Raw genomic sequence first — 144,179 nt, 5'->3', positions numbered from 1 at the left:
GTTGAAATTTAGGGGATAGAGTTTGGGGCAGCCACCTCCCAATAGAAAATACCCTAAAAATGAAGTCTTTATACATATTTGTATACATTTACTATCTCAGTGAATACCTTGGGGTTCAATAGATCATAACACAACTCTTGTAAATATCTACGGTCCGAATACTTAATATTTTTGGGGGGGTACAATAGTCCATAAACATGTTTCTATATTTCTGGCCACAAATTCTTTTGGCATAAGATTTATTGACTTGGTGGCCTGAGTGGCTGGTGCAAATTTATATATCCAGCTACCACTGCTAAAGACCATTTTAAAATGAGATGTTGGACCTCTGCATAATGTAAAGGTTCTGTGCCAATTATAGGACTGTATATCTAAGCCAAGAAGCATTTAGGAGATTTTTTTTTAAGCATGCACAATAATGCTGCTTCCCCAAACATACATTTTTTCCTCTCCAAATTTAGGAGAAATGGAGTATGAAGCAGCTTGCATTCTTCACGTACGTTCGGCATGACCACCCTTAGCGCGCTATTTACTTAAAATGAGCCCAGAAACAATGCTATCACACAGGCATTCTACAAGTTCCCAGAAGGCAAAGAGCTGTGATCTTTCATTCATGGGGGTGGTGAAAACATCCTGATAGATAATAACCTAACAGCACACGACTCAAGCGCTCCACCATAGGAATGGAATCAATCAAAAGGCCTTCTTCCCTAAACATCCTGAAGCCTAATGGCAGAGAAAACCTTTTGGAGGTACGGAATGTTCTACCTTGTCCCATCTGATCCTACGGGTGTGGTGGGATTTCTCGAGGAGAGTGCCGATCCACAACTTCAGACGTTTTTTATCAAAGAAGCATTCGGTTCTGGTATGCTCAGCAGGCCTTTGAATCAACAGTACAGACGCACAGCCTCGTAGCGATAGGCAAATTTTGCTTTTTGAATATTTGATTTATTCGTAGTTATAATATTTAACTATGTCGAAAACAAAAAACATGGATGGATGCTCTCATGTGGCTCAATGGTCTAAACCAGGGGAGCACAACTCCAGTCCTATGGCCAGTGTCCAGCACATTTTGGTGGTTCCCCTACTCAAGCACGTTTGATCTCCAGCTATGCCACAGCCATCCATAGCTGGAAGTACAAAAAAGCATCAAAAACACCTCTTTCCATCACTCACTGTGATTCTAGCCAACATAGGTGCCTGTTAGTTGACATAACAGAATGAGCACTCACTGTTCTCATTTAAGCATGATAAGCTCCCCAGTGCAGTTTGTATAATACGTGTGAACCAATATGTACTGACTGATTTTAGTGATTTTGCTTAATATGAGATGCAGTATCATTCTTTTCTTTGCAGGCACTAGTCTTACAGGGCCAGACGTGGTCTTGTAAAGAGAAGCTCTGAAGACAACTATGAGAAATTTTGGACTAAAGACTTATTAGGATTGTAACAAAATGAGTGTAACATTGTCAAAATAATCAAATACAGGCAGAGTTTACAGAAAGGTGTGATGGCTCGTCAACATTGTCCGACCAGCAAGTCTGTCCATGAGCATTGATAAAAAGTAAGGGTAACACTTTACCGTAGAGTACTGTTCATATGGCTATATAACACATAGGCTTGCCATGACAACTGATATAACCCTACATAAATGTTTATAAATGTTTATTCCTATAGGCATCATCTGTCACAAAGGCTACTTTAGCTAACTTTGATCAAAATTGGCAAATATAACCATTATTCTGAAGGACGCCCATTGGAATAAGCATTTTTACATATTCATGTAGAGTTATGTCAGTTGTCATGAGAAGCTTGTGTGTATTCTCATTACGAGATTTTGTCTACAAATATATACAGATGATTTATTCCCCTTTTTTTACATTTAAAACTATATGTGCTTTATTCAAATACCTTATAAAATAAACAAATACTAAGATAGTTAGCACGTTCACTTCCATCACTAAAGCTTACTACACAGATCATTTGAAACAGTGAGGCTTACTTAAGCAACAAACACATTAAGCATTGTGTTATCATAACAGCACACAAGTGTTTCTTTAATAAGACTATTTTAAAAAAAGTTAAGAAAAAAAAGCAACCAAGCCTTGAACATTACTTCAATATATTGTTTTTAATCTTGGCAATTACTTTAATCTAAAAAGTAGTTCTGCCATCTAGAGCAGGGGTGGGGAACTCCAGATTCCTGTGTAGTTTGGTGATTTTCCTGCTCAAATGCACTTAATAAAATTCAGTTAATTCCCTAGTTTCAGTGAACTATGATTATGCTTAACTGTGACCCTTGAATCTCCACCCCTGATCTAGAATAAAGCGGCCACTGCTGGTGACTTAGCAACTTGTGTATAGCAGAATGATACAGGCATGATGAAAGAAACCATGCAGCTGTTAGATATAACAAAACAGTTACAGCGCTGTTCAACCAATCAGATTGTGTGGTCAGAACTCACGGTTGTATATTAGTAAGTACTAGGCCTGGGCGATGGGGCGATGTAATCGGATATCATCAGTGACTGACGTTGAAGTAACCCAATGATTATGCGTAAAAGGTGATAATCACCTTTATCACTGTGCTTGTAAACTGATAGAGAACTAGAGAGGGCTGATTTACTGTTAAACAGCTTGCTAACATGCCAACATGCTTTGGAACTTCAACTTGCTTCAGTGTAACTTACTGCAGTTAAGCAAGCTAAAGTGGCTGATTGTATTACCCTTGAACAGCTAGCTAGTTAGCTCTAGCCCTGAAACTTTTAGAAGTAGGCAGAGCTCCTCTGATTTCTACAGCCAGGAAATAATGTAATCAGTAATCCCATTTTTTAACTAGAAAATATTGCGCTTTTTTTCAGATATCGTCCAGGCCTACTCAGTACCACTATTGTCCTCTATTCTAAACAGACAGCAAATGACTGAGCAGTAGTTTCAACCATTTGGCCACATCCCGGGCTGAGTAGAGGGGCCGAGTGGGTGACAGAATGATGTCAGGCTGACACTTCAGTCACCAGAGAGAATTCCTCACTGACATGCTGTACCAGAGCCGAAGTGTAACATCCTTTCTCCAGGATAAATAAAATGCTTGCTGACAAGCGGCAGGAGATGAACGAACGCATCTTGGCAAAAGGTGAGGCTGCTGTGACGCTCACCGCTCCCCTGGAGCTTGACTTCTCGTGCCAAACGCCAGCGATAAATTCTCTGTTTGTTTTTGTTAGCCTGACAGCAGGACAGTGTCGGGATTAACAAGTGTGGAGCCCAAAAGCACCCAGTCTGGAGATGGTTGTGCAACCAGGCAACTGCACCGAGTAATACACAGACACACATGCGAGCGCTCCACAGGCAGTCCCTCAAGTACTCCATGGAACGCAAACACAGTCCTGTATATGGTCAAAGGTTACGGGTAACGCTCCAAGTAGGTACACCCCTGCTCTCTGACCTCAGTGTCCACGTAGACACGGTGCCCAAGTCAAACTTGTTTACAGCACAAACTAAAAAACATCTATATTACACTTGTGGTACAGCCAGACATGCCAGATCAACTGATACAAATTAAGACTTTTTGTTTAGTCATTATATCAACTAGTTTAGCGAACAACTATGGAATGTAATCCCACCAGATAGAGTAGAAAGAAATCTGTCACCAGTATGTCAACACTTTCACTTGGTATCTCAGAATAATGACTTACTATGATGACAATTTGACTTAGTACTTTGAAATGATGACATACATTCTATAATTGTTGACACAGTATCTCCAAATAAAGATGTAATATGTTGAAATAATGACTTATTTTCCCTACATTCTGACTTAGTGTGTAAAAATAGAGTTGATGTTTCAAAAATAATGACTGTCCAAGTTTTGACTTAGTATCTCAAAGTTATTACTTATGTTCTCAAAATTTTGACTTAGTATCTTGAAATTGATATACTTAATATATCAAAATAATGGCTTAGTACTTAGCTCAAATAATTACTTGTTTTATCTCATTTTTGACTTAGTATCTCAAAACAATGACTTATTTTCTCTATATTTTGGCTTAGTATCTCAAAATAATGACAATATTTTAAGAAATGACTAATTTTCTCAAATGTTGACTTAGTATCTCAAAATTAGGACTTAATATGTCAAAATAATGACATTTTAAAAAATTGACTTATTGTACCAAAATTACTTTCTTTCTTGAAACTTAAGAAGTCATCATTTCACCATAGCAAGCCAAAATGTCAAAAGGTCAAGAAGGTAAGTGATTTTGACATAGTAAGTCAGCATTTCAAAATACAAAACCAAAAATTAAAAAGTCATTACTTTGTTATAATCAGATATAGTCAATTTTATCAATACTACGTCAACATCCAAAAATAAGTCATAAGTTGAGATATTAAGAAAAAAATAAATTATTCTAACATAGTAAGTCATTATTATAATATAGAAAGTCATTATTTCTAGATACCAAGTCCAAATTTTGACATACTGCTGTCAGAAATAGAGAAAGAGAAAAAAAAAACATAGGTGATTTTTACCTGGTGGGAATGGGCTTCCAGAATCAAGAGCAGAAAGATGAAATATAATAGGTATATTTCTAAACAGCAAAACATTTAGCCCTTCAAAGTGAACTAAGCTTGCTGCAGGAATACTTTAGCGTATTGTCAACAGGAATGCCACTTGAAACCGTCATTAGGATAGTGCTTGATTAAAGCTGTGTTCGGAACACCAGGCCATTGGTTTGACTGACAGTACAGTTTGTGCTGAATTGTCTTGACGGAAACTAGCTTTAGTAAATGTATGCTAACAGGATTTTCTTCTCTAACATCCATATTCCTCTGTCAGTTAGCAGTGGATCAGGTGACCTCATGTCTCTGGTCCTTGGCCTACAGCACAGATGCTAACATCTTCACCAGCCGGAGGGTCTGCTATTACGTTTGCGTGGTGCAGATGCATTCAGGCCTGTGCTCAAATGTCCTCTCTAAGATTTATTGACCCAGAGGCCCTGTGCAGAACTGCAGAGAAGCCTGGGAGGCCAGTGTGAGGGAGGTGGAGGGAGTGTGCAGTGTGACGAGGCCACGAAAACGACGATGCTACCACCCACAACTTCCTTATATGTTTTTTTCTTTATTGGCCTCTTCCATTAGGACTCGGTAGCATAACTTGCTACAGTTTGGAACCATAGGCGACTACTGTATGAAAAACAGAGATAAGATTAAGGAGGTTGAGGCAAGTGAGTGGCTAAGAGTGTTGGTAAGTAAAAACATATGATCAGCTTTTACAGTATAGTAATAAAAGATGCAAGTGCATCTGTTAACTTTTGACATTAATTCAATGTGTGATACTGTCTGTGGGAAGCACATGCTGGGCAGCAACTGAAATTTCTAAGTTAATTTACACCACAAATCAAGCAACCAAACAAGGTTCTTTAGAATGATTCCATAGAAGAACCACCATACCATTGCTACATCTGTTGTAAACATGCCTACTTACCTCCTATAGTGGTGCCACTGTAGTCTCTAAAGGAAGATTTTCTGGTTTAGAGAATAGAAAAAACCCTTTCTGATGATGCGTCTTGAAGATTGGAGGAACTACAACTACCGCTGTGTTGGTGCAGATACGTAAGGCTGGGCTGTTCTAATTATTTTATTTTTTCCCTACTAGCTGGCTAATGCAGAAAGAAGCCAGGTAGTTAACTTCACTGCTGGGAAGCCAAACATTACGGCTGTGATTGGGGGGGAGTAGTGTGACATGTGTGCATAATGCATGCTGGATATTGTAGTAAGAGAACACTAGCGAGCAAAAACACAAACAGCATATAAAATCATGAATTCTGTGAAATCAGAAACCAGCTGAGGGATGCAAGGCTGCACAGAATATAACATATATATATATATATATATATATATATATATATATATATATATAATATGACAAATACTGTATTTATTATCGTAACTGTTTTATACCAAGTACGTTTTTTTTTCCCTAAAAAACGATTGTCCAAACCAGTAACCAATTAGGATTTCTTGGTTTTAATACTGTTAAATGTAATTTTAGGGATTTGGAGACCTCTCTTGTGGAAATATGTAACTGCACAGAACGTGTGGAAGAGCATTTTGTGTTGTCACTTCAGACCCCTTCCCCGAATGGATGAATCTGATGACTGTGCGCACGTTTAAAGAGTATTCAAAGAAAATTCAGTGAAAACAAGCTGAAGAATGTGTCTTTTGAGGACGTAACTAAATGATCTACTACTGTCATCATATCTTCATCAGTATAATGTTGATTTGAATTTCAGGCCTAAATATTGAGCCAGACCTTCTTTTTGTGCCTGTGCATGTGATTTTAATCAGCCTTTATGTAAACTCAGAGTACATTGAGAGTGACCCTCATTTGTAATGTAGCCGAGCATTATTTAAAAAAAAAAGGATTGGAAAGAATAAAGATACATTTGTGAGAGCAAAAGTATAGCAATGCACATAAAAGAAGACCAAAAATTATTATTAAAACAGTACAAGACAAATAGAAAATTGGGAAACTTTAAGATAAGTTAGATTAACAAATCAAAACAATCAAATAAAATAACTAAGCAGATTAATGTATAAATAGAATATGTATAAATTAATAAATAAATTTAAAAATAAATAAAACTGAGTAGGGTATGAAAAAAATAAAATAAAAACAATACTAAAACAATAATAGTAATGATAAAACAGTAAAATGATAAAAAAAAATAAGTGACAAATATCTAATAACAATAATAATAATAATAAAAATAATAATAATAATAATAATTCAACTTGGAAAACTAAACGACTAAAGTAAAATAAAAAAAACTATAACTAAATCAACTAAAACCATCATAGGCTGAGTGGAGAGATTAAAATTTAAATTAAAATTTAGGGTCAAATGACCACATCATACATGAAGACGTGACACGGTCCAAAAAAACCCACCAAATTCACCACCTTGAACAGGCAACTCCTGTGACCCCAACCTTGGCTTCTTCACAATACATCTCAATCTACTAATACATTTAGTACAATGCAATGTCATTTGAGGAAGTCAAGGTTTGGGTCACAGGAGTTGCCTGTACAAGGTGTTGATGGCCAGCCAAGCAGAAAGGACCTCCCCAGTTTAGCCATTAACATGCAGCTTTTGACCTCCCACCTCCGACCCAGTGGAATGGAACCTTAATGGAGGCCAGACACCGAACCAGGGCAGTGGTGCGGCCCACTGGAAGGAGGGCTATCTTCAGCATTCGGTCACCCACTCGTTTTTCCACCCTTGTCAGTCTAGCGAGGAGAAGGAGAGAGGGAGAGGAAGTTTATACAGCCGACTTTGGAGGGCTGCAGGAGTACGGCTATTTATAAAACTAGCAATCCCTTGCTAAAATTAATAAATACGCACAATTGAAGGCATCCTGTTATTTTGTGGCCAGGACTGAGGAAGTTATTTTGTGGTACACTGATAATTTTGGTTAGAACACCAGGCTATAAATACTGTCAGCACTGCTCCCTCCCAGAGTTCCAAATGAAAATCCGGTGTTTAGGAAAACAACTGTGAGGGGTGGGGTAGGTGGGGGGGCCTTTTCAAGCAGGACATTTTACTCCTCGACTGAGAAATACAGGGAGCAAAGTTTGTGTACGGTTGACTATCCTGTCAGAGTCATTGTCACAACCAAACGCGAGAGGATCTTTGAAAACCAATGTGGTCACTGTGCAAATACTGCCAGGAAATAGTTTCAAGGGCACACTAATATTCCAGATGCTGCCGCGTATAAACAACTGGGGAACAGCTCTGTGGAAATTCAATTTGGAGGCCGCGCTGCGCAACAATGCTGCAATGTCTATCGCTTAAACATATCTCTTTCGGCCACTGGCAGTGTCCACTGAAAGTAGTTTTTTTTGTGGACTTCCACAATCCAGTGAAACATTCCCTCAGTGTCTCAGAATGAGCTCTAGTTGAGTTACAAGACAGGGTAGTTAACGTTAGTTAGGTGAGAGAAACTCTGGGTCAATCTCTAATCAGCCCTTGCCCCCCTGCCAAGCTCATCCGCTGGTCGTCGCCTGTCTCCGGACAGCCATGAAAGCGATTTGGAGCCTCTCTTAGAGGTCGTGTGTTCCCAGGGGAAACTCAAGTGGCATTTCCTACCGAGGGCAGTACCATAAAACCCAGGCAAGGGGTAGAAGACACGGAACGGCTTTTATGGCTTAATGGACATTGTTTTACAATAACCTCCACCAAAGCCTCCACTCAGCACATCTCATGATGGGATCCTCCGCTTTTAGGCTTGACAATGGGCCAAAATTTATGTACTGACTGGGCTGTTCCACTTAAAAAATGTTCCAAAAATTACAAAAACTCATATTCTGCTAGATGATCATTTCAGGTGATTATTGATGGTACACTATTAAATAAATAAATGTTCCTAAATGGTTTCTGGTTACAAACATGGTTCTGAGTAAAATGTTTAATTGGTTTAGAACCTTTGCATTATGTAGAGCCTCTTTAAACTTCAAAGAAAGGTTCTTAACATCTGCACATCTCATTTTCAGAAATAATTTTTGAAGGGCTGGTTAGGAAACTGACGTGGTTCTTTAGACCATTTTTGATACCTTTATTTAGATACTTCAATAAGAATGTAATCAAAACTGATAGAATAAGACACATCTGCTGAAAAAAATTCAAACTTTATTTGAATAGAAAGGAAAATTAAGAAAGTGCTTTTGCACTAGTAGATATTACATCATTCCAAAAAGTCATCATGAGAGCTAATGGCCACGAGCTGAGGAAAAGCCTTTTTTTCTTCTGTGGTATCCAGGTTGCTTCCTATCCCACTAAATAACAAACCAATGTGACCAATAAAAAGTGCAGCAAAGTACAAAAAGCAATACTCATTACCACTTAAATCTCTGAACAGCTCTCAAACAGTTTGCATTATAGTTCAGCAGATGTAACAAATTAGCAATCCTCAGCATTCCAGCGAGAGGTAAAGTTGGTCTCTAAACATAAAGAGCCCCCATTCAATTCCGGTGGTTTCTTCCATGTCGTCACCGAGTCCAGGCCTCCGACGGAGCGGGCAGGCAGCAGGGGCCACCGTGACCCCAGCCCGTTGCCGTGGGATATGAGCTGGAGCCAGCTTGGCTTGTTTAAGCCTTGTTTATGGTCTCTGAAAGGCAGGAAGTGCCGCTAGGGATTCCTGTCGGACCTGTCTTGTAGTTAATTTTACAGCCACATTTTATTTACTGATGGTTATGCCGGGGCCCTTGTCATTCACAGGGGGGAAACAAGCAGAGTCTAAGCTTGTTACCACCACCCCCCACCCTTTCCATTCCTTGAAATCCCTGTGTCTTCTAGTTTTCTGTCGGCAACCCCATTCCAGTTATGATGTTATCATTACTTTCAATCAGCATGCTTGGCCCCGGTGGTTATCCTTGGGCATCAGAACCATTTGTTTATTCCTCTCATAATATAATTCCACAGAGGATGTTTTGATTTGCCACCAGGTCTGTTTCTGATTGGAGCTTGTAGAGTAGAGGAGCTAACTGCAGACCGCTGCCCTGCATGTGAGAGGCTAGCTGGAAAGAGAATGATCAGCGTCATTAACGCTTAAAAGCCGCAGTTATCACCAGTGATAAAAGCATGTTGTAAATTTCTATTAATGATGTCTCACTCGTAGTGTACTGAAACAAGTGGAAAAATTGTGCTTCAAGTGCAGATTCTAAACTTTCAATTGATACCACATTTGTGTAAATTAAATGTGAAAGTAATTTATTCTGCCACTGACTATTATACAGTACCACTACAGTTTCCAGTCAAAACATTTTTCAGCATCAGGGAAAAACTTAAAACATTTGTTTAACAGAAAATTACAGCATGACTAACTTTATTTTTTCCAGCATGTAGTGTTTTTTGCCTTTATTACAGCTTCCATTCTTTTCAGGAGACCTGCTTTCAGTTTTTCAAAGAAATCTGCAGGGATATTTTTCCACACCTCTAAAGTTCAGTCTTAGAAACTGTTGCATTTTCTTCTTCTCACAACCCAAGCAATCCCAAACACACTCAGTGATGTTGAGGTCCGGACTCCGGGGTGGTCAGTCCATTATTCTAATAACACCAGCAACAATTAGCAAATGTTCTACTTTTCTCAGTTACAGCGCCTTGACATCCTTTCAGACCCGTAGTTTTGAGTTATCTTCTAAAAGTGAAAGGATGGACAGAAACTCAGATCTGAAGTAAGAGTGGAGCTTGATTTTCTCCTCTCTCTCAAAGATAAAAGCTTCAAAGACTGTTTATCTGGTGGTGATAGTTTTGGTGGTCCTAATTGTTCCATATGTTTAAAAGATTTTCCAGATCCAAAACTCCAGTTTTGGAAACTCCTGTTTTCTGTTTATTTTTACTTGACTTTCTCCTTCCTTATGCAAGTGGATTATCTAATCTCCTTAGAAATATTCCTGGAAAATTAATACATTGAACTTAATAGCTGTTTAAACTGGAAATTAAATAATTAAAGGGTGGTCTCTGACTTGCACAGTACTGTATAATTACATTATTACATTTTGTACAGCAAAACAACAGTAACTGAATCTTTAAGGCTCTATAACCACTGCTGATGTGCAGCAGTGCTCTAGAGATTCAGGATGGATTCTGTGCTCAATATTTTTAACAAGATGCAATTATGCATTCTCAGAAAGACTGGTGGATACCTCAGTGACACTCTGGTCAAGTATCAGTTAAAGTTCCTTTAATCATTTCATCCAACAAATGAGGTTAAAATCTCAATCGCATCTATAAACCATGCTTTATTTATCTGTTTTACGCAAGTCGTTTTTTTTCTCTGGAGAGGGGCAGTGCTCCTCCATTCACGTGGCACCTGGCGCTATCCCAGGGTGCAATGCTTCAGGGCCATGTTTATGTGGCCGGGCAGCCCTCATGTGACAGATAAAGGCAGGCAGAGCAAACAGGAGCTGAGATAGCGCACTGATAGAGTGTTCCTGCTGCTTCCGGTGCTGCATATTTGCCATCTGAAACAAGTGGGCTATAAGTGGTGTGTGAGTGTGTGTGTGTGTGTGTGTGTGTGTGCGTGGGTGGGTGGCTGAGAGAGTAGGTGGGAGAGAGAGATTATTTTGGATATGTAATGGGGCCAGAACTCTGCTGCACCAACCACCCCTTAACCTTAGAGTTGTAATTATTGTTGGTTCACTGTTATTTATGTAATTACATAATGAATTACATTGCACTCAAAACAAGACTCACAAACACAAATGTGGCATCAATTGAAAATTTGGAATCCAGACTTTTTCATTACATAGTTCATATCGTATTATTACATGATGCTTTTGTTATCACCAGCGATGACTGGGTTAAAAAACCCAACTGCCGCTGAGGCCTGCCCGAACCTGAAGTACAAACATTGTCGAATACACATCAAAGAGCGTGCCAGGAGTCAAACTGTGACATTCAATGCCCTTCTTCTACTCAAACGCATTGCCTGAAGAGGAGCTTTTCCACATCCAACGCGGCCATCAATCACATCGCCAGCAAAGACACCACTGATATAGGAGCTGCTGGTAGCCCATCAAATGGGAGCAGTTAATTAAGTGCCTTGGGTTGAAGTGTGGGCTAAAAACGCTGGCCATCCACCTGAATAAGCATCAAGAGCCAGTGCAGAGGTGAGATATAGAGCGTTGGAAAGGGGGGAAGAGAGAGAGAAAGAGATGGACAGACGCAGACAGAGGCCTCATTCAAGGATTGAGTTACTCCACTCAAGGGAGGAAGCTGTCCTCTATCTTTCCAAATTCCAACTTCCAGTCTCCTTATACCTCGAGGACAGGAAAGAGAGGGGGATGACAGCTGAGGCTGCTACTTAGTACTGTCTGTTACTTCACTGGATCTCAAGAACTCCAAAAAAGGCTTTATCCCCATTTCAAGTGATGATTTGGCCACAAATGCAGTAGATCAGCTAAGACATGTTTGGAGTCTGAAGTTTGCTTCTTTGGTTCTGAACATGAGCTGGTGCTCCTCTGGAGTACAATAAATATATAATCAAATCTCGGTTTGAAATATCGGTCAAATCTAAACACCTGTCTGATGTTTTTTTTTTACAACTATCTGTCCATACTGATATGATTCTGATATCATTGTTCATTCCTATGATTGATCCCAGAAAAGGTGAGCGATTAACAATTTCAGCAAATCATCTAATATCAGATTCAACTCAATCAGTCAGTTCCCCAGAGCGAGTGTTGAAACTAGCCAGGCTGACATGTAGCTGGGACGGGCTTTTTGGCATGCAGCTCTAGTAAAAGGGGGATTTTCTTTCTTTCACACAGAACCAGCAGCACCTCCATCATCACAGCTCTCCACTCTTCCACATTCCATCCACCCTCAGCAGTGCGTGACAGCCAAGGCGTGAAGGCTAGGCACAAAACAACAACACGGTTGGTTTCACCGCAGAGAGAGGCAGAGCGTGGCCTTTTGTGCCCCACAGCACTTGCAAAAGCCGGTGGCAGCAAGACTGCAGCTTTTCAAATCCCTATTTACGTTTAGGGCACTGGATGAACTTTTGTGGAGCGTAGTGATTTTGAAGGTATGTTAGAAGGTAGCTTCAGAGAAAACATACCAGTGCTTTCAGTCTGTTAGGGACAAGATCTTCTCAGTTTATTTTCAGATCAAGGAATATCATCATTCTTTGAGTCTTCCTCATGAGTAATAACTCTTTGGCACCTACACTGATTTTTCAATGAACACTGCATTAAAAACAAAGATTCACATTTATTGGGCCTTAAAAGCATGTAAAACACATTTCCAGATATCATAGACTGGGCTGGAGAGATGAGAATTTAGAACAGATAGTTCTGGTTCTAAAACCTGATTGGCTGAGCAACTTTCACAGCTGTTGTGAAACTACAGAAACACATAAACCAACCGAATTGTGAATTAATGCACCAAATTCTTAAGCATTGTGTTTAATGGAGACTACTGTTATCGAACTAGAATTGTTTATTGTGATTATGGACATAATATATCATATATTAATAATTGTTATCATAGAATTTTGTCATATGGCATTTTTGCCATGGCTAACAACACACCTTCACGTCAAGGTGAATTAGAAAGCCTGACACATTTACTTTCCCTACCATGACATATTTCTGGGTGAAATGTAGTATTATGGAGGGTCTCTGATCTAGCAATGCTTTTCTTTTGATGATACTTTGGGGTGGGGAGTTTTTCCCACTCACTGGTGCATATAATCAAAATTCAGAAGACACTGAAATTCACTACACTTCGATTAAAGATAGACTGGAAAACAAGAAATTTGTCTTTGAAATGGCATGATTTGATTAATCGTCCTTAATATGACCAGTGCCATGAAGGTAAATAAAAGCCCGTTTTTATTTTAGGTTGACTTTTGTTGTGGTAAAATCACTGCAACTGTCTCTTGTTGCTTACTGTCTTAGTGTGTACTTATTTCTAAACTTCCATTGTACACAAATGATTCTATAATAGCACCGTGCACGTGTTTTCTGCACTCGCCCTTTCAGTGCTGCTCTAACGCAGTGTGCGCATGAAAGAAACCCAGAAGTCCAACCAGAGTTGAGCCAAGCCCAGCGGAAAGGTCTTGGTTCAGTGTGGGAAATTGGGAATGTGCAGTATGCCAGATTAGAGGAAATCTGCTGGCCCCCTTAACTAACGCCGGCATTTTTCCCAAGAACAAAACAAGGAACTCTGCACGAGCAAGATGGAGGCCCTTCAGAAGAACATTCAATAAAATACATGATATGGACACCATTTTTAGCGAAAAGTAAGGTGAAGGTGAAGAAAACTGTTAGAGAGGTTAAGGAGCTTATTATGGGTCTACACAGACTGACCTCTAGCCCGGCACACTGACTGCACACATAGACAGTGAATGTCACAGAGTCAGCAGGAAGTGCTGACAATACAGAGCAGGCTGAAGGGGTTAAATGTGTTATTCATTCTTGCTCAGGGGAGAAAAAAGAGGAGAGAAGAAAAGGAGGGGTGGAGGGAAAGGGAGGCAAAAAAAGAGAAGAAGACAAAGAAGTAGGCACAGCCCAGCCACCTGCCACATTCCCCGACAAGCATCGAGCCAGCGGAAGGAGCCATTTCTGCAGGAAGCCACGGCGGCTCAGGAGACTCTTAAACCCATTACAGCGGCCAGAGCCAGCACGCTTGACTAGAGCGTTTCAAAGCAGGAAAGAGCTTCAGCCATAGCCCATTGAGGAGGAGGAGAGAGAGAGAGAGAGAGAGAGAGAGAGAGAGTTGAATGGATTAAATAACAAGGCTCCCTTACACCTGACTTCACCAAGAGATAGCAGTCAGAGCTTTGAGCGGAAACCATTCACTGACTGGGTGGAGAGAGAGAGAGGAGAGAGAGAGAGAGAGAGAGAGAGAGGACAGTGTGGCTAGCATAAAGTGTAGGCGTAACGCTAAAACGAACTGTAAAAGGCTTCGAGTTTGGAATGACGCCAGCTCATGCATTTTACACTCTATTACTCCGACCCAGTTTCCCCAAACACATTCCGCCCCATTCAGGTGGCGGCAGGGCTTTTACTAAATATTTGGAGGTGCGCCCACCCCACCATCCCACCACCCTGCCACCCACCACAATGATATTATATACAAGAATGAAAAAGAAGTAATACTTTATTAATTTTGATCACAAATATGATTTAAAAAATATGATCTAAATACCCCAGGGAACCTAAATCCGTGTTTTCTTTCTAAGTAGGTTAATCTCGCTTTTGTAGGCTCACAAGGTGCATGTATAACTTTCCAATATTCATTGAATGGCTAAAGAATTTCACCAGCGTTCTGTAAACTGTAAGATAATCTTGGGTACAACTTATATTAGCAGCACCCTCACTAATCACAAGGCTCATGTGGGTTGTTTCGCCCACACAGCTTTAACAAAACTGTGTCCCCCTGTGGTCTTTCTGTGTCAGAGTCAAAAAACCTAACTAAGAGAAAGCCAACTATCAAGTGAAAGCTAACCTAGCAAGCAAAACTGAGCTATCAAGCTAGCTCTTCTGTCTGTCTTTTGTCTGTTCTTCGTTCATTTGTTTATTTGTACATGAGAACCTTACAAGAAGATGTTGCCATATAAAAGCAGTATAGTGTTTTTAGTGAGCCATGAACACAGTGGGGAAGTCTACACTGCACAACAGCACCTGCAGTATCATATATATATATGTATATACATATCCATTTTTTGCAGTTTTTAGTTTTCTGCATCTTTTGAGCTGTCCTTTACAATTAAAATTGTTGGTTGTGCCTCATTTCTGCTGTCATATGTTTAAGAGCTAAAGCCAAGAATGATGTCTTCATAAGATGTTGTTCTACCAATATCATGATTGACACCAGTTACAGTAAAAAAGCAAAAAATTGGGGGCTCTAAGTGCGAGAATCGCAAGCCAAAATCGGGCCTGGGTTCCAGAGTGCGTATTCAGCACGTTGAAGGGTTCGTATTAGCAAAGCCGTGCTGAAAGGCAGAATGTCAGAATGAGCTTGTGGAAAAACAAGGCCCGGCATGGCGCACGGTCAGTGCGACCGCAGGCAGCACGTGTCCAGCTGAGGCCCACACACCACACTCTGACCTGTCGAGATCCGTCAATCTCCAGGCTAACATCTCAGGGGCCCACTTGTGGCGCTGGCCTAAAATAAGATAACACAGCAAAACACAAACTCCCCGAAAATCAACACGTACGGAGGGAAGCGGCGGAACTTTCCGTGGAAGCTGTGAAAACACATGGCTCTGGCATGGTTGAGAGACCCTCTTTTCCTTCTTGTTATTCTATGTGTTTTTTTCTCTCCATGTCATTGGCCTTCACTTCCAGCCATTAAAGGCCACTCCAAAAACTCAAGCTTAAACTTTTAAGATTATTACCTTCTCCCATTTACCACCCCTCTAGACTTACATCAAGGGGGGGTTGCATGGGTAGGAAGGACTTGCTGTGCTGCCTCCCTCCGCTTTTTTCCATGGCAGGAGGGAACAATATAATCATTCTGCTTCACACCGAGGGCACTACCAATTAGGCCCAGCCTTCAGTCCCTAGTATGCACCCGCCGCTCTCCTAAAAACCCTAAGAATGTCAAAAGGAACAAAAGGCAAGCCTGTCCCGTAGCCTCCTTCTGCTAAAACTGCAACCCAGGTGTTTCAAGCTAGTGCTAGCAATAGCTAGCCTCTAGACTTTTTCTCGTCTCTTGGTTCCTCTCCTCCTCCGCTGCCTTGCTCCCCTGCTCCGCCTCCAGCACCTGCGTCCCTCCGGAGGGGGAGGTTCTGGAGAGGAAGCCCTGCAGGCATCTCCCAGATGGTTCCCAAATTGCACCTTCATTACGCTCCCCCGCCTTCGTTCCTGCTCGCCAGCGCACCGCCGCTGCTTCCTCCCCAGGCCGCCACACCTCGCGCTGATAGAAGGAGCCAGCATTGGAGACGCCTTGCTTTACTCCCTAGCCTGCACACTGACAGCTCCAACAGCAGAGGGCTTGGCTGTAGACTGACAAGCCTAGCAGCAGGTATTGGTAACGTATTAAACAATCATTTGTAAATGTGCTGACTCTCATGAAGGAACTGGATGAGCTTGGTAAGACTTTATCTTCTTAAACCCTTAAACAGTTTAAACGAACCAGTAGGTGGGCCCGTATTTCAGTTCACCCATTTTGTGAGGGAGGGGTGGAGGGGTGTCTGCTATGTACGGGGGATTCCATCAAGCATCCAAATTGGCAAAAGAGAAAACAACCTATTGTTTTTAAATGTGTCTTCTCTGTGCTACCCAACAAATACCATACAAAATATTGTGTTCAGAATTGTAATGGCACAACCTGTGGTGTACTAATGTAATGTATTTAGTACAGTATATGTGGTTTGACACTGGTCGCAGACTGCACCCTTCAGGACAATGAAAACCCCTACATGCCATGCCCATATGAATGTGTGGGTGTATGTGTGTGTGTGTGTGTGTGTGTGTGTGTGTGTGTGTGTGTGTGTGTGATAGTTCCGGGACACAACAAGACAGCGTTTAAGAACTAGCAGCGACTATGTCCAACTGATGATCCTTCTGTCAGCTTGCCACGAATACAATGCGCACATATTCTCTTGGTGACTTTCTTGGCGACATCCAGAAAATTTTGCTACTGCTCCTGTCCTCCCCTCCCTTCCAACTGCTACTCTCCAACACCGGAAGATTGTGGAGGAGTCGATGAGAGGAAAGGCAACTGGGAACGAGCAGTAATAAGGGAAATGGGACAACTGATCCACCTCAGTGTCATCATATCCTATGTCCTATCCTGCAATGTTCGCTGAAAGCATGCCCCTAAAACACAAGCCAATCACAGTTACTACACAGGGCCAGCATGCTTACACTTCTGCATGACCTTCTACTGCATGTTCTTCATTTGGTTTCAAGTGAGATAAAAAGAAACAAAGCACATAATGAAAGACACATATTGTCCAGCCTCTCTGGATGTGCATGCAGTGATGTCACTTTAAATTCTGTAAAAGATTTCCTGGGTAGCGTACACTTGTGTATCCTCCATTGGAAGCTGCTCCGACAGGTGTTTAGAGCAGCTTTTCTTGTCCCCTCCAGTACTTGAACAGCTGGTAAGATGACATCACAAAATCAGTTTTGGGGTCATCAGTAGGAAAAAGCAGTAAATTTGAGGGTTTCTGAATGCAGCCTCAATAGCAGGAGCTGGCAGTACCCTGAGACTGTAGAACTGCAGTGGATAAAGTGAAGAATATATAGTTTGAATCTATTATAAACTTCAAATGTCTGTGTTTAATCTAAACCTTTTGTGTAAAAGTGAAAGTAAACCACCGTTAGCTTGGTGCTGTGTGGGTAAAAAGGCTACTTAAAAGTGAACGTTTGTACATTAAACAGTGAATTAAAATGTGCAGTCACAAGTTCATAATTATATGACCATGAAAAAAGAATGAGTATCCATGAAAAAAGTATCCCATGCTCATTTTTAGGTTAGTGTGTTATCAAAAAGCCTTTTCATGCCTGTTTATTCATAACAATATTAATGCTTTTCTTGTTGGGAATATGATTGCTAAGTACACTGTAGTTTGTAAATATGATGCTGTTCTCTTTGTGTGTCCTCTAGAGAGAGCTTCATTGCATTCATCCTAGCTTTCATTTTTCTCCTCATTCAACCTCTCTTACGGCAACTACTGACACCAATATAGCTGCTCAATCAGGCATAAAAGTGCTAACAAGGACTGACTAGTCAACATACACACCGAACTGACTATAAGTGACAGTCAACCACCAACTGGAAGCCGACAGTCAGCTTGTCCCGGGCCTGAGAGAGCAGCAGAGGATTGGAATGGCACTTTATCTACTTAAACAAATGGAATGCATTTAAAGTGAATAGTTTTAACCACCGGTAGACAGTACCAACTGGACAATGGAGCACAAAAACAGTCCAAATCTGGAAGCAACCCTACTGCCACATTGCTTACTATTGTCTTGTAAACGTTGTGCAATCTTTCACCTGATCTTGGACTAAGGCTTCACACAAGCCTTATTGCTCAGATCTGACCTTCCTGCCTGGACGGTTCACATTCATGTGTGTAAGTGGCCCATATCTGTTTTTAGTTGGAACACACCGCTGCCCTGACAGGACCTGTATTTGCCTATTTTACATTATTAGATATTGTCATTAGCCACTGCTAACACACTGCCGACACTGGATGATATCCACAGTGATATGCTACTTCTGTTCTGGTCACATGGCCAAATACTGGACGTACATGTCTAAACTAGGAGCACATATATGAAAGTGTCTCATATCTGAAAAAAACGTATTAGTCTTTAAAGTGAACATAACAGTGCCGTTCTCACAAACATGAACACAAGCAGTGCATAACACAACAACTTAGCCAAAACAGAACCTGTAGTGATTTCTGTAGTGATTTCATTTAGCAATACTGATCCACTTCTTTTATTTCTCTACCTGGCTGTGATCATTTTTGGACATCATGCTCTTGGCAGAACTTTACTAGTCCTCCTCCATTTTCCAGGTCCACACAATGTGAAGTGGCCTTCACCATAACTGCTGTGGTTGTACCTGCATTGCTCCCTGTACTATCATAGACTATTTCTCTTCACTGTCCTTACTACTTGTTACAGAGGTGCTCATGCTACAATATTTAGCACAGAAAATTGCTTCAAAATAATCCCTAAATGGTTCTTGGCTTGGACATAAGGTTTTAAGAAAAATGTTTTGAGGGCCTGTTTCATAGACAAATGAATTTGGAAGTAATATGGAAACACTGTTAAAGTTTCAAAATGTACCCTTCACTCCCTAATCCATCCAGTCCACATGTGGACATCTGGAAATTAAGCTGCAAACACAGTCTGTTTTGAGTTCATCGTTTCTGTGATGTCACAAGACCCGTGATATATACACACTTATTCAGCCTACAGCACTTTCAGCCCCACCCACTCTTACTGAAGTCATAAGGAGTGTTTCAGCTCTGAGTGCTTTCCAGACTAGGCAAAACACAGGGCAGCCAATCAGAACAGAAACCAATCTCATATCAGTCTTAAAGGCACAGTAACACAGTAACAGCCTGTTTAATTCTAAGAGATAGAGAGGTTGGAAAATGTTCATGCATATAGGAAATTATGACTACTTTTGGTGCATACAACCACAGAAAGTATAACTCGATGGAAAAAATGAAATCCAGCAGGATGTAGGCCCTTTAATTGGTAAGCAACATTTACATTATGTAGTGATTCTTTCCATTGACATGTTACCTCATACACACGTTTTATTGACAAACATGGTTCTTTAAAGAACCTTACATTGAAAGGTTCTTTAGGGAACCAAAAGTGGCTGTTCCATGTAGGATCTGACCAGATAATCAGTTAGTCGATAATATGACAACCCACAGTTGTATTGGTAACCAGTAATATACAACCAGTTTTTGGGTCGTGGCATCACTATTGTTACTAAAGTTTAAGGTTAAACTCACATGTGCAGCAGTTTGCCCACTAAAAACAACTAGTCTTGTATTAACGTTGATGCTAGCCTGTAGAGTAGCAGTACAGCCAAACATTGGTTGGAAAGAACGCTGTTATTCCATGAAAAGAATCTGGCTAGCTTAAAGTCTGCTGGTTCTTTTGCTTAGATGCTGTTTACATTCTGAATGGTGACCACTGAGAATCATTTTTAATTTGACAATTGCTGTAATATCACTTTGTCAGTCATCTATCTGAATAATTGAGCAAAAGCTATCATATTTAGCCTAGCTGCAGTACTTCAGACTTTTCCGTCATGTCCATCACATGTTAATTCACTTGTGTTTCATAGTAGCAAACTATGTACGATAAAAAAGCACTACATAGAGTGTGAAGGGTCTTCTTTGTGACACTAAGTTGTCTAATTGTACCTACACTCACTGGCCATTTAATATGGTACACCTACTAATCACCGACTAAAATACATAGTACATTGCTAGGATGAACACTGAGATGTAACTATAGTACATGCAATAAACTTTTGTACAGTTTCAGCCTTTTTCAGTGTCAAACTATAACATTTACAGTTCAACATCAGAAGCTGACTCTGAGAGAATTTTGCATCAACTTTTTGACGCCATCAACCTTTTTTTGCCACTCCAGGATTCGAACTTGCAACCTCCTGGTAACATTAGCAGCAGATGCAAAAAATAGCTGAAAAAAAATCATGGCTACAATCATAAAGTGTGCACACATCCTTAGAAACACTTAGAAGCACAGGATTTGAGACGATCCCTCTCTCTCATGTGCATTGACTTACTCCTGTATAGTGCAGAGATGACATCACAAGCAAAAGTGCACTATTTTGACAGGAGGTTCACTGGAAGTGCAGTCAATGGAATTTGAATAAAAGTGATTCTGATTATTAATGCCAACAGACACAACTCATTAGGCAGCAATAGACATCCTTGTGTAATTGTTCATATAATAGGGTTATGCCTCCCAATGAGAATATTGTGCCCTTTGCCACAAGCTGTCATGACGTATTAGGTCAACTACCAACTCATTTTTATAACTGCCATATAAAGAGCGTAGTAAGGACTGCTCTATGAGAGTAGAGGAGACCATAGATCCCCAGGCTTAGTTTGTGTGGGCCACTAGGATGCTATAGTCTCTGGTCAGTGGTATGCTATTGCAGAGGAATTTGGGCCAAAAAAAAAAAGATCTATAGGTTCCATATGCGACTCCAGCTGTCAGCTGCTTTTCCTGGAAAGGATAGCAGAGGGAATGCTAATGCTAAGCTAATGCTAATGTCTTTCAACTTATGAGAGACTCATAACAAACCCAGTTCCAAAAATGTTGGGACTGTATTTAAAATGCAGATATCAACTTCATTGATTTTTGTAAATATTTCACATTTGACGCCTGTAACACGTTCCAAAAAAGTTGGGACAAAGGTAAATAGGTGAGTAGGTAACAGGTGATGCTATTGTGAATGGGTATATAAGGAGCATTCAAGAAAGGCTCAGTCATCACTTGTGAAAAATCGCATGAGCAAACAGACGAACAGTTTAAGACCAAGGTTTCTCAACGCATGATTGCAAGGAATTTAGAGATTTCACCATCTACAGTCTATAACAGCATGGAGATTCTGGATGAACTTCAGTGCATAAAGCACGAGGCCAAAAACCAGTATTCAATGCCCATGAACTTCGATCCCTCAGATGGCACTGCATTAAAAACTGACGTGCTTCTGCAAGCAATATAATCACATGGACTCGGGAATACTTCGGAAAGCCCTTGTCAATAAATACAGTTCTTCACTGCAACTACAAATCCAAGTGAAGACTCTACTGCGCAAAGCAGAAACCATCTAAACAACATCCAAAAATGCCACCAACTTCTCTGGGCCAAAGCTCACCTGAGATGGATGGACTCAAAGGGGAACTCCACCTTTAAAATGGTTTTTGGGAATAATGGACATCATGTTCTCCGGGTCAACGAGGAACCATCCCGACTGTTACCAATGCAGAGTTCAAAAGCCAGCGTCTGTGATGGTATGTGGGTGTGTTTGTGCCAATGCCATGGGTAACTTTAACATCTGTGAAGGCACCATTAATACTGAGGGGAACCATCTAGATGACATCTTTTTCAGGGACGTCCCTGCTTGTTTTAGCAAGACAATACCAAGCCACATTCTGCACATGTTACAACAGCATGGCTGTGTAGTTAGAGAATGCAGGGGCTAGACTGGCCTGCCTGCAGTCCAGATCTCCCAAAGAAAACGTGTGCTACATTATGAGATGCAATATATGACAACAGAAACACTGTTGAAAATGAAGTGATATATCTCCCTGACTGATTTTAAGGATAATTATATAAGCTACATTTACATCATTTCATCATTATGTTTGCTTTTGTTATTAATTGACTTACAGTCCATTTTTTTCCATCGTTTTGTTGGTTGTACTTTTGGTTGTTGCATGCTCTCCTCTTGGCCAGGGCTCACTTGTGAAATAGATGTTAATCTCAATGTGACTACTGTCTATTATCTCAAAGTTCATCTGGCACAGTTATGGTCCACAGTCATCACAACATTATTTGTTACTAAGCCACCACAATACATCTATAATTTTTATAACCTGCCTGCAATCATGAAGCACTATTCTCATCTCTTCTTCTTCACTAAGCTTAAAGTGGTAGTTCAGCAAAAAGTCAAATTTACACAGTTTTCCTTTGCCTCAAATGTTGCAGATCAGCTGATATGTGTTTGGTTTCTGAAGTATGCTTCTTCATTTTTTCACTGGAGCTAATGCACCAGTTATACCAACTTTACCAGTAAGCATTGTGCAAACTGCATGCCTAAATCATCACACCCAAGCCCCAAAATGTTAAATCAATGGAAATTCCAAATTTCTGCATAATTAAAGATATAAACAAAGTCATTCAGAGTGGTTTGATGCTCCATTATATGCTCCATTCTAGAGAAACATATTGAGTCAGAATTGTTCACAGTGGTGGTGACTGGAACCAGATGTCTGAGCCTCTCAAAGCTCCCTATGTTATTACATTAAATGTAAATGTAATGCATTGACTGATGCCCAACACAATGTTTTACGATAGTTCTGAGATAAAAGTTTGGCCTAAAATGTATTTTTTGTATCCATTCATACCAAAAAGGTACATGCAAGGTGCTGTAAAGCAAAATAATACCCAAAGAAAATTGATTTTTTCTGATTTACCACTATTTTACCATTATCTACATTACATATAAAGGCTCTAACAGCCTTTATAGATTGACCGATCATTTTGGATAGTAAATAAAATAGCTTTGTAGGCATTGTGACACCTGGTCCCTATCAACACCACTGTAAAGAAATCAGACTCACTAAGTTTCTCTACAGCGCTTCATTTCACATCAAACCACTCTGAATAACATTGTTTACATTTCAGTCATTGAAATAAGCAGACTATCTCAAATAGACTTGCTTATGTTGTTTCTGATATTGTTATCCATACTATTGTTTTCAGCTATGCAACATGCCTATTAGCCTCCTACTGCCAGTGAAAAAGTAGCTTACCAAACATGTTTTGCCTGATTGACTATGTTTGAAGTAAAATAATACTGTGTACTAAATCAGATTTTTCATTAAACTATTCCCATCCGGCTCCTGTGAATGCATATTCTAAATGCGTCCTGTTCAATATTCCATATAAAGCTCTGTATTCTAATGTATTCTGGATGACGCACTGTGGCTTCCTGTCCTGCCAGCGTGCAGTGGAAGGGGGAGCCCAAGCTCTGAAGGGGGAGCCAGGCGAGAGCGAGTGATTAGAGCATGGGGCGTTGAGCAGAGATCCCGTGGCTGGCAGAGAAGGCCCGTGGTGGGAGGAGAGTATGAGTCACCGGCTGTCCCGGAGACTTCAGTGATTCCGCATGACGCCTGAGCCTAGAAGCACTGATACAGCCGCGTAGAAGCTCCTCAGCCGCGGTTTAGACAAGGCTTCCAGGTGATATCAACTGAGTTGACCCGAGAAGGATGCAGGCAGACTGCTTGGATATCACATGCAGTGGTGTACCACTCACAACATTGACTCATGGGGTCCAGGCAAATTGACAATTCAGAGGTTATTTTTAAAAAGTCAGAGCACACCAGTGCTGAACAGACTTACTGAAATGGTTCCCTGTCCTGGTCCTGGAGTACCCCTGCTCCACATACTTCTGTGTTTTTTCACACTTTCCTGACCATTTCCAACTCAGGAAGGGCTTGTTAGGTAGCTGATTAGTTAGTCTAGAAAACTGGAGGTCTGCCTGTTAGTGCTAAATCTGAAGCCCAAACCTGCTCTCATGCACTAACAGAGACCGATTATTGCAGACATGATTTAGGGAGCGATTCTAAACACACACTATAGTACCTCGTATTAATAAGTTTCTCATAATTAGGAGATGCTAAGTCATTATGAGAATTATGAGAACGTCAGATGCTAAGTGATAATTTTGAGACGTAAGTCATTTTTATGACATAGTAAGTCATTAGTATGAGAAACTAAGTCAATTATGAGATAGCAAGATTATGTAGCTCAATAATTATGATGCAGAAATACATAATTATCAGTCAAATTTATAAAAACATTTCTCCATATGAGGTCTCATTATTACAAGATCGTAAATCACAATAATGACACGCTGCTTTCATGTTTTTTTTTTAATCCATCGTTCCTTGCCTCATAGCAGTATGCCTGGTGACCGTGTTACCAGCAAAAATGGATGATTATCTGAGGAGAGTTTTAGCACTGTAGATTGTTTATTTAAGGTATAGGCTGAAGCTCTGTACTCTTCTGTTTTGTAATTCAACAACAAGACTTTTGGCATCCAGTGGCTTCCAAAAAATCAATGGAATATCAGGCGTGCTGTCAACATGTGAACAGAAAATAAATCATAATTACATGACAGCATCTCATTATTGTGAGATAGCAAGGCATTATTTTGAGATACTAAGTCATAATATGATATACTAAGTCATAATTATGATACAGGATCTCATTATTGTGAGATAGTAAGTCATTATTACGAGAAATTATGAGATAATAAGTCACGATTATGAGCTATTACCTCACTATTATGAGATGATATGTCATAATTATTAGATGATATGTCATAAGACACTAAGTCATAATTATGGGAAACGTTTTCATTATTATGACTTGGTGGCTATATTTTTTCAGTGGTGAAAATAGTCTTCCATAACAGAGAGCTAGAGTACATGCAATAGAGAAAATACATGAGATTATGCAAAATTTATGTAGGTATGCTTTTCAAATGAAAACAAACCTACAACAAAAAAATCACTGGAGCCCGACATGATTACAATTCTGTACATAAAAATTCTGTACAAACCTGGTCTGAAACCACATCTTTTGCTGGGCTCTGTTGGGCTTGGGTTTGGTAGCAGACCAAAAACAGCAGGGGTACTCCAGGACCACAGCTGGGTACCTTGACTGGGGACTTGAACTTACGTTGACAATATTCCAGCAAAGGCATATTCACAAATATATCATATAGGACATATCAATTGGGGATGTGCATTGGTACTCGAGTACTCGGTTAACCAGTCGAGGTGTGATAATTTGAATACTGAAATCACTATTCAGGTAACCGTTCTGCCTCATCACAGACTAACAATTCAGTGAAATTAATTTAGCCTTGCTAGCACTAAGCTTTTAGCATCGTTAGTGCTAAGCTAAGCCATTCATGACAGCTGTAAACACTTGATGACTGAATAGACATTTTAGTAACACCTTTATCTGATCCTTTCAATAAAAATTACACTTAAAGCCTGTAACTGTATATTTTTGAAGGAATTAGCCTGTAAGACTTTCAGCAGGTCAGCCTACTTAAAAGTCATATGTTTTTCATGAAATAAATAAAGCGTAATACTTTGAATATGATGGTATGATAATTTATTTTATTGGTAGTGTGGCAAAGCATACAAGTGAAGTTGATTCAGAGACAAATGGTTAGCTAAGTAGCTAACAGGGTGTTGTGAACAGTCAGTCAAAATGATTATGACCAGTGTTTTGCTAGAACAAAACCTTTATTGATGGTTTATAAGAGTGAAAAATAAACATTTAATATTTTTTGGAAGTCAAGCTGGAGATGCATTGCTATTTGCGGTGAGGGGTCATAGTGAACAGTGAATGCCCCCTGGTGTTTATGGTGCATTGTGGGAACTTTCAGGGGACAAAAGTTCTAGTGCACTGCAACAATTTTTGGGACACTCTAGAAAATGGCTGCTTCCCTGGGCAGTACCCTAACTACTGTGCTAGGGAGCTCTTTGAGACACATCCTAAGTCTCCAGCTGAACATTAATTTGGCCTAAGCGTTTTTTGCCTGGCTTTTCCTTCCCTGTGATAAACCAGATACCCGCTTATTACTCTAATTAATCAATTAATCATGGGTACTTGAATATCAAAACTAGTCAGCATGCACATCCCTAATACAACACTGCTATTTTTTTAAATCATTTGTAAACACCAACTGCCCTTTACATTGTGTGAACACTTCATGACGAACACACTTACTAAAATTGTTAACACTGTAACACTGAAAGTTTTTCCTTTGTCTATAAAGTTACTATTTCAAAGATATAAGGTTTCCTCTCGACAGTGATGATGTGTTTCATCTTGTCTGCTCCGCAGTTCCGCCGGTTTGTTTGTGAGGACACCACTAATGGCTTTGGACAGCGAGAGAAAGAGGTCTCCTGCTTCCCTTCTTCCGTTATAAACTCATCCTAATGACAGGAACACATTTTGTTTAGGAGCGCACTGGGAGAATGAGCTAGAACACACACATACACCCACACAGTAAGCCGGACGTTTTTTGTTGGTTTTGTTTTGTGGGGTTTTTTCGGTCATATACAGCACTTTGGCTGTCAATTAAACTTGTTTACTTGATTAAATCAATGATCAGCTTGAAATGTACATTCTTGATAAATCAGCAGTGTTGATTTTTTCCCTGATGATAACATTTAGCCAGCTTCATGTAGCTTTTTGGGCTTTTTAATTATTTGATCAAAGTTGATATTTTAACTACTGTGACTATTTTTTCTAACATCGATGAGTTAAGTCCATTTTTATAGTTCGTCCCCTGATTAACTGTCAGATCACTCAATTGCTAATATAATTGATGGTGAGAGCCCTACACTGATCTAATCTAGTTCATAACAGAAGTGTGCTACATTCTACTCAGGCTGAGTCCTAGTTTTCAGTAGAGACCCCCAGCCACCTTCTCTTCTTCTTGTCTCTCTTCTTCTCAGAGTGGTATTGGTTAGATCATCATAAGGCCATAAGCTGTGCAGGCGGCTAATTATAGGCCACGCTGTGGAGCCGAGGGCCGGATGTGACAGCATGCAGTGCGTGTGAGTGAGAGAGAGAAGGAGAGAGAGAGAGAAAAAGAGAGAAAGAGAGAGAAATCATGCTTTGCGAGAATGTTTAGCAGGGCTGGCAGCAGGGCCCCTCCCACAGAGTACTGCAGCACTGAGTCATTCAGGATCAAGGCAGAGCCAGCCAGGGTCTGCACACGCAAACACATTCCTCCAGCCCAGCACTGGCGCTCACACGCACGCACATATAGAGCTACGGCTCTCCACCATACTTACTGACATACAGAACATATGCTGGAAAGTCACTCACAAAAAGCACAAACAAACTAAATGTTATACAGCCATAAATATTCCTGACACACTGTACACAGTTCCACTAAAACATTAACCTGGTATGAGGACATGTTTCTATCAGGTGAAGAGACCATTGTTATCACCTGGCAACCGGTGGTTAATGGAAGGATACACATTACAGTGAGAGAATGCTTGCCATGCAAAGTATTTAATGTTATTTGTCATGTACTATTGTGTAGCACAGCACCATATCCCTCAGCCTCATCAATTTGGGATTCTCATGAATTGATTCACAATGTCTTGTGTTTTCATCCGACAGTCTTCTCTCACTACAGTACCCAGCATGCATTACACAAATATAACCACTGAGATTCCTAGCAAAGCCACTGATCTAGAGGCTAATAAATACAGTGAATTTGTGATGCTAGGGTTTCAACCTCAGCACTGTAAAATTCCTTGACACTCGATCAATGGCTTGATTTTTTTTACTAAATTCAGCAGACAGTTAGCTATGCTCATGATGCGGTCTAAGGTAGATAGATGTCAGTTCAGCTACATACCTAATCCTCACCATTAGCATTGGAGTGCTGACTAGTGCCTGAATGTGTCACCAGCAGTGCACCTTTCCCAAACAACTGTCGCTACGTTGAGGGAAGTCTGGGCTAATCAAACCCATTCTTTGTATACAAATGGCTTGACTGGATAAAAAGAAGCAGTTCATAAGAAATATACTAACATATGAAAATGCTTGGATTACTGGACATTTTGTGTCCAGGAATGGAATTAATGTTTTCTTGGACAGGCAACCTGGACAATATAGGAAAATCCTGGGCAGTGGCAACCATAATGCTAGTTAGCGTTAGTGTAGCCTTGTGTTCTGTGGCCAACCCTGGTCCCTAAAGATCTACCTTCCTGCAGAGTCTAGTTCCAACCAGTGTCTACTACATTAACTTCCTTTAGTACTTGATTAGCTGGATCAGGTGCATTAGTGCTAGGTAAGAGGGAGCAGCATGTTATATGCAGGCTGGAACTAAGAAGAGTAGATCTCCATGAGGAGAGGTGGTGGCCACTGGGGTAGCTCTTACCTCAGTCATTAAACAGGATATGAAGAGGCAAACGCTAATGCTAAAGCAGTTGGCTAGCAAATCGCGTAACATCCTCACCGTACCCACAGAAGACCAGAGTTTGATTCCCTGACCAGTAACCTGCTAACATTACACTTTCCTAACATTCTTACCTTTCTGAATAAAAATGGGTCTTAAATAGGAAAGAGAAATCTAAAAAGAGATTTCCTTTGATATTTGTTGAGTTTCTGTAGAAAAAAAATATGAGATAGGGGACTTTTGCTTAAGTCTCCTACTGCTCAGATACTTCTCCTAAGCAAAAAACTGTCCCCCTGAGTTTGAGCGGAGAATAAAGTCACACATTGTGCTCTGAAAATAGCACTCATGTTTATCTAGAACTGAACAAGACAACAACGCGACCATTTCTGATCCAAGTCCTCTTTGCTCTTTTTTGTCTAATGCTATTTCTCCTCAGGCATTTTGTTTTTTTAATTGTTACCATTGGAAAGAAGGTTATGTCTCAGAATATTAACATATGTATATTTAGGTGTGTGCAGCACTAAAACCTTAGCTACTAGAGTGGATTTAAAGTGAAGTTATTGGGATATCCATAAAAACATTTACAAAAAATGGCAATTACACACATGTTCAACCCAAAATGGATGCCAGAGACAATTTGTATCCTTTCAGGCAGAGAAAAATACACCAAACTGAGGTAAGGTAGCTATCTAAGTAGCCAGGAAGCTAAACTTGCTAACTTACCTATCTGCTTGTTGTCCTCTTCATTTAGATGAGTCATTTTTGTTGCTAAAGTAATCTATGCTCTCCATTAGAGTGATTTGAAGACAGTTTCCACAATTAGCTATATGACTGCAATAACATATTCAGCTTCCTAGCAGTAACATTAGCCAGCTAGCCATCTCTAAGTGGTACTTCCATCCTGAAGTGAAGGGAAAACTCCGCTAAAACTCCTCAGAACAATCCTGCAGTGAATTAGAATTACTAGGCTAAGAAATGGAAGAAAGGTGTTATTGAGGGTGTTATTTATCTTTACATAGTATTAAAGTACTTGTACACATCAGCATTTCTATTGCTGCATTACATTTTGCTAAAAGACCTCATATAAAAGACCTCAGCTTCTAACGTTGCTCTGACTAGCTCCAGTGTTAGCTTTAGTGTTAGCTCCTCTGAAGGGGCAGCTTTCTTAGCTCAAATTTTGTCCTTATTAGACATGAAAATCTGATGTTTTAATGCCCAGTTGCTAAAATATTTCCCTGGTTTGATTAAAGTTAATGTGGTTTCCAAAATCCACTTTTAAATTTAAATTACATTCATATTTTCATTTCTTAAACTAAGCAACTTGTAAAGCCAGTTTATTTATGAATAATTAGGTGTTCTTTTTATGTGTGTTTGCACATGTGTTATGAATGCCAGATGGCCTAAGCTGAACATTTGACAGACATAGCAACAGTAACTAAGAGAGGCAGGACTTTTGAAAAAAAAAAAATAGAATTTTGCAAATGGTCAATTTATCTAGCCCCAAAGCTGCTGTACTTTTATAAAAGCTCCCACCTTCAAGATACATCATCAGAAGGGGGTCGTCCTAGTCTTTAAACAGGAAAATCTGCGTCTAAAGACTACTGTATCACCACTCTTGTGTGCATGTTTACAACAAAGTGTTTTATTTTGGCTGCTGCATAAAAACTAAGTCTACCTAAAAGCTAGTAACCAATGCTAAAAATGTATTTTTGCTGTGTTCACAGGTTGCTGTTAATAGGCTGTCATCTGTAAAAGGTGTCCTGGAGTATCCAAGCACCAAGGCGTTAGCAGCAGATACTTTACGTCCTGTAAGTTGCAAGGTTGCAAGATGCAGCTACCGCAGATCGGATTTGTTGTTCGAACACATCCCACAGTCAGCTCAATCTGGAGAATTTGCAGGCCAGGGCAACACCTTGACCTCTTCATCACGTTCCTCAAACTATTCCTGATCAATGTGGGTAGTGTGGCAGGGTGCATTATCCTGCTGAGAGAGGCCACTGCCATCTGGGAATACCATTGCCAATAAGGGGGGTACTTGGTCCACAACAATGTTTAGGTAGATAGCATGTGCCCAAACCCTGGGTTTCCCAGCAGAATGTTGCCTAGTGCATCACATTCTCTCCACCAGCTTGTCTTCTTCTCACAGTGCATCCTGGTGCCATCACATCCCACACGTACCCAGCTGTCCACATGATGTACAAGAAAACGGGACTCATCAGAGTAACTGACCTTCTTCATTTGCTCCAAGGTCCAGCTGTAGGTGCTTTCAGTGGTGGGCAGGGGTTAGCATGGGCACTCTGACCAGTCTGAATTGTTGTGATGTGATATAGTCCTCCTATCAATAGCCCTTCTGTTGGTTTGGGCCAGACAGGTTTCCTTCATTGCCTTCGCACATCAATAAACCTCGGGCATCCTACACCCTGTCGCTGATGTGTGGTTTGTCCCTGCTTGGACTGCTGTCAGTAGGTTCTCTTCACTGCTGACTGGGAGCACCCCACAAGCCTTACCGATTAGGAGATGCTCCAAACCAGTCATCTGCCCATAACAATTTGGCCAAAGTCTTTATCAAAGTCTTCACACCTGCCTACTTTGCCCACATCCAACATATCAAATACGAGAACCAGCTGTTCGCTTACCGTCTAATATATCTCAGATCATGAGTGCCATTGTTACAAGATAACAATATATATATTTGCTTCATCTGTGAGTGGTCATAATGTTTTGGCTCATAGGTGTGTAAAGTCTTATTTCTGAGGCTTGAAATTTTGCGCTGTGCATTTGGCATGAACTAAATTTTCCAATGAACAGCGCACGCATCATAGACATATTGATCACTCTGAATCATTATTCCCAGGATCATGTAAACACACAATACTGATGTGGGGGGCACTTGTGTGGTCAGTCTCTCTCTCTCTCTCCCAGGGGGATGCATCAACGCATATATAGCCTCTTATTCAGCTCCACTTGCTCATTCATGACTAAACCGGTACACACATTGTCATCCGTTGCAGCTCTTTGCCTCTGGGAGAAACGACCAACACTTGTGTCCGCACACACATACACACACACACACATACACACTAGTGTGCGATAAACAAATGCTGCCTACGTGTGTGACAAAGAGTGAGATCAGCACTTGAGCTCATTTCAGCTCTATTCAGAGCAGCTGCCAAGGGAGCAAAGCGGCGTCGCTGGCTTTTTCCTCAATGAACGAGTGACGTGCCCCCTCTCCCCTCTCCCCCTCCCCTTCACTTCCCATAGGAAACAGTGCAGTCCATTCATAGGCCAGGTCAGCCAATCAGCTGGAAGGAGGAGAGTGCGTGGGCGCGCTGTGACGAATAGGTCACCTGTATTACATCACTGAGCTGTTGAAGTCTGCAGGGTGGGGGGTGGTGGGGAGGGGGTAGTCAGAAACACTCTATTGGCCAAGTACACTTGCATGCATGAGGAATCTGTCATGATTAAATCAGTGCCTATGATAACAGACATCACAGAAGACAAATAGGCATAGTACATACAAAAGGTATCACAAATATTTATACATGTCTAAAAGGTAATGTGCCTGTCCAGGGTATTTACAACAACGTCACACGTGAGATATGACTATAGCAGGTACGGTTGGAATAGATTAATGGACGCTGCTACGCATACCATATTAGCAATATGTGGTAGGTGGGACATGACAAACGTGCCATGCAAGGTGTGCAAAATATATAGAATGGAAAGAGCCCCTCTCTCACTCTCTCTCACTCTCTCTCTCTCTGTCTATTTCTCTAGTATGAGTCAGAGGCAGGCTGATTCCCTTGATGCACTGCGGAAGCGTAGCGTGACGTCTCCCTCCTCTTGCTTGGGGTGTGTGTGTGTGTGTGTGTGTGTGTGTGCTGGGAGGATGGAGAGGGTGGGGATGAATGAGCCTCTCAGCAGCCAATCACAAGCCGGACTCGCTTCCATTCATGATGCTCATCTCCCATTCATGAAAAGACGAATGTGCAGCCAGATAGATGGGCGAGCTGTTCTGTGCTTCATTCTCCTCTGTCATATGTAACACAGCCACGGCACCATAGAAACAGCAACATCAGACCACAGTGCTGGTCTGTTTCAATTCTTCCCAGCTCGTCTCCTCATATTTTGGTGCTTTCCCTCTACTAAGATACTTGAACAGATTCTGGATGTATATGTGCCACATGCAGCTGTGCAATGATTTTTTTGTGTGTTAGTATCAGCAGAAATATCAAATATACAATAGAAAATATTGTTCTAAAATGAAACAGATGTACAGTGAATACAATCCAGCTACATAGCAAATTGACTTAGACATGTTATACCCTAAAATGAGTTCTTTTGTGGCAACTGTAATCTGCAAAAAACACAAAAAATGTAGCAACTGTTTTTCATTTTTTGACATAATTTGAAACGACGCATCGCCTTTTATATTATGTGAAAGTTTCGTGATGAATGGGCTGATAGAAGTGGTTCAAAATTGCTTTGAATTTTTTTTATACTATAAGTTTTTTCCTTCTGAAAAGTTACCATTTTGGAGACCGAGCGATGATAGATAAATGTAGAGTGCATTATGATGGGGTATTTATTTTGTATACATAAAGTCAAATTGTTAGGATAGATTGGGTGTAATAGAGCATATTAGCATTGTGGCAAATTCGCTGTCATTTTTAACTAGCTAACATTGTGGCAGTGTAGCATTTTGTTCTGGAAACTCAACATTATGTAGCGATTCTAAACACCAACCTAAATTCATTAGGGTTAAGTATATGAAGTAGAATGCATTACATTTACGGCATTTGGGCAGACACTCTCATCCAGAGTGACTTACAGTTTGATCATTTTACACAGGTTGGTGAAGGTAGTGTTAGGAGTCTTTCCCAAGGATGCTTATTGGTATAGTGTAGGGTGCTTGCCCAGGCAGGGGGATTAAACCCCAGTCTACAGCATAGAAGGCAGAGGTGTTACCCACTACACCACACCAACCACAATTACACAGAGTAGACTTCTATTTTAATATTAATGATAGTTGTGGTTCTAAAATCTGATTGGCTGAGCCACATGTAGCCCACATATGACTGCATACATCAACTGAATTCTGTATTTTGTAAATGACTGGGCCATTCATGCTCCACCCACAAATTCATTCTTTCCTAGCAACTGTTGCCAGGTTGGACAAGCTTCATAGAACTTCAATAAAAACTCCAAATGTAAAACTGTAACACATTTTGTTTACAGTTCAATGCTATGTTACCGAGCTGCACTATGTTGAAAACAAAACCGATGAATTTGCAATGATGCTAACGTTAGCTTGATTACATGACAAATGAAAGCGTACATCAGATTTATATCCCTCACAATATGACCTTTAAATATCAGTTCAAATAATATTGCATAATATCTTGGCTGCAGTTGTGCTCTACATTTTCTCTTTAGGTAAAACAGGATTTCTTCTGTAAAGCTTGCCCAACTTTACAACACTCGCTGTGAAAGAGCACATTTGTGGACAGAGGATGGGTAAGTCAATTAACAAGCCATCCTGGTTTGACCACTTAGAGCAGAGAAACACTGGTTTATTTGTTAAGTTTTGCTGGAGGGAGCTAACAGCAAAAATGAAGGGTGAAAAAACTAAGCAAAGTGCCAAAGACGTGTGATGGATGTGATGAACGGAGGGATGAGGGAGAGAAAGAGCGGAAGACGGCGGCTCTGAGTGTCCTCCAGCAACAGCAGCGGCTTCAGCAGCATCAGCCTGAGGATGAGTCACCAGCCGCCTGGCTGTCACGCCGGTGAAAACGGCCCGCCCTCACCACGGTAACCGTCCAGCCAGAGTCCTCCCACTGTTCAACTGACCTTATCAGCACAGAGGCAGCTACAACCCCCAATACTCACACGCACACACATCAAAACATTCAAGGACACGGGGAGGGAGAAGTGAGCTGTATGAGTCATAGAATTGGAAGTGACGCCCTAAGCCCCCCCCCCATCACACACAACCACCACCATCATCATCACCACCACACATACACATACACACACCTTCTCACCCGAACACTATACCAACGTTTCCTTTCCCACCTTCCTTTATCGCACCCATTCAACATGGCACCACTGGCTCATAGGAAGCCTTTAACTGGATTTTAAGATGGTGGTTTGTGTGTGTCTGTGTGTGTGTGTGTGTGTATGTGTGTGTGTGTTTTGGGGGTTGGTAAGCAGCAGTGTGTGGTGTTATTAAATGCTAAGTGCTTCCCCCAGGAAGTCACACCAGGAAGGGGAATGAGGGCGGCTTCACACCTCAAATGGAGCACACAAACACGCAGCGGCGCGAAAAGGAAAGAACAGGAGGCGCGTTTCAGGCCGGAAAGCTGCGTCACACACTCTGTAGATGAGCCTTTATAAAAAAAAAGCTGCAGATGGCGGTTACAATAAAAGCATAACACTTTCATTAAGCCATTAAACCACAGAAGGACGTGTTACAGTGATTTTACACATGATGGTGTTGTTAAGCGATCAATCTATCCATGTCTATAGGCATCCTTTCATAGCTACTGTTGGACAATAGGCACAGTCGGATCAACAAAGTATCAATACCTAAGATTCTGATGTTTCCTTTTGAGAAGCAAGTGTGTTATATGTGTTAAATTCAGCAAATAAATTGAAAATGTAAAGAAGTGTGTTCTCTGTAGATGATGTGGTAATTATTACTAAAAAATACATAGTTTTATCAGGGGCACCCAAACTCTTGCATATGACTTTATTGGCGTTAATAAAACTGATTGTGCATGTAGTGTTTAAAAACACCATGAATGGGAACACACTTACAGGGATAATCCAAGTATATAGTGATGGGCCTCCGATTATTTTAATCATAAATTTCTTGGAAAACTGTTATTTTTTGACGAGCACAATTTTACAGAAACTGGTTACACACTACTGGTTACAAGCATCAGTACTGGTATTCGGATATTAGCCTTCATATTAGGGATGCAAATTTTGGCAAATTCTTTTAACAGATATTTGACCTGCATTAGTCGCCAATCAACTGTTTACCAGCAAGCCCAAAATCAAGGACAAGACAAATCAAGAACCCATCAAAATATCAGTTATAAAACTAGTAGTTCCAGTTCTAAAGTCTCTCAGGTTGAGCCAAGTTCTAACCCATTGTAAAATACTGTATGGACTATGGAAAATGGTACTGATTGGTGGGGCCAGGCATCAACATGTATATGAAGTAAACAGCCTGAAACCGTATTAACACACCCTACATAAGAACAGTTTTATTTAAACCAAGGAGCTGACAACTATAATATGTTCAAGATTACATGACCAAAGACTAAAATTTGATGAAAGTTGTGTATCCTAAAGTTCTAAAGTTATATTCACCACTCATGAGCAGCCGGAGCTAAAACAAACAAAAATACTATGACTGGGTACAGCTTTGGCTCAGTGTACCTCGGTAGCTCTGGAAAGTTGTTGCCATCCACCATGCCTTTCTCTGTAATTCTGCACACAAGTGTGTGATTTTCTCACAGATTTTCTCACTACTGTGCATCACAATAGTTGTCTGTCTTATCACTTGTGGATGTTTGCTTTCGATATGGTACATCATTGTAGTTGCGTTATCGCCCCAAAAAGTGATCAAGAACACCATTATTTTTAGTTGTGCATTTCATTGTTCAGTAGGCCTATCTAGAAAAACTACTGCATATTCCATACAATTCAAAAATGTTTCTCTACTTGAACAATAAACCTGCCTATTCAAATAGAAACTGGTTCATTGTGAATGAAAACTTTTTTTTTTTACCAATAGCAGTGATCAAACAATTGTTTATTTGTCAGTTAATGGTTAATCAGTTCATCATTTACATCCCTACTTTCTTTCTATTATTCGATATCAGAACTACAAGAAAATCGGTGGCTATTGGACTAGCTTTACAGAACTTTGAAAAAAATCTCTTTCAACATAATGATAAATTGATGTTTTTTACAAAACACCTATATTACTAAATTATACTTGTCAAATGGGCCTAAAAAGTCACACTGTTAGGAAGACTGATCTTTTTCTAGTGCGTGATCAAGCTAGCGTTAGCATGGTGGCAAATTTGTCATGTCCCTCCTGCCTACTTTCAGTTAGCTACAACATAAAGCTAGCATAGCATTTTGATCTGGAAAGTCAGTGTATGGCTGAATGTTTTTTTTTGCCATTGTCCCACCTCAAAACATTTGCTATGAAGGAGCGCATTTGTGGGCAAATCTGGATAATGTAATTAATTGAGGATTAGATTGACATTTGCCATCATCATACGTGTGCAAGGCTAAGTTATATCCTAAAGTAGGCAGTACAGGAGAGATAATATTGGCCCCTACATAACCCATCGAGGAATCAGGTCAGACGAGTCCTTTTGCTTTGCAGACAGGTAGAGGGAAGCGACTGTTAAAAACAAGGTCTTGCATAACAGACTGAAAACAAAGATAGCTTTCAGTCCCGTCACAATAGCTCATATAGAGCAGCAAAATCAGAAAATTGACAACAATGTGGGATGTACAGCCAAATGCAGCATGTGGGTACATTGTGAAAGACTTTCCCAATAGAGCCTGACCGATTTCAGTCACAAATGTGATACAGCCGAGCTGTACCAGGCAAACAATTCCCAAGTGTGGTAACTTTTGATTTGAAGATACTCCTAACTGTTAAGGAAAACAAGAATCAGCATAACATGCCCTAGACTTATGCCTCGAACTAAAAAACCTATACAAAACTTAATCATAATCCTAAAGCTAATTATTCTATATTTGTACATATTGCTTTGGGTTTCATTATGCTACTTTTCATGAAGATACTTGAGCATTTGAATACTGTCTAAATAAACTACAAGGCTTGATCAATCAACAAATAATTAGCATTGTGAGTAGAGACAGTACAACGCGCACACGCGCACACACACACACACACACACACATACATTTGCTAAGCCACTTATCCTTATGGGCCATGAGTGGTGCTGGAGCCTATTCCAGTGCTCAGTGGGCAGAAGGCAGGAAACACCCAGACAGGTCACCAGTCAACCACAGGGCAGTATAATAAACAGTACTATGCAAAATTCTTAGGCATCTGAGAAAGTTATATGTAACGTCGCTTATCTGGACAGCAAGAATTTACTTGTAAGAAAAAAAAAGAAACACTAACATTAAAATAAATACAAATACACATTGTGATTTGATGCATGTTAACTTAACCATTTCCAAACCTCTCCTCCAGGAAGCAGCATAACTAGGCTCCTATGGGCCCAAGTGCAAAGATAATACAGATACATACAGAAACTTACAGCCTTACTAAACTCTGCTAAAGCCTGAGTAGACTGATAAATCAATGTGATGAGCCATTTATTAATCTTCATTAGAAGGACGATAGAACTGAAGTTTTCTTAGTAGCAGACGTGCACGAGTGACAAACTTAGCACTGATGTTGTACTGGACACACATGTACGTTTTAATGGCAGCTTTCATGCATGACATCAACTGAAAATCATGTAGCTACCTGCTTTTTAGTAAAATTGGCATTTGTCATTGGGATATGGCAAAGTATCTGCTTGTTTCATGAGATGGCAGTATGATTATGGGAACAGCAGTGGACAGAAGCAGGCGATTAGAGCCAAACTAAGGTTGAGAATTCCGTAACTTAATTTAAATAAATGAATTTTTTCATGAAACATTAACAGAGGAAAACTACCATCCAGTAACAGCAAGGAAAAGTGTAAATAAAATGTACATAAAAATAACCTTTAATGTATTGTAATGCAACACATTACTGAAGACATTTAAGACAGTGTATTCAGTATTCAGCCATCACTACTTTTTCAAAGTATTCTGCCCAACACTTAAAGTATATAACATTTCAGCGAATTTAGAAGGTAGACATTAACTAAGAGCCACCAGTTCATCTCAGCATTAAATAGGCTACACTAAACTATAATAGGCCAGCTTTATTTGACAACAATGAGGCAAATGGGTAAGACAATGTTTCCTGTTCATCCGCTCTACAGTAAAATTGATTGCTCAATCTCACGTCTAACTGTGACAAAGGACAGACATTTCAGCCAACAGTTGCAACACCAGAGACTTTAATAGCAACGTCTTATTTACAAGCGTGTACACGTGTACATCCATCTGCATTCAAAGGCTGTCCGCAAAGCTGTTTGGGGAAAAACAAAGGGTACAAAAGAGCCGCTTCCTGCTCCACAGATGATCCCCCTCTGTGACAAGAGCAGACAAGTCACGCACACACACACACACACACACACACACACACACACACACACACACACATACAGTGCACGATTAAACCGCAGGAGATCAAACAGGCCCCTACGGTGGCCATGTTCAAAAAAGGTGGGAGATGTGTCCCGAATGAGGGTGCATTCACCTAATCAAAGGAGAACTCAATTACACAGTGCTTGAAGAAAGAATGGCATGGGAGGAAACTGCTTAGCCTGCTCTGATGGCAAAAACAGGGCATGCGGGGGTTTTCTTCACTGCAGGGGAAAGAGAGAGAGGAAGGGGAAAAGTGTGCTCCTGCTTGTTCTCCTTACCGAACCAAACATGGGCTTTGATGCACATTCCTTCATACTGTCAAAAAAAAAAAGGAAAACAAAAAAAGCCCATATCTGTCCCACTAACCAGGCCCATTATTCAAAGTGTGCTCTGAAGGTATCCCTTTGATGAAGGACGATATGGGCCCCAACTTAAATAAAGAAAGAGTATTTACAGCGTACAGTATTTTGAGCTCTAATCTCATTTACCATGCCTGTAGAACATATGTACAAAGCATTCCATAATATGCACTCCAACATTTGCTGGAGGGTTTATAGGCCTTTTCTCGTGTTTAAAATAAATATACAGACAATAAAAGCACATACTGCTTGAACCACATCAAATGTAACATCTTAAAAAGAGCAACTTTAATTTCATGTCATGTAGAGAGAGAGAGAGAGAGCAAGAGAGAAAGCGAGAGAGAGAGAGAGAGAGAGAGAAAGAAAAGCGCTGCTTTAAATTCAATTCATCCAATGTTGCCATTCACAAAAAGGAAAGGATACTTGTGAATGGTGACCAACAGTGGCTGGCTGTTTCAATGTCAAACGTCATCGAAGGGGGGAAAAGAAAAGAAAAACAAGACTGCCCCCTGTTGGTTAACAGGGCACAGTGCATGCCATTACTACAAATATATCATAAGGCATTAACATACATATCACGGACTTGATTGCAAAACGCACTTGACGTCAAACCACTAATGATTTTTGTTACAGAGTTTTCAGCATCCACAAGTTTACAACTAGAAACATAGAAAGAGTTTATCGCTGACTGCCCACAGAGCGGCACTATTCAAAACGGGGAGGGTGGGAAAAAAATAATAAATGGTAAAATCACTGCCCTTCCATCATGCCGAAAGAAAACGTCGGCCTTCCTTTGAGATTTGTAGATTACAGATGGAAGAGTTTTTATTTTTCTTTCTTTTTCTTTAAATATGCATCCCCCACTGTGTTCGTGGCTCAGCGCCGGCCAGAAATCCAGGATCAGTTTCCAGTAAGCAGCTGGAGAAGACAAGAATCCATCATCATTTATGCACTTCCATGATTGATGGACACCTCAAATACATTTGCATTCTACATTTCGGTCCCAAGCTCCCTCAGCTGCTTTCATGTTAATGGTAGCAATCTCTTTGTATCACTTTGTTTTCATGGCAGGGAATGTTAAATAAAAGCATTTTTACTTAGAACATCAAAACTATAGAGTACTAAATGTTTACAATCCAATGCTACTATACCTACAGAGGCTCCAGAACATGAACCTTTAATAGATGAAGAGAACTCTTGTTCGAGGGAGAGTAGAAAAGGAGTCTGCCATTTTGCGAATCTTGGCATAGTTGATGAAGCCCCTGAGGAAGAGCAGGAAACCTGGAGGATATGGAAACGCATTATGGAGGCTGTACTCCAGTCCAAACAACCGCACAATCACCACAAATAAACAATGATAATCACCACATGAGGAGCAACCAAACACACAGATAAGCAACCAGATGTACAGTGCTTTAAAAACACAGGCTAGCAGGCCTACTATCGAAAACAGATATAGAGCAAAGATGTGATGTAAATACTTTATATTTTAAAATACAATTCTTTTTTGTGTGAAACAGTCAAAGCCAAGCATTAGTCCACTTACCAAGAACCAGGAACACCCACCACAGCCAATACTGGCCATCAAAATAGCCAGGAAAGTATGTAGAAAACTGGAACCACAAGGAAAGAAGAGTTCAGTCCTGTTGAGTTCCCCCTTTTTAATAAGGTCCATATCCTACCGTTTCCTCCGATTTTATTTTTTGCCCCTGAGCTCACAACTTAGGATATTACTGTTGGTTTATGTACCACAAACATCCTTAACTCATTTTAAACAAACATTTTCCAACCTAATCATCCTTTAGAATTAAACAGGCTGTTTTTGTTACTATGCCTTTGAGATCGATATGCAACCGTTCCCTGTTCTGATTGGCTGTTCTGTATTCTGCATCTTAAACTATTTAGTGTAAATAGACTCTGGCAATTAGTGTAGGCAGATAAGGTGGATATACGTAAATGATTTAGTTTTCTTGACATCACAAAAACAATGAATTCGAACTGGACAGTTTTTTCAGCTTAGATTCCATGAACACAAACACTAATAAAGTTTACATGCTACATCAAAATTTGGTTTTACCCTTTAATGTTCTGTTCTATGCGCTAATAGCAGGGAGATTTCACTTTGTGAAAAGTTATGAAAAGTCAGATAAACGTTCATCATTTAAATGGTAAACATTTACATGTTAGAAAGCCTAAATCGGATGGAGACAGAGAGGTGGATAAATTCAGGAAATTGTCGTACCCGGACAATCAGGATCCACTTGATGAGGGACAGGCCGAAGCCGGAGATGGCGCCGTAACGGCCGGCCGCCGAGGTGGTGAGGCAGAACGACAGGAAGAAGCCAATCCAGTTGAAGAGGAATGCCACTGGGAAAAGATAAAAATGAAGGATTACCACAGCTCATGCACCATGCCCAAAATATTGCAATGCACTAGTATATCTGATTCAAGCTAAAATCACACCTAAATCACAGCAGGAACAGCTATGAGAGTATGAAAAGCAAGGAATTGATGAGATGAGCAAGATGTGTACCTACACAGGTTTTTAATTCAGATACTCAGTACAGTACAAAGAGTCCATCTTTTGGCCAGTTCATATTTGATTTAGGGCAGCAATTATTTACTTTATAGGCAGTGCTTGTAGTTTTGGGGTGAAATGTGTGCTTCTAAAGTAGGATAAAACACATAGGATTCTCTCCCCTAGAAATACATGGGGCAAAGAGCAAGACAGCAAAAATTATAATATACAACTGATGCAGCGACACAGTAACTCTCCAAAAGCTGTTCCTGTCTCCATTGTATACTACCTCAGAATGCATATAATCTTATAATTTGCCTGGAACTATTTTACTGCTCCACACTCATCTGAATGCTGTGAGTAGTCATGCAGTTGTATACGTCATCCCTTTCCACTTTCCTCCATCTCAGGCAAAGGAACACAGGAGTATATTAAGTCTTATGACCTCTATATAAATATTGTAAATGGTGTAAATAATTATATTGCCTGTGGTCATATTTCGCTTTAACATTATTGTTTGTCTACGGTTGCACATGGCATATGAACAGCCAGAGAGCTGGAAGCCATGTTTCGTTTCTCATTCTCCACACTTTACATTTATACCATATGTTATTGACCCCACTTTACCCTAGACCGCCTATGGGGTCAATTACCATAATACTAGTTGTCTAGCTAGAGGTGGGCAATATGGCAAATACACAACATCAACACAGTTCAAGATATTTTCTTGATACACGATACGCATCACAATTCAGTTTTTCTAAGGTCTGTTAAGTTAAATGTCTTTCCCACACACAAAAGTATTGTAATTTTGTCTCTTGACTTAATATATCACATGGAACTCTGGGTCCATTTCCTGGCCAGTGATAAGCCTATTCCTGGACCACACTTTCCTGGAATGGACAATCTTCAGAATATTCTGTAGTCCAGGACCAGGTTTAATTACTATCTGGGAAGCCAACCCTGAATATTACCCGCTAACATGTCAAGAAGGATAGGACGCTGTGTAAAATGTAAAATGGTCTGCCTGAAGCATTTCCTTCTCTACTTACTGAAGAAAGTCAACATGAAAATGCCATCATTGCCTATTCGCAACTGGTCTGCGTCCTCAAAGTCATCCCTGGCCACAAAGTCCTCATCCTGCAGGAAAAGTTGAAAATTAGAGTTAGTGATATAAACTACTGAATGCAAAGGGTACAGGAACTCTGTGGGATCTTTGTATAACATAAAAAGGTAACAGAAGGTCCACATCATAATAAGGGAAGGGTCAGATTTCACTTGGTGCATCATTTTGCAGCCTGGGCCTATATTCTTCAGACAACGGGACCACAAAACAACATACAGAGGCTCGCTTTGTAAGCAAGAAACCCTCCAAACAAAATGAAATTAATTATGTTTCTTTCATGTTTCTTAGAAGTCTTTGACCTGAGTGGACCCTCAACAAGCCATGTATTGCAAACTTTAAAAAAGGTACCACAAAAGAGTTCTTTGAGGGATGCCACAGAAGAACCACTTTTGGTTCCCTAACGAGCCATGTCTGAAAAAGAAATGTATAATGAACCTTTTAACATTCAAATAACAAGAGGTTCTATACCAGGTTAAGGGACCTTCTTAGAACCTTTATATTATGTGGAAGTTGTTAAAACTTAAAAAAAAAATCTTCACACTCACAAATCACAGTTACAAAAAAGGGCATCTAAAAAACATCCACTGAAAGGTTTTTAAGGAACCAAAAGTCTTCTATGGCAGAGATGGGGAACTGAAAGTCAGAGCCCAGCACAGTTAGGAGAGCTCCCTGTTCTAATCCACCAACTAAACCTGGTACTTACCTAAATCTCACCTCTGTTTAATAGCATCCCACAAAGGACCCTTTTTGACACTTATGACATCACACCAAAAAATGTTTCATACACCAGTGGTTTTCAAACCCCACGTTTGTCCAGATTTTTGCTCCAATCCAACATATACAGCAAAAAGTATGGACTGTCAGGGGATATCTGAGGACCAGTTTGACTGCCATACATCTGACTAGTCAATAGCAGAAAATGGGTTGAAATTTACTGGAAATTCTGATTACACTAACAATCTACCTGCCTTAAGTGCATTAACTTTGTCACTAGCTTCGGAATTTACAGTCAACATCGCAGCATCAAATCAGACTTTTTATCTGTTTACCTGTCATGTGTATGTTTTAATGTTCTAAGGCAAACGTCTCAGGGAGGACAGTTCTTATTGGTTTGATTGGGGTCACAGAGAAAACAAGTGATGCTTCTCCATACTTCCTTTCCCACAGAAATACTATTATTATTACAGTTAATTATATAGTAGGTAAAAGATGCTGGAATCTTTACTAACGTGTGAGTGTACAGTCCATAAAAATGACTGAAATGGCAGATTCAGATGGAACGAAACTCACTAAAAGTCACCAGTAATTAGCCCCCCACACCATATCCATTACCTTTAGACAGCTAACCTCCTCAAGACCAAATAATGCCTCAATTTCCAATGACTAACCAAGCACCAAGCATACATTTTAGGAGGGTAAGGGTTTGATTCACCAACAAGAAAACTACGTATGACTGTGCAGAAGCTATGTCTATCGCAAGTTCTAATTACTGTTTAAAACAGAGACTGCCAGTTGTCTCCTGTACTCATTTTTGGCATTCAACAGTGCCTATCAAACCTCATCACATGGCACCTACCAACAAAGACTCCAGGAGCATCATTTTCATGGTCTGTCTGAGACAATGCTTCAGTTTTCATTACATAAATTGCCGTGATTTGAGAAAGTAACCTTTTGAAATAGAATGTTACAGTGCATATCAAAGGTTTACAGGCTTTCAAGTATAAATTATATATACACACATACATACACACACATACATACATACATACATACATACATATATATATATATATATATATATATATATATATATATATATATATATATATATATATATATATATAAACAAACAAACAAAATAATCCATGAGTGTAAAAATGTATTTTAGCATCTCTCTGAACACCCTGCCTTTCAACCATGAAAGCTGACGCCTGGGGTCTCTCCACGAAGGATGCCACCTGTACAGTTTGACACACTCCCACTCTTGTTACTGTACCTCCAGTGCACGAGTTACATCATCAAAAGTGTCCAGACGTTCCCTGTGCTGTGCGCAAGCAGTGTGTGGTAAAGAAACACAGGTGTGAGTGAATGAGGGGAGGTTTAAAGAAAGAACAAAAAGGGGAAAAGGGAAGCACAAACGTATGAAATAGGGCTGCATTATATGGACGAAATCGTGATGTAATGCTATATATTGTGACTGTGCTGTGTTAAAAACACTGGTGAATCAATAATGTAACATGGTAAAGATTGGTTATTATTTTGACCAAAATTATTTACTTTTGTTGGATTAAATTAATATCGCAAGTCATCAAAACACCCAACTAACTGGAACTGGCCTGAATGATGTCATCATACAGTTAAAAAAAAATAAATAAGTAAATCACTGTGAGTTTCTTGCCTAGTGCAGCCTTCTGCAATATCAGCACTGAAAAGGCCAATAAACAATTTACTGTGCAGCCTTAATATTAACACAAAAACCTAGTCACTGAATCAGGAATATGTCTCAAACTTGTCTCTTAGTCTTGGCTACGGATATTATGGAAAGTGTTTTGTTATGCTAGCTACAGCTTTGAATGGAGAGTTGTGGTACTTACTCGTCCTGCCACCAGAGGGACAGAAGCTTCTGCCTTGCTTCTCTCAGCCTCGTCATATGATGGCAGTGATGTGGCTACGTTATAAGAGGGAGGGTTGGGGAATGCAGAATCATCTTTGTAATCAAAATATGCTAGAAGGGAGATAAACAAATGTAAAAATTAATACATTTTACATACTTAATACAACAGTCCTTTTACTGGCCTAATTTTAGGCAAATATTTGCAGGTTTCAGATAAAAGTGTTACTCATTCATGTTTATTATGAAGGTGGATAATATAATTTTGATCTCCACAGCAATTTCTGCATATGCATGCTTAATAAAATAAATAAATAAATAAATAAATAAATAAATAAATAAATACCCAAACAGAGCAGGCACCTGACGTACTTCATAAATTCACTTTTTAAAGTTAATAGCAAATTATTATTCTTGTTTTGTTTACCTTTTAACCTTAGTTTATGTCCCTGGACATATTAAGTAAGATTCACCATATCATACCGTTTAAAAGACAAAATTCTTGTTTTCTTGGAATCTGCAGTAAAATATAATAACCGTTGCCCAGTTCCAAGATTTTTGATATTTTGTATATTAACCAACAATATCACTTCTCACCATCCCCACCTATTATCAAGTGAAACGGCTCGGCTACTTCAGAGACGCTCTCTAGTTTCAATAAATCAAAGGAAAACGCCTTCTGATTTTGATTTGGAGACCTCTGATTTCAAAATTATACATTATACAAATTATACAAAAAGCACACATACCTGCATTATCCGATGCGATGCTGCTGTAAGGGGGCGGAGCATCATTAGCCACCTGAGCTCCCTCTTCTGGTTCCTCTTCATTGGACAACTTAATTTGTGGGGGAAAAAAAGACAACTTAATTGTTGACATGCACTTGTTGGCATGCTTCTCCTAGAAAGCAGCGAGCTTAGAATGATGAACAGTACAAGGTCTTTTTTTCATATTCATTATTTTTACCTGAGACTCAAAATCAACAATGATGCACTGATATTAATAAGAGACAGAACATTTATATCATTCACCTTCGGCCATAGAGATTCCTTAGTGAAGTGGTCTTTCTAAGTAAGTAACTAGAAAAATTTGCTTTTATTCATGATGAACATAATCTTTTGAGGCGTTTCCCCAAAACCATTATAGCACTACATGTGTAAGATTCCTAAAAAAAAGATTCTTCTATTCAGTCTGTAATCTCGCAGTGCTCAGTTCTTTTAAATGTTGTTCTATATGCTATTGTGTCATGTAATAAAATAGGCCCTACATATACAATGCGGTGTTGAAGAGCATACTGAGTTACACAGGATCCACTACAAGCGCTGATTCAATTAACAGCTTTTAAAGGGATTAGCTGCAAAAGCAATCATACCGTAGAGTCGTGTTTCACAGGAACAAAGTGGGCCTATTTCTAATAACTAGGGCACGCCATTCACAATCATGTACAACACACAAAACTGTTCCTTTTTCCACATTTAGATTTGAACATATCTTTTTCCAGCCTTAAGCATCTCTGAGACATCAACGGCGTTTGAAAAGCACGCAGCTGACTCAGGAAATGAGCTTCGCAACGTTTGCTAGATTAACAAGAACTGAAACCAAAATGACAGCGAACGAAAATGCTCTGCTAAACAAATTTCAACAAGCAGTGTGAAAATAGGCTAGGTTAAACTGAGTAAACACCTAGCTGGTCCTGGTGAAAAACTAGTTAGCACTGGTTAAACTCGCTGGTTGCGTGAATGAGGCGAGTCTGACCAAACTAATGGAAGTCCGCTAAGCTGGCTAGCGTTTTTTCTAGAGAACAACAAAAACACCGAAAAAACGCAGATAGTTGGGGCCCTAGCTCATCAACATGGACGTTAAGTAAGTTGTTACAGAGCGTTTCGGAAAACAGTCAGGGACAAAATGTGTTACGTTACAGTAAACAGTAGCTCTTCCCGTGTGTAGCCGTTTAAAATGACCTGCGACGCGACCCAAAACAATAAGGCCTTGAATCTGAGCGACCATCCTCGGTGTTTCCTGGAAGCGCTCCCCGGCGCTGATGACTCGGAGGCGGATCAGTTTCCACTCAGTCACCCACGCTCCAGTACCCTTCACTCACCTGCTGATATCTGCCGCTCGATTCTGCCATCCTCGAGAAGCTTGATAAGCCGCGGAGGATTGAATTCAGAACCCAAACAAATCCGTCCACAAAATGTCTGTACGAAATTATATAACTTTGTGTGTTCTTGGCCACGTCCGCCCCTCGGTCCTCTCGCACTTCCCGTGATGTCAGTTACACAGCAGCGCCACCACACGCCGAACCACTGATGGAAAAATCTGTTAAAGGAACAGCCCAACGTGCTTCAGAAATCAATGTGTTTTTTCCAGTTGTCAGTTTTGTGTAAGTGATTTTGAGTCTTCTAAACGCTGACACAAAGAAAAACCCTGCAGGCTTGACGGGTCCATAATGAGATACAGTGAAACTACCGTTAGACTCTAACACGGCGCTCAAGCAGCACCGGAATATTCTCCAATAGCTCGACTATTATTTCCATGTTTGTGGTAAATTTTAATAAAAACCACGCGGCTAGGGACTGTTTGGCGTGACGTGGACTGTTCGCCCAGTCCTGGTCCTGGAGATCTACTACCCTGCAGAGTTTAGCTCCAATCCTAATTTAACACACCTGAACCAGATAATGAAAGTTTTAGGGGCATCTGAACATTAGAGCCAGGTGTGCTGGATTTGAACTCTCCAGGGTCGTAGATCTGGAAGCCCCTCTTCTTATGATGTATCCTGAAGGGGGGAGGACCTTTTTAAAAACTACTACTTTGAGGTGGGTTTTTGGGGGCAGTCAGTTTTATAATTGTCATTTTGTTGTTTTTCATTAGCTGGTGAGTGCAGAAGAAAGGCAGATAGCTAACATTACACACAGGAAGCTTATAGTGTAACTTACTGCAACTGTATAACTGTGGTGACTGTTATAAAATGATTATTACAGTGGAGAGAATGGAGTACTTAAATGACAGAACTCTGCTGAAAAAACAGCACAGACCAGCATGAAGTCTGTGCTGGTCTATGCTGGTTTATGTTGGTCTGATGCTGATTTAACTGGTTTCACCAGAACGCAAGCATTCAAAACACAACATATGCTGGTTTTGCTGGTGTCCATGCTGGTTGTTCTAACAGGAAAATGACTGAGATGCCATGTAGCTGGCTACTCAGCTTGGCTGCTATTGTCTGGCTAAAAGAGTAAAAACTTGTTTCTGGCATCTATTTTGTTCTGAAAATATTTGTATTTATTAGCCTATCGTTCAGTGGCTAGGCTAGCAGTCAGGATTGGTTGACACCACAGGATTTCCTAGTGGTGTATGTTGTAAACAATGTCTCAGGCATCAGTCATTGTATTCAGAACCATTTTGTTTAACAGTTGTGAGGCAGGTTTCTCTGAGCGGTTGTGGAACCGGTGGAACTCCTCCTTAAACCAACTGTTTCACTTCACTGTGAGAAACAGCAAATAATGAAATACTGATACCCATCAATATTGATATGCCATCTCTAAATTCTAATGAAAACACACACTGGAAAATAACAGTTTCACAGTATTTATTGTTTTCTATTTTGGATAAAAATATAAAAACAATACTCATAGCCCTTAGCTATGAAGGGGGCTCCGCAGGGCCCCCTTTTTTTTCTCATCGTTCTGGTATCTCACAAGGACGGGGTAAGTGGTTCCTATGTGCTTCTGGTTGTAGTGGTGGCAGACGATCTCCACGTCGTAAAGGCTGAAGGACACTCTGACGCGCTCATTGGGAGAGGTAAGGAAACACAGGGTGTAGAGGGCGAACTCAAACTCGGGGCTGACACCGATAAAAATGCTGCCTTTGGGTTTGATTCCGTTCTTCCAGCTGAACTGCAGAGCCAAGATGTGTTTGTTCTCATCTGGCTGCAAAAGACAGATGTTAGACATTAGTGGACATTACATGTTTTGGAGGCAGTGCAGGGCAACAATATCTAAGCCATCAATACAATATACAACAATATACACATGTCCATTCAAGCGTAGAGTCGCTGTCAGAGTTGAAAACCAATCTCGAAGTAGACTAAAATCCTTTTGCTTTGAATGACCCATAATTATGTTTTTCCTTTTTATTACATCACGGTGCACCAGCGGGTGAGGAAAAATAATGTTAACCAAAAATATCACCCACTCCGACACCCTCACTTACCATCAAGTGAAATGCTCAGCTAGCTTGGAGGACCTCCATTAAGCGTTTCACTCAGATAAATGTCACAGTACGAAAGGAAAACCTGTTATGGTTTCATGTTGACTTCATGTACTACCACAGCTCCTGATTTGGTCAGACTGATACGAATATGTTTTTATATCTTACTGGATGGTGGTGTTCCTGGATGGTGAGGGATTAACAGCTCAAAATTTTAAGACCTGGAAAGTGTAGCATGTAACAGGCATTTCAAACTAGGTTCTTCCCAGGCCACACCTCTGCAGAGTTTAGTGTTTTCCCTCTTCTAAAGGTCCAGTCACCCTAGCATTTGTAAGCAAAATTTTGAAAATGTAATTCTATTCATTTTATTGTAATTTAGTGCAATGAGAAATTTTGTGTCACAGAACTTTGAAAACCAACTTGCATCATCGACCAATAGCACTACTGCTTTAGCGGCGTTGACCTCTGAGGGAATGAGGCTTCATATAGCAGCACTGAATATCCAAATTGGAGCAAACACTAATTTAACCAGTATCTCAGCATTTCTTCCTTTTATTACTTTGCTTTTGTGATTTTAATGTTTGTGGTAGGTATGTTTACCAAGTCTACCAACAACAACTATGTCAGTTATATATATTTTTGTTCAAGATCAGCTTCAGATGCCTGGTTCCTGTCACCACCACTGAGAACAATTCTGACTCTATAACAGAGCATTTCACATCAAACGAATCTGAATGACTTTGTTTACATCTTAACCATTTAATTATGCAGAGATTTTGAAAAATCAGTGGAATTCCCCTTTAACATTTGAATTTTGCCATTTTTCTAATGTGGTGGTGAGTTTGATAAATTCTACAGTAACATATGTAAGTACAAATGCATATTAGGTGAATAGCATTTTAATTAGCATTTTGACACCATTATTTTATAATCACGTCAAACACATTAATCCAGTTTGAAAAGCATCCAAATCTCTGTGTAAATGAAATATCAATAGCAGTATACCAAACAGCAAATGTAATTGAATTTGAATTTTCATTTTGAGCCCAAACTTGCATGTATGAATGTGAAATTTAAATTCCAACTTCAGATTACATTGTCATTTTACATTTTCATTTTAATTCTAATAATGATATGTTACCATCCACAGAAAAGAAGCTCAACATTAAAGTTTTGGGCAGAATACGCTCCGTCGCCTGAATACAGACAAACTTTTAATGAGGAGGAATATTAAACTCTGTAGAGCTGTGAACTGGAAGGAACCTGCTCTGACACTCTTGGCAAATATTGTGCATGGCAAATTCTTGCAAAGGCAAAAGGATTCTCCTGATTACTGGTATATTGATTTCTCGCAATTCAATATCTTTGAGTTAGTTATCATTCTCAGCCTCTGAAACAGTGCCTTTTCTGTAGTATCAGAAACTTACCTGGGGGGAGTTTGCATTTACACTGTAGCCTTTGTAGTCAATGTGTCCGAGCTTCTCTTGCAAATACAACTGAATCCAGTTGTGGAAACCAATTACAGTACGTCCACCTCTGGTTTCACCCACAAAGACGTGCTCAAACCCTGAAGAGTCTGGTCTTGAGAAAAGAGAGGTGAACAGAATGAATGAGTTTGTCCATATATGATATTATAATGTCAGATCAAAATATGAATTCAATTTGTTCCTTTTATCCTTTTGAATAAATGTTCAGAAATGTTAAGAGCGTTTTCCTTCTGAAAATGTACCATTTAGGAGATACAAGGTTTTGTTCTGACAGCAATAATATACTCTTTCTAATTGCTGTAGATCACAGTTGTGAAATCCTGCACGGCCACAGAAGAGCATTAAATTTGGAATTTTAAAACAGTTGATACTCAGTTATAATTGATAATGGTAATACTCAATAAAATATGCACTCACTTTATGGCAAAAATAAAATACTCATGCTAGGCCCCTTCATAATCCTGAAATTGTAGCTGAAGATTACTAACCATATACGTAATCGCGATTAACAATTTGATTGTCTTTTTTGATTATTTGTTTGCAACAGTTAAAGTACAACCCTCAATGAGGTAAATTGGCTGATTGCTTCCTAGCTGTTGATACTTAGTAGGTTTCAGCTGACGGCAGCAACAGCTAAAGCTCAAATAAACAAACATTACTCACTGCTGCTCTCTAAAGGTGCTGTAGCCCTATCAGAAGTAGGAGGTTTTGGTTTCAGGTGCCAGAATAAATATGGTTTCTGCTTTGTTTATTTGCTTGTACTTGCTTCACACAATTGGATAAAAGTGCAACCAATTCACATTCTGCTTGCTGCATCATAAACCTAAAAATAATTGTGGTCAGCTTAAAAATTGTAATAAGACAAATATGTAATAATCGTTTTAAATGGAACATCTACATTCCACTACTATTGATGTACTGTTAAAAAAAATATTTGGCATGTGATACGCAAAAATACTTCATTTTCAAGATACATAAGTATCACAAAACAAAATTTTAGGTTAAGACAATAAATAATAAAGTAGTACTACATTTAAAAAATTATGATTACAATTTTTATTTTTTAAATTTTATTTAATGTTTCACATACTGCACTGAACTAAACCCAGTTGAGTCTTAATTATGCTCTTTGTAATGAAACATGCAGTTCTGACGAAATCCACCGATATACTCACGATGTGCTCAGAAAGGAATATTGTAACAATGTCGTGTAAATTTTTAATGATAACAATAAACATCATCGTAACGGCCATGTCTTAATGATGATCTGCAGAAACGATGATGAACACAAACTGTAAATTAATGAGAAAAGCATCACTGTAAGTGGCTTCAGATGGATATTTAGTCTTCTATATGTACTTGCTGGATCCTCTCCTGGCGTACAGCTCGAACCAGATGCGGTACAGCTGCTCTTTGAACTTCGTCAGGTCCTCTGGAGAAAGGTTCTTGGCCACTAGATATTTATGGACAATCTGAGGCAGATTAAAAGAAGAAACATAGGAAAAGACAAGATTTCAACATGATAAAAACAGGTTTCTGTTTCTTGTAGTGCAGATACGAGTGAATCTGTTCATGTAATGTTACTGTATATGGCTGTGAATATGCTGAATATTAATTTTCCTGATTCCTGAAGTTGCTCCAAGGTTTTTTTTGTTATAGTCATTTAAAAGTTGGATATCACAGGAGTTTTCTGGACCACGCCATAGGTCCTTATGTATTAACATCACTCGCACAGACTCAAAAAGAGTTTTCTGGACCACGCCATAGGTCCTTACGTAGTAACATCACTCGCACAGACTCAAAAAGAGTTTTCTGGACCACGCCATAGGTCCTTACGTAGTAACATCACTCGCACAGACTCAAAAAGAGTTTTCTGGACCACGCCATAGGTCCTTACGTAGTAACATCACTCGCACAGACTCAAAAAGAAGCTCCGGCTCAATGTTCAGGCCTCAAATGCAAAATCAGCATTATACTGATGAAGACATGATAATAGCAGATAATTCACCTACATCCTCAGAAGACACGTCATTCATCAAGTTTCAACTGAATCATTCTCAAATACTCCTAACGTACTCGCAAACATCAGAACATCAAACATCAAATTTTCCTTGCTTTATTGAAATAAGAAAGTTTGATGTATTATATAAAGTTTTCGGGCAGCAAGGTGATGCAGTGGGTAGCTCTTTCACCTCACAACAAGAAGGGCCTGGGTTTGATTCCCTGGCTGGGATATGCTAAATTGCCCCTAGGTGTGAGTCTGTGTGTGAATGTATGTCTGTCTGTCTGCCCTGTGATGGACTGATGACCTGTCCTGCCTTTCGCCCAATGACTGCTGGGGTAGGCTCCAGCTCCCCCCACAAACCAGAAGGATAAGCGGCTTAGAAAGTGTGTGTGTGTGTGTGTTAAAGTTTGTAAAGGTACTGTTCACTCCACAGAACATTTATAGATTTTACTGTTTTTGTCATGTCACAAAATCCAACATATTTACATATATATATTCATACACCTATTCAGCCTACAGCAGTTTAGCCCCACCCATTCACACTGACGTTATAAGGAGAGTTTTGCCTAGACCTCTTTTAGAATGAGTTACAATACAGGGCAGCCAATCAGAACAGAAATCATTTACATATTGTCATATGCAAAATTCTGGGTGCCCCTGGTCAAATGGTGTTTGGTGAAAATAAGTTAACACATCCTTTACAGAGGACACACTTCTTTTTCATATTTTAAAACAGTTATATATAAAGTGTGCCATAACTTTTGCACAGGCCAGATTTTTCCCAATATGTTAAATTTAAAAAAATTCAAAATTTAACAAACTATGAAAAATCTGGCCTGTGCAAAAGTTATGGCACATTTTATATTTTGTGTTTTATTTTTTTCCAATATGTTAAACTCAACAAATAGAAATCGTGCTTTAAAATCTGCAGAAGAAATGCCATATTTAAGTTCTCTGCAGAGGATGTGTTAACAAAACATGTCAGTGACCAGGGTTTCTGTCATTTGTGTATTTAATATTACTCTAATTGTTGGTTAGCACTATGCTAATTGAGATACATTTACATTACATGTTAGCTACATTAGCCTTGTAGCTCTAGTGCAAAACTAAAGAAGCAAATGCAGACATGTCTAGGCTGATTGACTATATTTGACGTAGGAGGAAATAAGAGGTAAACTATTCTTTTAATAGAGAATGTTGGCATAATTCAGTGGCTGTGATGTAAACAGTCATTCAGAGTGGTTTGATGTGAAATAGTGTATTATAGAGAAATTTGCTGACTCAGATTTCTTAGAGTGGTGGTGATAGGAACCAGGGGTCACAATGTCTACAGCACAAATATGGCCATTTTATTTACTATCCAATATTACCAAGAAAGCTACAGTGTTTTCTGAGTTTTTATATGTAAAGTTATTATGACAAAATAGTGATAATCCAGCTCTTGCTGGGGCAACGTCCTGCATGTACCACTCTGCCATAAATGGATTCTACCTCTCCAAACTATACTAAAACAATGTCTCAGGCAGTGTAGTCAACTATTTTGGAGGCAATTTCTCTTCAGACGTCTGGATACTGTCACCACCACTGTGAACAATTCTGACAATGTAAGTTTCTCTAGAACAGAGCATTTCATGTCAGACCATTTTGAATGACTGTTTACATCTTAACAATTGCTTTAGCCACCAACACTAACCTTGTAACCTAGTTATTACCTTCATTGCAGGAGTCTTCACCATGGAGTCCAGAAACTTGTGATTCTCTGCCTCCTCCTCTGGGGTCACAACCTCTGGCTCACCAGTATCGCTCTCATAATTGTCCAGAAGTGAGATGAAGGCTGGAAAATCACAATTACATCATGCAAAGGTGTTTTGTTTTTTTACTTAATTATAATTTCTCAGTCATTATCATCAGCAGAATTCTTCAAGATGTGAGACACATAATTTAGGTTTTTGTGTTTTGCTAATAATGACTTTCAAGTACGTTCAACAGTTCAGACGTCACTCTGAACTGAACGAAAGTATATTCTGAAGGGTCCATATCATGAAAAACTGATTTTTCCTCATCGTTTTGAAATAAGTTTGATGTAGTATGTAAACATTGTTAAGTTTCGAAATGCATCATTCACTCCCCACTCCATACAGTCCATACATGCAAACTAAGCTGCAAAAGCAGCTCGTCCAGAATTCCCTGTTTTTTGATGTCATGAAAACCATCCCATTTACGTATATCCGCCTATTCAGCCTACAGCAGTTTAGCGCTGCCCTTTCACACTGTCTTTCAGCCTGGACTGCTTTTTGAATGAAACATAATACAGAGCAACCAATCAGAGCACAGCTTATTTACACATATCAGTCTTAAAGGTGCAGTAACAAAAACAGCCTGTTTAATTCTAAAGGATCAAGAGAGGCTGAAAAATGAATTATGATTATTTTTGGTTACAAAAATATACAGATGTCATAAGTGGATGCCAGGGTGGAAATTAAAAACAAGAAAAATGTTAAGATTTTGACTCATTAAAAGTTTTACACAATCACACGAAGAAACTTTTATTAGAAAGCTACAAAAAAAACAACTTGGTTATTTCTCAAATTAGATGAGGAACATCCATTTTAGTTGTTACGATCAATCAAAGGACAGACATGTAATGTTAGCCAAGAACTTCTTACCCAAGAAGGTCTCTTTTTTGAAAATGCTTTCGTCAACGTATGTGAACAAAGGCAATCCAGCTGCGTCGTTACCATCATTCATGAGTGACAGGTTACCAGCTTTGCCCTGTGAGAAACAAAGGAGAAACAGAGGAGTTTACTATGCTTACTATGACCAGCCGCATGAGCTAACAAAGTAAAGATGGTAAATTTTGATTACATGTTGACTTTAAAGCTGCACTAAGGTTTTTTTTTTTGCTAAAAGTGAAGTACCAACAGGCTAGTATATGCCGATGTATATATATTTACATATTAATGTCACTCGCACAGACTCAAAAAGAAAGTCCTACTTAATGTTTAGGCCTGAGAAACTGCAAAATCAACATCTAACAGAATTCTCTTTGTATACTCTTTCAACACGCTCACAATCAGATTCATTCGCTTGGAGAAGGGGTCCGAATCACAACCATCGTTACAAAACATTCTTCCGCACGTTGCATGCAATTACATGTTTCCACCAGAGAGGTCCCCAAATCCCTAAAACCTCCATAGTGCAGCTTCATAAGGGATAAAAAACTTCAGAGGGACTGATATTTGCTGAAATTAATGGTGCCGTGTCAACAAAACCTGGCTCCCTATTGATAAGGTTAAGGTTAAGACCATCCTAAGTCGTAGAGAGAGTGTTCAGTGTGATGCCCTCTCTACCATTTGAGAATAAGCTAAGATGGTTTTGAGAAACCCAGCCCAGGACTGTTCCCAAGTCATCCTGTTAGTTCAATGATGGAAAGTGTTTTAGAAAACCAATGATCTTTAGTCAGCCCAAAAGATGTCTTTGAGGTTTGTTAGGCAAACACACTGGTCTGACAATAGAGCTTTTGCTATTATTAGTTTTTTTTTCCTCTAAAAAAGAATTCTATGCTAAATAGGCACAATAGCTCAGACTCCCTGACTTGATGACCTCAGTTTAAAACAAACATACAACAGGCAGCAGATGAATGTCATGTTTTTTGGCAAGGCAAGCACACTGTGGCAGGCAAAACAAGCAACATGTTCAATAATCACCGTTTTCAAATTGTTTCCACAAGAAGAAGAAAAAAAACGGGAGGTTATTACTTGCAGAGATATGCGATAGTCCGTTCCAGGCTTCAGGCGATTGACATCATTGTCCCAAAGCTCCTGCACCATAGCTGAGAGCTCTCGGTCACTTTCAATCATGGTGGGTATCCAAGAGGTTCACTATAGATGCCAAGAGAAATCTGTCAAGCCGAGAAATTTTTGTCAATACGCTATCAAAACACGACACCTGTTTCCTAACAAGGCTTGGAACCTAAGTTAATAAAGAAGACATATTCTGCAATTCACTTGCTTCACAATGAATCCTTTAATCCATTTTAACAAAAGCCAACTATTTCTGAATGTTTCTCAAATAGAAAAGGTGTTACAATCAACATAACAAATTCCACTGATTTTTCAACATTTTCACATACATTTCATTTTACAGAATAACTTTCTGTAAGGTAGATTTTAGAGAAAATAAACTTTTCAGACATTTGGTTCCTGTCACCACCAGTGTAAATAGTATGGCTGAGCTGCTGCTCCATAAGCCACTGTACAGCTCCAAATGCACCCACCTTGATCTGTGCGCGAGTGGTGTAGGCGGACGCTTGTGGCTGACCGAGAAGCAGGTGGATGATGACGGCAGGGTGCTCTGGATAGCGGTCCAGGCGTGTAGGCTGGGTGGGAAAGACATGGCTGCACCCTCCTACAGCACGAGGCCGCAGCACCGAGAGGGCCCATTCGAAAGGGTTAGCCCATGTCAGCAACTCTAGCTAAAGGGATTATAGTGTTTGTGAATGTGCCACTACAATGAGGATGGGGAGGTCTTTGTACCTTTTTTTTTTTTTACCACCGGTGCATATTGTGTCTGTGTTATCGCTTCCCAAACCCCCATTACTACAGCCTATGTGTGGGCAATGTGATGTTATGTTATCATTATCATAATAAATTATGTCACTGAATACTTTTCTGAGTATATCATGGTATCATCAGGACTTCTACAACACTGACAAGCTGCACAGTTCATAAAATAAAATAATTTATCTATGTATCTAATATTTACCTATATAAACTGCACAGTAACACAATTATTGGATATTCACTCGATTGTTATTTTCACCAATTCTGTGGTAAACCTTGTAAACCTCAGGGGAAAAAAAACAAAATATGGTGATACATATGTATTGTGAAAGGGTCTGCAAGTATTATGATGTTATATTGTTGCCATTACTGATACTATAGCCCAAAAGCCTGGACAAGGCTGAACATTTTATGGAAAGTGTTTCATACACAAGCAGCATTAACTTCAGCTTCGTCAGGGAGCAAATGTAAACGCTTCTTTGAGCCACTATACTTAAGAAACACCTTTTCCACAGAAAATGTCCATTCATTTAATTTTATGCCACATTTTATAGAAGGTAAAATGCGCTGTCAGTAAAAATGACTGACGTGGCACATTTGGAGGGACTAAATTCACTGAGAAACACTGTTAATTATTACATTAACCACCTCCTCATGTAAAACTAATCCCACTAACAAGCTTGCTACACTGGACGAGAGCCTGACAGATTAGCTAATTTTATAGCTCAGTTATGCTCGCTAGATTAGTTTTTACTGTGGTTAGCTTTCTTTCAGTAAGATTCTCTGACTTGAACACAGAGAGACTGTAAGGGAACAATGTTTTGTTAAGGCTGTGTGGGCGCTTAACTTCCATTAGCTTTGTCACTGGTAAGAATACTGCTTATGTAAACTTTACCCAAGATTAGGACCACCCAGTTTACCTCGAAAAAGGAGAATCTTGGCAAAATACATCAGACATTTGGTGAGCAGTGGAAAGTTATTCATAGTACATACTTTGCACATGTGCACCGTGTACCCAAAAAAGCAAGATTAACCTACTTAGAAAGAAATCATGGATTTAGGTTCCCTGGGGCTTATCTGGCTACCCAAGAACATTCTAAAAATCAGCCTTTGTGAAATCCTAGCGACTGGTTTACAAAGCATTTTAAACTTTTTAGCTTCACAAAACCCAAAAAATGTGACCGCGGTTGATTTTCACACAGCCAGAGAAACACTGAAAGGAGCAGACGTAAACAAAGTAATTCAGAGTGGTTTAATGTGAAACGCTCACAATGGAGGTGATGATAGGAACCAGACATCTAAAGTGTTTAATGCCGCTCAAAGCTACCTCACAGAAGGTTATCACACGAAACGGTAACAAATATACTGAACAGTGCCTGAGACGTTGTTTGAAGATAATGAAATTTTTTTTTTTAAATCCATTCATGGTGGAAAGGTACCTGCAGGGTTTTGTAAGACAAAATAGTCAAAAAATTGACCTGTTTTACCTTTTATCAACATTACATATAAACACTCAGAAGACACAAAGGTTGTTTTGGATAGCAAATAAAATGGCTACATTTGAGACTCCTGGTCTGTATCTCCACTACTGTACAGAAATTTGAGTCTGTAGATTTACAGTATCTACAGTATACTATTTCACAATAAAACACTCTGAATGGCTTTGTTTATTGCTCCACCCTGATTGGTCCAGGAGCGGTCTGCGATCTGTAACTAAACTTGATCTGCACCAGAACAGTTCAAGAATTTAAATTTTTCAAAATTTCTGCAAAAGTCAATCATTGAGATATCCATTCAGAAAGTCATTCAGCGTGGTTTGATGTGAAATGGTTCACTGTAGTCGGTGAACTTAGCAACTCAGGTTTCTTTATAGTGGTGCTGATAGGAACCAGTGGTTGTGTCTCCAACACAAATACAGCCATTTTACTTACTATCCAAAACCTTAATGTGTATTCAGAGTTTTTATATGTAATGTTAAAGTGATAAAATGTAGTAAATGTGTTGTTTTATTTTGGGAGGGAACTCTCTGCCATGAATGGATTTAAAAAATACATTTTGGGCCACAACTTTATCTCAAAACTATCATAGAACAACGTCTCAGATATCAGGCAGCGTATTCAAAGCCATTCATGTAATAACTTTCTGTGAGGGAACTTTTAGAGGTGAATATCTGGTTCACATCACCACCACTGTCAAAACATCTGGGTAAGTTTCACAAAAACGGAGCATTTCACATCAAACTACTTTGAATGACTTTGTTTACATCCCAACCATTAAAAAAAATGCAGAAATTCTTACAAATTGGTGGAATTCCCCATTAAACTGCCACTGTGATGCTGACTGAACCAAGTTTCACGTTACCTAGTAGCTAAGCAGCTTCATGAGACCGCTGCTTTGCGGAATAACACATACGGTCAGCCATATCAAGCATGTTAACTGCATCGCTACCTACTGATAACATAAAGCTTATCTGCAGCACATTCTTCAGGACCTGAAGCATGAAAAAGCCACAGTTCTTTGGTGTTGAGATTTCAGTTTACTGTGGCATGTACAGAACATTTCCAAACACAGACTGGTTTGAGATTGTTTATGAATGATCAGTTATACACAGGTCATTAATAGAAACCTTAAGAGGAACATAAAGCTATTAAACAAAGCTTTATGAAAGAAGCCCCCCAAAGGGAATATTATTGAGGGGAAAAAAATAATTCCATAATTGTGCCAAACATGATAACTAGTGCATGACAAAGAGGTGTATTTCAGAATGCACCCCAATGACAAGAAACCCCTATACAAGCCTTAACCTTGTAAACAGAACATAATCAAATTCATCTAGGTTCCTTTGAGATTGCTTCAGTGATACAGGAGAACAGCGTGATCAGCAGTACAGTGTAAACTGTTCCTTTTAGGGGATGCCCAATTTTTTAAATATTCAGCCCTTTCTAAGCATGAAAATACAGACAGGTCTTCAGGAAGACCCCCTAAAAATTCTTTCCAACACAGAAAACAAGCATCACTTTGCTTGTTAGCCTTGATATATGACACCAAAGTCTCCTTCACCAGCAAATATATCCTGATCTGCATTTCTGGCTGTATGGTACATTTTGAAAGACTTGTTTGAGTAAAAACAGAAAAATAAATAGTGATGGGATGCTCTCCTTTGGGCACTAGGAGCCACACTGCAGGTAGATAAAGAGAGAAAGTGCTCTGGGTTAAGTGCATTCAGAATGGTGGGCTGCAAGCTGTTGAAGCCTTTTTCACTCGTCTTCATCACTGAAAAATTCATCTTCTTCTTCTACCCCCTGGAACAATCTAGAAAGCAAATGAAAATGTATCATGAACATAAGAAAAAAAAAAATCTGTCCCTATGGGACTCTTAATGAAAAATGAATTATGACCCTATGCACAGGCAGTCTGCATTTTTTTTCTCTATAAATGGTCGTGAACAACAAGCTGAAGGTTGGAACAAGACTGGGAAGCTCCAAAGTGGTAGTTAACATGATGATAAAGCACATTTTACATTCTACTGCTGGTCTATTTTAAGTAGGTCACAGAGCCTGATGGCCACACTCATTCATATGCATTTTTGTGTTTTTTACATCTTTTAAGGTAAGTTATAAAAGAAAACCTAATAATCATGGATAAAACTCAGGCTAACATTTTGGCAAACTCACTTTACTAATGCCAGTATAACTGAATCATAGAAAATGTTTCCATGGGCTGGTTTCGTCAACTAAACTGCAATGTCAGTGGTGTTGCACCATTAAAAATTCCATGTAGTCCAGATTTAGGATTAGTCGAGGAATTGGAAATAACACCTTCAATTCTGATTTACACAAGGCCGATAATAAAAACCATTGGAACGGGACAGGGGTTCTTAACCTTTTTCACAGTGCAACCCTTTTTGGGGTTAAAAATATTTCGTGACCCCCTCTTTGCCAACCCGCCCCCCATCTAGCTCCCCCTCTCCACAGACAGAAATATATGCACATAAAAAAAAAATACAGAAGAATAATCAAAAAATAAGTCTACTCACTTACTGAGCCTGCATTCCTTAGCTAGCAGTTCACACAAAGCACAAGTCTTTAGCCTGATGCTTAAAAATGCTTTAAGTTCAGCAGTCATTCAAGACCCTCTCAGTAATGCACTCACCCAACTGAAATTTATAATCAACATTAGCTTGTCTTCCATGGCCTGTAGGTGGAGCCATTCAGCAGCGCTTGTCAAAATTGTTTGAAAAGGTTTATATCTTGTAGCACCACCCTTGTGACACAACCTGGGACCCCCCCGGGCCTCAACCTCTAGGTTAAGAACCCCTAGAATAGGATATTAGACATCAATCTCCCTTATCATTATAACTGCCTTGCCCTTTACTTCATTAACTTCAGCCCATTAACAAGCCAAGACAGAGGCCTATAATATAGAATCTAGAAGAAACAAGATTGTGGAAATGCCTAAACACACAACTTTGCCCCAAACCGCGTGTTTTATTAAGTAATCTTAAATAGGCTCGACACAGTTAGCTATAAAAATAGACAAAAGTACAGAAGGCCTCAAGATGGCTGTGCTGCTAGCTATGCAATGAACCTCTGTCCTTTTTTAGTTAATAAAGGGTTTCTAAAACACTATTATAGAATATTTAAAGAACACTGACCAACTGCATGCTTTATTAATCCTGTCTTGTGCAGCGCTGTATACAATAATACAGTAACTGTATTGTTTTTGATTGTATTGAATATGGCACAAATGGTGAATTGTGGCTGTTCTAATTTACCTCAAAAACACTAAATATCGTGATCCATGTTTTCAGGATCACGATATTTAGTGTTTACCCTACTTTATTGCATAATACAGCGTCAGTTTAATGGGATTTTGTAGAGAGTCAAGAAGCACGTACTGATTGAAGCAGGCCATGTTGGGGTTGTTGAAGTGGCTATAAGGGTTGACTCTGGAGAGAGGTGCCAGGCAGATCCAACAGAAGTACTGATGGCAAGAGGAGCAGGTCATCTTATTACAGCCCTGTGTCTTCTGCAGAGTCAGGAGAACAAAGAGGAACTCAAAAAACAGTTTACAGTAGGGTCAGTGGGATAATACAGGACCATATTTATCAAGGCTTTCAAATATAGGTCCACCAAAACTGAGCTCCCCAAGAGTTCATCTGAATTTGAATTAAATAGTACCCAAAAGGAAATGTGATCATGGATCAGGCATCCTACATTAAATGACTGATAAATATGGGCCACAATCAGTAGTAGATATTATCAATGGCAATAGCAAAAACATTTCGTAATTTGATATTAATAATTTGTCACTTGTAACTTATGGAGACTATTGGAGAAATTAATTCTAAACATTCAAATGATACTACATTTTTGTTTGTAAGTACAAGAGGAGATATTTTATTGTGATTTGAATTTGATGAATAATAACTGTGTGTGCAGTCCTGTTTTGAAAAAGAAAAATATCCTTTATGTTTTTGCCATGTTTTTCTTACTGTTTGACAACAAACTATCAGAAAAGAGTCAGAAGTGAAGACTTGAACCTGTTAAAACAGCATTACATTTAAATAATTACATAATGTAAATTGAATGTACACTAGACTTAGAGATGATAACAATATAGTTCTTTTCAAAGATTATCCACCTGCAGTACTAAACGACAAACAGTAATTCCAGTTAGTAGTCAAATAGTTGGCGAAGTCCAATCAAACTTTTCAGTTCAGTTCAACCTAATTGTTCTCAGTCCAGTTATATGGGATTCCTGTTAAGTAGGGCTGGGCAATGACAATATGTACCGTTATCGCGATAAATTACGTAACAATACAACACTGAACATATCATAGATATCGTCAGTACTTGTACAACACCAACTGCATGTTCCATTATAAAGAGAGAAAAATTGAATATTGAATAGAAATTACTCACATTTTGGTGTAACAGTTTTTTTTTAAATGTAACATCACTGGTGCTTTTCTCTCTGTTCCAACTAATCAGATGTCTGAACAAATAAATATCGTGATACATCGTGAATCGTGATATTTTTCCCATTTCACCCACCTACTGCGTAGAGCACGTGTCAGGCTCCAGTCCTCGCTGGGCAAAACACTGCAGACTTCAGTAGGCTGCCTCATTAAACACACCTGATTCAGCTCATCAGCTAATTAGCAAGGCCATCATGAACTGAATTCAGAGCATTAGATGAGGGTGAACGCTAAGCTCTGCAGCACTTTGGCCCGTAACGTCCACAGTTTGACATGTCTGGCTTAGAGTAATTTTTTATGTTGGAATGTTCCCCTCTAGACTGTGAGCCCTGGTGATGGCAAAGCTACTTAAATTGCATCCTTATCAGAAAACAGCCAACACAGACATATCTTGTATATTAGATCTACTGTATTCGTCAGGGTTCTAACTAACCTGGATGTGAGTGCCACAGGAAGGGCAATTTTTTGAGTTCTCTTCCAGCCACTTCCTGCTGAAGGACTCCTCCACCGCACGCTGGATGACCTGCTTCCCATAACGCTGCTCCAGAAACCTCTGCTCCTCCTTGCCAGCAGACAGGTATTCTTCCTGCAGGTTGCGGAGCTCATCTAGGAATGACAAACAGAATTAATCAAAGGCTCAAAAATTGCTAATTAATTATTATACTGCTTAATTGACATATTCTGATTCTGAATATACTATCAGAACCATGTAGCAGCACATAGTGCAGGGCATGTTTCCAATCCAGTTCTCTGGACCACCACTAATGAGTATCGCTTCAGAAGCCATTTAAAATTTCAATGGGAGGGTTACAGTCACCAAATCTCTTAAGCAGCTGGGCTTCAGCCTGCAAGTTTTATACAGAACACCATGTTAAACAGTGTAATTGTGAAGTTATATACAGCGTTCATACACTTTTTAAAGTGACAATTCCATGACTTTTCCATGACATAAAACGAAATTTCTATGCCAAGCATTTAACATAGTGCTGGGCGATCTATCATCTACACTGGTATACTGTGATACTAACATACCATTCCCTGTTTTAGTGATCATTTTTATTATGAATTAATTATTTTAAATTATTTCATTTTAATTTTATATTTGATAGATAAGAACCATTTAATTTGTGCACTTTACTCATGGTGTGCAGTCCTTGATGGTTTACATTTAACTTGTTCGCTTGAATTCCATAAAAAAAGGAAACTCAGGAAGCTTGAGTTTATTAACTTTATTAATGTTAACTAATATCACCTGACAGCATGATACTGTGATATGTTTAAAAATACTATGATACTGAATTTTATCTGTAACCACCCAGCACTAATTTAACACACACACAGCTGTTTAGAGGAAAAAAGGCCTACGATATTTAAATATTAATTTAACATTTAAATATTATTAGCAAATAAGTCAAAATGCAGTTTAACTGGATTAACTGTCAGTGAAATCTGACCCATGTACGGACATCTGCACCAGGTTTAACACTGAACTCTAAGGACAGATCTGTCATTTTGCTAAACACATTAATGTTTCATAATTTCAGAGCCTACATATTTTGTTTTGACATGCAAACGTCCTCTGGTTTTGTTTGTAAAGAGTGGTTTAGTGTCTTATCATAAAACATAACACAGACGCGTAGTGCATGCATACACATCATGATTAAGTGGACATTGTTATCCATTTCATTAAGTTTAGCTCCATATGAATCAAAATCAACTGAGTTAATAATAACAAAGACATATTTATTTAGCCAGTGAAATAAGTTATCTAACTAAGGGGTCAGTTTGGGAGGGATTAATTTTTCACAGTATGGGTAGGTAATGTATTTATTAGGCTACCATAGTTTCTCAGTGATTTTCGTCAGTCTAGATCTGCAATGTCAGTGACTTTCAAAGCAGTTTTTACAGTATTTAGGAGAGAGATGTAACAAGAGTCAGTTCACACTTTGAGCATGCAGAGTACAAAGAAGGCTATAAGATGTGGAAAAACATAAGATATAAAACATATAACATATAAAATATAAGGAAAAATCACAAATGCTTCCATGACTTTTCACGAAATTCCAAGATTTTTTCAGCACTTACTATTTTCCAGACCTGGAAAACCACATTCCTATATTCCATGACTTTTCCAGGATTTTCATGACCGTATGAACTATGTATACAACAACTATATGTGGTACGATGTAAGAAGGCTGTGTGCCCAGTGCTAATTGGTACGGTTAGATATGTTAGCCTCAAAGCTCTTGTGAAAAACAACAGAAACAATGGCTGATCAACTGCATTTTGGGTAAGAGGAAAATCTGATTTGTCACCGAACTAATCGTTTAAAGCTGAATGCCAAAGCACGGAATGGGGAAAACAGTCCTAGGCTCAAACAACATGCACAACTTATCACCATGTAATGTGCACTGGCTGTGCCTTACCAACTGTGGGCAAGCAGTGGGACAGACCATGGTAAGCGCGCTTGCACAGGGTGCAGAAGGCGTAGCGGCAGGAAGGACACAGGCCCATGGTGGTGTCCGGCTCCAACATCACGGCCATGCAGCACGACTTGCGCGGGCAGTATACTACGTCCGCCATCCGGTCCAGGCTGGACTGCAGGAGAAGGCGGTCGTAGCGGGCAAAATCGTCCTCACCTACCAGCAGCTTCACCTGTTATTGAGGCATTCTCACATCAGGCATGTCGCATCCATTCACGCTACAAGCCTTACTGCTCAATCAGATCCAACTGCTATGTCTTGATGGTTCACATTTGTGTTTATAACTATACCTGACAGATATTGACCATATCTGTCACATATCTTAACACGCCTCTGCACTGAAAGGACACACAGACATTAAATCAAGTTAGCTGTTGCTGACATGCCTACTGACACGCCTGCTGCCCACACAGGATGATGTGAAACGAAGCGATGTGATGTAGCGCGGTAAAGCAAGAGGTTGGTTGGTATGTTAGTTAAATAAATAAACAGATAAACAAACAAATAAATAAATACATAAGCAAGCAAGCAAGCATACAGGGCCAGACACCTTCAGTTCAGTGAGCGCAGTAGGGGTGGACAGGGATATTGGAATATATAGATAGCCAAGCGCAGCTCATCTTAGTGTTAGGTTACTTAATCAGGTATTGGAATGAAGCATGTTAAGTTTAGGATAAAAATTCAATAAATTGTGAATTATCTTGTAATTTTTGGACCAGGGATTGAGATGTAGAACAACAGACAATGTGTGGACACAAGCAGCTGATATTAGCCCTGATGTTAAAAGAGAATTTCACATTTAATAATTTAATAATTAATTGTTGCTATTTAAACAAACTCATTCTGAATGGTTTGATGTGAAATTATTACATTATACAAAAACTTACCGACTGGTTATGGTAAGTTGTGGTAAGGGGTCACAATGCAAATATAGCCATTTTATTTATTATACTATCCAAAACCAGTTAATCTACACGTCTTCTGAATGCTAATGTGTGATGTCGACTGTCGATAGTAAAACAGTGTTGAAAGTTTAATTATGGCAGCCATGAGGAAACATATTTGTAACCTGTTTTGTATAATAATTTTGTGAGAGTTAGAGTCTTTAAACCCTTTGGGCACCTGGTTCCTATCACCACCAATGTGAACAATTCTGACTCTAGGACGTTTCGTAACTTTCTCTAAAATGGAGCACTTCACACCAAACCACTATGAATGACTTTTCAGCTGAATAACGCATACATTTTTAAGAAAGACCTGTGGAATCCCCCTTTTTACTGAAATGGCTACTTCTAAGCAGGCCTAGCTATATACAGCTATAAACAGAAATGTATGGAAAAAGAAAGGTGACAAATTTAAGAAGACGCCTAAATATCACATACGCTTAAAATATAAAGATCACGTCAAAAGATATCACATTTTATTCTGGCTGCACACAATAAATATAAATATTACTGTTTTCATTTTCTTTCATCACAACCTAAAATATTTCCTTGTTGGAATATTTCAATACTTTTAATGTATTAGTGGTTTAAAAAACATGGATATTCAAACAGAAAAAATGTTTAAAATGGCCTTTAAGCTCTAACTTTATACAATATGGGATATAATATGGATATTTATCTGATACAAACTGCTTTAAAATGGTGTTCCACTTAACACTCACACACACGCAGGCAGGCACTCAGCTATTAGAGGAGGATACCTGTGAAGGCGTGGCCACAGAGGTGCACTTTGGTTCAGGGCAGTTAAGGCACTGAACTTTGCCATCTCGGATCTGGATCTCAAAGTACTCCTTCATGCAGGCCTTGCAGTAGACATGCTGGCACTCCTTGAAGAGCATGCAGCTGGAGCCCAGCTTCTCCGAGAAGCAGATGCCGCAGCAGAAGACCTTCCCGTCAAAAACTTTCTGCCGTTGTGCTTCGTCAAAGTCCAGCAGCTGAGGTAGCACGTCAGTTTGAGGGTCAGCTTCCAGGACAGCTCGAGGGTCCAGCTCCAGCTGCTTCCTCTTCTCTCCGCCTGCGCCTTCGGCCATCTTCGCAGCGGCCTCACTCCTGCTGCGGTCAGGCTGAGGCTGGCTGCTGCCTCCACTGGGGATCTCCAGAGGAGACTGAAGTCCCAGAAAGTCAAGTGCCTCCTCTTTGAGGAACTGGATCCAGGTGAAGAGCACCACACCACCTTGATTCTCCTCCCACAGCTCGTCCAGCCGTTTGCACAGAGCCGTCAGCTGATGAAAGGATGAAGGACAGAGGGAAAAAAAAGAATGTTTTTTGTTTGTTTGTTTTTTTATTAATGCAATGTGAAATGCAACATGTTTATTGCAATAATATAATCTAGAGCTGCAAGAAAATAATATTTTTAGTTAATAATTCATATCAATTTATCAACTAATAACCAATTAATCAGCTTAAATATGGCCTGTAAATAGAAAGAGCTGTAACAATAAAATGTTTGGCAATGGTGTGACCAAAACTCACCAAGAAATAAATTACCACCATGAGGAAAAAAAATTGTTGAAGCTTGCCTGTAATTTTGAGTTATAGTAAATAAAAAGCAATAGCTAAAAATAAGTGATATAATACTAAATATGTAGACTAACATAATAGCTTTTCAGGCTGCACCATTATTTAACCAATTTAACATCTTAACAACTCACAGCTTAGAATATTCAAGTGACTAACATTAGTAATGTAACATGATAAGCTTTAGTGATTTTTGTAATCATAACGCTAGTTTCTTCCAACAATTCATTTACAGCACAAACTGCCTGTTCTGCTGCTTCAGAATCAACACAAGCAATTTTTTCTTTTACAGTAGTCAAAGGTATTGATATTCTTCAGTAGAAAGTCAGACTTGCATATGTTGTATGTGACTATGCCATCCGCCCACATAGGACTACGCTATCTGCCCACATAGGTACGACACTATGCATTGAAGTGAATTGCTGCCCTCTTCTGGTTCCATGGTTAACTCACTCTAGGTTGGACGTCATTTTGAAAATATAAACGAAAAATTGACAATGGAAATACTTATATATATTATATTATAATGAAATCAAGCATTTTTTACATAAATAAAGAATTTTTTTAATAAAATGATTACCTGTTATTTTTCAAAGTGGTATGAGTAGCAAAAGCCTGATCGTTAAACAACTGCTACTTAAGAACATTTACTGGTTAGATGAGAAGTCTAGGGTGAAGTCATCTAGCCATTCAGTCACAACAGTACAAACTATTGGGACAGTTAAGACAGCAAGGTAGCCAGGTATTCTCACTGAGAATTTTGTACAGTAAAAAAAATACATACATCCTCTGCAGTGTGGAACTACTTTACTTTTACTTTGTGTTCTACTGTGATAAAGAATATTTTATATTACACCAAAAGAAGACCTTTGTTTTGTTTAGGGTTCAAAATACTATTCAGTTACTATTCAATTATCAATACAGAATGACATGGAAATTGCAATTAGACATATCCTCCAGCCCAAACACAAATCACCAACTTAGGTGTACTCAGTAAACCAAAAATGAGCTGATCAATGAAAGATCTGAACAGTTTTAAGTGTGTCCTCACCTGGAGTCTTGATAGCCATTTGGAGCTCAAGGTAAAAACTGGTGCTGAAGAAGAAGGATAATCAACCGGGAGCTCGAAACTCAGCACCAGGGGAGGCAGAAAGGACACGTCATACTCCATGCAGTTCTCTCCTGCCCATGCAAATCAACATAAACTCAGTTCAGGGGGATGGGAAAATGGCTGTCATGTTCAAACACTAGAGTGAACTAAATGTCACATCACCTTTGACCAGCAACTTGAAGTCAGGGGGAAGCTCGAGACACAAATGGATCTCGCCTTCCCGGCCCGATTCAGCTCGCCGAAACTCTTCTTCATCGTAAATACTCGCTAGGGCCAGCAGTTCATCATCTTGTGCTTCCTGATCCACTGACATTTGAACATTCCTGAAGGAACAAAAAAGACCTGATTTTACCTGCGGTGCTATGTACACTCAACTGCCCTGGTAACCTAACACATCAGAGTCCATCGCTAGACCAGACTTAGTTGATTACAAAGGAGAAAGGCAGTGACGAGTCGAGGAATTAGCAGAGTAAACTGATGAGAGCCTGGCTTTGTCTACTGAGGCCATCATAAGGTCACAACACATGCAATCAGACATTAACCGATATACAGACAGCAGCTGCTGAAAAAGGTCTCTGACAGTTGACGGTTTTGAATAAAGAAGTTAAATCAAAGTGTTATGTCACTCAAATGTACAAAACCACTCTGCTCTCAACAAACCACTGAAATGTATGGAATGCATTATATCACTGCCTTCTGTTTTGCCATATTATGCAGCTCTGAAGGAATGTAAGAAGTAAACAAACAACATCTTTTTTCAATATTCTTTTTTAAATACAGGATTATATTGAGTACAAACATATTCTTAAATATTTTATCACACAGCAGTTCATGATGGATTTGGAATCTAAAGGCTGCTTTTCAGTTTTAGCAATATTTTAATAAGCATAAAACAGCTCTGATATTTAACAAAGGCAAAATGTTATCAGATTTTTAAAATTATAATTATATATATATATATATATATATATATATATATATATATATATATATATATATAAAATTATTATTTTAAAAATCTGATAACATTTTGCCTTATATATATATATATATATATATATATATAAGAGAGAGAGAGAGAGAGAGAGACAGATAGATAGATAGATAGATAGATAGATAGATAGATAGATAGATGGACAGATGAAATTCACTGGTGCTTCTGACCGTTTCAAAAGAAAATGTTTAAAAAGTTATAAAAGATTTGTGTCTGGTAAAAGTTTGCAATGCTGTGTAATGTTCCAACTGACACATCATGCTCGACACGCCTAATGCTGTGACTATGGAATCTTTTTGAAAATGATGTGAAGCTTGTTACAATAGCAAAAGCATGAAATGGTTCCATACAGAACTCATGGTTCTAAACAGAACCTTTACCTTTTCTAAAGAACCCATGAAGAACCATCTTTTTTTTAAGAGACTACAGCAAGGCACTGCAGTTCATGTAAACCACCACTAGATTAGATCACGAATTAAACTCTTGGGACGTTTTTTCGTATTAGGTTTGTATAGTTAGTGAACAGCATACGAACAGAGAAGCTCTCGTTGATGCTAAATTTCATATGATGACGGACAGAGTAACAGTCAGGTCAAAACAGTAATGACAGGCCGATTACACATCACCTTGTAAGAGGTTGCGGAGGAATAAAACACAGGGCCAACTTAAGTGCTGTAGAGAGGGTCAGATTTATCCAGCGCGTTAGCTAGTTAGCATAGCTAGCTAGGTGGCTAGGTTCACTACTGTAAATAAGCTGATGAAATGGGCTGTAACGCTGGCTTAGCTTCATCTATCTTGATAGTTTGATGATTCAAACATCTAAAAAACGAGCTGACTATCGTATTATCAATTATCAATGTAGCTTGGTTAGCTATCTAGCTTCTGGAAACCACGTTAGCGCGCTGAAGACTGGCTGCCTGACGGGACCACCTAGGAATATAACTAACGTTAACTGTTAAAGCTAACGCAGCTCGCTAACTAAACTTCAGCTAACGCTAGCTGAGGTTGAACGTGTTGAACATAACAAGCTAGTTAAATAGCATCCAACCGCTTAACGCACAGAGGACAGATTAGGCTGTTATTCTATATAACTCTGATTTGAACAACAAGCGGTACCAGAGCTGTCGTATCAAACTTACCTACAGTTTAGCAAACTAATTCAGAAGGACAGTCAGAAGCTGAACACATGAAGCCAGCCCGGCCGGACAGAGGCGCTGGGCACAGGGAGTGGAGAGAGGAGGGCGGGGCTGCTGCTGCTGTCGCTCCGGCACTGACACCGCCTGACGTGGGCAGATCGATATTATTGTTATTGAAAAAGAAAACTCACTGTTCTTCATTTTCCTATTCTTATTCTTTTTATTATTATTCTGCGTTCAAAAAAGTAAATGGTACTCCTCCTACAGCTTTCGGGCGATAGCGAACAAATTTTGCAGTATAGTAGAACCGAGATTTATGCTTTTGAGTTTTAACAGATCAGATCAGGGTTTCATACAGCGATCGATTTTTTTCCCCATAGCAAATGAATGAAGCAATGCTTGGAACATTAAAATCTAACCGCCACACGTAATGTCACAGTGCACATCTCTCACACAGACACTCATACACAGTACACACAGACTCACACACATACACCCAAATGCATAGTGATAACATAAATATGGATTTAAGGCAGCAGTGGATTTAAGGTAACAGTGTATTTAAGGCACTAGTGTATTTAAGGTAGCAGTGGATTTAAGGTATCAGTGGTTTTAAGGTAACAGTGAATTTAAGATCGCAGTGGATTTAAGATATCAGTAGATTTGAGGTACCAGTGTATTTAAGGTACAAGTAGCTTTAAGGTATCAGTAGATTTAAAGTATCAGTGGATTTAAGTTACCAATTTATTTAAGGTTTCAGTATATTTAAGGTAACTGTGTATTTAAGGTACCAATGTGTTTAAGGTTTCAGTATATTTAAGATAACAGTGGATTGAAGGTACCAATGTATTTAACGTTTCAGTGGCTTTAAGGTTTCAGCGGATTTAAGGTACTACTGCTTTAACACTCACTACAGCCATCAGGCTACATCAGGTTATGAAGTTTAAGTAGCTGACTTTCTCAAGCCAACTTAAAGTTCATTCACAAATTTTCCTGTTCAAGTTATTGTTGAATTATCTTCCTCAGTCCTGTGTCTGGCCTTTGAAAACAATGTTTTGTCATAAAACATGTTCTCTGCTGCATACTAAATAACATAACACAATAAGAATTATTTTTTTGTTTACTGGGAAGCATATAATATTCAGTGTCAAGTACACTGGACATTTGGACTTAGGCACATAAAGTGTGAGTGTTTGGGGAAAACGAACACATTTATGCAGTTACATGAAAAAGTTTCTGCACTCTTGGAACTACCTGGACTCCTGCATGAACGGCTCCTAAAATAAGAAATAATGGTGCCTGCTGCATTTAAGGTGGAACAGGAAAATCAGAACAAGAAACTGGCCAATGAGAAGCTGACTTCAGCCTCGTAAAAAAATCAAACACTGAGAGCCATTTTACAAGAAACTATTCCACTTTTGGAAAAGTTTCCTGCTGGAGATGCGAGAAAGCCAGCTATAGCTAAGCTAAAGCTTAAAGCAGAGCAAAGTAAGTCTGCATTTTCGTTTATATTACATTTGTTATCCTTTACTAACACTTTAGCACATACTGAGACATATTTACAGTCAAGATGGTAAAATGGACAAAAAATGTTGTGGCTCCCAAGGTGGTTTGATTTTTGCTGAAAGGACAAAATGGCTCTTCTTAACATTTGGTCTAAACACTAAAGCCTGAGTAGACTGATAAATCAAGGAGATGAGCTAGTTATTAATATCAGTGTTACTGAATTCTTTAGAAAGATATTAATAACCTCCTCAGTAGTGGACATTTTTGCAAGTGATATGTTTAGCACTGGTGTACTGTACTGCTGTACAGGGGATTATGGGAGCAACAGTGAACTAAAGCTGATGATGATGCCGAAAAAAAAAATGTTGAGAATTTTTGAAACTTCATTTAAACGATAAGCAAAATTTCCATGAAACACATTAACAGAAGACTTACAAGAAGAAAACTGCCAAACAGTGAGGAACAGTGTTAAGTAAAAAAAAAAAAACATTTGTGTGATGTACCTTATAAATATGTACTCTAAATGTATTCTGATACTGTTTTGATGTTACTTGTCATGTACTGAAATGGGATATGTTACTGAATACATTCATGACAGTGTATTCAGTATTTAGCCATCACAAATTTTCAAAGTATTTTGCCCAACTCTACTTGTTTACTACAAAGCTACATTTTGGCATGGATGAAATTACATAGAAAGCTTGCTAAAGAAGACTGAGTCAGGTACATGTTTACTGTGGAAACATTATGGCCTGGTTGCTACATCAGATAAAAAGTGCATATAGTGTTTTTAGTATTAATAAAAGTATTTTCAGTATTGCTAGCATGTGAAGAAAATCATGTGTGAAGGTCTATAATTTGTGTGATGTGGTGGGCGGAGCCAAAAGGAGGAGAGTTCATTGGAAAAAACATTAAATAAATAGCCATCATTAATAACATTCACTTGTCTAAACTGCTGACATTATCAGCATAACAGTTTAGGAGAAAAGTGGAATCTTTGAATGTTTACATGAATTTCAGAAGGTATGTCCCCCCCTTTGGCTTGAATGGTGGCGTGTGCTTAGAGTATAAGTTCAGATCAAATCCACCTGAGAGCCTGATCTGATCGTGCTTCGATGGAAGGAAATATTTTTAAAAATCTGAACTTTCTGTACAAAAGCCTACACAAAGGCTCACTTTTGCTTCAATGTGAGTAGTGACCCAGAAATAGTGCAGAATTGTTCATTTTAATTGTTATAACTTTTTAAGATTCTAAAACTTTCTAATGTTTTTTACCAGGTTTAAATGAAAAAAAATCCAGCTTTTCAATGTACTCTCAGACTTTTGGACTCCATTGCATATGGACACCCCTTCTAATTAACAAATTAAGCTATTGTAAGGTGCAACCCATTGCTGACAGCTTGTATAATCTCCACAGGAAAGCATTGCCAGTAGGATGGGTTGCTCTGGAGCAGCCGCACATGCCTAATGCCAAATATCAGCTAAAACTCTCCAACATTGTGCTGTGGAACTGTTTTCTGTTATGGCAGATGCATACATCTGTGGGATGAGTCTGAGTGGCATTTATGATCCAGAACTAATCATTCAACATTAGTACCCGACCTCACCAATGCTTTTCTGGCTGAATGCAATCAAATCTTCAGAGCAATTTTCCAACATCTAATGTAAAGCCTTTCCTGAAGAGTAGAGGCAGTTACTTGCTTCCAGAAAAGGCCCTGGATGAGCAGGAATCAACAAACATTTGGCCATAAGGGTGTAGGTCATAGTATAAGCTCTTTTCACACATCTAACAGCTGGAACACTAATGTGCTGCAGAGTGGAACGTTTCTCTTTAGTATGGAAGGTGATGCTCCATTTATGTTACATCGGACATCCATCCTCATCCTGTTCATAAACAACAAAAGCTCCTGAAAAAAGTAAAGCTCCTCAGAAGTAATGGTCAAAAATCCTTCTAAATCCTTTATTTCACCTCAGCGAAATGGAAAGCATAAATATTCTGCAAACCAAACCACTATATACACAACTGTTTTCTTTTCACATGGAAAAGCTCTGAAAAAATGAGAAGAAACTGTACCACCTCTTACAGGGTTTGTAGTAGATTTTTTGCCCCCAAAACAGCTGTAGCAGGCATTTCAAACAATTCTCATATCTGTGTACCAAAATTAATGATTTATTATCTGTCAGTGGAGCAAAAACCCAAACTTGGTCTCCACCATTCACACTGCCAGAAGAGTAGAAATACAAAAACTCCAGGGATATTCCAGAAAGCAATCACACTTGCAAGCCTCAGCCACAAAGTGATGTGCCTTGTACAATGAAATACTGCATAACAGTAACATAAATCTACTGTAAACAAAACAGTGGACATTTAATACCGCTGCAACTACTATTCATTTTGGTCGACTACAATTGTACTCCTCTTCAGTGCTTCCACCCTTCACTTCACAATGACTCTGAGTGAAAAGAACCTCAAGTGACATCATCAAACTCGAAGCAACACATCCTAAAACCCAAGAGATTCCTCAAACAATAAAGACGGAAAACAAAAAACAAAAAACAAAACAAAAAACATAACATTATGTCGAATTTTTAATGTGCTGGCTCCCCCCCCACCTTCCAAATGGAGCAACCACAACTGAGGTTGATGGTTCACAGCGATACAGAGACCAAATTCCCATCTTCCACTCATATTTTTCTCTAATGTGAAGAGACAGCCCAACGGATGAGTGCATGTAAGTGCAATATTTTTTTATACAGCAAAAACAAAAGCAAAAGAAACATACATGCCATACATGGCAAGTTCAAGAGTATTTGCAGGAGTAGGCAGACAGTGTCATGAAAAAGAGAAAGAAAACAATCAGGCTGAGATGCTAACTTTAGTTTGTTTCAGTCATGTTTTGGAGGCATGAGAGAGGTGGGTTGAGAGAACGTTGGAACAGGGAGGGAGCAGAGGCTTGACTAAGAAAATTAGTCAATGTCCATTTCCGGCAGTTTGGCCTCTGCTGATTCTGGTGCAGGCTTGTCCTTCTCGGGGCTGTTGGGCTGAGCCTCTGAGCCCTCCTGTCCGTTTACTGGGCCATTCTGCTCAGGTGCCTTCTCTTCCTTGGGTGGCTCCACTTTGGGCTTGGGTTTGGAGACAGTGGGGTTGCAAGCAGAGTACAGTTCCTGAACAGAACATAAAATGTTTAGAAAACAGGACACAAAGCTTAAAAAAACAAATCTTCGGCCAACAATAAAAAGCAAAAGCAGGAATTTTCAACTGATCACATGAATCTTTGAACAGCAATTCTGCTAGTTTCTAGAGCTGAAAAGGATTAAGGCTTAAGACATGTTTTACCTTAACTGAATTGGAAAAAAAAAAAAAACTTTATTCTTATTGTTGCTATTATTTTTCGTCTTTTTCTTGCATTGTATGTGTTATTGTAACAATTGTATTTATTTTTACCTTTAATAAAACTTTGAATTACTACAAGGTAATGAAAAAAGATCACTGACAAATTTGCAGATTGCACTAAAATACTAAACCAGGGATCCCAACCAATCTGGCAATCCTGAACAGTGTGGCTCTTTAACCATCATCTTAAAAATGATGGTTATCATCATTTATAAAATCATCAATGAACACCGGAGTGATCAAAGTTTTATAACCACTTTATACTACGGGTTGAGCAAGCAATTAATAAACCCACTAGTCAGTGCTGTGGGTAACAATTAACTAGATCAAGACAGTGCCTGAAATACAGCGGTGGTAGAAATCGTAGTGAGCAGGCAGGAGGAGAAAACAAATAAATTTTCTGCTAAACAAAAAGACCAAAGTACTTTATTAGTGTGAAAATAGTACAAGATTAAACCAATTCCACTGCTAAGTGTGTAAAACTGTGCTTAAATGTTTTGAGAACAGTCATCTCTGATACAAAAAGCTCTTTCTTTGACAAGCAAACTGCTAGTTAGACAAAACTTTCATTTACTCTAAGTAATAAGTGCGACTGAGAACATGCTAACAAGCTAGCAATGCAGAACAGTAGGAAGATTATTTGGACTGCACTTGGAGTTTAAACAGATACTGTCAAAACTGAATTTTGGAAGCTGTGCCCATCACATTCTCTAATGAGCCCAACATGCAGAGCTGGCAACTGCATCCAACAGGTAACAGTGCTTTTTGACTGATTAAATGTTTCCCCATAGTAGTGTATAAGTTTATAAAAGAAGTAGAACTGTTGGTTATACTAATAGGTTTTCCGTTAGTAATACTTGAATTGATTGCCGAATTTGTCAAATGTTACCGAACATTTGTTGCAGCTCTACTTGTTTCTAAAAAAGGATCAAACACTCTTTGACAGGTTTTACCTTTGTTTTGGCTTGAATCTCACAAGCTTTGACCACAGGCTCCACTGTAAGACTTTGTTTGCTCTGCTGGTTCATTTTGCCGTTCATCCAGGCCATGGCGTCGTTTACCTGCTTTTCTACTTTCATAACCTCCAACTCTTCCAAATGATCATACAACTCATCCTTTAAAAAAAAAAAAAGGTGAAGATACAAACAAGTGGTAAATATTTTATGTCTTAAATCCTTAGACAATTGCATAAAGCCATGCAGAAATAAAAAGATTACCTTTGCCTTGTAAGCTTCTATAATCTTCATATACTGCTGAATTTGCTTCCCAAGCTCCTCGAAAGCTTTTGGTCTCTCCTCTGCTTCCATCGCTCTTTCCTGAATGGGCTGTCCCAGTTTCTGTAGACAAAAACAAAGTCTTTCTTTGTTTCCTGTATGTAAAGAACACTCGTAGTTTTGATCAAATTAATACATTTGTATTCACCTTCAACTCTGCCAATTTATCAATGTACACTTGCTTCTGTTGGTCCTCTCCCTCTTCATACAGCCAGTTTTCTGTGTCCTCAAGTTTGAGAGAGAAAGCATCTCGATCCTGAACAAATAAGACCTAGATTAATTCCTTAGGATCACCTGTCGTTCAATGTCAACATTGAAAAGATCTGTTTCCTTGGTAGCAATGTTCAAATGAGATTTTCAGCAGTATCATCCATCTATCCACAAATATGGTTTCATGACTTACTGCCTCACTGACAAACTTCTCCAGTGCTCCATGCAGTTTATCCCTCATCTCATACACATACTCTTCCACACCATTCTTGGCATCGTTTCTCTCCTTCTCCAGTTTATCCTGCATGATCATCTTGCCCTGAGAAGATGAAAACAGTAGATTGGCGACAGCAGTTACGAAGATCACACAACACTTAATGCACATGACAGGACCGGTCACAAACTTATCTACCTTCCCACTTTGGGACATGTAGTTCTGGACAGAATAACAATGACAATAATACACAACGTAAAATATATAACATACAGTATAAAATGACAAGTAAAACCTGGCAATGCAAGGTTCCTTTTCACATGCATGATACACAGCCCTGTTTTATGAGATGGGTTTGTATCAGTACTGTGGCAAAATAATTTGTGGTCAGAAAATTGTATGCCTCCAACAACTGTTTGTGTAGTAACATATTTTACCTCATTCTCCACAAAAAGATTGAGCATGTCATTAGCCAGCTGCCAATGTAGGCTGTTCTCTATAGGCAAGTCCAACGTCTTTGTCTTAACTTTGGGTTTCTTGGCTTGTGGAGGCTGGTCGGTCTTCTTTTCTTGTTTGTTCTCCTCAGCTGAAGTCTGAAACAGATTCAGCTCACTTCAGTCATCCTACAATACCTTGTCAAGTTTGAATAATATGCTTCTGTAAAGTAATTCATTTCTAGTACTTAAAGAATCAAAGTAATATTAATCTGACATTAACAGAGCAACTCAGACTGTATTTGTGTCACACCATCCGTGTTAGCCCCAGGCTCATATTTGAAGATCATACCACAAAATTGTGTGTTAATCAAAAGGAAAACAAATACCACCAGACCAGATTAAAAACTAGAGTAGAGTAACTGACAAATCTATAAAAAAAAACAAAAAAACAAAAAAAAGAACTGCAAAAACTGTTGCAATGTTAAATGTTGAACAGGCCTGGGCACTGACTTTCAACATTGCTCAGCAAATTTCAACTGAAGTGATCATCTTATATAGTCCATTTCTGAGAGCATGGGAGTTGCCACGGGAGAAAATGGAGGCTGTTACTGTGTATTATATCTATGCATTTAAAATCAATCAATGAATGTTAAATCAGTTTTAGTCACCTCCATGTCCTCTGTGTCAGATTTCTTATCTGCATTCTCTTTTGGCCCATCAGTCTGGCTCTTCTGCTCCTCTTGGTCCACCTGCATTTTGTTCTTCAAAAAGCAAAGACAAATTTTAATGTACTTGAATATCGAAGACAATATGACAAGCAGAAAAAAAAAAAAATCAAAACCAGCACAAGTCTGCGCAGCTATGCTTTATTTGCTTAACTGTGTCCAGACATGCCTTCCCTGTTTCATAGCACGATTAATACTTCTGTGGTGAGTAGCACAGACATCAATCAGAGGTGGATAAAGCCACAATTTCCATATAATAATGAGAGGGTATTACCTCTTCATCTTTGGCAGCCGGGTCAGTCTCCATGGGCTCCTCTCCCTCAGCAGATTTCAGGACCTCCACCAGGGAGGCGCTGGACACGCTGAAGACACCGTGGATGTTGACCCGCACTTTCACCTTCACTTTAGAGCTTTCACCTGATGCCTGCGGCACCACTTTCTGGATCATGAACTGACCTGTTGACAATAGAGGGAATGGAAAAAAATAAATAAATTCATGGTCCTGCCCTGTTTCTCACTGTTCTGACAGTCTAACTCAAACTGTCCATGTTTAATAAATGCAAATAAACTTCCTGTCATCATTAAGCTACCACTTCAAGGAAGGAAAAGTACATTTCCACCTCAGCAGAATCTAAATGCTGTGAAAAAAAAGTTTAAGGATGTAAATATTTCAGTAGGCCTCCTCGAATACAGACAGATTTGGGTTACTTCTCATCATTGCATCAAATAATTTATACACAAAACACAAAGCAGCTTTGTTGTTAGGTTGTGCTCAGAGGAGAAGCAAATCATTTCTAGAACAACGTACCTATAGTAGGATCTGGATATGGCAGCTCCTTTGGATTGTTGTAGTAGGCATCTAAGGAGAAGGGCTCCTTGCGGTAGAAAGTCAACACTTTAGAGAAGGGTGCTGGATGGTTCTTTGGGAACACTTCACAATCACTGTAAGTATAAGAGATGAGAGGTTTAAGGATAAAAAAGTTTAAAATAAACCAACAGAAACTGTCTTTTCTCAAGAGCTATGCTCAGTAGGCTGCTAATAAATTTTATATAAACAGTTAACAGACCTCAATCCTTCCTCAGCTGCTGAGTTCCATTTAAGCGAGATGGGGTAGGGAACCACGTCTGTGATGGAAAATTCACGCACTTTGAAGGCAGGTGACAGGATTGCACACTGAGGAAAAGAAGCACATCAGAATGAGTTTACTTCATCACCAAGAAACACTGGAGGTTGCTACTACTGAACAGCCAGAGAAGAACAAGCCACACATTTATCAGCTGAAGGCATGCTTAACACATACAGAGCCTGTTGAGTACAATCTGGAAGATATCTTGCACTACAAAACAAGACTAATAAAAAGATACATACTGATACTGAAATAGTCATCATTATTAAAAACGTAGCTCTCCATGAATGATTTTCTCATTAAAACCAATCTTATTGATGTCCAAAAGATCATTCCCTTTGAATAGGGAGTCTGTGCACTGTGTTCAGGGCACTATGAGTAAAGAAGCATGAACCAGCACCCAACGGAGGAGTGAACGACTTGACAAGACACATACCTGCAGCGCACAGCCTCTGGCCACTGCTTCATCCGCATTCAGTGTCATACTGAGCTCCTTCCCAAAGAATTTGCTGATTCGCTCTTTAATGGCAGGGATCCTGGAGGCACCGCCTATGATCTCTACTGCATAGATATCCTCTTTCTTTAGCTCTGGGAAGGGCAGAGATCGTTACAGAAGAGATTACAAAGGTGGTCAGTTCAAGTTCCCCCTGACAAAACACTCAAGACAGGTGGAAGCAGTATGGACACAGTGCTTCTACTCACTGGCTTGTTCCATGACACTGCGTAGGGGACCCTCCACTTTGGCCAGCAGCCCCGCACACATCTCCTCAAACTGGCCTCTGGAACAAGAATGTCATTGGGCTATTTTTAGTTACAGCTTTCAGACCAAAGCAGTTGCTTACATCATGATGCACATGCAGGGATGAACACAAACATATCCATCGGCCCTAGTCAGGGCCCGATTTAGCCTGCATAACTGTCTAAATTTAGCGTTGATGAGGGGTTGCCAGGAGACTGACCTATTGAGTTGACTGCTGACGTCGATGTCGTTCATGAAGCATTCAATATTGAGCGGTAGGTCTGAGGAGTTCGCACTCATGAGCTTTTTCAGCTTTTCGCACTCCTGGTAGAGGCGCACCAGCGCACGGGGCTTTGAGCGCACATCCAGCTTGTACTTCTTGGCAAAGTCATCACAGAAGTGCTGAACCAGCATCTCATCAAAGTCTTTGCCACCTAGCTCAGAGTCAAACGCAGAGGCAAGAATCTGGAGGGATTGAGACAGACAAATGATACTGGTTTTAAAACCTAACATGCAAAAGAACACAATACACAACGAGGTAGAGAGAAATAACTAGTGACTGCATTTACATGGAAGATTTTTCCTAGATGTAGCGAAGGGCGAAGTGTTAAAGGTTAATGGTGTTCCCCAAAAAAGATTTCAAAATCAGGTGCCATACTGTGTAACTAAGCAACTGGCATTCCCCATACCTTCAATTTCCCCTTGTTAAAGGCACAGGCAGACACCTGGTAACCAGCATGGCCCACATCCACAAACACAACTGTCCTGGGCTTCTCCTCAGCAGCTGGCAGGTCCTGCTTGTAGATGCCATATGCCAGAGCAACTGCAACAAAAGTGTTTAAATGTCAAATATCTGAACATAATTTAAATATGCCAGTCACAATGAATGCACCATGGGCTGTTTAAGAGAAAGGTACCTGCAGTGGTCTCATTCATGAGTCGCAGGCAGTTGAGGCCTGCAATCTGTGCAGCATCCATAACTGATCTCCTCTCGGCATCGGTGAAGAAGCTGGGAACCTGAAAACAAAAAAATAAGCGCTTAAGCCTTTTTGCTTACAGTCACAATCAGTATTAACAAATGAACATAGAGCAGAACCCAGTTAATGACAGGTTATATACTTCAGCACAAAAGAAAAATCCCTGAGAAAACACAGTTGAGTTTACACGGTAACTTAACAACACACAAGACACTAAATTAAGTATTCTTATCAGTCCAAGCACGTACAGAAATTACGCAGTCTGCCACTGGTTTTTTGAGTGCAGCCTCCGCTGTCTCTTTCAGTTTGGTGAGCAGCATGGCGGTGACTTGCTCAATACTGAACACTTTCTCCTCCTCCATGTACATGACCTGGTGGATCAGACAAACAGAAAGTGAAGCAAACCTTCAAACATATCCAAAATAAAGCAATTAGGTATAGACAGCAGCTCAATTTCTTGATCTTTCAGGCCAATTTGACATGTTCAGCTTAAGTTACCTTGATGCCAGTAGTCCCCGTGGGCATCTGAGCAAGGTCATAGACCAAGCTGGACTTTGCTGACTGAACATATGGGTCAGAGAATGCCCTGCCATGGAATCGCTTAAAGCCTTGGACAGTGTTCTTGCAATTTGTGACCACCTTGTTACAAAAGAAAGTAAATGATTAATAAAAGTAAATGGTACTCATAAAGAAGGAAACTGTTTATAGTTTAAACCCTAAAAACAGAATGAATATTTACCTGGCTCTTGGCAGCTGCACCTATTGCTCGATTTCGAGGTCCAAAAGACACGAATGACCTAAAAAAAAAAGTTTCATAAAATAAGAAATGACAACTTACTGTGCTCCCAGTTCCACAGAAGCAGGAAGCTGCATACAAGTACTAGCTTACATTAGTATTAAAGCAATCTACATTACAATCTACCGTAGCCTTCAGTTCATTTTTATATTATTATTATAGTGACAATTCCTATAATTAAGAAGAAAATCTTCTCTCTGACACTGAAACAGGCACAAGCTTTAAAATGAAACTAGAACTAGAAGCAGCCAAACAAGACCTTAAAGCTTTATTAAGGAGTTAAAAAGAGTTCAATTCATATTAGTCCACTTACAAGAGGGTTAATCTGTATTTGAAAATCTCCCAGTAAACAACTAAAACAGCATCAAGCTTAAACTGACAGCAAGCAGTTGGCAGCATCGCTCCTGATATAGAAAGTCCAAGGGTGACATTTAGGAGTATGACAATTAAATCATTCTAAAGACTAAAAAGTGATGGGTTGATCCAATATACAAACACAACAATCCATATTATGAGACTTGTTGCCATCACTATAATGTGTTTAATAAAGTAGCTTACTTAACTCAGTAAACATGCTTATGGTCAAGCTGATTGTGAGTGAAAAAACATGGTAAACGTGTTGGGTGTATGCACTTATCAAATAATGTTACAGAGAGGAATCGCACTGCATCAACATTACAAAGATTGTAATCACGTACCGTGCTTAAAGAAGTATTTCATCAATTATTCAAAATTTATGTATAAATCATGGATTGAGATAAACAGCGTCTTTACAGTGGTGGTGATAGGAACCAGAAGTCCCGATGTCTACAGTGCATATATAGCTATGTCACTTACTATCCTAAGCCACCAGTAAACCTACATGTGTCTTCAGAGTTATTTTATGTAACACTTATGATGGTAAAATGATGGTCAACCAGAAAAAATAAGTTTTCTTGGGGAGTATTTATTGTGTCCCTCCACAATGAATGGATTAAAATTAATTGACTGAAATACGTTTTAGACCCGAACTTTATCACAAAACTACTGCAAAACATTGTCTCAGACATCAGGCAGTGTACTCATAACCATTTCAGGTAATAACTTCCTGTGAGGGAGCTTTTAAAGGCGTTACACTCCCCAGTCGTCTGGTTCCTATCACCACCACTTTGAACAAGTCTGACTCTTTTAGTTTCTCTAGAAGAACACATTTCAAATCAAACCACTATGAATGATTCTGTTTACATTAACCACTTAATTATGCAGAAACTTTTAAAAAATCGGTGGAGTTGCCCTTTAAGCATAAGGTTTACAGCTCTAGTATCATAGCAACACAAAGACAGCAAAGCTGCATCCCCCCCAGTGGGCAACACAAGCTCAGAGTACAGATTCCTTATCTGTACATTCACAGCAGTGTCGTCAAATGCAGAGTAGCGTAAAAATTAACACATCTGAAGACCCCATGTGGTTTAAATTAGACCTAAACAGGCGACCCCCTAAGGACCCCAAAAATGTCACTATGTCAGAAATGTTCAGATAGGTCGACTTTGCCTTTCCAGTTTCACATAACGAGATGACAGAAGTGACCTGTTGAGATTCTTGGTTTAGGTTTTATTTTCGTTCTCACTCAGAGTGACTTGACGAGGTCGTAACTGTAAAGCTAATTAATCTAACGTTACGGATAACCTGTTATAGTTAACGTTAGCTGACAGTGCAGTCCGAGTCTAACACGTTAAGGGAGCGAAGGCTGAATATATGACTGCAGTGAAGGGTTTGTGAAGACTTTACTGAATGAATTAGTTGTTTGAGGTGTCACCTCCCGACTGGACTCCAAAAATTGCTAGAATTTTCTTGCCGGCAGACGGTGGTGTCGTCATGCAGCTCGCCAGCCCACATTAGCTTAGCACGTAGCAGCAACGCTATTAACGCAGAACAGTAGGTTCTCCTACCGCGCGCACCAGCCTACTGCTAGCTAACAGACCGTTAAAGTCTGATCAGATAAACAGCAGCTAGCTGGAAACAATGTTTCTTGTGATAATTAGTTTTTAAAAAGGCAGATGGACAAAATACAGCGCTAGCGAGCATGAGGGTGAACTCAGCCATGTGTACACGGTACATTTTATAACATAGCGTTAGCTAGATCCCATGTTCTTTCAGTAAACACTTAACCGAAACATAATTACAGCGCCTGTCCGAAACTGTCAAAGACACGTTAACTAGATCTCGCATCGACGTGTAAAATACGAGCTACCGTTAAGACTCTGTTAGCTGCAGATTTTCACAGACAGGTTAAGCACCGCTCTCTAGGCCGCAGTCTTACAACATATCCAAGTTACTGCTCATTTAAAACTGAGCTCGTACACAGCCGTTAAAGAAAGCGACCGGACAGCACCAAGACACGAACTGTAGAAGTAATTACTTAATAAAGAGGTACTTACGGCGTACATCTGTCGCTGTACTCATTCGCTATGGTCTCTATTCCGCCGGCTCTGGCCACGGCAACGTAACAGCTCTGAAATCCCACATCAAACCCCACCACTGACATTTTCAACGTAAAATATGTGAACCCAGTCGTAACCCAGCTACTGCACAGTGACTCGAAGCGTCTTCCTAAAACGACGGACTCGAAGAAACGTGAAGTCAGTCTCTAAAAGCGTATAAAAATCGGAGAATCGACTCGAGCTCCTCTTGCTTCTCCGTACCGCTCCACTGACCGCAGTACAGCCGTGCGCACCGGCCGCTGGAAGAACACGCAGCCGAGTTAACGCTGATTTTCGGTCGTCTATCGCGAGAGTTCGTGCTTCTAGATTGCTCTCGAGCTTTCCTCGCGCTCACTGAAGAAAGCGGCCAATAGGAGCGGCGCGCGTTCACGACGTCAAAATTTCAGCAAAACTCCGGAAGTTTCCAGAACAGTAGCAACAACAGTGAGTTAAAGGGGAAACCCACCAGTTCTTAAAATTTTCTGCAGAATTAAAGGGGAATTCCACCGAATCTTAAAGAAATTAGCATAATTCTATCGTTGCTGTGTAAACAAAGTCATTCAAAGTGGTTTGATGTGAAATGGATCGTTGTAGAGAAAGTTACAGAGTCAGATGTCTTTACAGTGGTGGTGATAGGAACCAGGGCCACAATGTTTACAACACAAATAAAGCCGTTTTATTTGCTATCCAAAAACCACCAGTGAATCTACACGTGTCTTTTGAGTTTTTATATGTAATGTTGATGATAACAAATACGTTTTTTGGGGGGCTCATACTTTCTATTTTGCCATACAGCACCCTGCATGTACCCCTCTGCCATGAGTGGAATAAAATAGATAGCTAGATCAACACGACATTTTAGACCAAAGCTTTATCACAAAATCGCTATCATAATGGTATAAGGTGTGTTCATAACCATTTTGTGTAATAACAATATGTGAGGAAGTTTTCGGAGGCATCGGACGTCTGGTTCCTATCACCTCCACTGTGAACAATTCTGACTCTCTAGAACGGAGCACTTCACACCAAACCACTCTGAATGAGTTTGTTTACATCTCAACTATTTAATTATGTAGAAAATTTGGAAAAATTGGTGTTTTTTAAAAATTAGTGGTTAAAGTTCCCCTTTAAGTTATTATGATGGAAGGAAGGTCATTCAGAGTAGTTTGATGTGAAAGGCTTTGTTCCAGAAAAACATACAAAGTCAGAATTGTTCACAGTGGTGATGATGAGAACCAGGTGTTTAGCTTGTTTAATGCTTCTTAGGTTTCCTCTCAGAAAGTTATTACATGCAACAGTGATGAATATACTGCCTAATGCCTGATACATTGTTTTACAATAGTGTTAAGACAAAGGTTTGGCCTAAAACATATATTTTTAGGAATTTTATACGTTGTTACAGGGCAAAATAGAACCCAAAGAAAGCCTTTTTGCAGATTTACCACCATTTTACCAATAGTAATATTACATTGAACAACACATGTAGGTTCACATAGCCTAATCAAATGTCAAAATGTAAACAAAGTCAATCAGAGGGGTTTGATGTGAAATGGTTCATTGTACAGAAATTTACACAGTCTGATTTCTTTACAGTGGTGGAAATAGGAACCAGGGGTTGCGATGTCTACAACACAAATAATGCCATTTTATTTACTACCCAAATGACCAGTGAACCTACACGTACCCCAGCAAACACAGTTACGTTGTGACAACCTATTATTTTTGGTGCCCAAAATGCTTTCACAAAGTTGAAGTGTAACTCCTCAGAAAATTGTAACAAAGTTATCTGACAACATTGTGACAACGCAGTGGCAACGTGGTCAGTACATTTGTCACAACCTCCTAGAATCCTCATAAGTTCCATATGTTATGCAAGGAACTCCATGAATTTTTGCTAAGTTCCCAGTATGTAGTCATTATACAACACGGCAACAGTACTGAATAATGATGTTGTGACAACCTTGTCCAAACAACATAAACAGCAACACCCTTTTGACAACGTTGTAGCGGCATTGTAAGTAAGTAGACAACGTTGTGACGTTGTGTGTTTGCTGGGGTGTCTTCTGAGTTTTTACATGTAATGGTGCTGATGGTAAAATCATGGTAAATCTGAAAAAAGAAGTTTTCTGTGGGTTTTATTTTGCCTGCATGAATTCATTCATCTCTCTGGCATGAGCAGCTTGCAGAATATGTTCTAGAGCAAAACCTGAATCTCAAAACTTTTGTAAAACAATGTTTCAAACATCAGGCAATATCAAGAAATTACTTCAGACATCTGGTTTCTATCATCACCACTTTAAACAATTCTGACTCGGTTTCTCTAGAACAAAGCATTCCACATTACAGCACTCTAAATTGACTTTGTTTACATCTTAAATATTTTATTATGCAGAAATTATGAAATATCAGTGGAATTCACCTTTAAGAAACTAAGTTGGAATTTGCCAAAGAGGCCGGTAAATCTCACCCCCTTTAGTATTTGTTTTAGGCTATTTAAAATGTAGTCGACAGGCCCTTTGGGAAAAGATAACGATCAAGTATGTCAAGTAGAAAAGTTCTATCTCCCAAAGCACTGCTCTGAGAGTTTACTCTTTAAAAACACATCTGATCAGTGATTTTGATTTTTGAAGGAAAGGACATAGTAGCCCCACCTTTTCTTTGGCCTAAATCAGGCGTTCCCAATCCCAATCATGCTGACCCCATGCTCTGCTCGGTTTTGTTTTCCCTACTCTACCCACCCCACCCAGCCCATGAGGAACTTATTAATTAGTTCATAAGCTGAATAAGGTGTGCTACATGAATCAAGGCACAAAAGCGTATGTAGTGTGCGGTCTTCAGGACTTCAGGACCCCCTTAAAGGGGAATTCCACTGATTTTTCAAAATTTCTGCAAAATTAACATTAACAATTATACATTAATACATTTTAGTTTTTTCTCTGAATTCAACCCACAGCATTCATTCAGGTTTATGTGCTTAAAAATAATTCACTTTAATTAAAAGTTAATGAAAAATTCATGCCATTGTTCACATTTTTGCTGACGCTAGGCTACTATACTAAAACACAGCTGTGCTCAAAAGTTTAAACACCACTCTGACAGGTCTCCGACACAGACTAACTGCTCACCTGTTGACCTCCTCTCCAGCAGGCGGCGCACATTAAAACCGGAGAAGGAGACTCCGCACAGACGCATCCAGCATGGCGACGCCTATGCACAGATTAATTGCCCGCAGACAAGCGTAAGTTCTTTTAGGTCTTCTAAAGTCCGTCTAGCTGTCTGTGCGCTTCGTTGTGAGCTTTATGAGACCGGCAGCCTTTCTGCAGTGCAGTGTTCTCCTCAGACAGACCGAGGCTCTGAAATACTGAACACAGCGCGCTCTGTCTGTCCGTCCGTCCGTCTGTCTGTCAGACTCACTACAGCGGCGGATTCGGCGTTCATGTTCGCTCACTGTGTGTCTGATCACTGTTTAGCTCCAGATGACTTCAGCCTGCCGTTCAGACTCTCTCACGATGCAGTTATGTACAGTTTGTTGAGTGTTTCTGATCTGTCGACAGAAAATGTTTGGCTAGAGGCTGACCAGCAGCCAGACCTGTGACGTAGTCGTGCAAAAAGATCGTTTTATGTTCATATTTTCATCAACAGTTTGTTCTGTTCTGTTCTGTTCACACGGTAATCGGTTCTGATCCGCCTGCGTATTTATGTGTACTGTCACTGGCCACTTTACTAGGCTTTGTATCTACACACTTAAAAAAAAAGATGGTTCAAGGATTTTTTAGTAAAGGCAATGGTTCTACATAGCACCAAAAAGGGTTCTGCTATTGTAATGACAATACAACAGTGGAAGAACCCCTTTTAAAAAGGTTCTATAGAAAACCGTATACAACACATTCTCCATCAGTCTGAAGAACCACTTGACGCGAAGAACCATTTAAGCATGAAATTGTTCTGTATAGAACTCATGGTTCTCAGTAGAACCATTGCCTTTACTAAAGAACCATTTGAAGGACTATGGGCCTCCTTCACCAACTGTTCTTGAGAAGAAATTTCTTTGTAAACCCCACTTACGCAGTTTTCATGAAGATTCAGATATTCACCAATGTTTTCTTATTTGGAGTTTTTTCTTCAGTAAGAACAGAATCTACTCACTGAAGAGTGAAAAGGTGTGAACAGTTCTGTGTTTTAAGAACACGTCATGAATCTGCTGGACTTTTTTAGGACCTTTCTCAAAAACAAATTTAAGAAAAAACTTATTTAGTAGGTGCACTTTGTAGTTCTACAGGTACAGAATGTAATGCATCTGTTTCTCTGCGTAACTGAATAGCCTTTCCTTATTGCATCCATCAATGGTCAGAACTACTGGAATAGGGGTATAACCATACACGCACTTTTATTTGCATTGACGTCTGGTTACTGTCACCACCACTGTGAATAATTTTGACTTGGGGAGTTTCTCCAGAACAGAGCACTCCACACCAAACTGCTCTGAATGACTTTGTTTACATCTCAACCATTGAATTATGCAAAAATGTTGAAAAATTTAATAGAACCTCTATTCTCCACCATGCGTATTATCACAACATTGGGCCAGCGTGGTTGCAAGTTTATATTCTAACAAAGCAGGTTCACCCATGATCACCTGCAGCCACACCATGTGGATAAGATTGAACACTGCTGTAGTTCATCACTGGTCAGTTTCAGGTCACAGGATGCTGACCTTTTTTTCAGTCCAGCAGTGACTGGACACTGGACCTATATAGAAGGTGAAAATGAGTGTCGATATAGCATATGTTTAACAAATGTATACCTAATAAAGTGGACAGTGAGTAAAAATGTGACAATGTTCTGAACCTCTCTGGCATTATACACTATGTTTACATCTCATTGTTAATTTGTTTTTTTTTTGTTTTGTTTTTGTTGTTTTCTTTTGCTTATTTTATGTAAATGTATTGTCCTTTATGGTTTCTCACTATATTCTCATCCTCTGACTACAGGGAAGCGAACAAGCAGCATGTTCGCTGCCAGAAGTGCCTGGAATATGGACACTGGTCCTACGAGTGCACCGGTAAAAGAAAGTACCTTTACAGGCCGTCAAGGACGGCAGAGATGAAGAAGAAGCTTAAAGAAGTGGAGAATAAAGACCTCAATGTTGCAGGGTAAGTACTGTGGTGCTATCAGCTGCAGCCCCAAGCTTCAAGTGTAGACTTACTACATAATTTAGTAGTAGCTACAAACTCTACTGAATTTTAAAGCTCTTTTAGTAGTGAAGACAAAATGAGCGATGGCTGATGGCCGTTTGTACTGTTAATGGTTAGCACTGTGTCAGGTGTTTGTAAATGCAGTAAAATTAATAAAAGGCAGATATGTTATCACAGTATCCCAGTGTAGCCTAAATAAAAATGTAATCAAATATCAGCCAAAACTAAGCAGCCGTGTGATGCCAAAATATACTTTGGTAACGAATAGAAATCCAAAATCATTGTGCGTCCTCATTAATAAGACCTTAAAATATGTATTGGAAGAATACATTTGTTTTTGGTTCAAATGCCTTTTTATCTTCATCAGGATCCATTTTCTTTACAATCTTTGAAATTATCTTGTAACCTTTCGTTGTTGTCTTCTAAAGTAAAATTCCCACCAATTCTTCAAAATTTCATTCATAGTTGTTTGATGTGAAATCCTTGATTGTAGAGAAACTTAGAATTGTTCACATTGGTGGCGATAGAAACCAGACATCTGAAGAGATTAATGCTTAATGCACAGAAAATGATTACATAAAACAATTACAAATGTGCTGACTGATGCCTGAGAAGCTGTTTTACAACGATGATTTTGGTCCAAGATGTATTTTTAAAGCCAGTCACGGCAGAGAGGTGCATGCAGGATGTATTAAGGCTAAATAATACCTAAAGAAAACTTTTTTCCATATGTATCACTATTTTACGATTATCAGCATTATATATTAAAAACTAAGAAGTCACGTGTAGGTTCACTGGTCATTTTGGATAGTAAATAAAAAGGCTACATTTGCAATTTAGACATTGCCACTCCTGGTTGCCATCACCACCACTGTAAGGAAATCAATAAGTAAGTTTCTCTACAAAGCACCATTTTACATCAGACCACTCTGAATGACTTTCATGATTGAATTATGCAGACATTTTGAAAAAAATAGGTAGAATTCCCCTTTAACATCTGTTAAATTCACATGAAAATGGCATCTGATGTTGGAAGCAGATGGAGAGTGCCTCAAATTAACAGTGCCATCTACAGACCTCCTTATGGTGTTACATTTAAGTACAAAATACCCCTCACTTAATCCAATTTATTTTTTAGTGTTGTATTTTTCCTGTAGTTAATGAATAATTGTATGTAGTGTTATTCACAACTAAACTTTAAATCTTATGATGTCATTTCTAACCCCTGATTTCTGTACATCTGCTTTAGACATGGACCAGTAACACTAAGTGAAAAGAAGACAAAGAAGAAAAGGTACGGTAGTATTTGTCTTATTTTCTTGTTGCTTAACTGTAACTGTTTGCAAGTTATTACAACACATTCATGCTGATTCTTCATAGCACAGATCGTTTTGGAGCAAGACCCTTGCAGAGCTTCTAAACTGCAAGATAACGGTGGCCTTGCTAATTAGTTGTATGTTTGCACTGCATGAGATAATGCCAGTGAAATGACCAAAGTCTGTGACAGACTGAACATCATTTATGTATGCTGAATGGCAGATTGCACAATAAACATTCTCTCCCTGTTGGCCAATGCAAATCCCTAAACCAGCCGTTAAGTACGTTAAAGGGCCCATATAGTCGAAAAAACCAAATTGTCCAATTTTTTTGAATAAATTAGTTTCATACAGTATGTAAACATTGTTAGTGTTCAAAAATGTAAAGCTGACTCCTCAGTCCATTTACAGAAGCTAAGATACAGTTGTTGTTTTCCTTCATTTATTCTTTCTGTGATGTCAAGGAAAAAAGCAACTCTTTTACATACATCAGCCTACAGCAGTTTAGCTCCCCTCACGATGAGTGTTTCAGCATAGACCGCTTTTAGTTTGGGGCACAAAACAGGACAGCCAATCAAAACAGAGGTCATTTGCATACAGTTGTATGAAAAATGTTTGGGTGCTCCTGGTCAACTGGCATGTTTTGCCGGTTTTCTGAGTCTAGTTAACACATCCTCTACAGAGAACAGGCTTCTGCACATGTTAATGATGTCACTCTGGTTTGATGTGAAATATTCCATTCTAGAGAAACTTGTTCACAGTGATGGTGATAGGAATCAGACATCTGAAGCATTTAATGCCTCCAAAATCTCTCTCACAAAAATGAGTGTGTATAAGTGTGCTGTCTCAGGTCTGAGACACTGTTGATTAGAATTGTTTTAATAGGATTTTGGCCTAAAGCTTATTTTTTAATGGTGGAGAGGTACATGCAGGGAATTGTAAGGCAAAATATTCCCCAAAGAAAATGCCCCCACCTTCCTTCCTTACACTTGCCGAGGAAAGCGGGCAACAAGAGTACATCTTACAGTTACCAACGTTATACATAAAAACTCAACGTGTAGCTTCACTGGTCATTTTGGATAGTGAATGAAATGGCTGCATTTGCATTGTAGACATTGATCCCTGGTTCCTGTCACCACTACTGAAATCTGAGTCAGTATGTTTCTCTACAATGAACCGCTTCACGTCAAAACACTAAAAATTTAATTTACATCATAATGATTGAATTATGCAAAAAAAATTTAAATAATTTAAAATAATTTAAAATTTATTTCCCCTGTAAAGACTGGATAACACAAGCAAAACAAGCTAGCTTGCAAAACAATAGCTAACAGAACTTTTTCCCTTAAGTGTTACATGTGGTAAAAATAAACAAGGGGGAGGGACTTTTTAGCCACGCTAACTTGCATTACGTCTTTGGGCTAGAGACAGGGTTGTCGCCCCTACTTTGAGCTCTGCTTTCACGAGGTGTTGGATTGGTTTATAGATTTGTTCTCACCCTAACAAGTCTACATTCCCATCCACATTTAACCCACCCGTTTAATTTCTCATGGTTGTCCTCAGACGTTCTTATTATGAGATCACGTCCGGCACAATGAGACTAGGAAACGTGTTGACATTGTTGTCTGTGGTAATCGACCATATGCCACAGTTGTGACACATATCTGGAGTATCCCTTTAAAACAGGCTGATAAAGATAAAAGGCACTGACGCAGCATCTGCTTCTGATCCTACAGCAGCACTAAGATATATTTATCCCAGGATGCGCTCTGAGCTAAATATGGGCCATTATCTTGAAGCAATCTGTCTGTCTGCTGTTCTGTTTCAGGTCCAAGTCTTCTAGCGGTTCCAGCAGCAGCAGCGGTAGTGAATCAGAAAGCTCCTCTAGTGACTCTTCCTCAGACAGCAGCGACTCCTCCAGCTCCTCCTCCTCTTCCTCTGAGGACGACGACAGCAGCAGCAGTGACAGCGAAGACTCCTCCAGCTCCTCCTCCTCATCCTCCTCCAGCTCCGGCTCCGACTCAGACTCAGACTCGTCCAGTGGCAGCAGCTCTGACCAGGGTCCTCCCAAAAAAAGGAAAAAGAAGAAATAAAGGACAGACCGGTCTGCGTTTTTCAGTTGAGAGCTGTCATATTATACTCTGATTGTACTGGTAGGGGAAAAAATAATCCCTATTCAAATTCCAATTCCCATCCACTCCTCGTCTCCTTTCCTTCACTGCTGCTAATTCTTCAAGTCTCCATGGAAAGCAGTGGCCAAAAAGGGAAGGAAATGAAGACTGGATGGCTCACCTACAGTGAAGAAATGGGTTATTGCTTCTATTGTTAAACGTTTTGTTTATTTTTTTCCCCCAAAAATACCAAATTTTTTCCTAAATCTACGTTATTGCAGGAGGTTTTTTTTTTCTTCCTTTTTTTTCCCTTGAATTTTTCCTTCACTGTTCTCTCAGCAACCATTACAATAGGCTTTTTCTTTGTGTAGCAGAGCTCATCCGTTTCTGTTTTGCTGAAACTGAAGTGGAGGTTGTATTTAAAAATCAAATGACATGTAAAAAGAATTATGGAAATTGCTATACACTTGGACCTGTGCAACAGGACGATGGACTTTAGAACATGGAAATGTTTTACCTAATGTGACCACCTGAAATAAATGGTACATGTTTGTTTTTTTTTTTTAAACATAAACTGTTCTGTTTTGAGCAGATTTCAGATTTTCGTTTTGGAGAGGAAACTCCAGAATATTAACGTGTCCCTATTAACAAGAACCTGTTCAAACACAGCACAGTTTGACTGATAGATTATTTCATTGCCACATGACGTTGGTGGTGTTTCCATCAAGATAATTTGACAGTGGCACTATAAATATAAGACACATATACACAGTATATTACACATATATACAGTAAGTACATCATACAATATACAACATACAGTAAAGGAGAACCCTGGAAAATACCAATTTTGTCAATGCATTTTTCCAAAAGCTGGAAATCTAACAAACAGACTGTAGTGATATACGTTACTCCAAAAAAAATGAATATTTCATTAAGATTCTGATATTCACCAATGTATTTTATTTGAGATTTGTTTTTTGGTAAAAGCTGAAGAGCACAAAGGTATGAACAGTTCTGCAATTTAAGAACACAACATGGACTCTTTTTTTAGAATCTTTCTCAAGAACAAATTTAGTGAATGAGGCCCATTGTTCTTGTGATGTCATGAAAACTGACTCATTCACACACATAAGCCTTTACATATAAATGCTGTTTACCTCTGCCCCATTTGCAAAGCTATAAGGGGTGTTTCATTCTGGACTACTTTTTGAATCAATCACAATACAGAGCAGCCAAACAGAACAGGACTCATTAACACAGGGAGGACATGCAAGCTCCCCACAGAGGTGACCCTGGAAATCGAAAGGGGACCTTTTTTCCTCGTGTCTGCGTGGACTTTTTGGCCCTAACTTAACATTTTCACAAAAAAAACTTTCAAAATCATATATTGTATATAACATTCCTTAAATAGCTTAATACAAATGCGATCACTATAATCAAATGACAAAAAGCAGATCATCATTCCAGAGGAAGAAATCCTAGGATTGCTATCATCCAGAGGGAATTTCAGAATCAGTTTGGTCATCTTACCCTGGATGGCTTCACCCCCGAGGTATCCCTAACCGAGAATGTGTAGTGAGGAGAATTGCCGTTTAGTAATGTTTTTTTTTTCTCAAACACTAGAGGGCGCTCCCAAACTAGTCCAAAATGAAAGGGCTAGTATGGAGCAGTTGAGCAAAATAATAATCTGTAAATGCTAAAACGAATGCATTAATTTCCTGAACACAGAACAGCATAAAACGTTTTAACACCACTGATATATTTTCGAGCGCTCCTGAACCGTTATGAGAGTTTATAAGGGCGTGAACCGCTTCATTCAGCCCATGAACTGCTCCGCTCGCCAACCAATCAGCACTCAGTGGAAGTAATGCAAACCAATCTGCACACAGTAGCAGTATCACCAACCAGTCAGCACTCAGTAACAGTAACGCTACGAAATCAACAACTCAGTAGCAGTAATGCCAACCAGTCAGTATTCAGTAGCAGTAATGCTAGTACCCTACTGCCTAAAATCCGTTTGCTGTAGAAAAAAGGAAACACACATATAAGTTTTCTTTGCTTTTTTAGTGAAACACATCCTTCAACTTTCTAAAATTAAAGGACGGTCATGGACAAATTGTTAAACACTATTTTAACTTTTTTTTTCTTTTTTTTTTTAACTTTTTTACATATTCATCCACATTCATTGAGGACTCTCTCGCGGGCGCCCTCTGGCGTTTTGCAGTCGTGTTTTTGCTACAACGGTATGTAATAGGAAGTGGCCGTGTGGTGTGGGAAGAAATTTCCAGCTCACCTGCTCTCTCACTTTAGCTCCTCAGACCTTTTCCCATGTGTAACAGTTCAAAGACAGCCGCGGCCAACTGTATTTACACGTATTTCTGGTCATAACAATATTCAGAATTAACAGCATGACGTTGAACACGGTGACGTAGTTTAGGGACTAAAACTCACTACGTGCGCATTTCCCCTCTGCTGACACAGGTGGGTAGAGTAGTCTATACTCAGGTGAAAATGCCGGAATAATGACTTGAACGTAAATAAACGATCAAAAACACAGTTTGAGAAGGAGTGAGTTCAGAAGCGCCAGGTAAAAAAACAGTTCCGTAAAGAGCTGCGGTGGAACTGCTTAATGGGACATGGCGATATCCATGTCTTTTGGTATTCTTTTGGTCTACAGTAAAAGACTAAATAACAGCAAAGTAGTCGAGATACCGAATTCGCTCATATCTTTTCTGTGTTACTGTTTTCATATTTCTTTGACATGATTGTACTTTGTGACTCCATATGGAGAATCTCGTTGTACGTGCAAGCAGAATCAAGTTGACTTGAACTGGGAATCAGCGGTAAACTGAATCGAATGTCCCCTGTCGTTTCAACAGTTCAAAAGAGTCGGTTCGTTAAACTGAATCAAATTTTCCCTCATAGAAGGTAACGGCGTCGAAAGAATCGGTTCGCTATACTGAACCAAACTTCCTGTCTCCAAATGGAACTACCCTCGTCTTCGTTCTGGTCACGTGATTCGCTAGTTCAGTCTCCACATCTCGGTCGCTCCAACATCCACTCTGGACAAAATGGGCTTGAGATATTTGGAAATTTTGTCAGACAAAACCATGGCGTGTAAACGCCCTTCAGACTCATGGCTTACTTAGGCGAAGCGGGCTAACCATATTTTTTCTACAGTTTTAGGTTATTGTTTTTTTTTATTATTCTTACCGGTGACATGAATTAGGGCGCTCCGTGTGTTAGAAAGTGGAAAAAAAGACAAAGAGAAAAAGGCTTTCAGTAGCTACAATGGTTTGGGCCTGAAAGAGACAAGAGGTAAGCGACAAAAACACTTGAGCTCAAACGTTAAACTTTTCAACGTTAAGCGCTGGGCAGCTGTAACAATGTGTGTTAACTTCAGTGAGCAACCTGCAATTTCTTTCATAAAGAATTAATCCAGAAGCTAGTGGGACTGTTAGCCACCGCAGCTAGCTAGCGGTAGCTCCCTGTTCTGAGTTTATCTCACTGCTGTAGCCTCTCTTAGCGGTAGCCGGCTAGCTAACTAGCTTACAGGTTCAGGCACAACTCGGTGAAGATAAACAAAACGGCGCAGTGGTGCTTGTTTACACCGTTAAGTAACATATGACAGCTATTCATATATATGTATTTATATATACACCATTGATACATTTCTAATTAACATTATTTCGAGCCAGTTATGCTGTCACAAATGTTAGCTTGCTCGCTAAGCTGTTTATCCGTTAAATGAAAGCTTCCTTGTTGGTCAGGTCAGATTGTGTTGGTTATTTTTTTCACGCTTTGTTGTCAAAATCACAGACATTTAAAACCCTCACGCTTTTTCTCAATTTATACATGAGAGAAATTCTATATACTCTAGTTTGAATGACATATTTTGGCTAGGCCTAGTTAGCTTTTCAGTCAGCTAGCCGTTATAAAAAAATACACCTCACTCGGGCTTTCCGTGGAAAACCACAACAGTTGTGTGATTTATATGTTTGATTTTATTAGAGAGGTGATCGGTCGTTCTGGCTGTTTATGCGCTTGGGCAGCTGCCACTTTTCGCACAGTTCACTGAAAAAGATGCTTTGTTCTCCTTTTAACGTTAGTTATCAGACTGATTAGCTCATATACTAAGTTTACTATGTGATTCACAACTTTGGCCTTCTCCTATCTACTTTACACAGGTGACACTCTGCTCATGCTCCTGGCTTTAATGTTGAGGGACTTTAGCATTTGCTCTGTTTGTGCCCACATGCCAGTGTTGGACACAGGTAGTGTCAACACTGCCACCCTCTAATACCTGTTTTCTGCGTAAACTCAGTGTTATTGCCACGCGTAGAGGCTGACAGTGTGGCAAATGGTCAGCTAACCATTTCAGTTTTTAGACTGTTAACAGTTTCAGTGATGAGACTATTGCTGCATGTGTGGCTTGTTGTCCTTTGCCAACTTTGAGTGTTTAGATTACCTTCTTTACAGCTCTTCTGTAGCAGTCAGGGCAAGGTCATTTTTAATTTGTTCTTCTGATGGCACTTTCCTTTCGTTTTTGAAACACACTCCATGCTCATGCTTGTGGTTGACCTTTGAAGTTAATTCACAGTCTAATCTGAAATTGCACTGTCATATCAGTTAACCATCCATTTGGCAGCTTCCTTTCCGCACTCGGAGACCATTTTAAAGTTGAGCTTGAGAGGGGAGGGGCAGCCGACGGAGGACGTTTTGCTGCATAATTAGCCAACTCGCTCATGCACTGCCCCTAGGCTGCTGCCAGCCATAGCCTAATCTGTGTGGCACAGACAGTAAGACTTACACTTCTTGATTTGAACTAGGGCAGACCTTCTGGTGCTTATATAACGTGCACATTCACACACACACACTTCGATTTCACCAGTGGATGACTTCGCTTGGAGGAGGATGTGTGCATCCTGTACACATTATAATTGCTTAAGGCCTAACTGTGCCCAAATGTCAGTAACTGCGGTGACAGCACTTGCTTTCTGGAAGGCATCCGCTTTTGAACACAGGATTGCCTGTTCATAAACAGTGTTTCAAGTCATCCCTGCAGTACTTCCTGTTTTAGTTTCACTCTCTGGCGTCAGTTAACTGTTTCCTCTGTCGCTCTTTGTGATAATGAAGACTGTGCTTAGTTGCCAACGTACTGTTTGACATTTAGTCTTCCCATCAAAACATTATGTAAAACCTTACATAAGCAGCAGCCATAAAATTATTTGGGTTAGAGCTTTTTAGCCTGCCTGACCACTAACGTCAAGCTATTTCTTGACATTTCACAAGGGGGACGTCCATGCAAGCCCTGCCTCTGTCTCCACTTCTGTTATGGTTAGGAAATGGAGCTGAAAACCAGCAATAGTTTTTGTAAGAGCAGTTGTTCTGCTCAGTGAGATGTCTTGCCAATCTAATCGAAGCAATTCTCAGCGCCTCCTCTGGCTATTTGCACGGTGTCTTGTGATGCCAAAAAAGATTTGCAAGGGAAAGGTCACCATGCATACCTGATCAGGGCATATAATGTAAGCACAGAGTTGAGATGGCTGTTGTCAAAATTATTTAATTTTATGATTTTACAAAGGATGCTGTTAGGAGTAACGTGAAGCAACATTATTAATTGAATATGATTGAAAGTGGAATGCAGAACAAATAATTCACAGCTTGTCTCAAAGTAGTAGTGTCAAGTTCATTACAGTAACTTTTGCTTTGGGTCAGCAATTGAAGGACATTGTTGCTAAACTGTGAATATGAAGTAACTTTGGCTAGAGTAGAACACAGGTCCTCAATCAGAAGTTGCAGAAGGAAATTTTGGAACCAGATTAACATGGTATCCGTGCCAGAAAGTAATTTCCTGTACTAGAGGTGATGTCTCTTTGAAAAATAGGGCATCTAAAGGACAGATTTTGCCCAGGGTCTCTTGGGAAATGCCTTTGTTTTTAACTGACAGTTTCACATCTAGAGTGTACAAAGCGTCTTCGCAGAATATGTGTGGATTTTCACACAACATACTGTGTGTGATTGTGTGAGGAGAGATGTAATAAATGGTCAAGAAATTGTAGATGTGGCGCAGCAGTAAAATATGACAAAAATCTCTCAAATCTGTTTGTGTTCACTAAACAAAAAAAGCCCCATCCGTGTTTCTGGCTGTTACCCAGAGGGTTATTTGTGTAATGACTTTAATGCTGGCATTTAATATGAAGTCATGTGTCCCAGTTCTGGTCTGTTCATTAATATTGATTTCTGCATTCGTATTTCTGACCATGGGAGACAGTGAACCTACCAAGTATTTTTACCTGGCTTTTATTTGCATGTTGCTTAATAGCAGATGTCTTCATTTAAATCACTGGGAGAACCATGGGCCGCACAACTAGAACTAAATGTTCTGCCATATCTTATGAACGGAGACCCAGCATTCTTATGAAAAAAGCAAATTGACAGCAAACCTTCCATTTGCTTACTAATTCCTACTCAATTTCAAGTTAAGTTGTAGTGTGTGTCCTTAATTGTGGGGAAAATCAGTTTGTAGTGTATCCAGTTGAAGGAATGGCAAATCTAACATGTGTCCCAGAAGCAGTAGATCAGAAAAGACCTGTTTGGTGTTTGCTTCTTTACTTTTGCACTGGAGCAACAAGGCTAATACACGCCAAATGCCAATAGGCACCCAAGTCTTTTCAGTAAATACATCCCCAAAACTTTGCTCAGCCCATATCCAGGTCTTCAGTAAAGTTGCGCAGACTTGTTGTCATGGTTTACTCCACAGCGTGACTGTGAGCTGTAAAAAAAAAAAAAAAAAAACTTCATCATGTAGCTGAAAGCTGGCACTAACTGTTTTAGACAACAGATGTCCTGCCGAGTTCTGACTCCTGCGCAGAATCTTGCTCCCCGTCATGTTCACATGCATCACCCGGACATATGGATTTTAGATTATGCTTGTGATTTCTGTTGTTTCTGTTTTTAAATGTTTATCTTCACTGTGAAAATTCAAGGTTAACAGTTGTTGATGCAAAGTAACAACAGAAATCGCAAATGTGGTCTGAGACCTTGGCGCGTGCATGCAAAGAAGCGTCAGAGTTCAGTACAACAGAATTTCATTCTAAATTTATTCTTAAGTTGTCAGCATTTGCGTATGATTGATTTATAAAAGCACAATGTTCAGTTCTGTACCTGAATGCCTGTAGCACACTTGGACTGCCATTCATACATGAAGTTGGAAATTTAGAAATCTACTTATGTTTTCTTCTTTTCTACTTTTACTTAAACATGAATATTTACATAGTCGTTTTAAGATCAGATCTGTGTGTTTGATATAATGTGTTTTATAAATGAGGCCCCTGTTTAAAGTGGTGTCCTTCAGCGTTCAGCTACAGTGAGGTTCATTTATATAGTTTACGTTAAAAGTACTGTGGCCTAAACCACATTTAGTCATATCTACTAAGTCTGTGTGACCTTAAGGAAGACTTGGCTGCGGTTTGAGCGAGTTGAGACAAATTTTGGGGATCTATTTACCGAAAAGATCAGGGTGAGTTTTGGCTTTTGGTGTTTGTGTACATTAGATTTTTTTCCACAAAACCAAACAGTGAAATGGCCGTTGTGATCCAGATAGGGAAATCAGGAAATTTTAGCACCAGAAAATGAACAGGACATGTTCATAGTGCTGTGTTGAGACAAACAGTTTGTATAACATGATAATGCTATAGTTAAACATAACTTGCAGAGTTACGGCCACACTGAACAAGCTCATGTAAAACTTAATTGCTTTATTTTATGGGCATGCAGAGATTGCGTTTTCAGTGCTATCCGTTATTAGGCAACAGGTTTGAATTTTGCTTTGTTTAACGTAAGACAGCATTACGACGTCATCTGTTGTTTGGACCATATGGTAATTTGTTGAAATTCACTAAAGGGCCTGTGTCACAGGTTTCAGCAAGTTGCAAATTTAGTAGAACTTATAGTGCAGCTTGAAATTAGCATTATTCATTGTATTATTCAGACTGACCAGATAGATCCAAGGTAAAATGATCTGCTTTGCAACTGGGTGCAGTTGTTCTGCCCTTGACTGAGACATATTGCATCATGCAACACGCCAGGGACGCATGCCAGCGTTTACCCAGCAGGTGTGCGTGTGCGTGTGTGTTTGTGTCCGTGTCCGTGTCCACGCACGTATGTAACATTAGAGGAAAACCAAACAACGTTTTGATAGGGGAACAAAGGCTCACTACACTGAGTGTGTTCGCTAAGTTCTTCTTTAATAACTGTTTGGAATGGCAGGGAATGTTGGGCTAGGTGAGAGTTCGGGGGAACTCTGGATGATTCCCACATTGCAGTGGATTGCCTCAGTGTGATGTGAGCGCTGGTTATTTTAGGAGGATTTCCCCAGCTCCTACTCTGGCTCTGGCAGAAAACAGGCACTGCTCCTTTAAGAAATTTATGCTGGCTGTGCTGCTTCAGGCTCCAGTATGGGAGGGAGGCTGTGTGCTGTGAGTCGTGCTGTGGTTGGTCAACCTCCACTCTGAACTGTGACATCACAAGGCGGACCCACTCACTGGCGTAAAATAACATCTCCTTATATGGAAAGAGGTGGACTGCGCCATTTCTTTCCACCAGAGGGGGAAACGTCTTTTAATCAGTCAAACCACTTTAAACTATTAACTTAGCACCCAGTGACTTAAACCTCCGTCATTAGTCACTTCTCCTTTTCACAGACCAGTGATCCTTACTGCTTTGTTTGATTTTAATAGAGCCTTTAGTGAACGGAGTGAACACTTTGCTTAAGTAAAACTTGAAACTTCTTTCTTGTCAAGTATTCATTTTGAGAAGCAGCAGAGCCTTTATCCGAAATAATGACTATTATTTGCTCCCCTATCAGAAGTCTGATTCTCTTTCCTGAATAAGAATTTCTTACTGAAGGAACATTCTGTGTCCAGCTTTGATTCCCTTGTCAGTGCTCCCCCTATGTCCTAAAGAATAGCATCTTCCACAGACAGCCTGTAACCTCCCCTCCCTAAGTCAGATTTATCTCAACTGCTAGGAAATACACCACCGTCGATTGAAGTGTCTGTGCTGCCGATCAAAAAGTGACTGGAATTAACCAAGAGGGCACACAAGAGCACCACCAAAGCACCTGGAGTTTGACTCTTAATCTGCTTCCAATGGTTCATTTGTTGTGGCTATGGCCTCTCAGACAGGGTAAGCAGTAGTGCTAGTTTCTGCTTAGTAACATCAGTACTATTGTTGACATAGTTGTGGACCTACTGACAACCAACCACATCCTCAATTTTTTTTGAGATCGAAGGAACGGCAGGGAACATAAAATAGGTCAACACTAATGAAGTCTTCATTTGTTGTTACTTTGATTCTGGGCTTAATCTGACTGCTGCTCTTTTGTGATTGTGTTTATCGCAGTGGAATAATCTAGAGAGATACCGCAGGTCAGTCACATACTGTAATTGGTGTCAGTTTCTTGTGCAAAGATCAACTTTAGTCATAGACTAAAAATATTTTTTGTTGAAGAATCGTTGACAGAACTAAATCACAGTTAGAGGTTAAGGCTTTCTGCAGCGTAGACTTTCCATAAAGTATCGGCATCATCTAAAGGTTGTCTTGTTACAGTGAAATGAATGTTGTATTACTATGGGGTTCATTGTCTGTCTGAACTTAACCTGACTACTGTCTCGGTTTTCCATCCAGCTGTCGAACTGAATTCAAACAAATAACTGAAATGTTTTAAGAAATTCTGCTAATTAGGCTGCGTTTCCTTCTGCTCTGTGATAAGAGAATACTACTCTCTACGTCACATGCGCAAATACACGTCTGCGTAATATAGCATGAGTTTCCAAATAACTTTAATGTTGGGCAACTTCTCTTTGTCATTTTGTTCAATTTTATGGCTGTATTTCACAATGCAAGAGCACAAAGACTGTAATTATTATAGCTCAGGATTTGCTGTAGGTATGTTACATCTGTTTACGATCTGGAGTCGCTTGTGTTTTCTTCTTTGATAAGATAAAGGTTTGTTTTAATTTCTTCATTAGTCCACAGGTACTTGCTGCCTTCTGTCATGTTTTGTAGTAATCGCTGGGCCTAATGGAATCACCTGATCAGTCATTCTGTTTGGGTTTACTTTATTTGCTTGGCAAATGCGTTTCCATTGTAATTTATCGCATTTCTTTTTGTATTAGCAAAAAATGTATCCACCTCAAACAAGCGTTCAGACTTTGTTTAATATTCTATATTTTCCATCAATGCCATTTCCATCAAATCTTTTTATTTGATAAGTCAGCATACGTGGGTGGAAAGCCAGCTACTGAGATGATTTCTGTTTCTTATGACTGGTCTGTCAGTCAGCCAAAGCTGCTTTAAAATGATACACCTAACCAGCTGTAAGCTTACAACTTGGTTTCTAAATTTCAAGATGTTCAGCCTTTAGTAATTACCACTACTGAAACTACAGAAAGAGGGGAGGCCCTCTCGGGTTTGAATCACTGAACCGTTCACACGTTTAATGAGCACTGTTTTTCGAAAGTTTTTTAAATGCATGCAGACGCAGCAGAGAAAGGAGGACTTCAATCTGTCTGTTTCAGTAGACCCATGATTGCCAGTAATGTAATTATTTGCTGAAGACAGCTGTAAGTGGGTTGAGATTGTGGAATGGTTGTTTATCAAGCCGTTGCCCAGTACATATGTCGTTTGGGTATCTTTGTCTTGCAAAACAGCCGACCATCAACACATTATTCACATGCTGTTCTTTCCATTGGTATCCACTGAGAAGAGTCAGGCATGGGCTTTGGTCTACCCTCTTTTTAAGTTTCAAGCCAACCCCCATCAGCAAGTCTTCAGAAGTGAGGTTAGGCTGAGTTCTTTCAACAGATGTTCAAATGTCCACCTCTTTACATTGAAGAGTTGCCATCAGGCTTTGATGTTGATCTAATCAATAGTAAGAGTGACTTGACTCTTGATGTTTAATCTGCTCCATTGGTGCCCGTTGGTGGTTCATTTACCATCGATCAGCCTGTAGTAGGTTCAAAAAGGACAAATTCTGTAAGAGACAGTCGCTTGTTGTCCAGCTTATTTTGTTGTTGGCTGACCCTTGTGGGTAGTTGTTTATGCACTCATTTGTTTACAGTCTTAGCAACATTAAGATGATGATCAGAAGACTTTTGTCTTTCTAATGTTAATGTAGCTCTTATGCTGTAGGTCCATAATTCTAGTGTCTTTAGATTTATTGGAAATATTAAAGTGTGCATTTTTATTAAAAGTTAACGTACTTAAGCTGTGGTCCAATCCTTGACTCTGTTTGTTTTTAATTTAATTAAGAATAAGAGATAAAGTTAGTTCTGTTGTTGTTTTACTCATTCAGTTTAGGCCTAAACATGTTTGTGTAGAGCCATGGAACGTGCTGTAATGTTGTGGTAGCTTGGGTAGCAAGAAATCCCTACCTTCCTGAATAACTTCCTGTCTACATGACCGACAAACTCTCTAGATAATTGTGTGTGTCAGCAGACAGCAGCATGGCAGTAGCTTTTGCTCGCACAGCGTTTGTCCCAAACAGAGCACTTAACACTTGTGGGTATCTGATCCACCTCTGGGCTCTCAAGTCACTGTGCCACACTAACCTTCTTGCTTGTCAGCCCCTGAATCTAACCAAGAGAGTGATTAAAACCTGCCGACTATTGTGTCAGTCATCTCAAATTCCCTACGTTTTAAGTTGCCTCCCTAGAGCGTGTATTAGTCATTGTGTCACAGAACATGCAATTTCCCCTGGCTAGCCTACTTACCTGAAATGAATCTCATGTTACATGTAGGCCAAATGATTAAACAGCACTTTCTTTTAAAGAACACTGCTACCTAGAGTATTGACAGTGTAAGAGTATTAAAGAGGAATTCCACTGATTTTTCAGAATTTCTGCATATCTCAGTCATTGAGATGTAAACAAAGTAATTCAAGGTGGCTTTATGTGGAATGGTGCATTGTAGACAGACTTACTGATTGCGATTTCTTTACAGTGGTGGTGATAGGAACCTATTCTATGACTGTTACCATGAAGCAATTTCTGACACATGCATGCACACCCTTAGATGGAACTTAACACATCAGCGGTGCGGGATGACAAGCAGCAGTAAAAATGGTCAAGGCAAAATCTGTAATGTCAGTATTTTGTGGAAAGGCAATAGTAGTGGACAGTAGTAGTAGAACATTAGACAGAAATATGGAAGGAACTACTGCTCTCTTGGTCCAGTGTTAGCCAGGCCTGTGTGTGCACTAGCTCTGCTGGCGGTGCACCTCCATTGGTCAGTTGCATCACGCGACAGGAGTGTCGCGGCCTTTTGCTTTAACAAAGTGGACAAATACGCAGCTTAATGGCTGCTACTGACAGCCCGAATGACTAATATTTCCTAAACTCCAGCAGTTTCTGACACCTGGAGATGCAAACAGTGTATGGGATGCATGAATGAGACTTGGGAAAATTGGATGTGAAACATTTAGCACCATTGTTGCTGAGCCAGATAAGCTGCTGTGTGCTGCCTTGTGCAGGTCTTTCTATATATTGTTCAATTTTGTCTTTAACTGCTTTGCACAGTTTAGCAGTTTAGCATATTTAGCAGTTACTTCATTTGTTAAATATGGTCCTTGTTATTTATTATAAAAGTAGTAAATGCTAATTATATATAGTAAATAAACAAAAACAAGTAAATGCCAACAAGTAAATGCCATTCATTCAAGCTTGATTTTATTGGTGGCAAGGAACACATACCAAAATACCATATTTAAAAACTGTAACTATAAATATCAGGTTTCTAGATTCTAGCTTACCTAATTTATGTACATTCCAAAACAATCAGCGAACCTACATGTCATCAGAGTTCTTATACGTAATGTTGATAAGAGTAAAATAGTGATAAATCTGAAAAAGTATGCCTTGCATGTACCTCTCCACCATGAATAAGTTTTGGGCAAAAACTTCATCTCAAAACTATCATAAAACAATGCCTCAAACATCGAGCAGCATATTCGTAAATATAAAACCACTCTGAATGGCTTTGTTTAAATCTTAACCATTGAATTATGCGGAAAGTATCGCAAATCAGAGGAATTCCCTTTCAGTGACTGAGAACTGAGTGAAGCCAGTGTAAATCTTCACTTTTGTGGTAGGTCTAAGTTCTGTGATGCGTAGAAGAGTTTTATCAGTGGCCTTACGGCTTTATGGCTTTCAAGTATTGAACAGGTTCTCTAAATCCGTTCAGTGACACCAGATGGGGAGTAATCACCAGGTTTTGTGCTCAGAACAAGTAAAAGGAAAGCTTAGTAGTATTCAAAAATCCAGTTTTGACCTTTAAATTAAAATCTTGTTCTTTCGACCATTGAAACACCCCATTCAGAAGTCTTCTAGTTTTTGCCACTGTTGCTCACATGTAAGAGTGTACCTTGGGTTCAAATGTGGACCGAGGCTTTAGAAAGCTGCTTTTTTTCCCAGTTCCAACGCTTAGTGACTGTGTCTCTGTTGTTAGCAACATGAACCGTGAAGACCGGAATGTGCTCCGTATGAAAGAAAGAGAAAGGAGAAATCAAGAAATCCAGCAGGGAGGAGAGGCCTTTCCATCCAACTCCCCTCTCTTTCCTGAACCTTATAAAGTTGTAAGTTCCTTGTTTTACTTCTTTTCTCTTCGTTCTTTAGTTTGTTGAAACTTGGTTTTGTTTATTACATCAATCATTTGCTAGTCGTAATCTTTGGCAAAAGGCTGATTCAATTCAACTGTAGTGCTCACTTCTTGAGAGTCAAAACATTCTGAGGTAAGTAGACTCTGTTAAATGCTGCAGTTGCAGAGTTTTTAGTGCACGTCTGTTGCTGACTGACCTAAAATGGCTGTTGGCGAAGCACAAAAACAAACCTAGAGCTTTGCACTTGAGATTCAGTTTCACCCCTTCTGTAACATAGATTACATTCCTTCAGCTAGTCTTGAAGAATGCTATTAACACTAGTCCCCATTGTCCCTTCAAATTCCTGAATGGCACTTGTCTGTCTTTGCAGGCTGGCTACTTCATGACTTTGTTTTTCTAAATGCTGACTTTAGATAGTGGCCTAAAATGTGGGTGTTTGATGTACTGTACTTTATTTCACTGTTTTTTGAATAATCAATAATCTAGTCAAAATAAATAACATACTCTTATGAGTAAAGGCTCCAGAAGTGTGTTTTTTAAAAACCAATTAACTGACACATTCCTTAAGAAACCAAAAGCAGCTCTTCTATGACAAATAACCCTTTTGGGCATCTTTGTTTTTTTTTAAGTGTAGCAACATGATTTAACTGAAACATGCTCACCTTTCAGTGAAATTAGATATAGTCTCTGGCTACCAGCAGACAGTAAAGTGGATTTTAGTCTTCCACTAACTAATCTTGTGCTGCTAAGCAGCTTTACACAGAGCTAAGTGCTTGCCTTACCTAGGTGGGGAATTGTCATAAGATTTACCTAGAAGTGCATGTGAACAGGAAAGGGAATATGGCAGGGAAATATGGAAGTAAGAGGGGGTGGGCAATGTGGCAAAAGTAGAATATATAATAATACTTTTCACATAATAAAAAAAACAACAAAAAAACCCAATGGTGCCCCATTTTATTAATATTATACTATTTATTCATACTATAAAAAAAGACAAGTGCCATGATTTTTGTTCAGCATGCCATATAATGCGCTGCAGGAAATCCAGATAACCAGGACTAATTATGCTCTTTTTGAAACATGGGATTGGTCAGCATTTTTTCAGTACTGACTGTATTCACCATATGCTCAGAAAAGCACCATTAACTCTTTGCCAGACAGGACGTGCCACAAATTTATTTTTTCTGACATCTACTAAGTTGGTACAGACAAAAAAGAGACAGTAGTGCCACATTTTAAAAAAATACTGTTAATGAAAATTATGATCTGTATGCAACATTTTACATCCTGCTCTACACTAATTTCAATTAAACAGGGCTAATTATGTTGTCTTTGTAATGAAATGTGCAGTTGGTCAGTGTGTAAGTACTGATGATATCCACAATATACTCAGAAAAGCATAATGTGACATTTATCGTTATTGTGATAACTTACATTACACTATCGTATTGCCTACTCTGTTGTGTTCACTTATCATGAAGATGATAAAATTGTCATGTTAGCCACCCCTATGGAGTAATGTGGAAATATTATAGCAGTGAAAGAGGAGACATGTTATGCCCTGTGCAGTGGTAGAAGGTGCAGTTGTGAAGTTCAGCAGTTCGGAAAGTCCCTACCTTCAACCCCCTGTTTATTTGTCAGGTTTTGAAACCAAGTTTTCAGATTTAGCATATTTGATGGTGATTTTAGTAGATATGGAGGTGTAAAAGAAGGAGAAAATGTCAAGTACAGTTGTAAACAGTCCAACAGGCCAACCAGAGGCTCCTTTGTGATGTTAGATGCATGTAATTATGGTGTCTGCTTCATTGTATTTTTAAATTAACTCAGTTTCTTAGTGGTCACTCTAAACTATGCGTCCTGGTTAGAAAACAACAGAACCGCAGCCTCTTTGGCAACTGAAAGATAGTTCTGTCCTATGATCTCGTATCTTTTTACTCTCCTGGTTATACATTAGTGAAATGATGCTGCTGCTTAAGTTATCTAAACTGTTTATGAAAGTTTTCCAAGTCAGTGCCATATTTCAGTGTCTCGCTTGCAAAATTCTCCATAGCATTTCATTTGCTGCTATGTAATTTGTGTAATTTTTCCCTTGCACATTGTCCCAAACATATTTAGACAAGAAGAAACATAATGTTTCTTTTCTCTCTCTCTCTCTGCAGTCCAAGACAGAAGATAAACTTTCGAGTCGCATCCAGAGCATGCTAGGAAACTACGACGAGATGAAAGAAACCATCGGTGAACCTCCTATGTCTAAGCTCATGCCCAAAGCCTCCGGCTCTTCCACTTCGGAGGAAAAGTCTATGTACAGTGAATCACGAGGGGGAGGCAGTCAGAGCCAGAGCCAGGGCAACAAATGGACTCCTGTGGGCCCGGCCTCTGGAGCCTCTTCCTCCTCTTCGTCCAAGTCCCAGAACCGCTCCAGCTCAGGCATGCAGAGCAGCCACAGCAGTAGCCAACGTAGCGGCTCCGGTGGCAGCAGCCAAAGGCATGAACGTGACTTCAGCAGCAGCAGTAGCAGCAGCAAGAAGTCCAGCAAGCATGAGCACAAGTCGCACGCCACCTCCAGCCCAGCTAAGGGCTCCATGAACTCCAGTAGCCACTCGCGCTCGCTAACGGCCGAGCACCACAGCAAGGAGCGCTATCGATCCAAATCGCCCAGAGACCGTGAGGCCAACTGGGACTCTCCTTCTAGGGTGCACTCCTCCTCTTCTTCGTCGTTCCCCAGTGGCCAGCATTCCAGCCAGACTTTCCCCCCCTCGCTCATGTCCAAGCCCGGCTCCATGCTGCAGAAACCCACAGCCTATGTGAGGCCCATGGACGGCCAGGAGACGACCGAGCCCAAGACCTCCTCTGAATCCTACGGGAGCCAGTCCCACAGCAGCAGCATGGGGGACATGAAGGGCAATGGCAAAGCATCGCTCACCAAGCTCAAGATTCCAGCACCAGTAGAGGTTAGGCGTTTTTGTTGTTGTTGATCAGTACTCCACAAGTATGTATCCTTATCATGCCTGTATAATCAGGTCAAAAATGTAATTAATATTTTAATATACATAAATCATGGAACTCATTTAACTGGATTTGTCACAACAAGTTAACACACCCCTTTATGTATAGTGTCCTTGAGAGCCTCAGGGCTAAAATTTTAGCCTAGATAAAGTTAGCCCACTGGCCTTAACTGATATTTGACAGTGTTATGGGGCATTTCCTCAACTAAAAATACATGCATTATTTAAAAGCTTATGATGCAAACAAAGTTGTTCAGAGTGGTTTGATGTGAAATGCTCAGCTTTAGAGGAACTCACAGAATCGTCAGAAGTGTTCACAGTGGTATTGATAGGAATATCTGAAGAGCTTAAATACTTTTAAAGCTTCCTGTGAGAAAGTTATTCATGAAATGGTTATAAATATGCTGCCTTGAGATAAAGCGTTGGCCTAAAATGTATGTCAGATATGATGAAAACAAGGCAAAATGGTCCCCAATGAATATTTCTTTTACATTTGCATCGCAACCCCTGGTTTCTATCACCACTGTAAAGAAATCAGAGTAGTAAGTTTCTCTGTAGCGAATCATTTTATATCAAAACACTCCAGCTGAGTTGATTTACATCTTGGCAATTGAATTACATAGAAATTCTGAAAAATCAGTGGAATGCCACTTTAAGAAAAAGAGCTACTTTCCAATAGGCCAACTACAATGGACAAGTTGTTTATTAAATATGAACTACTAATAGTAATTACAGAAACAGACCATTACAGACTATTCGTTGTGACCAAGGCTGCTTTTAAATTTGTCTAATTTAAATTAAATTTTAAGTATTTTAATACAATATTTTCTCACTGTCAGGTAAAAATCAGCAATAGTTCAAGGTGGACAATAAGGCAAAAATAGAATGTCACAATACTTCAAGTTTCACCATAAAGAATTTTTTTATGTTTAAGTTGGAACAGACAAAAACATTTTTTAAACATACTAACAAAACTATGAATACAATGGTTTTTATTTAGCCTTTCAGGAACCAGACATCTGAATAGTTTCATGCCTCTGAAAGCTCCCTTACAGAAAACCATTTCATGAAGTGGTTATGAATTGACTGCCTGGTGTCTTAGACATTGTTTTATGATAGTTTTGAGGAGGATTTGGTCTAAAACGTTTTTTTGTTTAAGTCCATTCATGGAGAGGTACATGCAAAATAGTTCCCAGAGAAAACTTTTTCAGATTTACTACCTTTTTGTTTTTGTTTTTTTTAACCATCATCAGCATTACATACATACATACAAAAACTCAGAAGGCAAGAAGACGAGAAGGTTCCTATCACTATTACTGTTAAAAAATTTGACTCAGTAAATTTCTCTACGCCATGCTTCTCTGTACATCAAACCACTCGGAATGACGATTGAATTATACAGAAATTTTGAAAAATTGGTGGAATTCCCCTTTTAAGCTCTGATGACATCTATGATATGCTCAGAAAAGCAAATTGTGAGAATAAATCTTGATAACGATTACATTTTTCGTATTTTCCACTCCTAATGTAGCGTTATAAACATTAGCAGTACAGGTTTATTAAAGTACTGTGTTTAGTGGTTATGTCCTAAAACACTTGGAAAATGCTTACGGAAGGCTTTTACTTGTAAATTGTGACATTAGATAAAACAAATAGATTATATCTTAATGATAAAAAGCCCTTTTCCCACCAAATGAGGATGAAGCAGAGGTTTTTGAAACAAATATGGAATAGTTACAAAATATTTAATAAATAACAATTATAAAATAAGTCAGAGGTTTATTGTTCTAAATGAAATCTATTAGACACGAGACTCTCAAACACAGGCAAGTTTCTCCCTTTACATTATTTAGTCCAATATGTCCAATATGAAAATCACAGTAGCAACCAACAAGAGGTACATTCAGTCCTATAATGAAAGCTGAGAATTGAGCCTTTATGAAGGACCTTTGCCCTCCTTTGGGGTTTATTGCGCTGGGTACTATTCTCTTGTCTCTTCACGTTATTTGTAAGTTCTTTGATGCTGACTGAAAGTATTTGACTTGGCAGGGATCCATGACAGGAGACCCAAGCTGCGTTGATGAGATTTTAAAGGTAAATACAGCACTTTGTTCATCTCTGCTTATCAGTAATGAAAAGGTTCTTTATAAATTTAACTACTTTACTTTGAGACAGGTTTGTTTTCCCCTACCAGGTTCTATAGAACTCATCTTTTTTTTTTTTGTCTCCCTTTATCTCTGTCTCTCAGGAAATGACTCAGTCCTGGCCTCCTCCACTTACAGCTATTCATACTCCCTGCAAGACAGAGCCTTCAAAGTTCCCCTTCCCCACTAAGGTCAGACATCGCTGCAGGCTTCCAGTACATTGCCTGGACTTTAGAACGACTGCCGTACGCTGTCGTCTTTGTATCATTTCTTCACGTACATCACTATAGCAGGTCATTTTAGAGGGCTTAGAGAACTGTTGGAGTTCTAGGAAAATGACTCATCGTTGGGTCAGCTTGTCTGATCAGGCTCTTGGAGGCTGATGGGTGTTAAGTCGCTTTACTGTTGTAAAAGAGTCCGAAGGGATTGTTTACAATCAGATAATATACCATAACATGTCCATGCTGTGTCTACTAGGAATTCCTGAATAATATTGTTACCATTAACTTTTCTGAGTCTCCACAAAATTGTCTTTATGTTACAGGATGCCCAGCACACAAGTTTTGGAGGACACAGTAAGTATTTGGTATTTTCTTTAATGCAGTCCAGCCAAAATGTAAGACTGGTCATAGGTCATATTGTGATACCACAGCGATCAAAAACTCAACAATATCTTATCTTGATAAGTTATCATATTATGATAACAGCACTGCTTGGTTAAACTCTTTTACTGATGCACCGACATGTCCAAGCTAACCATCATCTCGCACCTCTCAGGGAAGGGCACGTCCACCAGTCAGCAGTCTAAGGCATGCGATGGCAACCAGACCGAGTGAGTTATCTGTTTCTGAATGTGTAATATGTAATAAGTGCACATGGTCATGAGGCTTTCAGTATGATCTGTTTAAGGTTCAGACACTAGAGTTTAGATTTGTGGTTTAATGTAAAACATGAGGTTCACCTTTTATTTTTATATTTTTAAAGATGCTATGTTTACTTGGTCTCTAACTAATCTAACCGTTCAGTCCCAGGCTAGTAGACCTCATAAGCTGCATGCTTTTGTGTCTTCCAAGCTTTAACATGTCTAATTTAGAATTTTGTTTGTTGAGGATCATTGAGGGATTTTGAGGAATTGGTGAACGCTTCCAATACAGCTTCAGTACAAGCTGTGAATCAGTTTTAATGGGTGCTGAGAAACTTTCTGAGTTTCGCATAGCTCCAGTCTAACGTCATGTTATGTACCTGTGCTTCAGCATGCTGCACGACGATCTGAAACTCAGCAGCAGCGAAGACAGCGATGGAGAACAAGACTCTGCCAAAAGGAATCCCTCAGCAAGGTACTAGAGCAGCAGTTTAGCAAGCCACAGGCTTGTATCGATGTGAATGGACACATGAAGTTGCCTTTAGGAACTTTTATGTGATGTCGTTCTGCCAAGACATAAGTTTTGTTCTTTAGCTCCAGACGAACTTTTTTTCAGAACTGTTCCATAACTGTCCCGAAAATAAAGTCAGCCGCCTAAAGTGAAAATTGACCATCCAAAATATAGAACTGCGTTGCTTATATTTCATTTTTCTTTAGAATTTTTTCTCAACCATATTATGAATTCTCAAAAACCATATGTCAGATAGCAAACACGGAATATGTGCTTAGCACCCAAGCACCTATGTGTTGCACAAATATTGCTTTAAGTAGTCATAATGCAGCTGTGCAGGTGGTTTGGTGTGATATCAGCAAGGAATCAGACAGTTGGTGCTAAATACAGCAGAAGAAAAGCAGCAGTCGATTTAAGGTTCAAATGTGCAAACTTTAGAGGAGGCTGGGATGTTTATGTATCTGTGGTTATTTTTTTTCAATCTGTGTTGATTCATATCTGAATTCTGTTTGTTCTTTGTTCATGTGCTGTTGTTTCCTTTGTAATAACAGTAATAATAACAGTGAAGTAGCTGAGCGGGAAGACTCCAGTAGTCACAGCGGCTCAGAGAGCAGCTCTGGATCAGAGAGTGAGAGCGAGAGCAGCTCCACTGACAGCGAGACCAATGAACAATCCTGTGTACCCTCACCTGAGGTGAGAAATACACATACGCATATTCCACAATGTTTATATTGCATTAAACCTAGTCCATAGTCATACAAAACATCTTCCTCATAGTCTGTTTGCCACCTTTTCTCCCCTCCATTGTCTTATTCCTGGCTTCAGACTTTGCATTAGAACATGTGCGAACAATTCAGAGTTAGCAAATGTGTCTTGAAGTCTGTGAATATCGAAGATAATTTTGTACCAATTACATTGGCTGACCATGCTTTACTATTAATTTTTAAGATGCTATGCTTGACCTTATTTTAAAAGACAAGAAAATGCCTCCACTTTTGTCACTGAGGATAGATTTTTGTCTCAATCAGTTATTTCCAGTTCTGTGTTTTAAAGGAGTACCTTCTTATTTTTTATACCAGCGCGAACAGCCTCCAGCCAACAAGTGGCAACTGGACAACTGGTTGTCAAAGATGGAGGATCGCGAGGCCAACACGGGCCGAGGCTACGGCAGCCAGGGCCCCAAAGACTCCACCCCTACCCCAGGACGGGACCTGCGGGCTCCCCAGAAGGGTTCAGAGAGCGGCCGGGGCCGGCAGAAGTCACCCGCTCAGAGTGAGGGCGGTGGAACAAGCCAGCGGCGATTTGTTGGGAAAAAGCAGCCCAAGAAGCCAGAGAAGCCGCCTGTGGTGGAGGAGCCAAAAGGTGGGCTGAAGGTGGAGAGTGAACCTCCGCCTGAGATTCCACAGCACCGTGCTCGGGCGCCCAACAAAGGCCCACGCAAACCTAACATTAGGAAAGACCCCAAACCGCCATCCTCTCCCCGGGCAACACAGGACAAGCGCAAGCCGAAGGGACAAGGCAAGACGGTGCAAAAATCGCGTGAATTCGTGGACACAGAGTCGTCTTCCTCAGAATCGGAGGGTGAGGAGAGTGCACCCTCGTCCTCACAAACGCCAAAATATGGGCTTGTTTGCGTCCTCTCGCCCATTGAGAACACGGAGCTGTTGTCACCGCTAAGCGATCCGGACGAGAGGCCACCGCCCCCCAGACAGCTTCTGGTGACCATCGACCTGAGCCTCCTGAGTCGAGTGCCTGGCCGGCTATATAAGGACATCGAGGTGAAAGTGGAAAGGGAATCAACTGGAGAGAGCAAGGACTTCCAGAAGCAGACAGGGGAGAAGGGAGCCAGCAAGGGCAAGAGGAAGCATAAGGTAACTGGACTTGAGTTTTCGTTAAGGGCAACAGATTCAATGCAGTGTTGAAAAAAATGAATGACTGAAATGGTGTACCAAGTGGTATATCACCAAGATGAACTGAAACCACAAAATATTAAATAATTAAAACAGGAACTTCTAGCTAATGTTTAGTGCCTTGGCGTCAATTCAGTACATACTAAAGTTACTGGGAGTGCTGACAGTAGAGACAGAGTTTAATATGAGTTCAGGGCTTTGTATTGTTTATTGCTCACCTGCACTATTTCTAAATATTAAATAAAATATACAAGGACGTGCCAAACCAGCCTGTGTAGCACAGGCATGTCACACTGGGTTTTGTCTAGGCCACAGCTCTGCAGAGATTAGCATTTTCCCTCTTCTAACACTCTGAATTCTATTCATTGCCTTGCTAATTAGCTGATGAGATGAAATAAGTGAGTGATAAAAACAAACAAGTGAAAGCCGAAAAGTGAACTGAATTGTGACATGAAAATTGTGAGGCAAATCAAATCTACAGTTCGTGGAGACCAGTTAGTACACTTTATGGATAGTGTTGATTGGTGCTACTAGCTTTAATTGTTGGCAAAATTAGTGACTTTGGTTAAACTGGTGTTTTAGTTCAACATCCCTCTAATTTTAATGATTCTTAAATTTCAATTTTAATTGCATCGGTGTTGTGCTTGTAGAATGACGATGATGGCGTTAAACCAGATAACAAGAAATCCAGGCAGGAAGAGAAGCCTTCACATCATAAACCAAATAAGGAGTAAGTGTGTCTTTATTTCATGTCCTAAATTGACAATCACATTTTTAACAAAATTGAAATGTTATACTTTATTGAATCCTATATTTCCACCCTCCCTAGGTCTTCGAAGCGGAGTGTGGAAAAGGAGAAAGACCCTGTGCCCTCTCCCTCAATGGCCCTGCAGCGGACGCCGAAGTCGGAACACCAGGGCCGCAAACGCACAGCCAGCCAGTCGTCCACCTCACTGCCCAGCAGTGCCAGCAGCAAAGAGAGCGGCAAGAGCAGCTCCAGCTCCAAGCACCGAAAGGGCGAGGACAAACAAAGCCGCAGCAGCAGGGAAACCAAGGTGTGTGTTCCCTGTTTTTTTCTGATTAACACAAGAAGTTCATCTGAACATCACGCTTAGTCTTGTGGGGCCAGACGTGATATTGTTACAGAAATACACTTATAGGAATACCTTATTAAATATTTAATGCTGGATTATGGCAAACTGTGCCAAAAAAGGGTACACCCTGTCTAAAACATGACCCTAAATTCCTTTAGTCCATGCTCTTTTATAAATCCCTTTTATAAAAGATAGCAAGCAAAATGCTTTTGTTAGCTAAAGGAACTGTTTTTCCTTTGCATGTTAAAGCGTCACCGTCTATGCCTTGAAATTCAAACTCAGTTTGTTCCCGCCCTAATAAGTATATGTTCCCACCCGCATTGAGCCCAAAATTTCTTATGGATGACTTTCTCGTTACAAAATTGCATCTGGCCCTGCTAGACTGCATCACACTGGAATTGATCCATTCTCACTTAAGCAACTCACTTAAGTCCTCAGATGTGAATTACTCTCATTCTCATTTCCCCCTTCCAGGAGAAGATCCCTAAGATGGAGAATCAACTGGCTGTACCTCCTCTCTCTTCAGACAGTTCAAAGAGATCCAGACTGCTCTTTGAGGACAGGTAAGGCTTCTCTGCGGTTGCTTAAACTACTGTGTAAGAGACCACAGAAACAGCATTTTTCATAAAAGTCCTTGAGGCGCATGCTGTGCATGTGAGTGTGTAAGACTGTGTGGCTGAATCAGATGCGGTAGACAGCAGCACTTGTTGTTTTGGCTTGGTACTGCAGCGCTTGTGGAGAGGAGAAAAACCTTTGTACACTTGTAAAAATGAAGGTCACACAAAGGCAAACCATTCGTTGCCTCTTTTATGACATTGCGCAAAGAACCCTTTCTCTCTCCTTTAATTTTAATAGTGTATTGGATGTTGCTGCAAGTCAGCATCAAAGACCAGATGGTCTATTTCAGTTACATTGTGTTACAGTGTATTGCTGCTTCATTTGTTAAACGTGGTGATGGTATTTTTGTGGCTTGAGCATGTATGTATAGCTGCAGCTGCAAGAGACATTGATGAAATTGAAACTGCAGTTAGCAGCAGGGCTCTTAACCACTTTGAGAAATAAAACAAGCAATTTTATTAAGAACAAAAATGCCACTGAAAACATTCATCCTTGGCTGTCTGGGAACAGACATTGTTCACTGTTATATGATTTTTGTGCCGTGTATATGGTATTTTTTGTGCTTAGGCTATAGATTCTGTCACTCATCACAACCTATAAGTAGACAATAGCCATGAATGTCCTCTGTGCTTTTCTGTACACTCTCACATGATTGTTTGTAACACCGGTCATGATACGAGAAACTGTTTCGTCAGCTGGCATTTCTCTGCAATTTAAACAGAGAATTTGCTAATTCTGTTGACGCTGAGTAACTTTTAGGGAAGCACTGATATTGTGATTCCAGTATTGTGTATCCTAGTAACATAAAAAAGAAACATAAACAAAAAAACCTCTGGTACATTTCATGGGCTGTTTCATAGCAATATAATTTACAGATGAACAAACAGTACAATATATGGCTTGTGTATGTGTGGTCCTTATCAATACAAACACAACTACCAAGTCTAATAGCTTTTCAAACCTGCTATAAGGCAATAAAACTAAAATTAAATCTAGCACACAGCACTTGGACCTTCTTAGTCACTTCATAGCCTTCATAGTTAGATGATGCTGGGTAACTTGAAATGCCTCACACACTTACTTGACATTTTCAGGGTCCACTCCGCTGACCATTACCTTCAAGAGGCTAAGAAGCTGAAACACAATGCAGATGCTCTGGTAAGAACATGTTTATCCCTTACGCAGATCGCCACCTGTTGCTATCAGGTAATCCACATGATATTTCTGCTACTTGTGACTTTCTACGTCTTGAGTAAGGAGCTAAACAGAGGAGCTTTCTTCACTCTAAACAAATTTCATAGTGTTCCGTGAGGAGACTAATGGATAGTGATGCCTGAATCAGTGTTCACTTAAAAAAAATAAATAAATGAAAGTGTGCCTGTGCACAGGCTTTTGTGTGATATTGTCATCAGTGCTGACAGGTGTGATGCTGTTTCTTTGTTTTTTCTTATTTGAAAAATAAGCACACTAAAGAAATATTAATTACTCTAGAGCAGAGGTCTTTAATTAAAATTCAATAAGGTCCAGTCAAAGAAAATTTCCTCAAGCAAAGATCCGGAAAATCATAATGTCTAACTTGCATTATGATTCAGGGCCATATACTGTATACAGGAGTAGTAGTTATAGTCAACAACTGAATGTCGAATCAAATAAAGTACGATTCAGTAATATTTCAAAAATATTTGTCAGTTTTTCCTTTTTAGAGCACACCATGTAAAATAATCTGGATCACTTTCTCGACCACTCACTCGAGTCTCAGTGCTCAACATAATGCACAGATCTGATTGGCTGAGTAGTGTCACTTGTGATTTTTACAACGCATATGATTGGTCTGTGAGTTTCCCAGGCCGCTAAAGCCGTACCGTAAATGCTAGAAACATTACGCCGATTAAAATAGGACTACCCGGTCGAAATTAAATAATTCTCCTTAGTTTATCAGTTATAGGTCCAGGTCCACATAGGACAGCGTCTGGGTCTGGACTCAGACTGCGGTCCGCCTATTAGTGACCTCTGCTCTAGAGAATCTATAACTGCTTTTGCTCTGTGTTTAGAAACTTCTGAACAGTTATTTATTTATGATTCTTTTTTTTTTTTTCTTGATTCATATGATAAGCCAAATACACCACTGTCTAAAAATATACCACCCTTCATTTATCTAATTTCCAATCAAAACTATTAAATACAAGTTTCATTTTTCAGGGTCAGCAAAAAACGTGTTTAACAGAAAATTAAACAGAAGCCTCAACAACTAAATATAATATTTTATATTCATATAAAATATAATATATATATATATATATATATATATATATATACACACACACACACACACACACACACACACAGTCATGTGAAAGTGTTTGCCCCTTCCTGATTTCTTATTCTTATATTATGATTTCTAATATAATTATTTAAATATTAGACAAGGATAACACAAGCAAACACAAAATGCAGTTTATAAATGAAGGTCCTTACTATTAAGGGAAAAAGAAATCCAAACCTACAGGGCCCTGTGTGAAAAAATGATTGCCCCCTAAACCTAATAACTGGTTGGGCCACCCTTAGCAGATCTATCAGTCTGGAAAAGGTTATAAAGCCATTTCGAAAGCTTTGGGACTCCAGCGAACCACAGTTAGAGCCGTTATCCGCAAATGGCGAAAAAACATGGAACAGTGGTGAACATTCCCCGGCCGACCAAAATTACCCCAAGAGTGCAGCGACGACTCATCCAAGAGGTCACAAAAGACCCCACAACAACATCCAAAGAACTACAGGCCTCACTTGCCTCAGTTAATGTCAGTGTTCATGAGTTACAAGACGAAAACCACTGCAAAAAGTACATAAAGGCTCGGCTCAGTTTTGCCAGAAAACATCTTGATGATCCCCAAGACTTTTGGCAGAATACTCTGTGGACTGACGAGACAAAAGGTGAACTTTTTGGAAGGTGTATGTCCCATTACATCTGGCTTAGAAGTAACACAGCATTTCAGAAAAGGAACATCATACCAACAGTAAAATATGGTGGTGGTAGTGTGATGGTCTGGGGCTGTTTTGCTGATTCAGGACCTGGAAGACTTGCTGTGGTAAATGGAACCATGAATTCCTGCTCACTACCAAAAAATCCTGAAGGAGAATGTCCGGCCATCTGTTTGTGACCTCAAGCTGAAGCGCACTTGGGTTCTGCAGCAGGACAATGATCCAAAACGCACCAGCAAGTCCACCTCTGAATGGCTTAAGCAAAAACAAAATTAAGACTTTGGAGTGGCCTAGTCAAAGTCCTGACCTGAATCCAATTGAGATGCTGTGACATGACCTTAAAAAGGCAGTTCATGCTCGGAAACCCTCCAATGTGGCTGAATTACAACAATTCTGCAAAGATGAGTGGGCCAAAATTCCTCCACAGCGCTGTAAAAGACTCATTGCCAGTTATCGCAAACGCTTGATTGCAGTTGTTGTTGTTGTTGTTGTTGTTGTTGTTGTTGTTGTTGTTGTCGTTGTTGTTAAGGGTGGCCCGACCAGTTGTTAGGTTTAGGGGGCAATCACTTTTTCACACAGGGCCCTGTAGGTTTGGATTTCTTTTTCCCTTAACAATAAAGACCTTCATTTATAAACTGCATTTTGTGTTTACTTGTGTTATCTTTGTCTAATATTTAAATTTGTTTGGTGATCTGAAACATTTAAGTGTGGCAAACATGCAAAAGAATAAGAAATCAGAAAAGGGGGCAAACACTTTTTCACACCACTGTGTGTGTGTGTGTGTGTATATATATATATATATATATATATATATATATATATATATATATATATATATATATATAGTTTTTCAGTATTTAGTGTGTCCACTCTTTGTTATTACTACAGCTTCCATTCTTTTCAGGAAACTTGCTTTAACTTTTTCAAAGGGATGTTTTCCACACCTCCAAAGTTCAGTCTTGCCTGGAAAATAAATATAACATGCATACATCATTCTGCTGTTTTGGAGCGTTTGCTTGCTCCAGATTCTTTGCTCTTTTATTCTTGTAAACCAAGCATCAGGACACTTGTCAAATATGTTACTGTTCTGCATTACAGATGGACCGATTTGAAAAGGCTGTTTATTACCTTGATGCCGTGGTCTCCTTCATTGAATGTGGCAATGCCTTGGAGAAAAGCGCCCAGGAGGCCAAGTCTCCTTTCCCCATGTATGCTGAAACTGTGGAACTCATTAAGTAAGGGCTTTCTGTTTTTCATTTTTTCCTTTCCCCCCACCTTTCTTTCTAGCACAGCGTGTGTGTGTGTGTGTGTGTGTGTATTTATACACACGTTTTGGTTGTGATTTCATCTGCAACCTCTAGATGTCCTCTTTACACCATGTGATGTGTAGGAATGTTAATCTTCTTCTAAGAAAAGCATGTTGTGTTTTCTCACGTGTGTGTGTGTGTGTGTGTGTTTTATTTTAGGTACACTATGAAATTAAAGAGCTATATGGCACCAGACGCTACCTCAGCAGACAAAAGGCTAGCCGTACTGTGGTAGGTGGACAGAGCACAATGAAGTCTACATGCTTGAGTGTCAGTCTTAAATATGTGGCCTATGTATGTAGACTCAGCATGTTTTTTCTGCCAGGATTTGATATGTTAGGTCACGTTCACATACACGTTGCATTTTCTGTGACGTGACGAAACTGTGATGATTACAGATGTGGCAGGCCCTTTATAATTGTCACTGCACAGTTTTAAAATTAAACTCAGTACTTTTAATATCTTTTAAGACCCCAACAAAGGAACATGCCACTTCACACCGAAATATAGCACTGATTGTTCGTTTTTATTTTCAATATGGTTGCTTTACAGCCAAATTCAGGTTTTGTTTTTTTTTGTTTTTTTTTAATAACCTGAAGTCCACTCTGTTTGGGCTAAATTAACTTCTATTAACCGAAGTTGAAATCTGGATAACATTGATTTTCCCCTTTCATTTGAACTCAGCCTAAGGTGCCAGTCTCTCCTCTACCTGAGACTTTTCAAACTGAGGAAGGAGAGTGCACTGAAGTACTCGAAGACGCTCACTGAACATTTGAAGGCAAGTATAAATTGCACTGACAGAATAAATACACAGTTAATCTTAGTAATATATTACTACTCTCTGGGCTTTGGGTTTTTCTTAACACAAACAGGTCCTTAAAAGACAAGGAGGAACAAACAGCGCAGAGTAATCAATTTTCAGAAAGAATAGATGATTAATTATGTGCAGTGATTTTATGGTTGAAATTATTCTGTATTTTTTTTTCATTTCAGAATTCATTAAGTAATACTCAAGCTCCATCTCCTGGAATGGGAAAGTAAGACTTGTTTTTTTTTCTTTCTTTCTTTCTCCAGTGTGTAGAGACCAGTGTGTTTAGACTTGTGAAAGACTTTCACATAGCAAGGCATTACTGATCTTGTGCTTAAGACTGTAGTCACAATCTAAACAACAAATCAGCCAGTAAAATATTTTCATTCATGTATTACTAGTCTTGCCTGTTTTTTTTTTTATCTTGATGAAAGCCTCCCTGTCAGTGTTTTTCTTCTACATTTTTATTGAATCTTACTATTAAATCACCTTATTTTCAGAAGTACCTATAATCTGATTATTCTTTTTTCCTTTTACTGTGAACGATTAGTTACCTTTTCTGTAGGTTTAAGTATATTATCCTATTACTTTCCAATCCTGATGATATAGTAGATCACATTGTATAGCGTTACTGACTTGTGAGTAATTTACAGTTATGTAACTCTGAGGTCACTGTTGGTAGCAACACATCAACAGGGAGGACTTAAACAGAAGTGTCACTGATTCATAAAGGACTCTAATGCTATTCTGGTTCGTTTTTAGAAAGTATAGCAGTGTTGTTATAGTCAATTGGGCTTAAATCTGCTTTCTCTACCTCTCTCTATCCAGTAAAGCTGCCGGTATGCCGTCCCCAGTATCTCCTAAGCTGTCTCCCGGCAGTGCCGGCAGCTACTCCTCCAGCAGCTCCAGCCAGAGCGGAAGCTCCTCTGTCACCATCCCGCAGCGCATCCACCAGATGGCCGCCAGCTACGTGCAAGTCACCTCAAATTTCCTCTACGCTACTGAAGTATGGGACCAGGCTGAGCAGCTGGCCAAAGAGCAGAGAGGTAGGATGACTGAACTAGAGAGAGTGGACTTTTGAACAGACCTAGCCAAGAAACATTCTATCTAATACTGGCTCAACCCACAGCACAGATTTGAATTTAAACCTGACTGTGCCAAGACAAAATCCTGAGCAAACTGAACCACCATCAACCAGGCACGAATTAAAACTCCACTTTGGTGTAAAAGCATCAAAAGTGATGTCAAATCATTTATTTGCAGCCTCGTGCTGCGTTATTTTCGATTTGAAAATTATCAAAAAGTATTTTACAAAAACAATCGTGTTCTATCATGCTTTGTTTTTTTGTTATATGTTGTTTTTCTTTTTTTGCTTTGTTTGTTTGTTTTTTCTCGTTTTTTTGTTTTCCCCCCTTATTCTATCTTTGCTACATATCACCAATCACTGAGCCCCTTTAAAATATAAATTAGTGGAATGTTTTTATTTAGCTATTCATGAAATAGAAATTTGACACATCAAAAATTTAAATTTTCATTTTTAAATACCAGCGTCGTTTTTAAATATTGTGGTAGGGGTAGGCAGTACACTGGTATAAAAGTGAATACCATTATGACGTTCTCTTGTGATATGAATTTTGCCGTACCGTGGACACAGTGATAAACCCAAACACAGTGAACCAAAAACAGTGCTGCCCCTGAGACAAACTAAACATGCACATGAACAGTTTATATAAGTCTTACAAACTTAACAAAATGGTGTTTTTTAGACAAAACTGCACCACTGAGTGCCACTTGAAGCTGCTCCTACATTAATCAGTATAGGTATACATGGGCATGCGCACGAAGCGAATATATTGTTGGGCGCGTGCCATGTGCATGAAGCATCATGAACATGTTCACTTCAGAAAGCACATTTCTGCAAAGAAAGCTTACTATTTGTTTCATTCTAGTATTTTGAACTGTTCTTTCAAAACAAGATGAGGATAAACATGGCAGTTAAATGCGAGGTGTATTGCATGAAAACAGAACTGAAAAAAAAAACTGTTTGCCGACAGGTACACTGCTGTTTATTAAGTTATGGATATAAAGCACATTATCACTCAATGCCTTTAAATAATAATCACGCTGTGGTAATACAACGGTATACTGATATAGGTAGTATATCACTCAGCACTAGGAGGTGCATTAAAGTAGGGAGGAAAAACTAAAGCAGGGTAAATGCAGACCCATCTGTTAAAGACTGTCCCACCCAAGCCTGACGATTATTTGACAGTTAAATTGTATCTGAACCTGTCCAATACCCTGATGTGAATAAATAATGTTCCATTTATGTCAAAAAAGATTTCACCTTACTCACTTTCTGTTTTTCATGTTTTTGTTTTTGTTTTTTGTGTTGTTTTTTTTTGTTTTTTTTTAGAGTTCTTCACCGAGCTGGACAAGGTGATGGGCCCTCTGATCTTTAACACCAGCAGCATGACTGAACTGGTGCGTTACACGCGGCAGGGCCTCCACTGGCTACGGCTCGACGCCAAGCTCACCTCATAAAGGCCTCACGTCCCCTCCCTCTCTCCCTCCTTCAAGCTTACTGGCCATGTTCCCCATCCGCGCTCCTGTACACCTACACAACACTCTCAAACTTAATCTGCCTCAGACATATCTGTGACACTGTGTCCATTTTCTACACCAGCTTGCCAAAAAAAAACAACACTGAGCTATTTGGAACGCCCTACCCCCCTCCTCGACCCTTATAAATATTCATGAGCGGGGAGGCAACCAAGTGCACATTTATCAAATGAACATTCTTAGGCTGCATTAGTCCTGTCCTCATCATTAAAAAAAGAAAAGCCATTTTTTTTGTTTTTTTACTAGGCCTTTTTTGTTTTTTTGTTTTTTTTTGTTTCCTCTTACAGCTGTGAACAACCATGAACAATACGTTTGGACTTTTATGGCTCTTTTAAACCAAAGTACCTCCCTTTAACCAAAGGTGCTTTAAAAACAAAGGGGTTGTCCTTTTATCTTTTTTGTGCCTTGTATATGATATACAGGAAACTAGGAGATACAGTATCTTGTTTGTCCACAGGGGTTGGTCCTGGAGTTATGTTGTGACTTTATACGAGGGGCATGTGCTGCAGGGTGGGGCTGTGGAATGCTAATGGACGTTAACAGTAATTCGAGAAAGCATTCCATTCGATGTACAGAACACAGTGTGGCTATGCCACATCGTAAAGAGATATCATTGCATGCACAAAATATCATTTGTCTTCACAGGCGCCGGGCCAGCTCGTCATCAGAGTTTGATGTGGCCACCGTCTTTAATGGTCCAACATTGACACTGAACATGTCTGCAGTTTTGTTTTTATTTATTTAATATAACAGCGTCATCTTGTTGACCAATAGGACCTAAAACGTCATATCAAACTTTCTTTTTTTTTTTCCTTCCCCCAGCCAGTTTGTCCAGTGTTCCTCCTGATGTTCTGAAGTTCGTTGGTCATTTTCCAGATCATGAATTTATCTTTGAGTCCAACACAATTGTTATCTTGTTCTCGCTGGCCAAGGCTTTTAGACTTTTTAGGGACTCTCTTTAGCCATAGCTTTTATCTTCCTAAGCACAGGACTATTTTATTACTGCCGCGTAAGTATCTGGCCCAATATATATTTTATTTAGATACAGAAAATTAGCTTTGTTCAAAGTTGCATTTTCACTCGCAGTTTTATTTTATTTTGGCTTGAATACAGGGTTGTAATATGAGATATTGTATTTCTATTGTATATGAAAATGTCATATTTAAATATTTAATGTTGGTCTTGAGGTTCCCTTTATAGCTTCATAGTCATTTGTGTACTACAAATCATTTAAAGGAAAGAAGTCATCTAAGGAATATATTTATGATACTGTTGAAATTTACAGTTTATATATACAATACGCAGTATAATAGCAGATTAAGTTGTTTTAGTGCCCAGAAAACACAAGCAAGTTTTGCTTGTGAAGTCGTATTGTTCCATAGCCGTCTCATTTTGTCTGAAGTGTTCGCAGTAAGTGGGGCATCGTAGGCTAAAAGTGAAATAGAATAAACCACTTGTGATGGTACAGTAATAACGACAAAAGAAATGGATTCACATCTTATAAGATTGAAGTTCCTTGGTTCAGTCCGCAGTGTATTAAATGCTGGAAATCTACCATTTCTTGCACTAGAAACTTTTTTATTTCATTGGCTCCCTGTTTTTTCTGTAGGGACAAACTGTTATTTCTTCTTGCGCTCGTTCAGAGTGGAGTAAGAAATCTGTCTATGCAGATAGTTTCTTTCAACAGTCCTCACAGCTAGCATGGGCAGTAGTTCAACAGCCAGTAAATTCAGTGTCATTTTATGTGTAACTTTCACAAAGTATTGCACATTGACTTTAACTTTGGGTTTGGTTATGTTAAGGTAAATTCTTAAGGTAGTGTCTTCATATATATTCTATAAAGGGACAATTCTAAACAGAGATATTCTGTGTTTGCCTCTTGTTTGTTGCACATGTGCTGAAAGTGTTTTTTCCTGCTGTCCAGGAGAATGCTTACTGCTTGGTCTAGATGGTAAATGACCAGAAGGATCAGTGGTATTTTTTGCTAGATTTGGTGGTTCATTACTTACTTTAAGCATATTTGTGACATACATTGAGGCAAATATGAACTCTTGTTGAAATGACCCTCTTTGTATTGTTATTTTATTTTCATAGAGATTGTAGACCATTACTCAGAGCCCATTGATCATACAGAGGCAGGGTTTTGTTATTTGCATAATTGTTGACTTATGCACTACTTTGATTTAAGTAGAGGTTCCAGGGTGAGAATAACTACAGGTGAATATGAATCGTCACAGAAATATTCCTAAGGCCTTCTCGCCACACTCTATTTTATTGTGTCCTTGGCATATTTTGTTAATTATTATTTCTAGCTTTTTTTTCTTACTGTATTTCACAGGACTGCTTTTAGATGAGTTTTATTTCCAGATGAAAATCAATGAATAATTCTCTTATTACAACTATAAAGCAGGGTAAGACAACTTTTTTCTGACATCCTATACAAAAGCAGAACACTTGCATGTTTCTATTTAAATACTACACTGTACAAATGTACATAATGTCTTTTAGGGTAAATTTTTATGGCGGTTTAACATTTGTATTAAGTTGTAAATAGAATGTGAATATTATACGCATTTTTCTTTTTCATTACCGAACTTTTCATTTCTTCTTTTTCGTTGACACAACACTGTATGTCACTGTGTGTTTTCATTTGTTTCCTTTCTTGTCACATCCATTACTGTACTACTCTCTTTTCTACAGCCACATCGCTGCGTGTTTTATCATTCAAATTCTTAGAAATGCTTAGTATGTTTTATGTACTATACGATGGAGTCGTCATTCGGATGATATTCTTAGTCCATTTCAATCCTGTCTAAATGAGATATTGGCAGTTGGCCCTAAGGAAGTCCTGCTGAGGGACTGCTGTAGCCTGTGTTCTTCTGAGCTGTTTCCAAGGTGTTTCTTCAAGGTGTATGTTGAACTGGTCTCGATGTGTATATGTTGTACTCATTTTATGATTCTCAAAAGGCAGATTATCTAGGTGCAGACAGTTCAGTATAGTCAAAATCAAGTTTAGTTTTTAAAGTATTAAGAAGAGATTGACAAGAGAAGTTTTTACATATATATTATGGATGCAATATGATCTATGAGTTAAAGGTACTCTCATGAGCCTCGATTATCCTAACTTGTAATTTAAAAACATTTTTTGTGAAGTGAGTATTACTGGATACTAATGGGTTTTCCGAGTCTGTTGCGAATATTCTTTGTATTTTGCTGTATTGAGAATAAAATATATGATCATTGAAGGTCCTGTTTGTTTGTTTGTTTGTTTGTTTTAACCTCAGTGTATCAAAATTGTCTGTTTCCATATTATTTGTCACATATGCCAGTTTAAAGCTGTTATTATAGCCACAAACTTCCATGCATTATATATCTGTAGGTAGAGCTAGGCCTCAAAAGATACTTCATGAACCTGAATCTAAGTGTACCTTTTTTTTGCCTTGTTAGTTTATGTCCCTGGTCATGTTAAGCTTCTTTAATTAAACCATGCCATTTTAAAAGATTTCATTTCAAAATTCTTGTTTTCTTTACATTACTAGTTAATGTAACAGGGACAAAGCACGTTATTCTACATCGTTTTCTTTACATGCTTTTTAAATCTACCATTTTTGCAAAAGAGGGAGAAAAGTATCTGTCCACAATATTAAGATATAATCAAGATTTAAATCAGCCAGTCTAAAATGCACATCACTGCAAAGCTTCTGTTCTGCCTGCTGCGTATAATTTGAATGCACAGTAAATAATTGTGAGCTGCATATATTCAACACGCAAACCCAGGAAGATGGACGTTTAATGGGCGATTGTTAACGCAAACACTAAATAACAATGGGCCCAAAATTGATCCTTGTGGAACTCCAACCTCGTAGTCTAAATATCAAGATGTTGAATTACATATTAGTATGCATTTATTTACATAATACTCAAATGTTATAAACCTGAATTTCTGAATATTAAGTGCTCTTGTGACATTGGCCCTTATTTGTTCTTTTAATTTTTAACAAATTTGCATATAAAAGCAGATTTGACAGTCTATAATGAGGTACATGGAAAAAGTGCAGATTTAATTGCAAATGATGAATCAGCATCAGTGTATGAAATCAAGCGCCACCCTACTGGCACCTCATTTACATATCATTTACATGAAGCACACCCTAATTCATGCATGTGTGTCGGTAGGGAGCCTATAAAATGGCAGCATTCAGTGGCTTGTGAGCCAATGGCTGTGCTCGTAGGTAGAGTCTGAGGTTGAGCAGTGAGTGCACTGCTACCCCAACTTTCTGAGATTTGTACCTTTAATTTTTGTGGTGGTGTCAGTGGGCTAGCATAAAAAAGCGCAGCATGAGATTTGTTTGAATAGAGCAAAGAATCATTGAGGTGTTTTTTTTATACCTATCTGCATGTAAAATACATACATCCACTTTTGTACTGAATTGGCATGTGCACAATTGTTATTATTGTTATTTTCTATTTTTATTCTTATTATTGGTATTACAGATTAAATTGATAAAAGTTTTGATTATTTAACTGCAACTCAAGCATTATTTCTGATTAAACTATTACACTAAATTTACACACATTAAATTTACACACATTCCTACCAGACGTGAGTTTGATTGTACAGATATGCTAAGCATGAAATTGAGTCATTTTGCATGTGCTCATTTTACAGTCGGTTGTGACCATACGCAACCTTGATGAATAAGGAGTCATTGCCAATTGTAAAACAACACTATACAAACAAAACTGAATCATAGTAGAAATTAGAATTAGATCCAGAATCTTCTTGAGAACTAGAAAAACCTTACTATTCCTATTTTACACAGCCTGGTGCTTGTATTGTGTAAAAATGTTATTGTTAACATACAAAACTATACTCCTCCATGGCTTAGTTGTCTGTTATTTGTGTAAACTTGTGGCCTTCTATAATCCTCCTTGCTTGCTCCAGTTGAAGCTGCAGGCTTTCTGCTCATACCGAGAGTTAAGAAAGCTACAGCAGGTCAAAGGGCTTTTTGCTGCAGAGTTTCAAAAACGGTTTTTATCCTACAGTTGGGCCCAAAATCTTTATTTAAATAACTATTGCATAGTTTTAAACATTGTATTACTTTATTACACTTTCATCTTCTTCACGCTCTTATTTGTATTCATTACATTCTACATTGTCTCTCTTTACATTCAAACAATTTCTTTGCACTCAAAATCATGATATAGTAAACATCACAGCCAATGATGATAGCAATGTAATATGTATTGGAATATAGTGAATAAAGTATAATCTACATTTCAGATCAGTAACATCTTACTTTGAACGTCCACAGTGGATGCTTTGTAGGTGCTCAACAGGTGAACTGGCATTCAGATAAATATCAATTAAATGCAACTGGACTCTATGTTGAGTGTAATAGGTTCTCTTAAATCTAGCCCTAAGTCTAAACTAACCTTCAAGGGAATTTACTGATTTTCAAAACGTCTTACCAACTTGCCAAGTCAGATTTTTTACAGTGGTGGTGATGGGAACCAGGGGTCACAATGTCTACAACACAAATATAGCCATTTCATTTACTATCCAAAACCACCAGTGAACCTGCACGTGTTCTGAGCTGTTATACATAATATTGATAGTAATAAAATAAGGTTATTCTCCAAAAACATGTTTTCTATGGGGATTATTTTGCCACACAACACCACGCATGAATCTCTCTGCCACAGCCTTTGAAAAATATGTTTTAGGCTAAAAAGCTTATCTCAGAACTATTGTAAAACACTGCCTGTGTGTATTTGCTGTGTATTCATAACCATTTAATGCAGGGGTGTCCAATCTTATCCACAAAGGGCCAGTGTGATCATTTCAAAAAAGCAGGAGAACAGCTGATTCCACTCATTTAATCAGTGAGTCAGCAACTGATCAACTCCTGCTTTGTTAGAATGAAAACGTGCAGCCACATCGGCCCTTTGTGGATAAGATAAGTCACCTTTGATTTACTGTAATAACTTTCTGTGAGGGAGCTTTTAGAGGCATTGGCCCTTATTTATCAAGCACCCCAGTATAAAATACTGATATAAGATCAGGCCTCATCAGTCCATGTAGTTCTATTCAATGCCAATATCTGGTTCCCATCACCGCCACTGTGAACAATTCTGACCGGAGCATTTCACATCAATCCACTCAATGGACCAAATCAGTGAAATTTCCGTTTAATTATCACCCCAAAACCTAAAACCAACCCTAACACTGTTGCTAATCAAATTACCTTCACCAGATAGTTGGTTAACAATTAAATCGTATGTAAACAATCTATATGGGCCTCGTATAATAAAGTGAACCCCTCAGATCCTCTATGAAAAGCTTTGAAGATAAAGCATTCTCCATGTATTTATATTTAAAGGTAGTTCATTTGGCTCAGGCGAGTGGGCCTATTCTTTTTCTGAGTTATGACGAAAAAGTGAGCATTGAATTCCAGTGAAAGCTGCTTGGCAGAGCCTGCATAGCTGCTACACAGCATTACTGAAAGTAGTTAAAGCCCTTTGCATTGCTCTGCAGTGCAAATGCTCTTAAACTTAATTAGGTTGTTTCAGTTCACATTGGGCTTCTAGAAGCACACTTAGACTATTGAACAAATCAGTGAGGATTTGTTTCTGTGCTATTCTGCATAGTTTTAAGTGGTGCAGTGTAAAACAATGAGGCTGACTGACATGTCAAATAGTTTGCATTTCTGCGCAAGTTACGTTCAGGCTGTATGTTGACGTTGCCTCAGGTGCTCTTTACTCTCTTTACTTAAGCTCCCTTAAAAAATGGACCAAGACATAAAACAAGAGTGCTTTTGTCATCTACAAAAACATCTATAACCATTTTAGCATAATATTTAACAACTCAAATGCACGAAACCTCTGAGGATCGCTGTCGCAAAATTGCAAATTGAACAGTTGTTTAGAGCACTCTATTTACAGTTGAGGCCAAAGGTTTACACACACCTAAGCTAAAGGCTAAAGCTACAGACATTTCACGGTACAATACATTTCCTGTGTTACATAACATATGTATCAATTAGGGTATGTACTTTATTTCCAAAAGAGGTCATTTCAAAATAAAAGCGATTTAAAAAAAAAAGCAATTTATTTCAGGTTTTATACACTATATCAGATTTTCAGGACCTCAAATGTTTACACACACTTCGTTCATATTTGGTGGCAATGTCTTTAAAGCGCTTAAACTGAATCAATCGGAAACAGCCTTCCACAATATTTTGCCAGAACTTTTTTCATTTCTCAAGTTCAAGTTCTCTTAATTATCATTCCTCAACGTAACATTCACTCACCAAGCACTTTAGTAGATATACCCGTACACCTACTTATTCATGCAATTATCTAATCAGCCAATTGTGTGGCAGCAGTGCAGTGCAATATAATATCATGCAAATACAGGCCAGCAGGCTCAGGTAAGGTTCACATTAACCATCAGAGTGGGGAAAAATGTGATCTTAGTGATTTTGATCGTGACATGATGGTTGGTGCCAGACGGGCTGGTTTGAGTATTTCCATAACTGCTAAACTCCGCAAATTTTCACAAACAGTCCCTAGAAATTATTTAAAATAAAGCAATTTAAAAAAAATAAAAGAAAAGAATAATGCAGGATATGGGCCCTTTAAAAGAATATAAAAAGCTATTTTAAGTCCAAAGACCTGCAGTCAGACAAATTGGGGATACTAGGTGTGAACTTATATGTCTGCCCTGCAATGGACTAGCAGCCTGTACAGGGTGTTTCCTGCCTTCTGCCCAATGACTACTGCGATGAGCTTTAGCACCCCCGTGACCCAGGAGGATAAGTGGCTTAGAAGATAAATAAATTAATATAAAAATAAAACATTCTTACTTTAAAGTGATTCATAAATGTTATTTGGCTGTCATTAAATGTTTACATTTGATATCTGATTATTTGTATTTGTTGCTTTGTTCTTTGAAATTGTAGCCTTTTAATGTTGTGCCAACCATGTTGAACATGAATTTAACCATGAATGCACTAATTCCAGGAAAATGTTTTCTGAAATTTAAAGTGTCCATTTTAAGCTGAGATGTTCAGATTTCATTCGCTTCTAGTTGTGTTATAGTAATGTGTGGATACATAGTGCCGTCCACAAAAATCGGCACCCCTGAGCAAAACACGCTGTAGAAACTTTGTTTGTCGCTGATCCTTTTGCTCTTTCATTCAAAATACTTAGAAAAGACAAACATGTATTTGAATCACTGAAAGAAAAATCCTAAATCTTATCATGAAATAAATGTTTTTCTCAAATCTATGTGTGCCACAATTGAGCCCACGAAAACCAGTGTATGTGACATTTTTTGTAAAAATCATATATAAAAGCGTCACTGAGGTGTAAATAAAGCATTGTTTGGCTTTTTAATGTAAAAGGTTGTGCAAACTAAAATAGAAAACAAAATAACTGATAATCAAAAAAGGGTTAGATGGTTAATATGTGTTTATGTTTTTTGTTGTTGTTGTTGGAGGGGCTCAATTGTTGGCATCTTCAGAAATTCTTGTAAATGAAATCGAACTGAAGTATATTCCCATTCATATTTTTTGTTTTAAAGTTCACCTGAGTGATTAGGAACGCTTAAACTGTTGGCCAAAACTTCCTGTTTTTCTGGGGAATGTATTATGTATATGTGAGGTGATGTACAGGAAAAGAGAACAACAGGAAAATACAGCAATGATCAGCAACAAAAGGTTGCTGAGCTGCACAAATCAGGAAATGAGTACATCAAAATAGCCAGTTGAAAATGCTCATTTCCACTATCAGGGCAATAATTAAGACATTTAGAGCAACCCCAAGCATTTGCTGGGAAGAGAACTTATGTCTTACGGACCTCATGCACAGTGAGGAGGATGGTTTGAGAGGACAAAGAACCACAGCTGGAGTATTGCAGACATTAGTGAGATCTTGGTGTCAGAACATCTCAAAAACTACAATCAGACGCCACCTATACATCCACAAATTGTTTGCCAGTGGAGAAACTCTACCGCCAAGGACCAACAAAATCAAGCGCCTACAGTTTGCCAAACGTTACTGGACCTTTCAGTGTGGCCGAGTTCTATGGTCAGATGAGACCAAAATAGCGGCCCTGGACAGCTTGTTCAGATACATAGTATAATGGGCTCCATCAAGTACCAGCAGATATTAAATCAAAGCTTGACTGCCTTAGTCAGGAAGCTTAAACTGGGCCATAGTTGGATCATCCAGCAGGACAGTGATCCAAAATGAACACAAAAATGGTTCACTGAGCACGAAATCAAGGCTTTGCCATGGCCATCCGAGTCCCATGACCTGAACACCATAGAAGACCTGTGAGATGAGATTTAGGTTTTTGTCATTTTACCTTGAATAAAGGTTTGATTATGGTTAACATTTTGAATAAAAGATCAAAATGATCAGCAATAAAGAATGTTTTTACAGCCTGTTCTGCTCACATTTACCAGGGGTGTCAGTATTGAGCACACTGTGAAAAGGGCTAACCAGCCTCTGCCTAAACTATTTTTTTAGAACACTTTAAAGAGAAAAATCAATCAATCATTGAATCAATCAATCATTAAATCAAACTTTATTTATATTGCACCTTTCAAGGAAATCAAATTGCAGTTCTAAGTGCTTTACAAGCGATTGACAAAAAAGTATGTTAAAATGGATTTAGAGACTAATACACTCCCAAATCAATGACAACAATATAGATGGGTAGTTAAGATAATAAAAGATAAATAATAAAAACATACAAGCAATAAACAAAATTAAAATATGACACAAAATAAATTACTTATGATAAAACAGTGCTAATAAAGTGTTAATAAGTGTTAATAAAATAAAATGGAATTAAATAAATAAAACTGATCATCAGCAAAACGTTGAAAACAAAACAGAATAAATAATGATGATGATAATAAGTAAAATAAGTGTAAACACTAGGGCCACAAAATTATATAGCAGGGTTTTCAGTTTACGTTTAGGAATATCAGTGTTCTCAGTTCCTCGTCGTGGCTGAAAGCAGCATCACCAAATGTTTTGTTCTGCTTTGAGGAACCGCTAAAAGAGGAGAACCCGGATGACCTGAGGTGTAGGGGCCTTCCTGGTTCATAAACCAAAAGCGTTTTTGGTGACGCAGAAAAGGGTTAAAACCACTGAACTCTCAGTGAATGTCGAGCACGCTGTACTTTCACCTTCCTAATGAGCCTTCATTAGCCTCTATGTGTGGCGCCGGCCCCGCCCCCTGCTCCCTCATTGGCTGCTTCGAGTTCTACCTCGCGAGCTCTGTGCTCTGGAGGAGGTGAGCTGCGCTGAGTGTCGGGTTTTCAGCCTGAGGGCTCAACGACGAGAAAAGTGTTTTAGAAATGTTTTATTTCCCTTCCTTCTCCTCAGACGTCACACTTGTGAGACCGGAGAGCTCTTGAACGGTGCCGGAATTCCAGCTGAGCGAAATTACAGGTGAGAAACGTTGGAGACGTTTTGTTAAAAGGTTAAAGGTGTCAGTGTCGCTTTGTGTACAACATCAACACCAGAGTTTCGGTCCGTAACGGCTCACCGGCGGACCGTCAGACCGCTTTAGAGCCGCTGGACCGAAACGTGCAGTAAACCTGTACCGGAGTAAATGCCTTCCTAGGTGTTTGAACTTACATACTTATACATGCGGTTCAAACTTACATGTTTACTCTAAACACTGTGCTGAGGCAGGTTTTTGTAACAGGTGTCCTAAACTATTACACAAGTAGCTGCTAGTCTCCTTAGTCTCTTTAGGCGCCCTTTGACCAGAGCGAGTAGAGCTGCCTCCTAAGGGGAAACACACAATTTCGCCAAACCTGTTTGTGTTCAGTTTCAGCTTGGCTGAAAATATGTATATGTAGTATCTTTATTTTCTTCACAGCTCAGAGTAAGAAGAAAGTGAATAATGAGGTTGTCTTTTTCGAACAACAGCTTAAACAGCCTAAAAATTAATGACTCAAGCTGGTGTGAATTTGGACACTTGGTGTTTGTAACTCTTACCTGTTGAAAGTGAGAGCAGCTGCTAGAATTTGTAGGTCTGTTTAGTCTGCTTGTTTTGCTGTGCTGCTTTTCTAAGAAGGTGGTCTCCACAGAGTTCACTGAATTATTCAGAGCGTCCCTTTGGCCTAGTCGTGTCTGTATGTTTAATTCAAAGTTGGAAAAATGGCAAAATTGGGGGTGCATTGTTGGGAAGAAATTGGACACTGGGGTTTTGTCCTGGTGCTGAAACCCTATCACTTCACACTTAGTGTGAACACTGCCGCCCAGCGTCCTCAGTGTCAGCCACAGCAGACTGTGTGGACACACATACGCATGATTCCAGTTTCAGCTAGTCTCTTAAACACACGCCGCACCAGTGCCATCATGTAGGCTGCACACTTTTAAGATATGTCTGGTTAATGCACAGAACTGGTCACCTGCTGTCATGACTGATAAATTAAGCACCAGGCTTCACCAGACGACTAGCAGTTATTCAGTCTTGAATACTGAATGCAGTGTGCCACACTGCTAGTTCACGAGCTTTGTATTAAAACTTAAAACTTATTCAGACAATGTCAAATAATGTAGGATGTAATTAAAATCGAGGCTCTTGCGATTTGAAAATTGCACTTATAAAATATATAAAACCAATTAATCGTTCAGCCCCAGTTCGTTAAGTAATGTTAGCTTCTCTCACTGATTTAGTGAAATTCAGAATTGTTGTTAAGGGTGCAGCAATTTTGGTCAAATAGCAGAAAATTGGAGAAATAGACGTTCTAAATAGCGAATCAAAATTTTAAAACTCTATCGACTGTCAGAGGAAACGGTCAGCGATCAAGATGTAGAGCTCTAAAATATTGAAAAAAGTTATAATTGAGTATAACCTAAAATAAGTGTTGAATGGATCGCAGAACTGATTTAAAAAGTTCAGCATCAGTCCCCATCCAGTACATCGAATCAAAGCTATGTGAGACCTAATAAAGGTACAGTGTATTTTGTGCATTTCCATCAAGAATCGTTGGGCAGAGATACCTTTCCCAGTATTTTTAAATGTATTGAAGTATTGTAATTGTGTGTGGTTTGTTTTACAACAGTCATTTATTTTGGACTCAGTTTATGACTTTCTCTTGTTGATGTGTAGAGTGCTGATGTGTACAGTGCTAGTTATAGTTAAAACTACACTATGTTAGATTTGGGAAGACCGGTTTTGTAGTGTCAGTTGTCTGGATAACTTTACACTCTTTTGGTGTACAGCTGACACACTGATTGTTTTTATATCACATTAGCAATTTGAAAGAATGCAGTTTTCACATTTCAAGAGCTACACTTTAAATTACAGTGTACATTAGCAACAACGTTGTCTTAACAAGATTTAAGTGGAGTGATTTAACTCATGAACTGCCTGTAGACGAGTCAGAAGCACCCAAACGCCCAGTTCATTGTCCTGTGACATCACAGCCACAACTAACTGGCGTGTTAGCTTACTACATTCAGCGTTCAAACCTCATGCCATTAAAAGAGGATGTCCTGGTCTTCTCGGCTTAAACCCGGCCTGGAATTCAGTTTATAGGAAGTAGTCACAATGTAAATCACAGTTACAACATTAGTCAAGAAAATCACAACCCAAATTGTTCAGCCCTGTTTTGCTGTTCCCTCAAGCAGCTTAATGAAGAAGCCACCTGGGATGATTTTCTAACAGGATTGAAGATGATATACATGCTGAAACCACGTTGGCTGCAGAAAACTACTTTGTGGAGCAGCATTTAAAAAAGAGATTTTTTTTTGTTAAAATAAATTTAAATTGAAACATTGAGCTCAACCTATAAGATTAAAATGTCAAAAAGGTTGTGAAGAACAAACCTTCAGTCAGGTGGGTCTGAACTTGAACTGTTCTTTGACACATCAGCATGACATTTAGCCTGTTTTTCGCACATTAAATGTTTTGACACAAACACAATTCCAGTCACACACAAGCACACTCAGAATGAAAATTGAAAAACGAGTATTGTAAACATGAGTATTGTAAACAGTGTCTTTTGCGCTCCATAGTTACAGAGTCAATAACTAACATGACAGTCAAAATTTTACCTTCTCAGTCAATCGGCCATGAATAGTTGGCAATTTGCTTGATGGTACTGCCTATTTTAAATTTTCTCTCTCTTCCAGTAAGACACAGGCTGATGAGTATGTCCATTTATATCTCTTCGTGCACTTTAGAGTTTTTTTTATTTTTGCAAAGTTTCCTAGTTTCACAATTGATTGTTGACGGAGCTTCTGAGTACTGAGTTCAGGTATATTTGATACTAAGTATCGACAGCTATAATGCTTTGTAGCTGTCGATACTTAGTAGCTCCTAACTGACGAAATGGCTCAAGCTCAAATAAACAGACATTGCTTACCACTACACTATAAAAGTGTTATAACCCCAGCCAGAAGTTAGAATTTCTCATTAAGTCAGAAGTTAGCACTCCTGTTGTTTTTGTGTGACCAATGATATGTTTCAACAAATGTGTTCTCCTCATTATTTTATCTACATGCATTTGCCTCAGGCCAACAGATGACAGTGCACCCAGTTCACATTCTGTGTGTCACAACATAAACTGATTGTGAAAGCTAACAGCTGTAGAAAATAATTACGTCAGGCAAATATTTAATAATTGTGGCAGGCTGAACTGTTGCGATTCTTATTAATATTCTTTCTATGTCAGTATCAGATAACACCAGAAGGATAAGAGGTTAGGTAATGTGTGTGTGTGTCTGTGTGTGTGTGTGTGTGTGTGTGTGTGTGTGTGTGTGTGTAATGGTCAACATTTAAAAGTTGTCAGTGATGAGAATTTAACATGCTACATTAAGCAGAGGATGCTCTGAATGTGCAGACATGTTGGACATGTTTTAGAATGAGGATTTTATAAGTCTTATTTTGCTGTTAGGATTGTAATCAGCAGGTGTCGACCATTCATTATCGGCACCGACATAGAATTCTCAGCACATTCCTACTGTCAAGAACTGTGTAGTGTGATATAGTCATGGTCTATCAAATGTGGTTATAATTGCAATTTAGTAACTTGAAAACAATGGACATTTCACTTCTTTTGAATTTGAATTAAATCAGTCTGATTGGTCATGCTTAAAACGGGTATTTTTGCTCACTCCTTACGCCTGACGTATTGTTGAGAGTAAACCATGCATGTGCTCATTTTTCAAACAGGACATGCTGGCCCAGAAAGACTAGTGAGTAATCGGTGTCGAGTGTCCAACTGGTTAAAAATTGTCATTGTCAACATTTCATCAGGCTGGTGTAAGAGCAAACAGTGAACTAAAATGAACTCCATATGGTCGACATGAGCCTTTGCAGTGTTGAACGGGTATTTTAGTTTGTGTTACAGCAGCATTTCATTTACAGAGAACAACAGCCTGCTTGAGGAAGTCTGGTAGATGAATAGTTTACATCAGCAGGTCCTAGAGAACTTGTTGCTCTGAGTGGCTTGACCTGCACTGGAATGTCATGGTGCATCATGTGAGAGCTGTGATTGGGCAGAGCTCTCTGTGGGTGCTGGTGATTGGCTGTGATCAGGTCTGAACGCTGCTGGGGGTTCTGGCACTTTGCTTCCTTCTAGAGCAATCAAGTATGGAAAAGGCTCTGTGCTACTGAAGCACTGTGCTAAGATTTATGCTTGTGCTACATATAAGATTATCTCATTGAAAACACTGTATCAGTCACTGACAGTTCACTCAGCAAAAGAGGTAAGACATTGTATATTTGTGGCAGCTGAATAGAAGGAAACACTTCGCACACCATAAACTTCAAAAGGCTGTTTGAGGAATGTGAATACTGCTCTTGTAGTCATTACAACAAACTGTAACTTATTTTTGCAGCAAGACCTGGCTTGAGACAGTTCGAACTCTGTTTGAACACAGATGTGGACCATTCTACTGAATTAGTTCAAACTACTGAGTAAAGAGGAAAGCTATTAAAAAACAAGCGTTCAGAAATTTACAAGGATTATGTGATGATCTATTTAAACCCAAGACATTAATTTGTAATTTATTAACTTATTATTCAATGGGTTGATATAATAATAAGTTAAATATATACAAACCCATTACTTATAGTGAACTTTCTATTGAGAGGTGGTTGACCCAAACCCTAACCCCTAAATTTCAACTTGAGTAAATAATCCTTTTTTTTGCATCTTTTTCAGTGTTTATTAAAAATGTTTTTGGTTTTCTTTTAAAGTGAATTTGAAAGAATTATTAGAATTACTATGAGTTTAATTATTAAAAAAAAAACTTTATTCAAATGCTGTCCCATTATGTCACTACAGAAACACAAAGAGTTTTAGTCCTTATTCAGAGCCTTATTTTAGCCGCAGCCCTGCATTTTAAAGCAGGAAGTGAGACTGCATCCCTGTCCCTCATGGCCACATGGTGAGCAGTTATATCCCATCGTTTTAAAGTAAATGTGTCCCAAAGTGTTATAATTAGTCACTACCAAAACATTGCATTTTTTTCTGCAATTGATTAAATGTTCTGCAATTGAGTTATGCTTAACATTATCTAAAATTGTCACTACTGAAACATTTAGTAAACTTTCAGTAGTGTTATGATTGTTTTGGTTGTGTCTCACAGTTTAGAGGTCAGGGGTCCTTTCTTCAGGTGTTGTCTAACTGCTCTCTGAAGTAGCTCTCTAACTGCTGTGTGCAGTGCTGCTAGCCATGTTATCTAACTGATGTATATAATGTTATAACTTTTGCTAACGAGTGCTAATAACTATGCTATTTAACTGCTGTATGCAGTCCTGTTAACTGAGGATGCATGATGATATCTGGTTCATACAGATATCAGCAGGTTTGCTTTTTAAAAAATTATTGGCATCAGACAGGTGTGATTTTTACCATTATTTGAAAGTGATATTTCATGATAGATTTATTGTACTTTGGAAGGGCAGAATGTTTAGGTGGAACTGGGTCACTGCACTAAATTTGATTAATTTTAGTGCATTTGTAACCCTATAGAAAGTAGTCCAGAGCAAACTAACCACATCTTAGATAAAGCTGTCCAAACTAGTGTTTTGGGAGATGCAAAGACCATTCAAAACCTCAGTAGATCTTTAATAAAGGAAAATAATGCCAAAAAACAATGCAAACTGTTTCGGTCACGCACCTTCTGTGCATTAACATTCAACACAATATGGTGGTTTTATAGTCACATGCATGTCATGTGATAAATCACATGACCACATCACACAGAAACCATCCAGTAAATGCAGTAAATAAAATACAATTCACAGTGCAAAAACCAAATCATCTTACAAAATTACTACCCACATAATAGATACATACAGTAAAGATACATAAAGAAAATACAGTAAGCTCAGATATAGGCACCACTCTGTTTCCTCTGATATAAATATATGCTGCATTTGTCTGACACCACAAAAGCTGATGTTTAGCACCTACAGAAATGCTATAGGAAAATTATATTTCTCTCTAATGCTAATTCAGGTTGATAAGAGTGCTGATTTCTTTTAGAAATGTTTTCTGTATTGGTATCGACATTGGGAGGCCTTATTGGTAGGCCCTATGACATTTGGGCTGCGCTGGAAAATGAAAAATATTGGATATCGATATCGGATATTGGCCCAGAATTTCCACGAGTCAGATGTTATCTAACTGATATATGCAATGCTAGTAACTGTGCTGTTATGCTAGCAACATACTGTAACACAGCGTACAGTCAGTGCTCATTAACATGATGAAACCTGGCAGATGCTAAGGTTTCGACCTTATTGCCCCTTGATGAGAAGGTGTGTGTGATGAGCCGTCACCACGCCTTAGATATCTGCAGCTCCAGTGATACCGTTGTCACATTAGCTCATAAAAGAGGCATTTACATTACACTGTCATGTGAAAGCCTTTGAGTGTATCACATAATTACAGTATATTTGCAGGCCTGTGCTACAAACAGGGGAGTATTGCTGTCACAGATTGGGAAAACAGCACTATTGCTGCTTTACATTAACCTTTGCTGTTATCAGCGGTTCTAGCTTTTAACTTCCTTCTCCTTTCTCATGTTTTTTTGTTTTTCTTTCCCTCTTTAGTCCTTCAGATCTGCATTAGTGCCAGGTAACAAAGTTCAGTGAATGTGGTACTGTTACAACGCAGCAGGCTGAAGTTTAATCTTTATGTGTTTTTTGCTATATAGAACATCCCCCCACCTTCTCCCCCTCCTCTCTCACTTGAATAGAACAGAATACCTGCTCTAATGGGTGGTCTTTTTCATCAGCTGGAATCAAGAAAAGGATTGTAATGAACATAATGAGGTCTGGGGAGAACTTGCCACGTGTTCCTTCATATTGCCACCATTAAGAGCCTAATAGCAGCCATTATCTTATACAGTGTTCAGATTTTACCATAATGGCTTTTGTGTCAAACCTCGGAGCGTGAGAAATGGACCAGCCGTTCTAAAAGCTCATCTTCTTTGCTGTGGTCTTTATTGCTAGGGTTAGGTTTCTAATTCTAGACAGGCTTTCCACAGTGCTTCGGGCAATGCAGGGGAAAAGTGCTGTACTTTGGCCAATGTTTTACTATAACTCACAATATGTGCTCGAGCAGATGGAAAGCATACAGCAGAGTTGTGAACTAGTGTTTGGAAGTGTTGTTTTTCTGATATTTTAAAACCTTCTAATACATTTACGAGGTTTTGAGTGAATTCTGGTTGGGCACTCACTAAGGTTAAATTCGATTCATGGTCCTGGGTTCACAATTTTTTGGTATTTTCACATTATTTTAAACAAATTTAAAAAAGATTTGAATGACGAACAACAGTTGGTCTTGATTGTGAGGAAACTTGGGTGTTCAAACCATACAGTTGCATTAGATATGTTTAATAATAATTAATATTGTCCATTATCCATGAAGCCCTGTCACAGTCTCCATTGTGATATCACAATTTCACAATGCACTGTCACACCCCTAGGTTGTACATTATTAGATATCTCTGAAAATT

At 39.2% G+C, this 144,179-nt stretch overlaps 6 protein-coding genes across 13 annotated transcripts; 2 read left to right on the top strand and 4 right to left on the bottom strand.

Annotated features, from left to right (window-relative positions):
* Positions 1 to 38,858: 38,858 nt before the first annotated feature.
* Positions 38,859 to 47,950, bottom strand: ndfip1l (Nedd4 family interacting protein 1, like). Of its 3 annotated transcripts, none has more exons than XM_036588018.1 (8): positions 47,783 to 47,950; positions 46,431 to 46,518; positions 45,665 to 45,795; positions 42,997 to 43,084; positions 41,669 to 41,793; positions 40,973 to 41,039; positions 40,578 to 40,707; positions 38,859 to 40,344 (listed from the first exon to the last, which is right to left on the bottom strand). In XM_036588018.1, exons 1-7 carry the CDS (start codon positions 47,810 to 47,812, stop codon positions 40,604 to 40,606), a joined length of 633 nt encoding a protein of 210 aa, XP_036443911.1. In that variant the 5' UTR covers positions 47,813 to 47,950; the 3' UTR covers positions 38,859 to 40,344; positions 40,578 to 40,603. The 3 variants fall into 3 exon arrangements, with proteins under 3 accessions (XP_036443911.1, XP_036443912.1, XP_036443913.1); XM_036588019.1 differs by having other exon boundaries at positions 40,582 to 40,707; XM_036588020.1 differs by having other exon boundaries at positions 40,602 to 40,707.
* A 1,366-nt stretch (positions 47,951 to 49,316) lies between these two features.
* On the bottom strand, positions 49,317 to 57,511 carry endou2 (endonuclease, polyU-specific 2). The gene is made up of 6 exons (XM_036588939.1): positions 57,138 to 57,511; positions 56,046 to 56,151; positions 55,092 to 55,213; positions 52,734 to 52,846; positions 51,315 to 51,468; positions 49,317 to 49,607 (listed from the first exon to the last, which is right to left on the bottom strand). Exons 1-6 carry the CDS (start codon positions 57,237 to 57,239, stop codon positions 49,317 to 49,319), a joined length of 888 nt encoding a protein of 295 aa, XP_036444832.1. The 5' UTR covers positions 57,240 to 57,511.
* Positions 57,512 to 60,457: 2,946 nt separating this feature from the next.
* On the bottom strand, positions 60,458 to 72,297 carry rnf14 (ring finger protein 14). 2 transcript variants are annotated; one of them, XM_036588577.1, is made up of 8 exons: positions 72,171 to 72,297; positions 70,200 to 70,360; positions 69,978 to 70,108; positions 68,110 to 68,631; positions 66,348 to 66,576; positions 64,355 to 64,527; positions 62,839 to 62,969; positions 60,458 to 61,253 (listed from the first exon to the last, which is right to left on the bottom strand). In XM_036588577.1, exons 2-8 carry the CDS (start codon positions 70,348 to 70,350, stop codon positions 61,199 to 61,201), a joined length of 1,392 nt encoding a protein of 463 aa, XP_036444470.1. In that variant the 5' UTR covers positions 70,351 to 70,360; positions 72,171 to 72,297; the 3' UTR covers positions 60,458 to 61,198. The 2 variants fall into 2 exon arrangements, with proteins under 2 accessions (XP_036444470.1, XP_036444471.1); XM_036588578.1 differs by having other exon boundaries at positions 72,175 to 72,292.
* Positions 72,298 to 75,619: 3,322 nt separating this feature from the next.
* On the bottom strand, positions 75,620 to 86,322 carry hspa4a (heat shock protein 4a). Its single transcript, XM_036588062.1, has 19 exons — positions 85,984 to 86,322; positions 83,510 to 83,567; positions 83,269 to 83,409; positions 83,019 to 83,141; positions 82,711 to 82,810; positions 82,483 to 82,616; positions 82,014 to 82,258; positions 81,757 to 81,833; positions 81,491 to 81,642; positions 80,995 to 81,101; positions 80,736 to 80,869; positions 80,202 to 80,383; positions 79,871 to 79,963; positions 79,203 to 79,358; positions 78,745 to 78,870; positions 78,490 to 78,597; positions 78,285 to 78,404; positions 78,021 to 78,182; positions 75,620 to 76,838 (listed from the first exon to the last, which is right to left on the bottom strand). Exons 1-19 carry the CDS (start codon positions 86,088 to 86,090, stop codon positions 76,641 to 76,643), a joined length of 2,523 nt encoding a protein of 840 aa, XP_036443955.1. The 5' UTR covers positions 86,091 to 86,322; the 3' UTR covers positions 75,620 to 76,640.
* Positions 86,323 to 86,439: 117 nt separating this feature from the next.
* zcchc10 (zinc finger, CCHC domain containing 10) lies at positions 86,440 to 95,315 on the top strand. 2 transcript variants are annotated; one of them, XM_036587529.1, is made up of 5 exons: positions 86,440 to 86,469; positions 89,173 to 89,263; positions 91,017 to 91,178; positions 92,470 to 92,514; positions 94,365 to 95,315. In XM_036587529.1, exons 2-5 carry the CDS (start codon positions 89,223 to 89,225, stop codon positions 94,627 to 94,629), a joined length of 513 nt encoding a protein of 170 aa, XP_036443422.1. In that variant the 5' UTR covers positions 86,440 to 86,469; positions 89,173 to 89,222; the 3' UTR covers positions 94,630 to 95,315. The 2 variants fall into 2 exon arrangements, with proteins under 2 accessions (XP_036443422.1, XP_036443423.1); XM_036587530.1 differs by having other exon boundaries at positions 86,452 to 86,469; positions 89,170 to 89,263.
* Positions 95,316 to 97,669: 2,354 nt separating this feature from the next.
* Positions 97,670 to 126,246, top strand: aff4 (AF4/FMR2 family, member 4). Of its 4 annotated transcripts, none has more exons than XM_036587526.1 (20): positions 97,670 to 97,968; positions 108,160 to 108,286; positions 110,470 to 111,261; positions 113,365 to 113,409; positions 113,564 to 113,650; positions 114,004 to 114,034; positions 114,237 to 114,291; positions 114,713 to 114,796; positions 115,384 to 115,525; positions 115,912 to 116,703; positions 117,393 to 117,472; positions 117,572 to 117,797; positions 118,311 to 118,399; positions 119,549 to 119,612; positions 122,529 to 122,665; positions 122,897 to 122,968; positions 123,422 to 123,515; positions 123,731 to 123,774; positions 124,374 to 124,591; positions 125,962 to 126,246. In XM_036587526.1, the coding sequence occupies exons 2-20, from the start codon at positions 108,164 to 108,166 to the stop codon at positions 126,087 to 126,089; spliced, it is 3,303 nt and encodes a 1,100-aa protein (XP_036443419.1). In that variant the 5' UTR covers positions 97,670 to 97,968; positions 108,160 to 108,163; the 3' UTR covers positions 126,090 to 126,246. The 4 variants fall into 4 exon arrangements, with proteins under 4 accessions (XP_036443419.1, XP_036443420.1, XP_036443421.1 ...); XM_036587525.1 differs by lacking the exon at positions 97,670 to 97,968 and adding an exon at positions 103,370 to 103,839; XM_036587527.1 differs by lacking the exon at positions 108,160 to 108,286.
* Positions 126,247 to 144,179: the final 17,933 nt, after the last annotated feature.

Source organism: Colossoma macropomum, unplaced genomic scaffold (assembly GCF_904425465.1).
Source record: "Colossoma macropomum unplaced genomic scaffold, Colossoma_macropomum, whole genome shotgun sequence".
Taxonomy (NCBI): Eukaryota; Metazoa; Chordata; class Actinopteri; order Characiformes; family Serrasalmidae; genus Colossoma; species Colossoma macropomum.
The sequence above is the reverse complement of the archived record's forward strand: the minus strand, read 5'-3'. Positions and strand labels throughout refer to the sequence as shown.

Coding starts and splice junctions, on each gene's coding strand:
- hspa4a (XM_036588062.1), bottom strand. CDS start 86,090: ATGTCAGTGGTGGGGTTTGATGTGGGATTTCAGAGCTGTTACGTTGCC. Junction 82,811..83,018: donor TGGCAGACTGCGTAATTTCT/GTACGTGCTTGG, acceptor TTTTGTTTTCAG/GTTCCCAGCTTCTTCACCGA. Junction 80,870..80,994: donor GCAGCTGAGGAAGGATTGAG/GTCTGTTAACTG, acceptor TTATACTTACAG/TGATTGTGAAGTGTTCCCAA.
- aff4 (XM_036587525.1), top strand. Junction 113,651..114,003: donor AGTTCCCCTTCCCCACTAAG/GTCAGACATCGC, acceptor TTTATGTTACAG/GATGCCCAGCACACAAGTTT. Junction 122,666..122,896: donor GAAACTGTGGAACTCATTAA/GTAAGGGCTTTC, acceptor GTTTTATTTTAG/GTACACTATGAAATTAAAGA.
- zcchc10 (XM_036587529.1), top strand. CDS start 89,223: ATGGCGACGCCTATGCACAGATTAATTGCCCGCAGACAAGC. Junction 89,264..91,016: donor TTAATTGCCCGCAGACAAGC/GTAAGTTCTTTT, acceptor CTCTGACTACAG/GGAAGCGAACAAGCAGCATG. Junction 92,515..94,364: donor AAGAAGACAAAGAAGAAAAG/GTACGGTAGTAT, acceptor GTTCTGTTTCAG/GTCCAAGTCTTCTAGCGGTT.
- endou2 (XM_036588939.1), bottom strand. CDS start 57,239: ATGATTGAAAGTGACCGAGAGCTCTCAGCTATGGTGCAGGAGCTTTGG. Junction 55,214..56,045: donor CAAAAAAGAGACCTTCTTGG/GTAAGAAGTTCT, acceptor GTGATTTTCCAG/CCTTCATCTCACTTCTGGAC. Junction 49,608..51,314: donor TAAATGCAAACTCCCCCCAG/GTAAGTTTCTGA, acceptor TGTCTTTTGCAG/CCAGATGAGAACAAACACAT.
- ndfip1l (XM_036588018.1), bottom strand. CDS start 47,812: ATGGCAGAATCGAGCGGCAGATATCAGCAG. Junction 41,794..42,996: donor TTTCATGTTGACTTTCTTCA/GTAAGTAGAGAA, acceptor ATCTTTTCCCAG/TGGCATTCCTCTTCAACTGG. Junction 41,040..41,668: donor AGTGGATCCTGATTGTCCGG/GTACGACAATTT, acceptor TTGTGGTTCCAG/TTTTCTACATACTTTCCTGG.
- rnf14 (XM_036588577.1), bottom strand. CDS start 70,350: ATGTCAGTGGATCAGGAAGCACAAGATGATGAACTGCTGGCCCTAGCG. Junction 70,109..70,199: donor CTTCAAGTTGCTGGTCAAAG/GTGATGTGACAT, acceptor TTGCATGGGCAG/GAGAGAACTGCATGGAGTAT. Junction 64,528..66,347: donor CCACTGCTTGCCCACAGTTG/GTAAGGCACAGC, acceptor TGTCATTCCTAG/ATGAGCTCCGCAACCTGCAG.